Genomic DNA, 144,179 nt, shown 5'->3' on the forward strand with positions numbered 1-144,179 from the left:
GGTACAGCGTACTTTTTGGTGGCCTCAGTTTACGGGAGGATTGCAAGAAATACGTGAACACCTGCACTACGTGCATTAGAAGTAAGAACTGTAAAACTAAGGCCTGGGGCCTCCTTAACCTCCCTGGCGGTATGATTCAGTCTGGAATAAGGTGCTGAAAGCGGTACAATTATTTTGCATGGAAATCTGGCTTTTATTTTGTAGTCCTGTAATTCTTAGGAATAACGCTCTGAAATCTCTTCAAACCAGAGTCTAGCGGACATCCCGGGTATGATAAAGTTTATAATATAATAAAGAATAATAAAAATTATTCAATAATGTAATCAAATCCAAAAAAAATGAAAAAGGGACATGTTTTGGTTGCTATGGACAATCTCCAAATTCCAAGCAGTAAAAAAAAGTATTTATAATATAAAAGTGCATGCAGGGCATTGCACAAACCACTAGGGACAAAGGGGGTGTGTATTTTTTACTACAGCACTGTAATCTGTAAGATTACAGTGCTGTGTGTGTTTTGTGTCTTTTTACATTTTTGAATTTGCCGCCGTTCTCCGCTCCCGTGCGTCGTAACGTCGCAGGGAACAGAGCTCGGCGGCACTCGGCACTGTGAATCGAGCGGAGGACAGCTCGATCACACAGCGCGGAGGACATCGCTGGATCCAGGGGACAAGGTAAGTAACGTTACCTGTGTCCTCCCCTGCATCGAGCGGTGCAAGCCCGAGTCTGGCTCGGGGTTACCGCTATTGTAATTAAAATTCCAACCCGAGCCAGACTCGGGATTACCGCTAAGGAGGTTAAACCGTTGTCTGTTCCGGACAGGCCATGGAAAATGCTGTCTCTAGACTTCATTGTTAAATTGCCTCCGGCAGACGATCATACCACTATCTTTGTGGTGGTTGATCGTCTGTCAAAGATGGCACATTTTATTCCCATGAAGGGTACCCCCTCAGCCTCTGAAACTGCACAAGTGTTCATCAAGGAAATCATTAGGCTCCATGGGGTACCAGCCAATATAGTGTCGGATCGAGGGGTACAGTTCACCTCTCGATTCTGGAAGTCCCTCTGCAAGGCCTTGAATATTGAACTGTCTTTCTCATCCGCCTATCATCCTCAGTCCAATGGGCAGACTGAGAGAACGAACCAAACTCTCGAACAATATTTACGCTGTTTTTCCTCTTTTGCACAAGATGATTGGATTCCCTGCTTCCAGTAGCTGAGTTCACGTATAATAATTCTCTCCATTCCGCCACCAAACAGGCACCCTTTTTTGCCAATTATGGCTTCCACCCTTTATTTCTACCCAACTCCCTTCCTGAATGCTCAGTACCAGCAGTCCAGGATAAGATGAACTTTTTCTCAACCAACAACAAACTTCTGCAAGAAACAATGACTAGAACTCAAGAGCACAACAAGGCAACCTTTGACAAGAATAGACGAGGGGAGTTAGTACTGGTACCTGGTGATTTGGTGTGGCTATCCACAGTAAACTTGAAAATGGCGTGCCTTTCAAGGAAACTAGGTCCCAAGTTTTTAGGACCTTTCTCAGTCAAAAGGAAGATTAACGAAGATGCTTTCGAACTAGAACTTCCAGACTCACTAAAGGTCCATCCGGTATTCCATGTGTCCTTATTGAAACCTTTCACTCCCAATCCATTTCCTAACCGAAATACCACTCCTCCTGATCCGATCTTGGTTGATGGTGAAGAAGAATTTGAAATAGAAGCCATCCTAAATTTCAAAAGAAGAGGAAACCAGAACCAGTTCTTAATCAAATGGAAAGGATATGGTCCCGAAGAGAACTCCTGGGAGCCTGAGGACAACATTCATGCAAAAAACTTGATTCAATCCTTTAAAAGAGCCCATCCGGAAAAATTTGCCAGAAAGGGCATCCGGAGGCTGCCCCTTGGGAGGGGGCAATGTCATGAAAATCGCATGAAGAGACTGACCTCCAGGTCTTCTCGTTTACGATCGTCGCAGGTACGCACGATCGTAAGAACGCGCATGCGTTCGTACACAGGTGCGCGTGCGTGGTCGCGTGCGTGCGTCCGTGTTGGCGCCAAACGGCCTATTTAAACTAGCCTCTTGCTAATGGTCTCTGCTGTCTGCTCTACAGCGTTATACCTGTGAGACCTGATCTGTAGTGTTCGTTCCTGTTTGACCTGGCCTGCCTGTGACCCATCTGCTATCTGCCTGCACCCGACCCCGGCTTGTTGTGACGATTCTCCTGCCTGTTCCCTTGTACTTCGTTTCCAGTCTGATATCCGACCCGGCTTGCTTTGACCATCCGTCTGCTAAAGGTGAACCTGCTTATATTGAACTGTGTCATCTGCTGCAAGTAACCTGCTTGTATTGAACTGTTCACCTGCTGCAAGCACCTGCTTATATTGCGCTGTTCATTTGCTTCAAGTCACTTGTCTTATTGAACTGTTCACCTGCTGCAAGTATCTGCTTATATTGCGCTGTTCATCTGCTTCAAGTCACTTGTCTTATTGAACTGTTCACCTGCTGCAAGTGCCTGCTCATATTGAACTGTTTATCTGCTGCAAGTACCTGTGTATATTGCACTGTTCATCTGCTACAAGTTGCCTACTTCCCTGCACTGCTTATCATCAAGTTACCTGTTCCATTGAACTGTGTTATCTGCTATAAATTACCTGCTGATCCATTCGCTGTGATTACCTGCTCCACTGAACTTCACCTACCCATCCTACTCATCTGTTGATCCGGCCAGGCACCTGTACCCCTCCTTACTCCTGTGTTCCCTGTTACATTGCCAGGAAACCGGTAGTGGGAGTTGTAAGGGAGGCCTCTCTCCGCAATCCGGGCTCGCTACTAGAAGGTACGTGACAGTGTCTGTAGGCCCTTGATCCATTTGCTGGCTATGAAAACTGAATTACATTTTTTTGGTAATGTTAAATTGGTCCAGCTTGAACCAGAGTAAGGCCGGCCATAGAAAGTTCGAAGAACTGGCCGGGATTCGAACTGTGTGTGAGCAGGCTGAATGTACCAAGTTGATCGATTGATCAACTTGGGTACAACCAGCCTTTCAGATTTACTTGTGATTTACTTGTGACTTCAGTCCCAGAGAGTGTAAGAGGACAGGAGGCCAAACAATGAGATTGGAGAAGAAGCGGCCCAACCTCAAAGCGTTTGTTACCCTAAAAAAAGGATCCTGTTCCCCTAAATCATGTTAAGCAGCACAGTTGCTTGTGCTGTGTAATTTAGCCCCCTGTATCACTGAAAATACCTGGCTGCTCCTGCCTGGTTCTGCCCTCCCCCCTGTAAACTGCCCACGGTTCCTCATGGCTGCTGAGCCCTAACACCATGGTCAGTTTACGTGCCTCCGTCATCCTGTGAAGGAATCTAATGTACATAATGATAATCAGAAAATGTCTATTTGCTTATGTGTATACATGTTCCTTACTTATTATGTAGTATACAGATTGACTCTCCGTTCAGAGTTAAGATGGTGTCCACTCCCTACATCCCCCGCGTTAGAAGAATGCATTTGAGATACGAAAACCAGCTTCAACCAAACTTCAAGCATCAAGTTTCTTAATTTCTCTTGTATTGTAACCAATAAGATGTACCTATTAAGCCCCATACACACTATCAGATTATCTGCTGAGTTTTTCCTTCAGATTTACCAAAACCATATAATATGAGGACAAACCTTAGGAGTTTCAATGTGTATGCAATCAGGCAGGCCCTTGCACTACATGGTTTTGGTAAATCTGAAGGAAAAACTCAGCAGATAATCTGATAGTGTGTATGGGGCTTTAGACTGACATAGCAATGACGTATCTATAAAATATTAACCCCGCCCACGAATAAAGCAGAACGTAGAAGTAGCCTGAGCTGAACGTATCTCAGAGAGTGTTTACTTCTAATGTGCATGCACATTTATACTTTTTTTAATTAGAAATAGCAGAAGATAACCTCGAACTAGTTTGTAGTTCTTATCTATTTCAATCCCGTCCCTGCCCGTCAGCTCGTGACAGTGCCCACCCCTTCCCCTCCTGCTACTATCGTAATTGTTATATTTTCATACAATCCCCTCTGTTTAATAAAGATATGTGCCCCAGTGCCTGTGCTATATAAATAAGATGCTGATTTGTACCTTATTTCACAGCGCCTTCAGGCACTCACTTGACTCATCACCTCTCTCCTCCTCCCCTCCTAGCTGACATCAGCGGAAGTTCTTGGCCCCTCTGTCAGCCTGGGAGACAGGTGGGTAGTCACGTGAGCGCCGGGAGGCGCTGTGAAATAAGGAACAAATCGATTTGAAGAATGAAGAATGAAGAAGGATGACAAAAATGGGCTATGGACTTTTTAGGCATGAATTATGACAATAATACATTTAAAAAATCATTTTATTTACAAAAAATATTACAAACACATATACAATAGTCAGTATATAAAAGAAATTACATCCACATCAATTCTTTCTCAAAAATGTTACCACTTGCATATACTGTAAGTATTCTGAAATTCGTGGAAGCTACCACATAGTCATCAAAAAGGACAATGATTAAATAATAATCCAAAATATGTGGAAGTAGTAGTAGTAATGTCTTGAACACACATTCCCGGATACATCTGACCTTTGGGGTCTTCGAGGAGGTATGGTTTGGAGGTCTTTCTTAGTCTGTCCTGGCTTTATCCCTCTATTTAGGGAGATGGTGCATTAGTCCCTGGCGCTGTTGTTTATAGTGCATATTCATTTTCTTACAGATTATTTCTGCCCCTCACATTGTATATGGACGATTGATCCCTGCTATGTCCCTAATTGAACGGGGTTTACCTGTGGTCCCAATATGGCTTAGGTACACCTAATGTCTGGTTTCCCATTCCTGTGGTATATCGAGAGCAGACTTAATTTGTGATCAGGTACTGAACCCATAATTTACGTTCCTGGGCTCTATGCTGGTTATTGATTAATGGGATATGAATTGTTAGTGATCTAACACTGCTCTTTCCCCCCCCCCCCTCCTCCCCCCGCCCTTCTCATTTCTTTTTCTATTTCCCTTTTATTTAATTTTATATTTCACCTCATGCCCCCCCCTTTTTGGTATGTTTCAGAAATTTTGCCTCTGGACTTCCCTAATAACATTAGGATATCAAAACCCTCCACTGTGGCTTGTTGTTTTATATAGTGTATACTTCTACTATTGAATCCGCTTTATCCCGGTTTTGTTCATTTAACATTCTTGTGAAGAGCCTTCCTGTTTGCTCAGTAAGTAATCCCTGGATAACCTGTTTAGGTTATTGGGATACATGCTATAGAAACCCCCCTTCTTGCATTCTGGTTAAACCTTTCTTGTACCATGTTACACACGCCCCCATGGTGGTCCCTGTGTTAGTGTCTTCTTATGCACCGGTGCTTGCTTGCCGCCTACCAATCTGTTTAATATACTATTATGTGCTACTAGCATACATGTATATGTTTTTTACTTATTCTTTTTTGTATTCTTACCAAATTATTTGTCTTTACACTAGTCAGTCATATTAAGCTCCAGAAGAAGCATGTTTAGAGACGCGAAACATGTCGAGCACCAAGTATGGTTTCACCTCCCAACTTCCACTGATGTTCCATTAATTTTGGATTATTATTTAATCTTTGTCCTTTTTGATGACTATGTGGTAGCTTCCACGAATTTCAGAATACTTACAGTATATGCAAGTGGTAACATTTTTGAGAAAGAAATGATGTGGATGTTCTGATGTTTTTTCTTTTATATACTGACTATTGTATATGTTTTTGAATAATTGAATAATAATATGTGTTTGTAATATTTTTTGTAAATAAAATGATTTTTTTAACTTATTTTTGTCATAATTCATGCCTAAAAAGTCCATAGCTCATTTTTGTCCTCCTTCTTTCAAATTGTTATATAGGACACGGCCCGCCTTGATCTTTTTTTGTATCCACCTTACCACACGGTTTTGCTGATACATTTACTTCCACTTAATAAGGAACAAATCGGCATCTTTTTTTATACAGCACAGACACTGGGGCACATATAGTTATTAAAAAGAGGGGATTGTATGTTCCCAAACGAGTGGCTTTACAACCACTTTGACCCGCTTGGGGTTTTTTCATTGTCGGGGCAATAAGGATGTTGAACGCTCTTTCACAATTGGTGGTGTCAGCGGGGAGTATTGATGCTTTTAAAAGACTCTGGGGTGTGCATTTTAAAGAACACAACCTACAGGGGTATGGGAAATGATTATAAACACTGACAGACTTAAACCTACACAGGTTGAACTGGATGGACTATTACCTACTATGTAACTATATGATTATTGCTAGCGGCTCCTATAGCTGCTAACAATAATTACTGTCTTTTACCGGCGGGGACAACTTCCCCCACCCCCCACCGGGAGAATACAATGGGGTTATTTTACTAAAGGCAAATAGACTGCACTCTGAAAATGCAGTTGTTCCAGAGCTTAGTAAATGAGGTAAACTTTTGCTTTGCAAAGAATACCCAATCACGTGCAAGGAAATTTTAAAAAAAAACAGCATTTTTGCTTGCATATGATTGGATGATGTAAGTCAGCAGCTTCTGCTCATTTTCTAAGCTCTTGAGCAACTGCTTTTGCAGTGGAAAACTTTTGCATGCTTGACCCGGCAGGCGCATGCGTAGTGATGTGACGTGCCACATTAGAGGAGGTCAATCTCTGCCTGTGCCTGGATTCTGGAACAGAGCACTGACTGTGACCATCTATCCAGGTCAGTCAGACGTGTATTGTGCTGATCAGCCTCCCCTATACTGAGCCAATTATGGAGGAGGAGGGAAGACAGATAGATAGAGCAGGAGCAAAGCCATCCACAGAGACAGACCCCCTCCTTTACCATGTCCGCACAGCTCTTGACCCCCTGTACCATGTCGGCACAGCCTCTGACTCCCTGTACCAGGTTTGCACAGTCTCTGACTCCCTGTACCATGTCTGCACAGCCTCTGACTGCCTGCACCATGTCGGCACAGCCTCTCAACCCCTGTACTATGTCGGCACAGCGTCTAACACCCCCCTGTACCATGTAAATGGAGAAATATGTTTTTTTACTTTAGTTTAACTTAAACACATTGCTAATAACACTAGCTACATGTTCATCGTTTAAATATTGATATTTGCACTGTTTAGCACTGAAAACGGGCATTTTAGGCACCTTTTTGCAGTGCCAATAAAAAATGTGGCTCTGTCAGTAAATTTCATATTTTTTGCCAGTAAAAAAATTGGTGGTGTTTGTAAATTTTGGTGTCCTGTCAGTAAATTTCACTTTGAGGGGATGGCAACACTGGGGGGGTCAGAGATAGAAAGATGTCACTTAAAGTAGCATCCACCAGCACAAGGGACACATGGCATTGACTGTAAGTAATGTCCTTTGCTCTATATTTTTTGAAACATGTTTTGACTTAATTCAGGCTTTAATGTTTTGTTTGCATTATTCCATAGATTATTTTCTGCCAGACCCACGGCCTGTTTGAGGAAAAAAAATGACTTGATCTGCCCACACTTGATGGTATCTTTTGCATTATGCTTTTTAAAGTCAGGTTTAAAAAAACCTCATTTGCTTTGTGAGCAACTGAAAAAGACATTTTTGTTATGTCCAGGTGCCAGAATAAGGCTAAACCCTGCTTAGAGAAAACCCTTGGCCTCTGTAATTTCCCTGTTTCTCCTAAGGTTTTGTGGACAGACATAGAAAATAATCTGTAATCTAGTAGCGAGTGTCCCACGGCTGTGGTTAAGCTTTGTAGATAGAGTTGTTAATATTTAAAGCTTTTTTTGAGGCCGGATCTTGGCATATTCAGCACATTTGAGGCCTCTTGGCCGCAGCTTGTGTTTTGGTTTCTAAACGCTGGCTACAATAAAAGAAAAATCACCTTGTGAGTTAATAAAACACATAGCAGCACTAGCAAACTAACGCTTAGGGTAGGATCAAACTAGCCAAGATTCTGAAAAGTGATCTGTGGTGTGTCACTTTTTAGAGTGTGTCTAAGCAGTTGCTGTTGGCCATTCGGGAGGCAATCCTGCTACTTCTTGAATATTTGTATTTATTCATTTTTTTACAGTTGATAATGGGCAAAGACAAGTGCTTGGCTTGCAGTTGCGGCGTAGCTTGATTTACTTTAAAGGGCCATTTTGACAGGTGGTGGCGCCTTATGACAGGCATTTATGAGACACAGCCGTAAAGCAATTCTCTCACATCATCTAAGCACTAATCAATAAAATAGCTCCAGCTCCAGATTTTAACTAAAAAAAACAAACACTACACTGAACCACTGGGGCAAATAAAAAAAGAGCTTTGATATAATTAAGGTGATTTACCAAACCACACTCATGCAATATTTTTACTATGATGCTTTATTATTATTTGCTGATTTTTCAATTGAAAATTACATTTTTATTTCAGTAAAGGCTTTGGAAGTCATAAGATTCATTTAAGTCGTGCTGTTCTGTTAAAGACTTTTCCTGTATTTAGTCGGTAAAAGTAAATTTTTCATGTCTTAAAACTGAACTGAAGTCAGAAATAAAAAAATAAAAAAATATCTACTGTATTCATTCAAACATCATATAATGCATTTTGAAATGCAATGCCGTGTATTTGACTGTGAGTTCCTCCAGTCCAAACTCATCAAACCATGTCTTTAAAGTGGTTCTAATTTTTTTTACCTTAATACATTCTATGTATAAAGTATACAACAATTCCAGCATCAGTTCCCCCCATAAATACTTACCTGGCCCTTCTTTGCACTAGAAATTTTTAAAACCGGCCATAGATGGTTCGAATAATGGGCAGTTCAGCAGGAACGGGCTGAGAGTCAAACCATGCATGGGCAGATCGAATGTACTGATCGATCGGTCAATTTGTGTACAACCAGCCTGTTGGTGTTTTCATGGGACTATTACTAAAAGCTATTATAGCTGCTATCAGTAATCATTTATAGAAAAAAAAAGAGATTGCGCAAACCTAAAACACATTATTAAATAATCATACAAAAACACATAACCATGTGAGTGAATCGGTCAATGTGAGTCAATTATTATTATTGTGTTAAAAAGTCCCAAAACACAAAAAAATAAACTTGAAGTGAAGTGATAATGAAGGCAACTTCTGATGCAGCACCTAAAAATCTGCAATGGCAACTGGTCAGTACTTTATATCCAAATGTAAGTTAAGCCCTTGTACACATGGTCGGACATTCCGACAGAAAATGTCTGATCGGACCACGTTGTCAGATAATCCGACCGTGTGTGGGCTCCATCGGACTGTTTCTGTCAGAATATCCCACGGACCAAGTTTTCCAGGAGGCAATCCTGCTACTTCTTGAATATTTGTATTTATTCATTTTTTTACAGTTGATAATGGGCAAAGACAAGTGCTTGGCTTGAATTCCGATCGGACAAAGTGCCACACATGCTCAGATCAAATTTCTAGACCAAAGCTATTGGCTATTAGCCTGAACATAGTCCCGTCGTAACGAAAAAACGTCATCACGTTCTGAACGATCGGATTTTCCAACAACTTTGTCCGACCGTGTGTATGCAACAGTTTCGGACAAAATCCGTCAGACAAAATCCGATGGATTTGGTTGTCGGAATGTCCGACCGTGTGTACAAGGGCTTAGAAGTAAGTTAAACGCCAGATGGCCTCTTACCAGACAGAATGGACCCCAACTTATAGGGATCAAGCTTGCCTGATATGCACAGTAATCGAGACGTTTTAGTAAGTTACAAACCTTCCAGTCACTCTGCCGATGCTCCTCCAGTAAGTATAAAGGATTTAGAAAAAAAGGAACTTCATGGTGCAGTAAAAAGTGGTAGCTTATTCCCAATTTTTTTTATTTCTTTTTACAGTTGGATATAGTTGGATGCATTTTGAACTGCCCTCCAACTGCATAGACAGCCCAAAATCAAGGTAATCCTATGGGCATAGTTCACATCATTGCAGTTCAGCGCAGTTAAAAGAGTAGAGCATGCTGCATTTTTCTGCACTGCAACTGCAGGGAACGCGCTACAAAAGCACTTCAAATGCACTGCATTGTGCCCTTTGTAGCCAAAAAAAGGCAAGTCCAAAAAAGGTATAGAAAAATGCACCGCAAACCCAGCACAAAACGCACTCAAGCATACATCAAGCGCATGTCAAGCATGCTTTAAACGCATTTCAAATGCATGTAAACATGCAGTCAAAAATGTACAGTTTTGTGCAGTTTGGTGGGAATGGGCCCTTAATCCAATCACCACTGAATGTGTAGATATCAATTGTGCAAGAACAATTCACACCCTTCTATAAATCAAGGAACTAATACCTGTGCAGGCTTCCTCACATCAACAATTGGATTATGTAACAAACTATTTCACAAAAAAGCAAGGTGAACAAAGTTCTAAAAAGTAGAGAGAATTGTGTATGCTTTTTACTGGGTCATATATGGTTATGTTCATAAGATAGTACCAATATGGCTGGAGCAAGGCATAAGGAATATGGTTGGAGCAAGGGCATAAGGAATATGCATGGAGCAAGGTCATAAGGAATATGGCTGGAGCAAGGGCATAAGGAATATGGATGGAGCAAAGTCATAAGGAATATGGATAGAGCAAGGCATAGGAAATATGGCTGAAGCAAGGGCATAAAGAATATCGCTGGGGCAAGGGCATAAGGAATATGGCTGGAGCAAGGGCATAAGGAATATGGATGGAGCAAGGGCATAAGGAATATGGATAGAGCAAGGTCATAAGGAATATGGCCGGAGCAAGGCATAGGGAATATGGCTGAAGCAAGGGCATAAAGAATATGGCTGGAGCAAGGGCATAAAAAATATGGCTAGAGCAAAGTCATAAGGAATATGGCTGGACCAAGGCATAGGGAATATGGCTGAAGCAAGGACATAAAGAATATGGCTGGGGAAAGGGCATAAGGAATGTGGCTGAAGCAAGGGCATAAAGAATATAACTGGAGCAAGGGCATAAGGAATATGGCTGGAGCAAGGGCAGGCATGTACTGGCCATCGGGACTACAGGGAGTTTCCCAGTCCTGGAGCCGCTCCTCACTGATAGGAGTGATCGTGATTTCAATCCTGTCACCAAGGAGCAGCTGCCGACACTTGCTGGAGAGAGGATTAGGCTTTCTGCTCACTCCAGCCTGCATGGGGAGATAGACAGCCCGCACACTTTCCTTCCTCTCTCCACTTATCACTTTTCACATGACTGGAGAGAGGAACGAGAAGCTGCCTTCAGAACTGTGAGTACACATGGGAGGGGGTGCTGATGGGGACACTCTGATGCAAGGGTGTGCTGATGGGGACACTCTGATGTAAGGGGGTGCTAATGGGGCCACTCTGATGTAAAGGGGTGCTGAGGGGGCCACTCTGATGTAAGGGGGTGCTGATGGGCCACTCTGATGTAAGGGGGTGCTGATGGGGACACTCTGATATAAGGGGGTGCTGATGGGGACACTCTGATATAAGGGGGTGCTGATGGGTTCACTCTGATGTAAGGGGGTGCTGATGGGGACACTGATGTAAGGGGGACACTGTTGGGGACACTCTGATGTGAATGGGGGTGCTGATGGGGACACTCTGATGTAAGGGGTGCTTTTGGCGACACTGATGTAAGGGGGATGCTGTTGGGGACACTCTGATGTAAGGGGGATGCTGTTGGGGACACTCAAAATTAAAGTTGGCCAGTCTGGATGAAATCCAGGGCCAATTTGCTGTCCCAGTCCAGCCCTGAGCAAGGGCATAAGGAATATGACTGGAGCAAGGGGATAAGGAAGTGGTTATGATGGTTGCTTCTATACGTCTTGCATTTAGGAATAGTCACACTACTTTTGTTGTCATAGTTATACAGTAGATACAATTTCCATAATTTTTACGTTGTATTCAAAAGTATCTGGCCAAGGGGAAGTCCTTCATACCCCTAAACTACCAGTTTCTGATAGGAAAATACACAGTCACCAAATTGTCCATGTCATGTGAAATGTGTTGAGCACAGAGTTTATGCCACTGCCATCTGAGGGCATGTGGAAAGAAATCAGTCAAGCATTTCTGAAAACCCGAAATTTTCCTAATGGTATTGTACTTTTCTATAGTTTTAATGGCAGTTGCACTAAGCAACTACTACTTCATTGGTGTGGATGCTGGGACTCATGGTGGAGTGGTCTATTCCTGGCCAATCAGCAAAAGAGTAGGGGAAGGGACCTTTAATATTCCCATCCCTTAAACTGTTGCAGTTGATACAGAGTGCTTACCCTTTTGTCTTGGTTGCACATGAGGCCTTTTTACTGTCCACCAATATCATGAAGTCTTAACCAATAAAAGGACTTTCCAAAGAGGGTTTTTAACTATTGACTGATCTGTGCTCAGTGTGTCATGGAGTGTACTTTTGGATATTTGGCCAATACACTGTGCATTCTCCACCCTGCAGATGCACAAAGTAAGGGGTATATCTTTGATACTCTGTCCCATGACTTAAAGTAGAACTAAAGGCAAAACTTTATTTTTATTCTCGATAGAGTATGGGAGGGTTATAACCACTGTCAGGTTTTTTGCCATCTGTGTCCCATTGGGGAGATTTATCTTCCCTTCCTGTCCCATAGCCAATACAGGGTGAGAGAGAAAATCTCTCCAAAGTGTGGGAATCCTTAGCTGTCACCAGGATCACTAGCATTGTCCCCATTGGAAGAATTCCCTCCCATTATTGTTCTGCGGAAAACCCAAAGTTTGGAATTATCTTTTACTTTTACATTTGCTGATAACATTAAACAAGGGCAATAGGGGGCAATTTACTAAAACTTGAGAGTGCAAGCTCTGGAGCAGCTGTGCATGGTATCCAATCAGTTTCTAACTTCAGCTTGTTCAATTAAGCTTTGACAATAAAACCTGGAAGCTGATTGGTTTCTATGCAGAGCTGCACCAGATTTTGTACTCTTCGGTTTTAGTAAATCAATCCCATAGAAACAAATCTTCTTTGTACCCATAATGCACTAATGCAGTGCCTTTGAACATGGGTCAGGTAGCTTAGAGGGTCAAAAATGGTGGCTTTGTTATGTGCCAATCCCCTCACTATATAGGATTAGCTATAGTGCCGATATATTGGAAGCTGCTGTGGGGAAAAATTAGGGTCAGTTAGGAAACTGTAATTAAATTTTGACTGATAGCTTTTTGGGCAATCTTTATTTATTTATTTTTTGATTGATTTAAGATCAGTGGTAACTTGTAGCTGCTGTTCTTTTCATAACAAATTATCTTTTGCTGCAAGACTTCCCTTTAAAAAATGGGAACTTTTGATTTGGAAGGATACCCTCTGAATGTTGAAGGGATGTGGCCCGGTATGGTTTAGGAGGACACAGGTTGCATGTTTGCTGCCGCCCCCGCCCTCCGCTTTCCTTGCCACTCAGAGTTGTTCACTTACTGCTACTCCCTTCTTTAACATAAGCTTGAAAATTAGCCTTGAAAAAGGCCAGAAAAAAATAACATGATTTGGCTTTTATAGACCTCAGTAGGATTTGGTGCTATGCTCGGTATTTGTTAACTTCCTGCAAGGTTTGCTGAACATTCCCAAACTGTGCCCAGATTGAGTATCACCACTAAAGAGAAACACACCTTTCTATCTGCAGTATTTTCTACAATTCAAGTGATAGTACTGAAATGCCTACTGTAAAAATAAAAACAATTTATGACAGTAAGAAAGAAACTATTTTATTATAACAATGTAAGCACTTATGTGTTTTTATACTGCTATCACGTATCATAAGTAAACCAATTATCTTGACTGCTCATGAGATACTGCTGGCCAGTAACTCCCCTGATCCAGCAATTAGCTTCTCTACACAGATTCACACAGGAAAGCTCTATATTGAGTTAATTAAAAGTACTTATTCTTAACTAAAGCCCTGATGAAGTTTTTTTTTCTCTGAAACCTGAAACACGTTGGCTATTTTTTAATATAAACTAAAAAATGAATCTGGATTATTTTATGCTTTGATCTGGCATTCCTTTTATTAGTACATGTTGTTTTATAATTAAAAAAAATGTTCATGCCTTTTAATATTTTTTATAATATTTTGTTTGTATACTACAGAATAGCAATACAAAATGCAGAAGTATTTAGAAAATAAGTTCTTCATCTTTGCGTCTCGGGTTTCCTTATTTCTAGTCACATTTCAGTTCTTCCCCACCAGCTTTACTTTCCTTTTAAACATGGGTTATTGAAGAAGCAATAAGACGTATCAAACTTAAGAATTAAACAGGTTTATAACCAGTGCCCAAACCTTGTCACCCTTCCTTCCTATTACTAATATCTATTTATATTTGAAATGTAATGTTTATATTCCTGCCATCAGATGAGTTTCACTTACTATGAATCAAGTGTCTACAGCTATTATAAACTCCAAAACACAGTAGCGTGTATTACTCAACTCTAATTTGTGTATTTTTATGGTTATTGGGAAGACATTTACCACCTGCTGAGTTCTAGGAACACAATAATGTCTTAGCCCCTCATATATCATTTCACTCCTCTGCTCAGACCTCTGCCATATACGGTCTTCTCATTGCTTACACCAGTCTTTTCCTTTACTACATCCAAATCTTCAATTTATTCCCTTTCTTTATAAAGAAAAATCCTTTTTGGCCTAGCTACAGGTCATTCGGACCCACAGTCAAGCTGCCCTTGTGCTAATAGCTCCACAACTTCCTTTAATGTGTGTTCTACTGCCAACTCCTGGGCTGGATTGGTTCCATTTAATTCTCTCTTTCCAAGAAGGATCAAGTAGAAACATAAATTATTTTCCCTTACTGAGGCACCTAACAATCTACAGGCCTCAGAACTAGAGAAGACAACTCCCCAGATCAAAACACCATGAAACATCTTAACTCCAGGATAAAAATGATGATATCTTGTTAAGGGTGTTAGGCCTTTTGCTAAAAATAAAGCTCAGTATGCCAGTAACTGCAGATTTACAATATCCTGTGACTTATCAACTGCCAATCTGAAGAAACTGCTCATGTAGCGATTAGTCAATAGCGACTCTGAATGAGTCATATGGCCTGCCAGTGCTGGTACTTCTTATATAGGTGTGTGTGTGTGTCTACTGGTATTTATTATGCAGCCATTTGCTAATACTTCAAATAGTGAACAAAAATGTTTTATGTATGTGTCTGACTCTTGAGGTAGAGCAAAACTATTAATTAGTGATGATCACCTTATTAGATATAAGGGGCCTTGAGTGTGGCTCCTGACTTCACCAAAGGGCCACACATTAGGAACACGATGCTAATGAAGACTGTTAGAGACTGTGGTAGATGCAGTAGATCTCAGGACACTGCAGTCATGGTAATGTTCATGGCCAGAGACTGCTAACATCCTATAGTAGACAGAGACTGCAAACATGCTACAGTGGTAATCAGCTATTGTGGGCATTTCCCATGAGATGGTCATAATTTACTGTCAGTTCTATTACCATACCTCCCAACTGTGCCCATGTCCCAGACTGCATGTGCCAGCAACCACTTCCTGTTTCTGGTCATGTTATGAAAACTTTACATGACTCAGAGCCGCAAGGGAAGCCTGGATTAAATTTTCCTTACTCTGAGGTATCATGGCCAGCATTGGTCTGAATAGATTTTGGAGGGGAACACTGGTGGTGGAATTGACTATAGCATTACTGCTGAGAGTATTGCATTGTGGAGTGATTATAGAAATAAAATCAATTACAATGTCTGTAGCAGGAACAGGATTTTGCGCTGAGAACACAGTTTGTAGTTCATTTCTGCAGAGGGGCAAGTAAATAGTGCTACAGACACATCCAGCTTCGGCTTATCATGGGGAAAAACTAGTAACTTTTTTTTTTCAGATTGATATTTTTCCAAGAAAGCCTCAGTTTTCAGCAACTGTGAGTGCCCAACAGATGTTAGGTCATTGCTTACCTTTTAACTGCAGGACTGTCCAGGGATTTGAACAAAATTCCAGATTCCTGTGGACCCACCTCCTGTCCCAACGCTGGGTGCTGGAATGCTCATTCCAGCATCTGATACCTGTAAAAGGCCAGACCTCTGACCAGTGCATAACCCATGCAGGACAGTGAAGATGTCTTCTATCCACTTTCTGCTTTTTGCCATGTGAGAAACATGTCACATGACAGTGCAGCACTTCATAGCTATGTCTGACATTATATTGCTGCACCCAGAACCTTTATTTTGGAAGCTCCCCTGCATCAGCAACCTGTACATAATGTTTTAGGACACCTTTGCCATTCACAAAGCCATCACACTGCTCTGTTTCATGGATGAAGATGCTATCATGGCTGTCCACCAGTCTTTGGCCCCTGCCTGCCTGTCTCTGGTCTCTGCACAACAACAGCATTTTGGATTTTATTAATTAGACACATTGTGTTACTAGTAAGGGTCCTTTCACACGGGGCGGATCAGTTCTGATCCGCCCCGTGGATGTCCGTTTGCTCAGCGGGGATCACTCCGCCGATCCCCGCTGAGCAGGGAGATGACAGCTCTGTCTCTGCACACTGCGCAGGGACGGACCTGTCACAGCGCCGCTCTCCCCTATGGGAGATCGGATGACGACGGACCGCAGTGCCCGTCGTCATCCGATCCGCAGACGGATGGAAAAATAGCTTTTTCCTCCGTTACACTTTTTCGGATCAGAGCGGGTCGGATGTCAGCGGACATGTCACCGCTGACATCCGACGCTCCATAGACCTCTATGGAGCACCCGTTCAGGTCCGCCTAAAAAACTGACAGGTGGGCCTGAACGGGACGTCGGTGTGAAAGAGGCCTAAGAGTTAATCACTCACGTGCCACATCGGTATAGCTTATTAGAAAAATAAAAAAGGGAACCCACCAGGTCTGACTTGGGAGGCAGATTGGAACAACAATATAATTCTTAAATATTTTCTTTATTTAAACATAAACATAAAGACATATACAGTATAAAAATTGTATAGCAAAAGGTATTGTCCACTAGTGGCCAGACAGTGGCCAGAAAGAGAGGACATTACATATACCCAATTGAAAAAATTACTTTTAAAAGTATGACATCAGAACATGCATGAGCCACTGTGCATCTACGCGTTTCACTTGATCGCTTCTTCAGGACCCACATTGGGTGGTCCAGGAACAGGTCTCACTGATCCGGACATATGTCACTGCCTGCACAAGACTCTCCCTTGATAGGCGCCACAGCACCGGAATAACCAAAACTAAGGTCCAAATTTGAAATATACAGCTCAATAATTCAGCCTCTAGGAACAAACAACGTCTGGTAAGGTACACTTGCCATCAAACAAATCATATACTTGCTGCATTGATATAGATAGTCACTTTCATGTCAGGCAATAATTAGAGCCCATTTACAGCATTATCGGAATCTGGATGCTCCCTTTCACATGGGGGCCCCCATATCCTGGCCCCCTACCCTGAATGAGTAGGGGTTACACTGTACCCCTACTCATTCATTTAAAAAATGTCAAGAATGATAAAACAGTACACATGTTTTTGACAAAGTAATTTATTAATCAGCTTCGGCATCACTTCTGATTTCTTCTCCCCTCACCGGCTCTTCTCCCTCTTCCGGCGATGTCTTCTCCCTATGCCGGTTGTTCTCCCCTCTCCAATTCTCCCTCTCTGCTGTCTTCTCCTTGGTAACAAAAATAGAGGAGAAATTACCCAATAGGGACACGTGTTCTGGTAACAACTGTCTACGAGCGTAGTTCTTTTTACTTTAGAAAGACTCCCCTCTTTTCCTGTTGTGTCTACAAAACTGGACATGAAGGTAAATCTCCCAAATGGGACACAGAGGGCAAAAAAAACATTAGCCATTGTATCTAAAATGTCAGCATTCTTGCCACTTTAGCCACTTTTAAGCCAGGTTGGGTTCACTTTATTAAATAACTAAACCAAGAACAGAAATGTTATATATTAAAGCTTACTAGTAACTGTTGAAACAACAAACACTTTGCTCGGGAGTATGTAAAATATAAAAAAACAAGAGTATTGTAATGGTTAAATTTATGTAACAGTGCTCCTAAAATTGCTGGTCAAAGGAAGGCAACAACATTCCCTGTCATGGGTGGTCAGTGGGGAAAAAATACCTCATTGTTGGTGTTCAATGCGATTAAAAGTCCCAGTGTCATTGGCCAATGGCCAGTAGGAGAAAAACAAAATGCCACACTGTTGATGGCCCGTGGGAGGAAAATGCCGGGCATTCATGATCATTGTGAGAAAAATGGCAGGCGAAATTGGTCAGTGGGAGTACAATGCCCCAACAAGTGAAAGGAAAAATGGCTCTGGTGTCAGTGGGAGTAAAAAATTCCCTGGTGTCAGTGGTCCCCCTTAACATTCGGACCAGATCCTAACTGAATAGAAAGACAGATGGGATAGATATGGTAAATATGGCTTAGGGTTCATTCTCATTCCCACAACATGCAAGAGACAGGTATTTTATGTGCCCAGAGCACCCTGAAGCTGTGTATAGGCAAACTATGCCAGACATCTGTGCTCTAGACCACACACCTGCCCCTGCACACCTATTAAACTCGGAAGAGTATGAACAGTTGGTGCATCTCCTTTGTGTAACATAACTGTCACAATCAGGGGTTAGGCTCGATGACTGTTTACTATAGCAGTAGCAAGACTACCACTGGCCAGCAGGTTAGGTAAACAGGCAGTCACCCTGGCGGATAAAGTGGGCTCACTTAAGGTGCGGAGTCTAAATACTAACCAGTGTTCACCAGAGCTTCTGATGGTAGATATGGATTTTGATGCATGTTAGCACCAGGATAACCCCACCAGGAGGTGAGCAAGCTGGGGTTCAGTAGTGGATACACACGGGAGGATCAAACAGAAGTGTAGTCAATAAACCAAGCCAAAGGTCAGTAATGAGTAGTTGCAGATGGGATCAGGCAGAGCATAGCCGAGGAACAAGCCAAGGGTCGATAACAAGCAGTAGCAAAATATGGACAGTGGCAGGGAAGCCGAGTGCGAGATGCTGGCTGGAGAGAGCACAATAATCTGGCAAAACAGGAAGTGCAGAAGCATGGCTTAAATCAGGAAGTTCTTGGGAGCAGCAAATAGTTCATTGTTCAGCAGAAGTCAAGGCACAAGGTAGGCTGGTCCAGTGGATCAGAAAAGATCAGCATCTCATGTAGTTCAGCCAAGAAGAGTCATTGAAAGACACAGCAGAGGTCCCAGGTTTAGGTCCAGGCCCTGACACTAACAGCTGCTGCCTGCACACAGCTCCATGGCTTTCTGGGCACATGGAAAACATGTTTTTTTTGCACACTGCGGGCCTGAATGAGATATATCGATAGTATATATACAGATGGATGAGTCTTGAGCTGGCTATAGATGAAAACAATAAAAGTCAAGTTCAAGTCAGACAGAGATAGAAGTTGCTGTGATCTCTCTCTCTCTCTCTCTCTCTCTCTCTCTCTCTCTTTCAATCCTGCAGAGGCAGTCCCTTTTTTCCTCCTTACAAGTGGTGGGAGTGCTCTCTATTACAGTCTGATCACACCAAGCATCTAAATCACAACTCGTACTGCACAATTCTCTCCCACTTGTGGTCAGCTATGGCAGAGCTCCTTTCAGCCAGCAGCCTGGGATTTTTCCACTGCTGCTTTAAACAGTTTCTTTTAGCAGCCTCTAGACCACCCCTCTTTTCTCTGTTGCATCAGCCAACCACCTCCAGGATCAAATCTGAACCAAGCAAAATGGCCGTCCTCTTCACTGGAGAACTCAATAGACAAGCATTATACACATTCTTCAGTAACACTTTAATACCTTAAAGTGTTACTAAACCCAGGACCCTGCATTCAAAATAACTGGGCTCCCACAGTACACAAAACATGGAAATTTAATTATTTTAGTAAATATATATATATATATATATATATATATATATATATATATATATATATATATACCAATATTTGACGAACGCGGGTGTCAGATCCCTGCCCTCCTCGCTAACTGGCGACAAAGGACCGGCCAACCTCACACCACGCTGTCGCTTACGTAACAATGCCACACTCAGCTGCACCCAGCACAAAGATTTTCCAGCTTGCGGGACCACAATCTAGGTGCGGGGCAGCCTGAGAGCGATTGTCACTGGGCTAATTACACAATTAACCCTTTAACTGCCACCACCCGTTTAAAAGACAGAGCCCGGGGCCCTCTGATCCCTCCTGTATTGATTTGTATTGTAAGTGTACTGTCTGCCCTCATATTGTAAAGCACTGCGCAAACTGTTGGCGCTATATAAATTCTTAATAATAATATGAATATAACTGCTAAATACCTTTTCTCATCAGCAGTTTAGTGACAACTATCAGTGTCCAGCGAAGGACTGGTTAAAGCTTGTAGGAGTTTTCTGACTGTCCTAGAAGACTGCAGGACCCTCTGTCTGGACAGTGCTGATTGGCCCTGTGCTGATCCCATGCACCCTCCCAAGAAGAAAAAAACTCTCTAGCAATACACACCAAACTGAGCATGTGCAGCCTGACTCGATAGACTCTGTGTTATGAGGAAATTATTAGGGGACAGTAGAAGGATCAGAGAAGACAGGATCAAACAGCCTTTTTACACAATATAGAGGATTAACCCCTTAGGTTCCACAGTGAGTAGAACATGCATGCTTTACTGAATATACAGACTGATTTTACGGTTGTGGGCTTAGTAATACTTTAAATATGGCTGCTGCACTTCTGCATTAATGAATATTCAGTTTAACCCTGTACATACTGCAAATGGGTAATACAGCAGCAACAAAGGAGGACGTTTTGAGGCAGTTATCAGCTACTGTCCAGGTTACACTCGAATATATGTTTCATTGTTTCTAAGTTTGAGTTTAAAACAGAAGTGCTGAAGTGAGGCTTGGTGGTAGTGACTTTAAAATATGGCTAGTGTATGCCTTTCTGCTGCTAAGCATTGTTTTATCACTAGTTTCAGAAACTCTCATGATCATTAAAAAATACAATATTGGTCCATAAATGTATGTACAAATACCTTTCATTATCTCTCCAATGAATCTTAAATGTATTTAAAAAGAAAATTAGTTTTTTATTTATTGCCTTCCTGCTTCTCTGTTCCGCCCCTTTGTTTAATGAGTGGGCAGGTGCATTCTACTTTCTCCACTGTAGGTGGTGCTCTTCTACAGTGGCACTGTTGTTGGAGAGAAACTCAGAAGGAACAGGGTTACGCTATGGTTTCCTGGGTCACTGGGGAAGCTGTCCTATTGGATGCTGCCACCCTATGGGAGTCTAGCAGCCATCTTGGGTCAAGCAGAGTCTATTTAAGGTCCTGGCTTCCAGGTTTGGCATGCATTGTGCAGGCTGGTAGAGAAGGGACGGGTACCCCACCTGTTATGGACAGTACTAGCATTAGGGAAAGTTCCTGACTAGGAGGAAAAGTGTATGGTCACAACTATCCTGGGCACCTTCTTTATTAGGCACTAGATGGCCAAGCCGCATTGTGCCCCTCGCAACCGATGCTGTCAATCAGGCTGGAATCTGCTAATTTCTTGTTACTGGAATCCGCGAGTGCACCTGGCCAGGTAGCCTGCCCACCAGTTTATTGTAACTATTTCTCAATTATTTCAATACAAATTCTGTCCTACTCCTGTCTGTGTGAATTATTATTGCTGCTGCATACGCTGTACCCCACCTACAAGTGTGCATTTCTATTACCACACTGCACAATAGAACATGTACTTCTCTGTATATATGCTAACATATGTAGTGACAGCAGCATCACTACTCCTGTCAGCTAGGTGCCTGAAGCAGCTGAATATAGGATTGTGTTCCGTGGTGGCTCTAAGTACTGTAGCCTGAAGTGGTACTACCATTCTGTGTCAGCCTGGCATTGGTAACCTCTTCCTCAGTGTCTTTTCTTCCAGCTCAGGTCACCACTCTATGTTCTACCGATTCTATACATCTAGTAACTGGGATTTAGCTCTCCTTCTCCAGTGAGTACCCTCCAGTCTACCCGTGAAGGCCCATGTCACCAGCTTTTTGTGGTGTTATGGTGCTATCAGATATGCATCTGTTACTGTCCATGTCTGCTCCCTATTGTTTTTACAGTTGTGCATACAGACAGTACCAGTGCCATGCAGTGTCTTCACTGGATGGCCAGGAGGTGTAATCAGCTGGGTGGTCAGGAGGTATGATCTGCTGGGTGGCCAGCGCAGTGGTCAAATCAATAGGAGTGACCTACAATAGCTTCAAGTTCAGAAGTAATAATGCAGCAAGTGCTCACAAGGCTTGTGTTTCATATATATTTGAGAAGCTTTAGAGTTGCCTCTGTCTAGCTTTATTTGCATTTACACTAACATTTATTGGTTTTACCAAACCATTAAGATGCATTTACACCTCCGCTTTTAAGCAAAGCCAAGTAAGTGAAATGTTGAACGCAGAAAAATAGAATCCACTTCAAAGAGCAGATTACGTTAAGGCCCTCCCCGCCCCCAGACACCCACAACCACTGCCCAGGCTTGTGGGGCAGAGACCCTTGTACCTATGAACATGTGGACAAGGTACTTGTGGAGGGGGGGAGCCACCCTGCACCAAAGCCCCTCCCCCATGTTGGGGGCATGTGGCCTGGTATGGTTCGGGGGGTGGGGGGGGCACTCGCTTGTCCCCCTTTTCCTGACCTGCCAGGCTGCATGCTTGGATAAGGGTCCACCGCAATATCGCAGTCTAGTCACTGATCGCCGCCATTACTAGTAAAAAATAAATAAATAAATTCCATAGTTTGTAGATGCTATAACTTTTGCATAAACCAATTAATATACGCTTTTTAATTTTTTTTAAACAAAAACATGTACATATTGGTCTAAATTGATTAAGAAATTCGATTTTTTACCTTTTTTTTTAATTATATGTGTTTTATAGCAGAAAGTAAAAAACAATATATATGTATTTTTTTAAATTGCCAGTCATTTTTTGTTTATTGAGCAAAAAATTAAAAATGCAGAGGTGATCAGATACCACCAAAAGAAAGCTCTATGTGTGGGGGGGAACAAATGTTATTTGGGTACAGCATCGCACCACCGCGCAATTGTCAGTTAAAGTAACGCAGTGCCCTATCAATAAAAATGGCCTGGTCAGGAAGGGGGGTAAATATTCCAGAGCTGAAGTGGTTAGAGAGGCTCATATGTTGAATGATGCTGTCTGCAATGTCTCCTTCACATAAAACTGGCCAATGATAAGACATAAATTGTATTTCCCATCCTTGGCTCACAAGGCACCCCTAAGAAGAATGTAAATATTTATTCCCCTCGCACCCTCCTCCCGTAAAAAAGAAAAAAGTTTCCAAACAACAACATAAAACTGTACCATATGTGAAGCCAAAGGCTCTGTTTTACCTCACTTACAAAAGAGATATTTAAACAGCCTCCCTCCAGCTTCCTGGGTGGAAAATCACAGTCAGCATTTGTATATAAATATTATTACCCAGCTTGAGTTAACAAGCCAGGAAATAGCTTCAGCAGCAGTGCTGCGGGTTCTGTTCTAGGAAAATAACTCTTCACAAAAATGTCATGTTTGTAGAAAGTTTATCTCTCCGCAGCTTGGTGGGACCGGTTGTAAAAGAAGGGATGATACCAATTTTGAGATCAAGTAAGCTTCAAAGGATGTCTTGTTCGCATTGCCTTGTCTAGCCGATTAGTCAGCACAAGTCTGACAGTTGGACAGTGGTGTTTTATGCACCGTCATGTATCCAATAGCAGCTCGCTACTGGAAACAACAGACAGGAAAGAGATCAGAGATATCAACCAACTTAATACACTTCTATACAAAGAGCGGAATAAATGAGTCCTGTTGGTATATTGCAGGTGAGAAGAGATGAACTTAACTGTCTTCTTTTATTTCTGCCAATAAAGTGATTCTTTAAGAAATGTATCCTCATGTGTAGACAGTTTTTTTTTTTACCCTTTTCTAGCTGCTAACAGATATTACATGTTACATGATATTACATATTATATGTCTCTATAACATGGGTGTCCAACCTGTAGCCCTCCAGCTGTTGCAGAACTACAGGGCCCATGAGGCATTGCAAGGCTAACAGTTGCAAGCGTGACTCCCAAAGGCAAAATCATGATGGGACCCGTAATTCAACAGCACCACTATAACATGCCTCCATCCCTAATACATACAAGCAAAAATCCTGGTCATGGGACTTTAAATGAAGCGTATCACAAAATAAAATTACAATAGAAATTGTATTATAAAGCCACAAAACGCGTAGAGTTACTATATGTCAAGACAGTCTGATCCTTACATTTTATATCTATCATGCATTTGTTTATTCTATTGTACCATATATTTTTTTATGAATTTATTATTATAATCATGTGCCATATGTCAGCTCTTAATTATGTTCATCAATCAATTTTTATTCTGTACCATGTATTTTGATAAACATGAGATGTGCTTCTACGATGAATTTTTGAATAAACTTTATAATACATTTTCTATTTTTGTAATTTTTTGTGATATGCCTCATTTAAAGTCCCATGAGCAGAATTTTTGCTTGTATGATGGGACTTGCAAAAGCTGGAGGGCCGCAGGTTTGACAACCATGCTCTATAGCTTTAACATTAACCGGTTCCCGACCGGCGCACGCCGATGTACGACGGCAGAATGGCACGGGCAGGCATATTGGCGTACAGGTACGTCCAATCTTTATTGCCTCCCTGCCATGGCGAGCACTCGCGTGCCGGTCGGGACTCCCGTGAGTCCGGTCGCGGGTCTTGCGCACTCAATCGCCGCGGGCATACCCGCGATCGTTTCATGAGGCGGCTGAACGGAGAAATGCTGTTGTAAACATAATTTCCCCATTCTGCCTAGCAACTAGTGACGCTGATCTCTGCTCCATGTGATTGGAGCAGAGATCAGTGTTCACTAAATGAAAGCCCAGCCCCCCCATAGTTGGTAACACACCCCTAGGAACACTTAACCCCTACACTGCCACCTACTGGTTAACCCCTTCACTGCCGGTGTCATTTACACAGGAATCAGTGCATTTATATAGCAGTGATTGCTGTATAAATGACAATGGTCCCAAAAATGTGTCAAAAATGTCCGATGTGTCCGCCATAATGTCGCAGTTACAATAAAAATCGCTGATCGCCGCCATTACTAGTAAAAAAAAAATTATTAATAAAAATGCCATAAAACTATCCCCTATTTTGTAAACGCTATAACTTTTGCGCAAACCAATCAATAATCGCTTATTGCGATTTTTTTTACAAAAAACATGTAGAAGAATACGTATCGGCCTAAACTGAGGGAAACATTTTTTTTTATATATATTTTTGGGGGATATTTATTATAACAAAAGGTAAAAAAATAATGCTTTTTTTCAAAATTGTCGCTCTATTTTTGTTTATAGCGCAAAAAATAAAAACCGCAGAGGCGATCAAATACCACCAAAAGAAAGCTCTATTTGTAGGAAAAAAAGGACGCCAATTTTGTTTGGAAAACACGTCGCATGACCGCGCAATTGTCAGTTAAAGCGACGCAGTGCCGAATCGCAAAAAGTGGTCTGGTCTTTGACCAGCAAAATGGTCCGGGGCTGAAGTGGTTAATGAGCAGAATGATCAGACTAGGAGTGCCTGTAACTTGCAGTTTACTAAACAGGTGAAAAGTTAGAAGCAATAATGCAAAACAGGTTCAGGATGGCAAAGAACATGCATACACTGCAGAATAATACAAAACACATTATGAAAGCTGCACAAACATGGAGTCCTCACAGCAATGTCTCTGTGACTTACCCAAGGTAGAGTGGCTGCATAGCATAGTTTCTTTACAACTCTATAACAACAGAAAGTGTAGCCGAGAATGACTAGTTCAGTAAAAGTTCAGAATGCAAAGAACTACTTGTGATTATCCTCATTAACATTATCTCTTACAAAAAAGTTCAGGGTAGCTCCGGTAACATAGGTGAACAGCTGGAGGGTCCCAGGTCCCAAGGACAAAAGACAACCCCCCTGGTAGCAATTGGGGAACATTTGTAATGTGTGGGGAAATGGTCTTTTGTAGTCCCCACTGGAGACCCATTGGACAGGATAACAATGCAGGAGCACAAATGGGAGGCAGGGACAGAGCACTGTCATCCCACAACAGAAAGTGCCTAAACCAGGACGATCATGGAAAAATCATAGTTATTATTTAAGGAAAACTACAGATTTAAAAATATTGAAAATAACTTTGTAATGAAGTTAATATGTTTCAGTGATTTGGTTTACACATACTTTAAAAACTCCCACAATGATCATTGAGATTCAAGTCCACCTATTATCTTTATAAAATAGTGTATTTCCACTTTGTGTGTTTGTTTTGTGTTTCAATTCACACAGCATAACTAATTTTTGTTTATATATTACCTTTTTAAAATGAAAGGGGAGGAAATATCAATTATCCGCCCGTCCTCCATTTGTAGATATTGTTTGATTCATGGAAACTGCAGTTACTGTTTTGTTTATGAGTGGAGGAAGGTGCGAAAAGGGTGGGCATAGCTGGGCACCCTTGATGAGTATTTGTCACGGCACCTTAGTTATATTAACTCCCACTGCACTGAAAGGTTCATCAGAGAAAGAAGATTTTGGCAAAAGGAGAACACAGCTGCGTGAGTCACATCTCACTGAACGCAAGTAATATGTCCCTTGTGCTGATTTTTTTTATTTTACATTGATGCCTACTTCTGCATTGTACACAGCAGGAGCCTGTCAGCAAGTCCCAGCCAATGATTATGGCTGGGACCTGCTGATTGGCTATGTGCAATCACAGCCCCAAGCTCTTGTGTTGGTGAACAACACAGAGCTCTGTATGACAGGCGCCATCTGTCAGCATCTCATCCCTGCAAAGCAGAGATGAAAAACTGAGAGATCAGTTAGTAAAAGCAGCACACTGTACACACATTGCATATAGTTTTAGTAGCATATATTTAACCCCTTGATCGCCCTACATGTTAACCTCTTCCCAGCCAGTGTCATTAGTACAGTGACAGGGTATATTAACACTGATCACTGTATTAATTTCACTGGTGATGTCAGTGGTAGACATGTGCGATTCGTTTCGTACGAATCTCAAATTCGTACGAATTTCCCAAAATTCGTACACTCGGGAGGATCCGAAATACGAATTGCCGTGCGTCCGAATTCTGTACGCAATACGAACTTTTGTTTACGAATTTCGGATCAGTTGTCGTCGAATCGACGAAGACTCCATCATTATGCTTATTATGAGGGGCTCCCACCATCCCTGTCCTATGCTGACTTCCTCCTGGGACTGTACCTCTGCTGTGCTCATTATGAGGGGCTCCCACCATCCGTGTGCTATGCTGACTTCCTCCTGGGGCTGCTTATTATGAGGGGCTCCCACCATCCCTGTGCTATGTTGACTTCCTCCTGGGGCTACTTATTATGAGGGGCTCCCACCATCCCTGTGCTATGCTGACTTCCTCCTGGGGCTGTACCTCTGCTGTGCATATAATGAGGGGCTCCTACCATCCCTGTGCTGTGCTGACTTCCTCCTGGGGCTGCTTATTATGAGGGGCTCCCACCATCCCTGTGTTGTGCTGACTTCCTCCTGGGGCTGTACCTCTGCTGTGCTCAGTATGAGGGGTTTCCACCATTCCTGTGCTGTACTGACATACTGAGCACAGCAGAAGTACAGCCCCAGGAGGAAGTCAGCACAGCACAAGGACGGTGGGAGCCCCTCATAATAAGCAGCCCCAGGAGGAAGTCAGCATAGCACAGGGATGGTGGGAGCCCCTCATAATAAGCAGCTCCAGGAGGAAGTCAGCATAGCACAGGGATGGTGGGAGCCCCTCATAATAAGCAGCCCCAGGAGGAAGTCAGCACAGCACAGGGATGGTGGGAGCCCCTCATAATAAGCAGCCCCAGGAGGAAGTCAGCATAGCACAGGGATGATGGGAGCCCCTCATAATATGCACAGCAGAGGTACAGCCCCAGGAGGAAGTCAGCACAGCACAGGGATGGTGGGAGCCCCTCATAATAAGCAGCCCCAGGAGGAAGTCAGCACAGCACAGGGATGGTGGGAGCCCCTCATAATATGCACAACAGAGGTACAGCCCCAGGAGAAAGTCAGCACAGCACAGGGATGGTGGGAGCCCCTCATAATAAGCAGCCCCAGGAGGAAGTCAGCATAGCACAGGGATGGTGGGAGCTCCTCATAATAAGCAGCCCCACGAGGAAGTCAGCATAGCACAGGGATGGTGGGAGCCCCTCATAATAAGCAGCCCCAGGAGGAAGTCAGCACAGCACAGGGATGGTGGGACCCCCTCATAATATGCACAGCAGAGGTACAGCCCCAGGAGGAAGTCAGCATAGCACAGGGATGGTGGGAGTCCCTCATAATAAGCAGCCCCAGGAGGAAGTCAGCACAGCACAGTGATGGTGGGAGCCCCTCATAATATGCACAGCAGAGTTACAGCACCCGGAAGAAAGCAGCATAGCACAGGGATGGTGGGAGACCCTCATAATAAGCATCCCCAGGAGGAAGTCAGCATAGCACAGGGATGGTGGGAGCCCCTCATAATAAGAAGCCCCAGGAGGAAGTCAGCATAGCACAGGGATGGTGGGAGCTCCTCATAATAAGCAGCCCCACGAGGAAGTCAGCATAGCACAGGGATGGTGGGAGCCCCTCATAATAAGCAGCCCCAGGAGGAAGTCAGCACAGCACAGGGATGGTGGGACCCCCTCATAATATGCACAGCAGAGGTACAGCCCCAGGAGGAAGTCAGCATAGCAAAGGGATGGTGGGAGTCCCTCATAATAAGCAGAACCTAACGACAATTCGTATTTCGTACGAAACGGAACGGAATTTCGGACACAAAATACGAAGTACGAATTAATTTTAATACGAATCGAAACGGAACAGAACGAAACTAATTTATTGACGGCGCCTATGTCTAGTCAGCGGCAGTTAGTCACCCCCCGCAGTTAGTCACCCCCCTTAGTCATCAGTTATGCCCCGTACACACGAGTGGACTTTTCGACATCCAAACTCCGACGGACTGAGTCCGGCGGACTATCCGATCGTGTGTGGGCTGCAACGGACTTTAGCGAAGCTAAAGTCTGACGGACTTTAGAAATGAAGCATGCTTTAAATTTTCCCGACGGAACTCCGCCGGACCCGGTCCCCTTTGAAAAATCCTCTCGTGTGTGTGCTACTACGACGGACTAAAACCGACGCTAGGGCAGCTATTGGCTACTGTCTATGAACTTCCTACGTCGAATCCAGTCGTACGTCATCACGTTCGACTCCGTCGGAGTTTGGTGTGATGGTGTGTGGTCAAGTCCGTTCGGTCGAAAAGTCCGCCAGAACTCCGTCGGAACTCCAGCGGAACTCCGGCGGAACTCCTTTGGAGGTCTGTCAGACTTAATTCCTCTCGTGTGTACGGGGCATTAGTGTCAGATTGTCCACAATATCGCAGTCTCATTATAAGTCACTGATTACTGGCATTAGTAGTCTAAAAAAGCTGTACTGTATATACCATAGTTTGTAGACGCTATACCTTTTAAGCAAACCAATCAATAAACACTTATTGTGATTTTTATTTTTTTGCAAAAACACGTAGCAGAATACATTTTGGCCAAAATTTATGAAGAAATTACTTTTTTGTTTTTTTAATTTATTGAATTTGGTTTATAGCAGAACATAAAAAAACACATATATTTTTTAAAATGATTGCTCATATTTTGTTTATATTGCAAAAATAAAAAACCTAGTGGTGAGCGAACACCACCAAAAGAAAGCTCTATTTGTGTGAAAAAAAAAATGATATAAATGTTGTTTTGGTACAGCGTAGCATGACCACACAATTGCCAGTTAAAGCTGAATAGCAATAATTAGCTGACCATGAAGGGGGTAAAATCTTCTGGAGCTGAAGTAGTTAATTGATCCCTATATCGATCAAAAATCAAAATGACCAGGCTGCCTTCATAAAGGGTGGAAGTACCTCATAAATCATTGTCGTAAAACAGCACTAAAGTAAAATGGCCATACAACGGTGTGGCATTTTGAGTACAATTAATGTATTATATACACAAGCTTATGGTCCTGTAGAACTGGTATGGTGTTTCAAGCCTTCTGTTTAGGAAGAGCAGTCTTTATATTATCTGCTTGAACTTACATGCTCCCGTTTCAGCATCCTGTGTAATGAATTTAATTATCTGAATCAACATTCCTTTGGTAATGAAATTGCTTCATCTGTAGCGCACATTTAGGGGACCACTCAAGTCAAGCATATATCATGGGCAAAAAAAACATTCATCCCCACCGAGCAAACACTTAAAAGACTTCAGACTGTGGATCTGCGAGTTTAAAATGGAAATCCTTGTAATATAGTATTCTGTCAGCATTTATAGAACTAAGGGCAGGTTTGAAATTTTTGACAAATAGGGGTTATTAGATATATGGTTTCCCCTAGTTCATTTGCTTAGTACAAGATTTAGAAGGAGGTCTGTTCAAACCACTAGGTAGGCAGTGTTCCCAGAATAACCATGTAGATTTATTCACAGTGTATGGTGATCTAAGGAAAAGCACGTTTTCCTTGCCATTCTTACTGGTAATAATGATACATAATATGAAGTTGGCTATCACTAACCTCCACATGTTGCAATATGTTCTAGGACCTCTCACAAAATGTAAAGGGTATAATAGAAAAAGAGCGACACCTTAAGTAAAGAGTCCCAATAAGTTCATTTTACTTTACCAAGCTAACAGGTCTGGACTGCTTTTAGCTGGGCTTTGAATTGACAACAATGGCGAAAAGCATTGGGATGAGTTACACTTTTGGAGATTTTAATGTTAACCCTTTGACAACCATAAGATTACCGTCATCAATATAAAAATAATTATATTTTTTCCCTTTAAGAATGTATTTGAACAATAAATAAAGCCATTTCCACACTTGTGTCATTTTTGGTGGAGGAATTATGACACCCATTTGTTGATAACAACTAATATTTTGACTCAAACCCCCAAAAAAAAGTATTTTAAGTTCTTAATCAGGTGATACAGGCAATTAAAAACATGGGACAAATACGTCCCTTGGTCCTCAAAGGGTTAAAGCGGAAGTTCACACAAATTATTAACCAAATCTTATCCCCATCAGTGCATTGCACAGATCCGCAAATGAAGAAAACTAATTTTTTTTAGTGCTGTATTTACCTTAGTATCAGTGTTTATTGTGGCACTTCCTGTCTTTCATTCCCGCGGGAGTAGGCATGTATATAGCTTTTTCCCCGGCGCGGCACTGTCTCCTGGGAGCTAAGTCTCAGGCCTCCCGGGAGTCAGTGCGGAACGCCGCCGAGCAATCTCTTTGTTTGGTTGCCATCACAACGTCGGCTTGAACTGCAGATGATCCCGCCCGTTGTGATGGCAACCTGGAAGTTTACGGCGATACCGCGCCGTAGACACAGGGCATGCGTGTAAAGGAGCGGTGAATGCTGGGAGCTCAGCATTCACTGCATCCTGGAAATCAATGCTTGTGGGCTTCACATGCCCACAAGCAAGATGGAATTGGCCATCATAAGATTATATTTTTATAAAATTATTATTCGAATCGAAAACGGACATCGGGGGAATTAATACACCGAACAAGTGAGTGTTATATAGTGTTTAGCAAAGTGTCAGAATGGCTAAAAAAAAAAAAAAAAAATGGTCGGCGGACCTCCACTTTAAGGAGGTTTTGAAATAGCAAGCGTCAGAAGCTGTTATCATCTGCTTATGAAAATGCTAGTTGCTTGGCTGTCTCCCATTTTTTCAGGTCACTGCCTAAAACTGTAGTGAAGCCACAAAAACCACACTATGCTTTGACAGTTGTACTGACTCCCAAAGAAGATAAATATTGAGCATGCAAGGGGCCTAATGGTAAAAATTCTGTACAGCATTGAGATATGTTTAACAAACTCCCAGTAAAATGAAACTGCTTCATTCCTTTGTTTGTTTTGCTCAACTGTAAGATGTATTGTAACAATGTATGGCCATGAACAGATAAACAGACATCGAAGAAGTAACTTTGATAATTCACAAAAAGTGCTTATTTTTAAGAATAATGAGATATGTTTAGCTGCGTGTGCATACAAGCACTGGCGCATACAGTAGGTGCTTCTACAGTTGATTTCTATGGAAACTAGTGCCGAATGATTAGCTAACGGACAGGATGGAAAAAGCACTGTAGAGGCTAATGCCTTGTACACACTACTAGTCTTTTTTCATTCAAGCCCCTGGGTTCAACGAAAAAAAAGAACCTGGCATCTCAGGTTAGAGCACCTGTACTAACAATCTGATGTTAGTACTGCAACCTCCCCTGTTTTTCTGACTGGGGCACGCCATTGGCTGAGAGCACTGACCGGGAGTCGGTCGGCAGACCATTTCGGCCATGACAGCCTGTCGGACCAGCTGCCTTCCACATGGGGCGAATGTCAGCTGATTTTTATTGAACGTCTTCGACCCGTGTGTACTAGGCTTTAGGGGACTACAAGCTGACATGAGGAGAGCCTAGAAGATATTGTCTCACAGAACTTCCTTTAATTGCTGTCCAACATATTTGTTTTCCCCATTCAAATTTTGAAACTTTGCAACTTAATATACCTTAAAGTGGATGTAAACCCGTCTTGCCACACGGAGTTAATCCAGCTCTGAGCAATCCTCTTTTATTGTTCAGTGAGATAAATCTTGACAAACAGAGAAAAACTTTGTCAAATCCTCCCCCTTCCTGTGAGTGACAGGTGATTTACATATCTCGTGCACTAGTCATGCATTATTTTTTAATTTCCTTCCACTCCTTTCTTCTGCTGCTCTACAAGGATTGGCTGTTCCACACCTCAGCATGATTGGGCATGCTAAAGTCATGTGGGGAGTTTTCTGGGGTTTGACTGAATGTTAGTGATCATAGCAGAAGTTCAGTGTAAGAAATACACAGGAGAAAATGCATGTTGATAAGGGGAATGTAGAGGTGGGCGGTAGTCTACTGACATCACGACTCCACCCACTGAGCCCTGGATAACAGACCCACCCACAAAATGTGCAGTTTTTAGGGTCTCATAGCAGACAGAGGAAAGACATCTGACAGATAAGTATACATGCAGCAGGCATGTATATCCTTCTAGATAACCAATATTGCAGTAGTTTAGAAAGGATGAGAGTGGGTTTACATCCACTTTAAAGGAGTTGTAAAGTCTCGAGGTGTTTCACCTTCATTCTTTGCATCAAGGGGAAAAACCTACTGTGCTGCAGCTGCTCCCTAGATCCCCGCTTTTTCTTACCTGAACATAACTGTCAGTAAAATTCAATTCTCTTACTGATCAGTCAACTCCGGTCATGTTGATTAGAAGACAGATTTATTATAGATGTACAGTACAAACGGGTGATGGACCCTTCCAGCAAGAAGATCCACAGCAAAATCACACACATAAACCTGTAAGCAGCTACTTTATAGTAGTATTTGGCAACCTGCCATTGGCTAAGGCACACTGGTGACTCATAGTGCATTGTCAGCTTTATTGCCAAATCCAGAGTGCCTTTACAAGGTTTCCTATTATGGTAACATCTGCTAGTTTCTTAAGTATTGCCCCAGGCCTTGGTCAGGACCTAAGAAAGTTGCATAAACAATAAGCCAGCACCCTTTTAACTACACAAAGTACATATAAGGAACAAGGCAAATATTGATATCACCTGTAATTCTTTGCATATTTCTTATTATTACCTCCTCTGATATCTATATTTGCTTCCTCAATTTATTATTTCAGTGCATGTCCATTCCACAACTGGGTTTTTAGACCTTACTTCATTGAGAGGAGTACTCGCATCATCATAGATATCTTCTCCTTGGGGAACTGTGTGGTACATTGTCCTGGTCATGGCTGTCTCAATTAACCACTTGCCGCCCGCCCTATAGGCAATTGACGGTGGCAAAGTGGTTGCATAATCCTGATCGAACGTCATATGACGTGATCAGGATTATGAGCCGCTGCACGCCCCCGGGGGTGCGCATCGCGGCGATCGTTGTTGCGGGGTGTCAGTCTGACACCCGGCAACTACGATCTCGGTAAAGAGTCTCCGACGGAGATTCTTTACCACATGATCAGCCGTGTCCAATCATGGCTGATCACAGTGTAAATAGGAAGAGCCGGTGATCAGCTTTTCCTCACTCGCGTCTGTCAGACGCGAGTAGAGGAGAGCCGATCGGCTGCTCCTCTGACAGGGGGGGTCTGTGCTGATCGATTATCAGCACAGCCCCCCCGAGGATGCCCACACTGGACCACCAGGGACGCCACCAGACCACCAGGGATGCCCAGCAAAAGGTAATCCTCCCTAGACCACCAGGGATGCCAGTCAGTGCCACAATGGATGCCAATCAGTGGCCATAATGGATGCCAATCACTGCCCACAATGGGCATCACTGATTGGCATGCATTATTGTTTGGCACTGATTGGCATCCATTAGTACAGTATAACAATACAATGCCGCCTATGAGTGCCCACCTGTGCCGCCTATCAGTGCCCACCTGTGCCGCCTATCAGTGCCCACCTGTGCAAACCTATCAGTGCCCACCCGTGCCCATCTGTGCCGCCTATCCATGCCCCTCTGTGCCGCCCATCCATGCCAATCCGTGCCAGCTATCAGTGCCAATTTGTGCCACCTATCAGTGCCCATCCGTGTCACCCATCAGTGCCACCCATCAGTGCCGCCTATCAGTGCCCATCAGTGCCACCTATCAGTGCCACATATCAGAGTCCATCAATGCCACCTCATCAGTGCCACTTCATTGGTGCCACATCATTGGTGCCCATCAGTGCCGCCTTATCAGTGCCCATCAGTGTAGCCCCATCAGTGCCCATCAGTGAAGAAGAAAACGTACTTATTTAAAAAGTTTTGAAACTGAAACAAAAAAATATTTTTTTTTTTCAAAATTTTCGGTATTTTTTTATTTGTAGCACAAAAAATAAAAACTGTAGAGGTGATCAAATACCGCCAAAAGAAAGCTCTATTTGTGGGGACAAAATGATAAAAATTTCATTTGGGTACAGTGTAGCATGATCGCGCAATTGTCATTCAAAGTGCGACAGCGCTGAAAGCTCAAAATTGGTCTGGGCAGGAAGGTGTTTAAGTGCCCGGTATTGAAGTGGTTAATCTTTGAGAGAGTTCTCGAATACAGGGAATACAACAACATCCACAAGATGGCTAAAACCATGGAGATAAAGATCAAACATGGGGTGACAAGTCCAGTCCATTTCCCAAACCACCTTCAAGCCAATTTGTGAATGGATCATTAATACCCAAGTTTTCTGCGAATTCATTCGATAAAGCTGTCAATCCTTCGAGGGCTCTAGTCACGGTTCCTCCAGGAGCTGTATTGTTAGGAATAAAGGTGCAACACATACCGCCAAACATTTTACAGACCCCCTCCTCTTTCTGCTAGGTTCATATCTAATGCCATCCTACTCTGCCATGCCATCAGAGAGGTAGGGGCTAATTGCTCTGCTAATCCTATAACTGCATCCCTGGTGTAGTTTACAAACCTTTGTTGGTTATAGTATATATAATTAATCCAGTCAACATTCTTGTTTACTGTCACCCACCAAAGAAGAGACTCAAATCCAGCTGCCACTTGATTCCTAGCCTTAAACTCGCTCGGCACTCCATGTGGAACCTCAATCTCATCCATGTAGATCTGGGGGTCAAAAGACCCTGCAGGAGAGGTGTCCCTTCTGCTCCTCTGGTGACCCTTCTTCCAAGGGGACTCTGACAGTAAGCGCAGAGGCATTACCAGCTGTACCAGGGCACAATCCCCTCGGGAATTGGCTGGGATTCTCGATCTGAGCCTCTTATCTCCGCATAACCACCAGATGTCCGCCCTTTGGGTGTCGTGCTCAACCTAGTCGTCAACCTCTCCCTTTACAATTTTGTTATTCCTCTACGTGCAGTAGTCATCCGGTAAAGACCCCAAATCTGTGCCACTCATTCCCCGAAAGTGCAAAACAAGTAAAGTTGCCAAGGTATGCCATGAGAGCTGGGGGTATCTGAGGTCTCTGAACCTGGGGAAAGAACAAACTTAACGTGAGACAAGAAGTGTTGGTGTCAGGTTTGTATGTTTTTTGATACAGCTTTAGCATACACCCTAAGCCATCTGGATCTGTATTATTATTTAAGGGTAAAGGCACTGTAGCTAGCTTGGGTCTGGCCCCTGCACAGACCAAGCAGTTCTCTTTTTTAAGGGTATTAGCAGTGTATATTAACCATTCAAGCCATTCATTCTTATCCTGGTATCCTGTTTCTAATGTTATAGTTTCTTCCGCTGTGAGATTGGTGAATCTCACTGTGGGTCCTAATACCTCTACTCTAAGTTGGTCCTCATTAGCTAATTATTTCTTCTTGTTTGTCTCATTCTTTGGTTTGACTTCAAGGAAGAATTTCCCAAAGGGTCAGTTCCTGATATCCAAGCTCCTATACGGTATAACCTCTGATCTTCTAGTTTGGGGTCCTTCAGGGAAATCAATAATATATTGCAATTCTTTGGTTCCGTACAGGGAGAGTGGGCCACTTTAGTTATGGTTAATCTATTCTTTAAATCTCCTGCTGCTGGGATCTCATATCCCCAATCCTGGGCTGCAGTTGTCCACATAACTGAATCCCAAGTAGTACACCCGGTAGTTCCAGCCAAGTAGCACACGTATTTGTCTGCCCAGGTCAGCTTACCTGCTTCTACCTTATCTCCATAATCTGTCATCTAGCAGAAATCCACCTGTATAGTACTGATGGTTCCCTCAACAAAGGTGAGGTTCAATGCTCTTCCTGTCTCTTCCCAATTGATTGGTTCCACTATCCTCCCATGTCTCCTACCTCCCCGTATAGAGGCCTCTCCTAGAGTCACCAATGCTGCCACGAGGAACAAAATCCCTACCATCCTATCTGAAGTGAGGGGGGCCTAAATAGGGCCTTTTCTTCACCAAGGTTGAGACAAGCAGACCTTTTATCTGCCTCCCTTTGTAGTTGGACTTTCCCCCTCCTTCAGTCTTTCTGTCCCTACTCTGCCTATGTTTACCTTTTTACAGTGGGATTGGTGAATCCAGGTAGTCCTTTCAGCAATTCTTACTGCGGTGGGAGTAGTAAGGAGTACTTGATATGACCCGTCTCACTTAGGGGAGTGCCAATGCTTCTTTTTGATCACCTTGATGAGGACCCAGTCTCCGATTTGTACTTTATCTTCTCCTAAGGGCTCTCCTTCTGGAATGGAACACACTTGGTTAATTTATTTCTGTTTTAATGATCTTGGCATGTATTCTGCTGAGGTTCTCTCCACTTCCTCTGCGTGGGTTTGATTTGGTAATAAAGGTATTTTATAAGGTCTACCATACATCATTTCAAATGAACTCAGCCCCTCCTTAGTGGGGGTGATGTGCATGCTTAAAATAGCTAGTTGGAGACAGTACATCCAATTTTTTCCTGTCTCTGCCATAGCCTTTTTTAGCTTGCTCTTTAATATCCCATTATGTCTTTCTACGAGCCCTGCTGACTGAGGGTGATATGCACAGTGATTCTTTACTTCTATACCCATCACTTCTGTCAAGTGTTTTATGGTCTGATTTACAAAATGAGAACCATTATCACTATAAATCTTCTCAGGTATCCCAAATCATGGAATGATATCTTTTAGTAAGGCTTTGGATACTGTTAAGGTATCAGCACTTCCTGTGGGGAATATCTCTACCCATTTGGTCAATGCATCAATGATTACCAAGCAATATTTCTTCCTTTCACATTTGTCTAATTAAAAAAAAAAAACATGCAAATGTTTTGGAATGGATATTGAGGTGTGGGGAACTTCCCTTTCTGTGGTCTTATGCCTCCCTGAGCATGTCTTGCACATATAATGCATTGAGAACAAAAAGTTTTTGAGTAGTTTGTAAAGCCATAGGCTGCTACCACTTTATTTAGTATCTCACTCATCCCCCTGTTTGACACACGTGTTACTCCATGGGTCAAGAATGCTGCATACTTAAATAAAGTCTTTGGCAGGACTGGTTTGTTCTCTGGAGAGATATATATGTCCTCCTGGAGGGTGCATCCTTTTGTTACCCAAAGTTGTTTTTCAGATGGGGGTGCACAACTTTGCATATCCTTCAAAATTGTGTGATCTAATTCTATATCTTCCTGTTGTACTAATATTTGTGTAGATTGATTAGCTGCTTGTTTAGCAGCTTTGTCTGCTTTTTTTATTCCCCTCACATATTGGGTCTTTGCCTTTTGTATGGGCCTGACATTTACATATCGCCAGCTCCATTGGAAGCTGGATAGCATCGAGTAATCCTAAAACGAAATCAGTATGTGAAATGGGTTTGCCCCCAGAAGTGACCATTCCCCTGTTTTTCCATTGCTGGTTAAATACATGCACTGTAGAAAATGCGTACTGGCTGTCTGTGTAGATAGTGGCCTTTTTCCCTTCAGCTAGGGTACATGCTCTTGTAAGAGCGATTAATTCTGCTACTTGTGCTGAGTAATGTCTAGGTAACATTTCAGCTTCCAGTACCTCTATTTGTGGGACGATTGCATATCCAGTAGCATTCGTGCCATCAGGATACTTTCTGCTGGATCCGTCAACAAAAAGTGTCATGTCAGAATGTGGTAATAGGGTGTCTTTAAGGTCACTCCTAGGTAATACCTTCTCAGCAATAGCGGCCGTACAGTCATGTTTTTCACCATCTGTTGGTATTGGCAGAAGTGTGGATGGGTTTAAAGTAGTGCACCTTTGGATGGTTATATGCGATTGTGTCAAAAGCACAGTGATACAGGATAAGTGCCTTGCTGGGCTAAGGTGTGAAATTTTCTGTTGTAGTAATATTACTGATACAGCATGTGGGACCTTTAATATGAGCGGGTGATACAGTACAATGGAGGCTGAAGCCTTAATTGCTTCTGCTGCTGCGACCACTGCCTGCACACATGGGGGAAGTGCTCTTGTCACATTATCAAGTTTAGTGGAGTAATATGCGATTGGTCTTTGTTTACCCCCATGTGTCTGTGGCAGTACTGATGTCATGTGTCCCTCTCTTGAATCTACAGTTTGCTCAAACAGTTTCTCATAGTTGGGTAGTCCAAGCACTGAGGTACTTGTTAATGTTCTTTTTAATTCAGTAAAAGCTGTCTCATTTTCTTCATTCCACTGTATGTCATCCTTCTCTGTTCCCTTCATTCCTACCTCTTCCTCTATACCTGCCCTTGCCATTCCCCCTGTTGCCGCCCCGACCTCTCCCTCTGTTCTCGGGCGCAGCATCAACAGTATATTCCTCCCCATCATCCTCATTATTGTCACCTTGCAAGAAAACTTTCACTTTCACATTCTTCTTTCCTTTCCCCTTAACCCACCCATCATTATGTTTTGCCCATTGTAATGTGTCTAACACTCCAGCTGTTCTATATGTGACCATAGTTTTTGTGATATGCTCTGGTTTTAATCCATTAACAAAAGCTATCTTTAGCTGTTGCTGATATGCACTATTCATATTTTCAGCTTTGGGGAGCCTGGAGAACACTTTAAAAACTTCTACCATGTTTATTCAGATCATCACTGACACTTTCCTTGTCTTCCTGTACAGTCATATTAATCTTTTGCCAGTCAGTTCATTGTATCCATTGGAGATTGCATCTCTGATAGAAGGCAGTCAATCTGTCTGTCAAATCTTGGCAATCATGGGCCAGTGGTTCCCCTCTTATGTTGAGGGGGCACTGGAGCTACACAGGGGTGCCAATTTCCTTTTACTGATGCCCAATCTGATCCTAGAACCCTCTTTAAGACCCTTTCCACTTCAACCCCGTTTAGCCTATAACTGTTCCTGAGACCTTCCATATTTTAAATTAATTCTGGGGTCCCAAACTTAGGATGTTTAATATGGTCGGTAGCCTTCTGCACGTCACTCTCAGTCCATGGTCTGAAAAAACAGTCATAGTTAGGGGCTAACTCTCTCCTCCTGTAACACAGGCAGGTTTCCGTTACATCAGAGGGGGCGGGGTCACCCATACGTCACTGGGGAAGCCCGGGTTTGCCCTTGCGTCAGAAGTGGGCGGGGTCAAGTGACGGGTGGCCCCGCCCTCCGCATATAACAAACGTCAGGCCGCCGGGATCCCCGCAGTGTCTCCTCCGTGGAGACAGAAGATGGATGGATTCGCTGCACTGAATCAGATCAGCCATCGCTGGACATCTGTCACTGGATAGCAAGAGTGGATTACCACCACTGGAATCTTTTTTTTATTTTTTATTATTTTTAATAAAGGAATTTTTCAAAAGTGTGTTTGTCTTATTTAACAATTTTTTACACTTTCTTTGTGAAATGGTAGGGGTACTTTTGTACCCCCTTACCATTTCAAACAGGGGGGGCCAGGATCTGGAGGTCCCCTTGCTAAAGGGGGCTTCCAGATTCTGATAAGCCCCCCGCCCGCAGACCCCCACAACCACCGGCCAGGGTTGTGGGGATGAGGCCCTTGTCCTCATCAACATGGGGACAAGGTGCTTTGAGGGGGTCACAGACCCCCAAAGCATCCTCCCAATGTTGAGGGCATGTGGCCTGGTATGGTTCAGGAGGGAGGGGGGCCGCTCTCTCATCCCCCCTCTTTTCCTGCGGCCTGCCAGGTTGCGTGCTCGGATAAAGGGTCTGGTATGGATTTTTAGGGGGACCCCACGTCAATTTATTTTTAAATTTGACGTGGGGTTCCCATTAATATCCATACCAGACCTGAACGGCCTGGTAATTGAATTTGGGGGACCCCCACGCTTTTTTAAAAAATTTTTTTTTTTTTTTTCATCAATGACTTTCAATGAGTGTTCTCTATTTTACGGAGCCGACAATTCATAATAGCTGTGAGTGATTTTAAAGGACTTTTTTTCCTGCATAAATGACACTTTGTGCAGGGACAGTTCTAAGCACTGGAAACATGCGCCCCTTCACAGGCATACTATACACACCCCCCAGGTACAAAATTTAAAGGAATATTACACTTTTATTGTTTCACTTTAATCATTATTAAAATCACTGCTCCTGAAAAAACGTCAGTTTTTAAAACTTTTTTTTGCATTGATACATGTCCCCTGCGGCAGGACCCAGGTCTCCAAACACTTTTTAGGACAGTAACTTGCATATTAGCCTTTAAAATTAGCACTTTAGAGTCCCATAGACTTTAATAGGGTTCTAAAGTTCACACGAAGTATGCTATATACTAGCTCCGTCGAATCTTCTTTATACATTCAGCAGACACCATGAGCCTTCAAAGACAGATTCGACCGTAATTCATGTGGATTTTCGGACGAATGCAATTTTTGAACGAAAAACTAAATAAATAAAAACGAATTTCGGGAGTAACTAAATAAATAAATTTTTCGGACGAAAGCGAAATTACGAAACAAAATTTTTTACTCTGCACATGTCTACTGCAGAGTAAAGCCTAAATTGTGTCTCAAAGTTTAGAGCCACAAACGTTCCCTATTCTTAGGGAAATCAAAAAATAATATTTAATGAAGAAATGTGCCTTGTCTTTCCCTTTTACATGGTGGCTTGATCAAGCTGATTACCTACTATCCAGTGAGCGTGCAATTTTTCTGGCTACTGTGTCTAAAATAAAACATTCTAATTGTTATTTCTTGATTCAATCCTTGTCTCTCCTTCAGAAATTGCAGCGTAGTAAAGCTTACATGCAATGCATCGACTGTGTGATATTTGTGGATATTGTTTGTAAAATAACCTTAACTCTACCTTTTTTTGTTGATAAAACACGTCTTGCCTCTCTCAGAATTGAGTTATTGTCTTTGGAATAATACACTCCACTACATAGTTACATAGTTAGTCAGGTTGAAAAAAGACACAAGTCTATCTAGTTCAACCAATGAAAGGGAACAAAAAAAATCATACAAGTCCATATACACAATTCTATACCCACAGTTGATCCAGAGGTAGGGAAAACACTCCAGCAAAGCATGACCCAAATTGCTCTAGCATTAGCATTTTTGGAGATTAAATCCAAAGATTTAAGAGTGCCCCCTTGTCCTCTGTGATGACCTTAAAATGAATAACTCAACACCAAGTTCACTATATGAACCACCTATGTATTATACATGTTGATCATATCCCCCCTTAATCTCCTCTTCTCAAGAGAGAATACATTCAGTTCCTCTAATCTTGCCTCATAGCTGAGATCCTCAATGCCTCTTATCAGTTTGATTGACCTTCTCTGCAGTTTCTCCAATTCCCCAATATTCTTTTTGTGAGCTGGTGCCCCAAACTGAACTGCATATTCCAGATGAGGTCTTACTAATGATTTCACAGGGGTGAAATTATATATTTCTCTCTGGAGTCTATACCTCTCTTAATACAAAAAAGGACTTTGCTTGCTTTGGACATTGCAGCTTGGCATTGTATGCTATTTTTAAGCTTGTGATGTATCAAAACACCCAGATCCTTCACCACTATTCATGCCCCCAATTGTACTCCCCCTGGTGTGTATGATGAATGCAAATTATTTGCCCCCAAGTGCATAACTTTACATTTATTGACAATAAATCTAATTTGCCTCATAATTGTCCAATTGAGGTCGGCTTGTAAGGTGGAGACATCATGTAAGGATCCTATTCCACTGCATAGCTTGATGTCATCTGCAAACACTGAAATGGTACTTTTAATCTCAGACCCAATATCATTTATAAATATATTAAAAAGTAAGGGTCCCAACACTGAACCTTGGGGTACACCACTGATAGACCATTCAGCGTAAGAATTATTAACTACTACTCTCTGAATTTGGTCTTATTTTTTACTTCTTGATTACATCCTAACTCATCTCTCCCTTAGAAATAAAGATGCAATAAAGCAGCATATGTACGATGCATCAAAAGTACAATATTTCTGGCTATTTTCTGTGAAATATAAGACAAATTTAAATTTTTTGATTAAAACCTGTCTTGTCTCTTCCTCCTAAATTGTGGCCTTATAAAACTGCTTATATAAGTCAGTACAGTATTTCTGACTATCGTCTCTGATATAATAAACTCTCATGTTTATTTTATAATAACTATCCCTCCCAAATTGCAGTCTGATTAAGCTGCTATCATACCATGCATCAGATCATGGATGTACAAAATGTATGACTATTGTGTCTCTAAAAGAATAATCCACTCTAAGTTTATTTCATGATAAAACTTATCTCTTCTCTACAGCCTCAGAAATGACTGATTTTCAAGATTCGCCAACATACACTTTATTGGTGTTTGGATTTTGCAGTTTTCAGAATTCACAATGTGTTAGATCAGGGGTCTCCAAACTATGGCCCTGCAGTAGTTCAGGAATTACATTTCCCATCATGCCTAGTCATGTCTGTGAATGGTAGAGTTTAACAATGGCTCATGTGACATGTAGTTCCGCAACAGCTGGAAGGCCGCAGTTTGGAGATCCCTGGGTTAGATGAACACCCCATGAATAAAACCAAGGCTCATTTGCTCATCTAATTTGTACTGATACCAGTGACATTTGTGGGGTTGCTGTTTGGTGTGGTGTTCCCCAGAAAAACAGTAATGTTCCCAGAAGTATTTTGTTTTACAGGACCTTTTACATTGCAATGTGGAGTGTTTGATATTTAAAGTAAGCCATAGTGAAAGGGTAGATCAGTATAAAGTATATAAGTACATCACAGTGTACAATGAAGATAACGCTGAAATATATAATGTCCAAAATGGGCTACAGAGTGAAACAGAACGGCACTTCATAAAGAATATAAGGTTTTTTTTTGCATGTGATTGAATATTCTATTCTTCCAAAGTGAAGAATCTTAGAAACTTAGCTCTGGAGCAACTGCACTTGCAAAGTGCAATGGCATTTAAAAACTTCACGGTCATTTTACTTTAGTAAATTCACCTCATTGTCTTCTTAAGCCCGGTACACACATACTGAAACTTTGTCGGTTCAGCAGGAACCAGACAGCTTTTGGTAAATGTGCACCGCTGTCTGACAACCATCTGCTGTCAAACAATCTTGCTGCAAAACCAATATTCGGTCAGCACTTGCAGCCAATGGCTGCAAGCGCTAACCTGTGTATTCTGGTGGGAGTCCCCCCTGTCAGAATATAATAGTGCAGCAGGAAAGATCTACGCATCACACATGGTTGTGTTAATGTGGAGATCAGTCAGTTTTCCTTTGTTCAGCCTGCTGGTTAAATGAAAAAAAAAAAACTGACTGTGTCTACCCAGCTTTACACTTCAAAAGACTAGGAAATCATCTTTTGTATTGCACTTTTTTTTCATAAAATTGTGTTTGATTTAAAGTAACACTAAACAAACCGTTTTTAAACAATAAATGCATCTCCCCGTTCAGCCTCCCAGTGAGACGACCGCGGTTATCCCGCGGCGACCGAGCCCACAGGACCTGCGTCTGGACTCACAGGAGTCTCGACTGGCACGCACGTGCGCCGCCACTGGTGTGCACGCGATGGCAGGGCGTCAATTTCAAATGGACGTACCTGTAGCCCAATTTGCCTGCCCGTGCCATTCTGCTGATGTACATCGTCGTGCGCCAGTCGGGAAGTGGTTAATGTAAAAAAATAATAATTTGTTCAGTGTCAATTTAACTTATTTGTTTTATTGAGTTAAGGTGCCTTTGAATGGTATGCCCATACTGTGCAGACAGACTGTGCAGACAGACTGGGTCTATAGAGGTATGTCAATGTATAAAGTGACATGTGAAACAGAGCACAATACATGGGGTACTTGAAGTTAGCCAATCTACAACAATGGGTATTTAATAAACACTGACTTTTCTAAAAGGGTACCTACTTTAACCACTTAAGAACCGGAAGATTTTTCCCCTTAATGACCATAATGGTTGGCAAGTGGTTAATAAAGGTCAGAAACATGGCTTTAATAAACTTAAAGCATCATGAGAAGTGATGTTTTAGTAGTGACAAGAAGCAACACTAATGCCGCGTACACACGGTGGGACCTTTCAACGGACTTGGTCCGGCGGACTATCCAAAGGACTTTGCAGCTGAGGTCCGCCAGACTTTCAAACGAACGGACTTGCCCACACACGATCACTCCAAAAGTTTGAAGGATTCGAATATGATGACGTAGAATAAGGAAGTTCATAGCCAGTAGCCAATAGCTGCCCTAGCGTTGGTTTTAGTCTGTCGGACTAGCACACAGACAACCAGATTTTTCGACCGGACTCGAGTCCGTCGGAAAGATTTGAAACGTGTTTTATTTCTAGGTCCGTCTGACTTTTGGGAAGAAAAAGTCCGCTGGAGCCCACACACGATCGAATTGTCCAATGGATTGCAGTCCGCCGGACCAAGTCCGTTGAAAAGTCCGTACGCGGACTGTGTCTACATGGCATTAGTTACACAAAACAGGCTTCTCCTCACAAAACATTAGTGGTGGCAGTAATTAGAACCTAATAGATTGTAAGCTCTAATGTTGTGCTTTATATTGTTAACAATAAGTATGTGTGTAGTGTATAATCTACTGTAATGCACAGCTTAAAAGAATATTAATGCAGAAATAAATGATGATCGTAGCACAGTGACTAAGTAATAAGCACGTTTGAATACATTAATGTGTTCTTAGGTTTGATACCAAAAAAGGAATAAGTCCAATGCTTTCTGGTAAACACTAAAGAATATGTTGGTGCTACTTAAATAGGTAAAAAAAAAAAAAGGATAAATGTTCATAAATTTCAGTGGAAGGTGTTTAACACAATCTAGGTGAATTTTATAGAGGAAGCTCATAAACAGCCACATATAAAACAACGCAGTAAAAATAAAACCTAAAGTTGTAAATCTGTGGCATGTAAAATGCAGGCACGCCTGATGCCCCTTTTAGAGGAAGGGCATCAAAAGCTGTATTTCTACAAGAATAAATATTACAGAAACTAGTCCCACAATATTAAAAGTAATTACATTTTTTTTACTCCTCTAAAATCAATAAGCATAAAGAATTCATAATAGAAAGGTAGATCCCTTTCACACTGAGACGCTTTACAGGCACTATAGCGTTAAAAATTGCGCCTGCAAAGCGCCTGTAAAGCGCCTCTCTTTTTACTCCAATGTGAAAGCCCGAGTGCTTTCATACTGGAACGGTGCGCTGGCAAAAAAAATAAAAAGTCCTGCAAGCAAAATCTTTGAGGCACTGTAGGAGTGGTCAAAAAAAAGGGGGTAAAACCATGCTGAAAAACTAGAAAACGAAAAAATAACAATCAAAATCATAAGGCTGCTGCTCAACTGTGGGATACACACACAATCAATAGAAAAAAAAAGGAAAAATCTGTGCCAATACATAAAAATAGCTGTTACCCTTATGGGAAATAAACAGCACCACTTTCACCATTGAACCTATTAAATTAAATTAAATTAATAACAGTCCATAAAGAAATTCATAGGGAAGGTTCTTTGAAAAATTAATCTCTCAGCTTCAAACGGATGCACCAAAGTGATTCCACACACTTATCGATAATGTGCCCAGCCACCAACAAAAGAATGTGCTTACCAGATGGTAAAAACGTAAGGAGCGTTATGGTATAAGCCAATCGCAACCCCTCGCCGGGACCAGGTGTCTTGCTATCCCAGGAGTGACCTTTCATACAATAATATGTTCGGGATAAAGAGAGAAGCTTCCCATAGTGTAAAACCATTAATAATTTTTAAATTGTAGACGAAAATGCACTTACATAGACAAGAAATATTCAATCGTATAGATACAAGCTGGCCGGCAAACTTGGCCTCTCATTCAGCGTGGTGACGTCACAGCGTGCCCTCCCAGATGCGTTTTGTCAGACGTGACAACACCGCTCCTACAGTGCCACCAAAGCTCAGGCAAAGCGCCACTGCAGCGCTGCGCTTTGAACCCTTTTTCGGCCATTAGCGGGGGTTAAATATGCCTCGCTAGCGGCTGAAAAGCGCTGCAAAAACAATGGTATATCGCAGCTAAAAATAGCGGCACTTTACCTGTGTAGATAACTTTCTTGGTGTTGATTTAAACACTACTTACTATAGCACAAAAAAAAGTTTTGTAAGTGACCTGCATGATTCTACACATTATATTTGTCCTGCATCAGGCTTATTATTCCCACACCTGACTACATCACATTAGGCTTACTTCACAGCATTTCTGTGCATTAAAGCAATAATAACCCTAAAATCAAACTTTTATTTTATTGTAGCTTACCAATTCGAAAATGTGGTGTCTGCATTTGTTTTCTTTTTTAGGCTTGAGCATTTCTCATCCAGCGTTTTTGTGGCATTTTTTTAGCGTTTCAGTGTGCATGGAGCCTTAAGCCCCATACACACTATCAGATTTTCTGCTGATTTTTGTCTTCAAATTTACCAAAACTATGCAGTACAAGGGCCTGCCTGATTGCATACAAATTGAAACTCCTAAGGTTTGACCTCATATTATATGGTTTTGGTAAATCTGAAGGAGAAAATCTGATAGTGTGTTATGGGGCTTTAGTGTGTTGCTTATCCATTAAACACTGACACTTAAACGTAAACACTGACAGGGGTGCTTACAATGATCAGCTTTTATATATTTATATAAAGCCCCCCTCCCCCACCAAAAAAAAATAAAAAATACAACTGCTTGCTGTTCCTGCTTGTGTAACTGCAGTGTGAGATAGAGTTTGGCTTCAATTTGTTAGCGTATCTAAATCTGCTAGTTCATCTAACACTCCCCTCCCCCAAATTAACAATGCTGCTGTCTGTTGTGCTTCCTGTTCTCATTCATCACTCTAAGCCCTTGTACACACGGTCGGACATTCCAACGGAAAATGTCCAATCGGACCGTGTTGTCGGATAATCCGACCGTGTATGGGCTTCATCTGACTTTTTCCATCAGAATGTCCGACCAACAAAGTTTGAGAGCTTGATATAAAATTTTTCTGACAACATGATCCGATCAGACTTTGTTTGATCGTTTGTAGAGAATTCTGATCGGACAAAGTGCCACGCATGCTCAGATCAAATTCCTAGACCAAAGCTATTGGCTACTAGCCTGAACGTAGTCCCGTCATAACTAAATAACGTCATCACGTTACGAACGATCGGATTTTCCGACAACTTTGTCCGACCATGTGTATGCAACACCAGTTTCGGACAAAATCCGTCTGAAAAAATCAGACGGATTTTGTTGTCGGAATGTCCGACCGTGTGTACAAGGGCTAACAGAGATAGTGTGTTACTGGCCAGATCACCAAGTGAAAAAAGGATACTAATGCAGCCATCACATCTAACGGTTAGTAAGCCGTAGCAATAAATTACACTTTTGGATTTAATACCGCTTTAGGCTACTTTCACACTGAAAGTGCCATCCCTTAGTGGTAAAGCGCTGCTTTTCGGCCGCTAGCTTTTAACCCCTTTTTAAGAGGGGGCTCTTAGGAAGTGCTGCCTATTCATTGCAATGGGCAGGGGTGTTTTGGGAGAGCTGTGTACAGCGCTCCCAAACCGGCCCAAAGAGGCTGCTTGTAGGACTTTTCTGAACGTCCCGCAAGCTCACCGCCCACCCATTGTAATGAATTGAAGGCAGTTTTCAGGCGCTTTACAGGTGCTATTTCTAGCACTAAAACGCCTGAAATCTGCCTCAGTGTGAAAGGGGTCTAAATGTGTGCTATATTAAAGAAGCTTATTTATATTGTATGGACTGGCAGCTCACTTTTAAAGGGATTGTAAAGATACATTTTCTTTTAAACTTAATGCATTCTATGCATTAAGGTGAAAAAACATCCGACAATGACGCCCCCCCCCCCCCCGTTTTACTTACCTGACCCCTCGAAAGTCCTCGCCTCCGACATCCTCTTCAGCCTGGCCATTGATTGGTTACAGTGGATGGATTGAAAGCAGCGCAGCCATTGGCTCACGCTGCTGTCAATCACATCCAATGATGCGCCACGCGGGGGCGGAGCCAAGTGATACAGTGAGCGGCTATGGCCGCCGGCTGTATTGCGGGAGCGTGCCGGTAAGTACTTCTCACCATGCGAGAGAGCCGAGTCAGCCGCCGAAGGACCCCAGAAGACCAGGTTCGGGGCCACTCTGTGCAAAACGAGCTGCACAGTGGAGGTAAGTATAACATGTTTGTTATTTAAAACTAAAAAATAAATTCTTTACAACCCCTTTAAGCACCCCTTCTCTATAGCCACGCCTAACGGTTTTGTCTCTTGATGACGTCAGCACGACGAAACCGGTAGGCGTGGCTATAGAGTAGTGACCTCTTTTGAATACACCGCAGCAGCTGGCAGTGTGAGGATTTCTTATAGTGAATCTTGCTCTGGTAAGATGTGAGTAGTTTTCTGTTTTCAATAAACCTTTCTTAAAGATATACTACACTATGGATTCTCCTCCTTTTTACATGTAACGTTTAAATGAGAATCGAAACTGTGGATGGATGAATAACCAAATTCCCAGGAAGATGCCAGAGGGCGACACAGGGCCTATACAATGTGAAGGCGGTTTTCCCCCAGTAGGGGTAAAGATCTGGTGAGTGCAATATAATTTATTTTCACCAAAGCGCACCGGGGATTTTCTTTGGATATTTGCACGAGACACCATTTGGATTATGAACTGTTTAATATATTACAAAGGACTTGTCGGTATTTTATGTTTATAGGATAATAATATTGCATTTATTTATTTATTTCAGTATTTTTCACTCAGTGTACATTACCAATTTTTTTTTTTTATTGTTTCACAACCTTTATTGTTATGGATGTATAACTGTTTAAATAATTGCACGGATTAGGAATAATTTTATTAATTAATAGAGTTCCACACATTGACAAACATTTTATTTAAGCGTATAGCGCCAATTCTACCTGACTTTTTTTCACATGCTAATAAGCCCCACCCGTTTTCAGGGGGGTACACAAAGTAGAGGCAGCTCGTACCCCAAAACATCTTAAGACATTTAAGAATTTTTCAGTAGTATCACAATTTTATATGTAATTTCACTTTTTTCCAAACACTGATTCAGGGCTGTTTAATCATCACTATTATATATACACATATATATTTTTTCAGCAGGAGGTCCCTGCAAAAGGGTATGGACACTAATATCTTAACAATTTGTATAACAACGATAGCAATTTTATAGTGCTAACAAGTTGAGGGTTAGTGGCAATAAATATATTAATTTAAAGGTATAGCGCCAATTCTACCTGATTCCTTTTTCATATGGAAGGGTTTACAACCACTGTGATCAGCAAATCCGCCCATTTGTAATACCCACCTTCATGCCAAGCATCAATGAAAGATTGTTGATGACTACAATAAAGACTGACCATACACTATACCAGTGATGGTGAACCAGATGCTTTGGAACTACATTTCCCATGATGCTCATGCAGTCTTCAGTATATTTGAGCATCATGGGAAATGTAGTTTCAAAACATCTGGGGTGCCAAGGTTCTCCATTACTGCACTATACAATCTGATTGTACAATCTCTTTTAAATTGACCATCAACTATAAAATGCAGGGGCCTGCCTGATTTTATATTGTTAGAATGGATTGTTTAGGTTTATCCTCATTACAAAATTTGTGGTAACTCTAATGCCGCATAAACACGACTGAACTTTTCAACAGCAAAGGTCCGACGGAACGAATCAGTTGGACAATTCGATCGCCTGTCGGACCTTTGCTATCCAAAAATCTGACGGACTTTAGAAATAGAACATGTTTCAAATTTTTCCGCCAGAACTCTGCTGGACCCAGTTCCTATGGCGAAATCCGCTCGTCTGTATGCAGGTCAGATGGACGAAAACCGACGCTAGGGCAGCTATTGGCTACTGGCTATGAACTTCCTTATTCTAGTCCGGTCGTACGTCATCACATTCGAATCCATTGGACTTTGGTGTGATTGTGTGTGGCCGTTCATTCGGAAAGTCTGCCGGAAAGTCCGGTCGTGTGTACACAGCATAAGAGATTGTGCAATCAGTTTGTGTCCATGGTCAGGTTTGTGAAATATGTACACAAAAAATGACATGTGTGACACTGCATTACTTTTATATATGTAGCATTAACCCCTGAAGGAGGTGCTGCTTTTATTCGGGCTTACCGTTACCTCTTCTGCTTACCTCTTCATCCTAGGGGGTCCCGTGGAAAGTAGCCCAAATGAAGATATATCAGACACGTGGTCCTTTTTGAAGATTTATTTAGGGGTAACACCAAAGAAAGACACAGTCCTTCAATAGAGGGTTAGAGGATAAGGGGAGTTCAGGCACCTGGCAATTGCGGGTTAGAGGTATCAGTCAGATCCAGAGGACAAACAGCTCCACAGACTGGATCCAGCAGTCACCGGATAGGCCCCTCTCACTTGACCTAGCAGCCAATGATATGCCAAACAAAGTCTCTGCCACAGACTTGTTAATGAAACTTAGCGGTTCTTGAAAGTAGATGCACAGCAAAGTCTCTGCCACAGACTTGTTAATGAAACTTAGAGATTCTTGAGAGTTTTTAGGAAGAACTGCCATACAGTACCAGATTCTTTCAGCCGACCCGGCGATACTGTAAGGATATTGATCCGGGATGTGTCCTCAAACTGAGTTTCCAGGCTCCTCCAGAGACACCAGCCTTGCACTCGGTCCTCCACTGGAAAAGTCCTCCCCTGGATCCTTCAGCTTTCCTTGGCTTCTTCCCGCAGGCGAGACAGCACAGGACCACCCCTGGATCAGTAGGCCCCAAGACATTCCTGGGCCTACCCTCTCAGTTGCAGAGCCTCGGGCCAGCAGGCCCCGAGGCACAAGACCATGGGGTTGGGATCACAGACCCCGGGAAACAACGAACCCAGGAAAATTGTTTCGGTACCTTAAATACCCTCTCCCAGAATGCACAGCAGGGAAACCACATCCACTGAACCATTTCTGAGCAAGAGGCGGTATTCAATACATCCAGCCTGTTCCTGTTCCACACCCACTGACGGTGACAGTGACACCTACGTTCAGGTGGGAATCAGTGCAACCCAACTGGACCGGTACAGAAACCAGAACTTTAGAGAAATTAGTCTGAGCCAAACTACAGCTTCAGATAATTAAATTTAAGAAAAAAAACAATAGCGTCTGCTCATCAGGAGCAGGGTGCTACATATATACCTAGAAATGCAGTATAATTTTTTTTTATAATAATATTAGAAATATATGGAAATCTGCATATACAGTACCTGGTTTTACCAAATATATTTAATTATTGAAGCGATTCTTCATACAGTACAAAGACATAAATAAACGGTTGACATAAATACCTCTTGCGCACTGCACATCCATACAGGTGGCACACCTATATTTTGTTTCAGTAATTCTGCTTTATGTTTTCCCATGTCAACGCTATTTCTACTGCGTGCTCATTTCACAATGAGTCAGCATCATCATCTTCATCCAATGAATAGGGAAATGACTTAGGGAAGAGTAAAGGTGACCTAGAAAACAGTAATATTAAAACAGGAAATAATTTTCAGACTGTAATCTAATAAAAAGAGACTTTTAGGGCCTCATCTAAATCAACAACAAAAAAACTATAGGTATAAAGCAGAGCAACATTTCCAGTACCCTACAATAGCAGACTATAGGGGCAACAGAATGAAGACATAACTAAGTAAAATAACATCATCTTTATTATACAGGGTTTAAATGAATAAAATAAGAATGTCCAACCACAGGCAAATGGGGAGGAATTATATACTTTCTATCAACCGTAATTAGCTCACAAATGATCTGCATAATCAGTTATGTGCATACAAGAAAATATAATCCATAGAAAGTTATACAGTATGTTGTAGGCTCCTGTCTGTATGGTTAACATTTTGCCAACAGTTTGGCTTCCTCAGGATCTGGACACAGAAGCAAAATGAATTGCCAGCAAACACAGGCAGCCGATGCCGATGGTGGCCTAGTGATGGCGGCCAGATACAGACGAGTTTGTGTATACTGAAGTCTCATCTTTTGCCCTATGGAGGATTAGTATTATTAGCACTGCTCACAGAATCCTGTACATATTTAAAGTGAACCAGTCTTCGTTTGGTCCCGGTATCCAATATTCTTATTCATACTGGCTATATGGTGCTTTGATTAGCATATCATTGTGGATGCCAATTTTGGGTTACTAGGCACTTCATAGACCAGTTATTTTATTGGGCCTCCTTCACCATCATTTGTTTAGGGCTACTAAGTCCAAAACTGTTGATTTGGCTGCCTCCGCTGTGCGCATTGGCAGTACCCCTATGCCTGCCTGGGGCATTTAGGGGCGAATGATCAGCTGCCTGTGTTTGCTGGCAATACATTTTTCTTCTGTATCTGGGTGCTGAGGAAGCCAAACTGTTGTGGAGATCTTGACTGTACAGACAGCAACCTACAACATATATAATTCTATGGATTGTACAGTATTTCTGTGTATGCACATAACTGATTACTGTATATGGATCATTTGTGAGCTAATTCCAGTTGATGTAAAGTATATAATTCCTCCTCATTTGCCTGGGGCTGGATATTCTTATTTTATTCATTTTAACCTTGTATGATAAAGATTATATTTTACTTTCCGTATTTTTCAGTGTATAACAAGCACAGGCATTTAACATGCATCTTAACTTTAAGAGGAATGTTTTAGCAAAAAAACTTTACACAGCTCGCCGGCATAGTACACAGACTCCCTGCACAACACACAGCCCCCTGCACATTACACAGACCCCTGCACAACACACAGCCCCTTGCACATTACACAGACCCCTGCACAACACACAGTCCCCCTGCATACTACACAGACCCCTGCACAACACACAGCCCCCTGCACATTACACAGACCCCCTCACAATACACAGCCCCCCGCATAGTACACAGACCCCTGCACAACACAAAAACCCCCCTGCATAGTTGCATAGTACACAGACCCCTGCATAACACACAGCCCCCTGCACATTACACAGACCCCCTCACAATACACAGCCCCCCCTGCATAGTACACAGACCCCTGCACAACACACAAAGACCCCCTGCACAACACACAGCCCCCGTGCATAGTGCACAGACCCCCCTGCACAATACACAGCCCCCTTTCATTATAAAGACCCCCCCTTCCAGGAGACCCCTAGTCTCTTGGGACAGCGATGCCAGCATATTCTAAGGTTGAGAAAACTTAACACTGTCAGCCTGTTAGCACATTCTCATACACCGCTCCTCCTGTGTCACTCTCATTGTAAATCAAAGCTTCAAAGCTTCTAAATACCTCCATTAACACCAGACCTAGTCACGTGACTGCTCTCCTCTCTTTCATTGACAGTCATGTGACTGCTCTCCTCCTCCAATCAAAAGCTACACACAAGGAGGAGGTGGAGCGGGAGAAGGCAGCCACAACGAGCAGCGTTAATTGAGGGATTCAGAGGCGTAGATTTATATTGAGAGAGACACAGGAGGAGCGGTATATGACAAAGGGCTGGCAGTAATATTTTTTGAACTTTAAAGTTTACTGGCAGCGCTGTCCCAGGGCCGGGAGAGGCGGACAGCTGGCCTGACACCTTCTCAATGGGTGGCACCCGGGGCGGACAGTCCAATCTCCTGTTGGCAAAAAAAACTGATATTGGCGTATAACAGGCAGGCACAGTTTACTCTCTATTTTCAGTGTAAAAAAGTTATACACCGATAAATACGGTAGTTATTTCTCATTCTTGTTCATTCAACTTGCGGGTTAAACAAAAAGAAAAATGATCCGATTCCAACACTTCGAGGTAGATGGGGGAATAATTCCCAATTTGGTATTGTATTCTGACAGTGGGGAGCCTTTCCCTGTCAGAATACAATGATCAGTGTTGGCTATAGCCAGCAGGACTGATCACTCTGAAAAACTTGACAGGGACCGGCTGAATTTTGATCCATTTATAGCCAGCTTTACAAATCATTTGATAGTTTTATAAACAGTGTATACGTGTATATTGTATATATATATATATATATATATATATATATATATATATATATACAGTGGTGTGAAAAAGTGTTTGCCCCCTTCCTCATTTCCTGTTCCTTTGCATGTTTGTCACACTTAAGTGTTTCGGAACATCAAACCAATTTAAACAATAGTCAAGGACGACGCAAGTAAACACAAAATGCAATTTGTAAATGAAGGTGTTTATTATTAAAGGTGAAAAAAATCCAAACCATCATGGCCCTGTGTGAAAAAGTGATTGCCCCCTAAACCTAATAACTGGTTGGGCCACCCTTAGCAGCAACAACTGCAACCAAGCGTTTGCGATAACGTGCAATGAGGCTTTTACAGCGTCCTGGAGGAATTTTGGCCCACTCATCCTTGCAGAATTGTCCTAATTCAGTTACATTAGAGGGTTTTCGAGCATGAACGGCCTTTTTAAGGTCATACCACAACATCTCAATAGGATTCAGGTCAGGACTTTGGCTAGGCCACTCCAAAGTCTTCATTTTGTTTTTCTTCAGCCATTCGGTGGTGGACTTGCTGGTGTGTTTAGGATCATTGTCCTGCTGCAGAACCCAAGTTCGTTTCAGCTTGAGTACACGAACAGATGGTCGGACATTCTCCTTCAGGATCTCTTGGTAGACAGCAGAATTCATAGTTCCTTTTATCACGGCAAGTCTTCCAGGTCCTGAAGCAGCAAAACAGCCCCAGACCATCACACTACCACCACCATATTTTACTGTTGGTATAATGTTCTTTTTATGAAATGCAGTGTTCCTTCTACGCCAGATATACTTGGACACACACCTTCCAAAGAGTTCCACTTTTGTCTCATCGGTCCACAGAATGTTGTCCCAAAAGTCTTGGGGATCATCAAGATGTGTTGTGGAGAAATTGAGACGAGCTTTGATGTTCTTTTTGCTCAGCAGTGGTTTTCTCCTTGGAACTCTGCCATGCAGGCCATTTTTGCCCAGTCTTTTCCTGATGGTGGAGGCATGAACGCTGACCTTAACTGAGGCAAGTGAGGCCTGCAGTTCCTTGGACGTTGTTGTGGGGTCTTTTGTGACCTCTTGGATGAGTCGTCGCTGCGCTCTTGGGGTAATTTTGGGCGGCCGGCCACTCCTGGGAAGGTTCACCACTGTTCCATGTCTTCGCCATTTGTGGATAATGGCTCTCACTGTGGTTCGCTGGATTCCCAAAGCTTTGGAAATGGCTTTATAACCCTTTCCAGACTGATAGATCTCAATTACTTTCTTTCTCAATTGTTCCTGAATTTCTTTGGGTCTCGGCATGATGTGTCGCTTTTAAGGATCTTCTGGTGGACCTTACTGTGTCAAGCAGCTCCTATTTAAGTGATGCCTTGATTGTGAACAGGTGTGGCAATAATCAGGCCTGGGTGTGGCTAGAGAAATTGAACTCAGGTGCGGACAACCACAGTTATAGTATGTTTTAACAAGGGGGGCAATCACTTTTTCACACAGGGCCATGATGGTTTGGATTTTTTTTCACCTTTAATAATAAACACCTTCATTTACAAATTGCATTTTGTGTTTACTTGTGTTGTCCTTGACTATTGTTTAAATTGGTTTGATGTTCCGAAACACTTAAGTGTGACAAACATGCAAAGGAACAGGAAATGAGGAAGGGGGCAAACACTTTTTCACACCACTGTATATATATATATATATATATATATAAATTTATTTATATATTATTCATTTACCTGTTTGTCTGTAATATCAGTTAAAAGCTTACATCTGTTGTTTTTCCTGTTTGAATTTAAAACAAATGTATTGATTTACCATTCGTTTCTGTCTACAAAATTAAGTGAATGTACATACATACCAGTATAGCAGAAATATTGATAAGTGCACCTTATGGTATTACCTCAAATTTGTGCACCTAAATACCTGGGAAAAGGAAGGTAAGAACTTATTATTAAATATTTGCATATAGCTCACCCCTTTTACCCTGCACATATACATGTAAACGCAGGGGCAAAGGAACTCAACTCCAGAATTTACTGGTAATGCGTGCGAAAATTATCCAGTTTAGCATAATGTAAGTTTGCAGACCTAATAGCCCACAAGGGCAAGCTGGAAATCACAGTAGTAGTCAACACAACTACAGTGATAGCCACACTCTTGTGAGTCCTGCTGAGGATCTGTACGATCAGCTTCCCCATTGTACAGTAATCACAAAGGGTGTTTTCTTGTCACCGCCTCCATTTATTGAACACCCTTTATTTTTAATGAATACAAGGTATTCCCTGATTGGAAAAGGTGGGGTTTGCGATGTCACAGAACCTCTTCTCTACTTTAGCCAATCAAGACTATCACTGTAGTAGCATTGACTACTACACTTATTTTCAGCTACATCAATGGCCCACCAGGTATGAGTAATGCATACTTACAGTACATTGTGCCAATCTGGACAAATGTAAGCATGCAATGCGAATAATTCCCGGAGCTTAGTTTTAATGCAGGTATAAGAATTTCCTATTTTAGAACATTTCTTATCTGCAAGGGTACAGAAGCAATTGTTTGTAGTTTTATAATGCATTTAGTGCTGATGGAGCCCATTAAACTTAATTTAGTAAATAAAGACCAGTGGCCTGCCGTTAGAGACCGGCCTTGTGGCTGCCCCTACTTTTGTGATGTCATGGCGCTGCCTCTTTAAGCACCTATGTGGACCATTGTGATGGACAGCTTCATCAGCCAATTGTAAGTTTCTCTGTAATCCAGAAAGTGATGTAGGTACTTCAAGAAGGTCCCTTTTACACTAAGGCCTGGACTGTCACATAAGTGGGAGCTTTAGGTAGGAAAATAGGGGTTTTAGTTAGTTAAGTTTTTTAGTTTTTCGTTTTAAAGAAAAAAAATACCTAGTGGGGAGTTGGTAGAGTTTTGAAGATCAACTTCAAGATCTGAAATATGACAAAATTTCACATATATCTCACATCAAACAGGAAACTATTGAAACAACGATCTAATACGTTTCCTATGAGAAGCACAGCTCCTGGCAACATGCTCCTCTATGAATCTCATCTTTTAAATTTGCATTCCAAAAACTTGGAACCCAGACTACAAAGTGTGAAAATGTATTGATGTCTTGTAATAAAGAAGCTGCCTTTTCACCAAACTGGTAAAACCTGCCTACTCTACTAGATGCAAAATGTTATTTTAGATAAACACAAAAGTCACTGATAACTGGGCAGATAATGAAGATTAGCACTTCAATTATAATAAAGAACCAAGGTTATCTCTTAGGATGAGCTGTCCTACCAGATTTATATATTTGTTTTTTATTAGGACAGTTACAGACACCATACACCTTAAGCCGCCCATACATGGATCAAAATTCAGCCAGTTGAACAGGGGCCAGGAAAATTTAGATCCATGTATGGAGGTGGTGACTGTATAAAAGTCGATCTACAGATCGACTTCTGTACAACCAGCCTGACAGATAAATGCTGCTGGATTGGCGCCTCTGCCAGCAGTGCCAATCAGTTTAATCTGACAGTGGGGAAGTCAACTTTCTGTCAGAAAATTTGAGGTCGGTGGGGGTGATTCCCCTATCCACATCAAGTGTGTGGATGAGGGAATCAGGTTGTTTTTTGTTCAATTGGTTGGTTAAATGAAAAAATAAATAAAACATATATGGGCTACCTTAAGAATGCTACCTTTTCCAGAGGAATGGAAATCATTGCAATAAATGGGTCATGTACCAAGATAATATATAGATGACCATTGGTGACCTCCTATTTTAAATACTAGTTGCCCAGCTGTCTCTGGTTTCAATTCTTTATGATGCACTGACCTGGAAAGTCATAGTGAGGTCAAAACTCTACTCTACAATACTGAAGCCATTGTATCAGTGAGACTGCAAGAGCTTTAGTAATTATAGAAGGAAAAGTCAGCAATGGCCTACATTTTTTAATTCACGTATTTAAATACTGCTGACAATTTGTGTAGGGTTTTATATTTTGCATTTTCACATCAGTCCCTACTCCCTATCTTGCATGCAATCTAAGGTCCCTAAATCACAATCATGCATACACATATGTAGCACCCTCTAGTGCAGTGTTTTTCAACTCCAGTCCTCAAGGTGCCCCAACAGGTTATGTTTTCAGGAATACCCTCACATGAAATGGCTTTGGTAATTACCAAGGCAGTGAAACTGATCAAATCACCTGTGCAAAATAATGGAAGGCCTGAAAACATGACCTGTTGAGGCGCCTTGAGGACTGGAGTTTAGAAACACTGCTCTAGTGTAGAGTGCTAGTGTAAATACATTTTTTGATAATGTAGGTAAATTCAGGCTTGGTTGGCAGCCAAGCCTGTGTTGAATCTGGGTCAGCCTGAGTGACTCAGGGAGGCTGAATGACTCATGAGGCAGCACCTCTGGCACCTCCCCCTACTTGCTGGAAGCTTGAAGAAGCCTCCAGAAGAATGGGAGGGAGGTTAGGAGGAGCTGCCTGGAGTATCATTGAGGGCCCCAGCCAATCCCTGGCCAAACCGACTGGCAGGGAGAAGGCACCTCTTAAATACTCTGGGTCATGCCAGCAGGGGGCAGTCGGGTTGAAGATGGAGATGAAGTGCTGAGGAGGCTGTCTGTGGTCATTGAGGGTAGCCCCTAGTCTGGGAGCTGACCTCGGGCCTGGGGCTTGGGTGCTGGAGGGATCTTGTTAAAACACAGGGAGGAGTCCTTTCCAGAGGCACGGGAATAAGAGTGAGGACAGCCGGAGCCAGGTAGCATGTCTGAGAGATCTCCACTGAGTGTGACAGTCTGGGAGGGCTAGTGAGAGTGGCAGCTGCAGCCAAGCAGGCTGGCAGTGCCTGAAGAGGTGGTACTGAATTCAGTAGCCACAGGAATGTAGCTGGACACTGGAGTTTCTCTGCACAACCACGGCCCCTGCCTGTAAAGGGCTTCTGCTTAATCTGACTAAGTGCCTTTCTGTCAGATTCATCAAAAAGTGTTCCAGAAGGGCCTGTGTTGTTTTCTGCAAGCAAGTGAGTGCTGGATGAAGAGGGTGTACATAGAATGTATATAGAAAAGTTGTCCCTGAAGAAGTTGTTCCATGTCAAGTGGGCACTGGACTGTTTCATGATTCTGGGATACTGTGAAGATTCGGGGGGCCTGGCTGTGCAGGATCCCTATTCACCAGTGGCTCCTATGTGGTGTGCGCTACATATAGTAGGGCCAATTTGCCTACAAGCATGTCTTGGGAAGAAACCCAGGTAAACACAGGGAGAGAATACAACCAACCTACCACTTAGCAAAGGTTTTGGTTCTCTTATTTACCCTACAGGTTTAGTGAAGGTTTAGTGCAATATCGTGTTTGGGGTAAGCCATTTCTCATAACCTCCCCTTCCCGAAAAAAAAAAATACAAGTGAAAAAAAATACCTGTGGCTCTTTCCATAAATCTTGCTAGCTGATAACTTCCTGTGCTCTCTGGCTGTGCTGATGATAATCAATTATGTTCTCAGCTACCTCGTAGGACAACATAACCAAGCTCCTCTATGTTACAGAGGGGAGGGGCTCTGTAGTCATCACCCTAGGTCTGAAAGTGGCAAAAAAATACCAGTGAAAATAAAAGGGAAGAAAGCTTAAGAAAAATAAAACTATTGCAGCCACCACATCTGAGGACCAGTAAATTGTAATGTATTACATTTTTGGTTTTGGGTTTAGATATGTTTTAAAAGCTTGGATACAATTGAGAGAAGTGATTTTAAAGCAAGGATTTTATGAAGCAATCTCAGACACAAACCATGTGAGGATTCTGGAATATGACTGCAGTAGACCAGACAGAATTCAGATAAGGATTAACAATGTGGACCTCTCGACATTAGCATAGTTGAGTGTTTTCTGGACAAATGCATTTCACTTGTGGGTGGGGTCTAGCTGCACTCATGTGCATAGGGGAACACCTTGGCTAAAGGCATGTTCATCAATGTTGAATTTGGAGGGACATGCAGAGCCATTGCCCACTCCACCAGTCCAGCGTACCTCCACTACCTCACCCCCAGTAATAAAATGAAACCCCGCCGGACACATAGCATGGTTCTCATGCATGTTCTTAGTTAACTCTTGCCTACTCGTACCTAGTGATCAGGACTTGCATCTCTGTAACGATAGTCTGTTCCCGGTGAGCAGAGGAGACAGACCGCTAGGGAGGGAGTCAGGGCACTGAGCCCCCTTGCTACCGGAGGACCTGTTTAGCCTGGGTAGCTAACTAAACATACAATACAGTAGGCATCCTGCCTACACACTGATTGGCTTCACTTTCTCCCTAGAATGTCTGTTTAAACTGACTGGTTGAGGTACTTTTGAAGTGCCCTTTCTGAAAAATCATAATCTTTTTTTCAATAATTAGAAGTGAAACTTTGAAATGTGCATTTTACCTTTTTACAAAGTTGTTATTTAGTGGTTACATACTGTAGATGGTCCAGAACAGATCTAAAAGTGGTAATATTTGTAAAAGAAATATCTGACTGTGGAATCAACATCCCCTTGCATGGTTCTTGAAGCATTAATACTGTTTGGAGTTGCGTCATGGAATTATTTTTCATAAAAGAATGTTACAATTGGTCGTCTTGTCTCTTAACTTGTGGACGTTCTTGAGACATACCAAATTCATCCAGCTGGCTCAGGTACTATTAAATAAAGGAATGTGTTCCTGCCAAATAGCTCACAACTATACAGTACATCATGCACTAAATTAATGAATTGTGAAATACCTTTATTTATACAAAAGAGTATTATGCAGATTTTCTAAAGAGTACTAAGCTGGAGTTCACATTTAATCCTATTAATTTGCAATGGAATTATGGCATGCAAATGGATAATAGTAATTTCAAATGCTTTTTTTAAATTATTTATTTATACGAAACCTTCACATTATGAGCCAATGACTGCTGTTCCCACACATGATTAAGCTGGCTTTCTAGACTAGCAAGAATTGCTTTTAAAGAGACACTATCACCTTACGCATGCATGACAAAGTGAGAGAATCTCTGCAAAGAGGTCCCTCCTGAGCCACTTATACTCACCTTGACAGCACGTTATGCCAATATGACCCCTCCACTGTAAAAGGTGCAAGTGTAGAAGCCAATCACTTGGCCCAAGTATCGTCACATGACCAAGAAAGTTATGTTACTGTCCCTTTTTGTCCTTAACACCAACAATTGTCATGTAGGCTGCACTGCCCTTCTAGGAAATCTGTTGAGATATATAGAGAAGTATAAAAAAGAGCTGCTATGGAATCGGAATGTCCCAAGGCTGCAATCCTCACCCTTGCATCAATACTTAGAAATCCAGGAACTGGTTTATACATTTTTTTTAAATATATATATATTTGTGTATTATAAGCTACTATAGGCACACTTCCATGTACTAACTTGGCAACTGACGTGACAAATAAAGAGTTTAAAATGTTTGGCACCTAGGGGTGAAAAACATACATACCACCTAGGAGTAGTAAAAATTTGAACAATCAATGGTGGACAAAGACCTGGAATTACTTGTAGATTGTAGACCTAATAACAACATGAAAATATGGTTTCTAGAGCCACTTTTCCCAACCTTTTTTCCTTGAAGGAATGCCTGAAATAATATTTCTGTCTTAAAGTGGTTGTATACTCATTTTTTTAACTTTTACCTACAGGAAAGCCTATAATAAGGCTTACCTGTAGGTAAAAAAAATATCTGCTAAACCTGTACGGTTTAGGAGATATTCCCCTCGGTATGCGCCGCTGACTGCAGCAGCGCATGCGCACAAGGGGATTCTCGGCTGAAAGCCTGGCAGTGGCCAGACCCGGCCGGGATGAAATCTCCGCCGCGATACCCGGAAGAAACGCAGAGGGAGCATGTCAGCTCCCTCGGCGTGGATCGGACCAGATGTCGGGGTCTCGTTCTAAGGTAAGTATTTCATAATGAGCTAGTATGCGGTACATACTAGCTCATTATGCCTTTTCCTTTGCAGGTAGGAAAAAAAAAACATCTGCGGGTTTACTCCCGCTTTAAGGAACCTCTGCTAAAAAATTTTTTTTTACAGCTCACGATATACTTGCTTGATGAGTAAAGAGTTAAGAATCGAGTATTTGACATTCAGTGCAGATCATTTTATAACAGCCTCCTCAACGTTCAGCAGCAGGAAGAGGACAGGGCAGCCCTGCAGTGAAGATTTCTACAGAATCCAGCAGCCTTCACATCCTGGGACACCGTTCATTACAGTAAGTAACTAAAGCTGTAGAGAAAGATACGTTTTTTAACTGAACTTCACCTTTAAAGTGGTTTTAAAGGCTCAAGAATTTTTACCTTCATGCATTCTATTCGTAAAGATAAAAAACCTTCAGTGTGCAGCCCCCCTAATACTCACCTGAGCTCCCTCTCGATCCAGCGATGTGCACGAGAGCTGAGCTTTTCCCAGGTTTCTCATTCCTCATTGGCTGAGATAGCAACGGAACCATTGGCTCCTGCTACTGTCAATCACAGCCAGTGAGCCAATGAGGACAGAGTGGGGGGCAGGGCCGAGCCACGGCTCTGTGTGGCTTTGGGACGCATAGAGCGAGGTGCGGGAACGAGCATGCACCGGTGTCCTAAGAGCAGGCGGCTTGCTATTGGGGGCACTGTCTAAAGAGGAGGCACCAAGAGCATCGGCGGGGAAGGATCAGGGCTGCTCTGTGCAGAATCACTGCACAGGGCAGGTAAGTATGACATGTTTGTTTTTTTATTTGTTTTTAAAGTGAACCTTTAATGTCACTTTAATATTTAATTCTCACTGGAAATCATAATAAAAATTTTGACTTGAAATAAAGATGACAACCAATAAGACTCTATTCAGAGCTGTCACAGACTGTTCTCAAGAAATCTCCGGTTGCAAGAAGTATAGTGCTTCTAATATGTAGAAGGAAAAAAGGTGCGTCAAAGGTGCTGAATTTACCTGGGACAAACCCTCTGCAGAAAATGTTCTGTGACTGAAGAGGAGGGGTGATGCGAGTGGGATGATTAAAAGGAAATTTACAATCATTTCCTCCCTGGTTTGGTTACAAATCAACAACATCCTGTTCTTTTGTTGAAGGTCAGGGGCGCCTGCCAGGCTGGGAAGTGAATACACTATTAAAGAGACAACGCGTGGAGCAGATACATCCAGTTGTGGATTTAATCCACATGAAGAAACTGTACACTGTTGTTTGCTTATCAGTGAATCATGTGTTTCCTATTTTCCAGTAGGAAAAATGAAGATGTGTTGTAGTGTACACATTACACACCAACAATCGCTTTTTTAAATGCCATGTATTCAGTGTAAACATTTTGCCAGCAGATGCAAGGCAGTAGTTATAATAATAGCTTTACAGTAGCAGTGGTTGTGATTTATTGATGTTTATTATTAGTAGGTGACAGCAGAATAGTAGTTTTATTATATTATCGTTAACATTGTTAATTGTAAGTAACAACAGTGATAGTGTTCTTATCATTAGTAGCAGCAGCAGTATCAGTCATTTATATTAGCAGTATATTAATAGTACATTGTAGGAGTGGTTTATTTTACTTCCAGTTGTATATAATGTTATTCAAAAGCAAAAGCTTTCAGACTATGTACCATATACGTTTCAGCACTGTCATTAACTGAAATTAGTAGATTTTTGAATTTTAATTTCCTGAAATTCCAGAGAAAACAGGGAAATTTCAGCAAAAGTTTACTATTTTGGCAAATACAGTATATTGAAAACAAAAGGGAAGTTGATATTGAAGTTGATGTGCAATTTGGGTAAGGATTCTGTCTATCTCTTGTGGTGGTGGTGAGGGAGGGGGGGGGGGGGTGTTCCCGGTGTTCCCTGTGTCAATGTCCGTTTCCCGCAGAGGCGTTGATTTTCCACCCACCGCTCTGAATTATTGCGCGTCAGCCGCCACTGCTTTCAGTATTTGGTTCTAATGAAATTTTGAAAACAAACCTTTTCCATGTTTTTTACGTACATTATAGGCAATGTCATTGACCAAGTATGCTTAGTATGTCCAAATATGGTCAATGTCATCTCATGTGAGAACCTGTCGCTTTATTTATATCAGCTGTCATCCTCCAGAGCTGTCAGAAGCTGGCAAATACAAGTAGGATCATGTCTACAAGTGGCTGTTTTTTTTTTTCTTTCAGTCCCTTACTTATTTACATGTGGATGCTGGTATCTGAGTGCCTCTTTATTGTTCAAGTTCAGTTTCCAAAAAAGCCCCCCTTCTCCCCTTCTACAAACCCCCACAACCACCGGAGCAGGGTTGTAGGGACTACGCCCTTGTCTGCATCAACTGGGGGGCAAGGCACTTTGCCAGGGGGTCCCACCATGTTGAGGGCATATGGAATTGTATGGTTTGGGAGGGGGCACATCTTTCCTGGCATGCCTGGTGGCATGCATGATAAGGCACTGGTATGGATTTTTGAGGTGGAGCCCATCCTTCTTTTTCTTGATTTTTGCACAGGGTTTCCCCTTAAGTTCAAATATGGAATTTGCGGGGATGCTACACAGTTTTTCTTTCACATGGGATCTCCCTTAAAATTCATACCAGATAGGGCCTGGCATGTTATGGGAGCACCCCCTGGGCCATGAAGGCAAATCAGGCCAGGGGACATTAACAGTTGTTAAGAGCTTTTCCTGCAGTTGCTGGTGTCCTATTTAACCTTTGACAATGGGAAGCTGTCAAGCATAATAGCAGAAGTAATACTGATATTATACATTACATTCAATAGATTACATTATTGTAGAAGGTGTTTCTTTTGAAAGTAGTGTGGAAGCGTCAAAAAAGTTAGGTGTTTTCCTGGTGCTACTGTCAGTATTTTAAATATTGACATGAAAGCTAGTCAAGAGTGCAATGTCAATGTTGTTGTGCACTTTGGCACCAATGATTTGTCCCAGAATGATTTGCTTTCTGTACAGAAGGATATTCAGAGTTTAAGCTGGAATATTCACAAGGTAGGCTGTACCCTTACCAGTCTGCAATGCACAAAAAAAAGGAAAGTCCTTTGTACTGCAGAGCTCAATATTTGGTGAAAAGAAGTGCATAAAGATAAAGGTTTTGGTTATGTTAGTCATGATGCTAGCAGGTGGTCTTATTTGAGCTGTAAAAAAATATGGTTTTCATCCTTCACAAAAGGGTACTGAGCTTTTTTGTATGGAATTCAATTTTTTTTTTGGACATGCATTTAAACTGAGAAATGGGAGCAGCGATTTAATTGATAAAGGAATATTTCTGTTCCCAGCAGGTAAAAACAGGGGTTGTGTTTCTAAGAACTTGGCTGATGCAGTAGTTAAAGTGGAAATTCATTCTAATGGGAAAGTTCCACTTTATGTCCTCCTGTTCACCTCCTTTAACATTTTTGGCACATTATATATTGGGGGAGGAGGAGCAGGTACTCTATAGGTCCTAGGAGGCTGCAGGGTCATTCACAAAGCACAGCGTGGCTCACGCATGTGCAGTGGGAAGCTGGCTGTGAAGCCTCAAGAGTCACAGCAGGCTTCCCACAGTAAACATGTGCTAAAGATCTGAAGGCCAGAATAGAGCTGGCCCAGGTGAGGCTGGCACTGGATCCTTGGACAAGTAAGTGTCTATTAATTAAAAGTCAGCAGCTACAGTATATGTAGCAGTTAAAAATTCTGGTACTAAAAATGCAGGGTTAAATGTTTTTGGTTGTAACATCATATTTGTGCTGTAATACTCATAGTATTCTCAACATGCTTTGTGAGATCTTATGTATAGGGATATGTATAGGGTTATGCCTAGGGATAACTTGGGCTTTCTTGCAGCTATAAAGACATGGTTCAGGAATTCAAATGACTGGGAAATAACTATACAAGCGTACACACTATACAGGAAAATCAGAGTAAGAAAAATAGAAGGTGGAGTTGCCATTTGTGTCAAAAATAGCATAAAAATTCCATCAATTAAAGAAACAAATTAGCTATTTAAAATCATCAGCATCTTCCTGCAAACCAGACAGGGCTTGTCCCTAAAGCTGGTTATGCAATGATCGAAATGTGGCTGGTCCTTGGGGAACCAGCTGAACTTTAATCAGTGCATGGTCCATCCCTGCTCAACAGATATCGAATTGATTGACTTCTGTTGAACGGACATGTTGGAATATTTTTCTCGAACAGTGGCTGCATCCAATGATCAGTGTATTCTGACAGCAGTGGGTGCAGCTGTCAGAATACAGCTAACATATACCGCATGCGATAACACATGACTAATTTGCATAAATTATTGCATGCAATAAATAAAGTGCAAGTCAAAAAAAAAAAACATTATGTGGTATTTACCGCAAAATGAAAAATGTGTAAATATAGTTTAAAAACCATGTGGTAAGCTCCTAAGTCCAATTCATAAACAGACCAGAGAGTAAAAACAACATGCAATATTGATCACTATGGTTTTGCTGGCGGTGTCACATGTGCTATTTGTCAGAAAACAGCATGCCCCCCCCCCCCAATAGCTGGTTGCTAGGGAGCGGGCATTAACAATGGAGGACTCATCAGTTGTCAGTGGGTTCCTTGCTGCCAGCTGAATGCCAGCTGAATGTAAAAAAAAAGCTGCCGGCAATTGAAAATTATGAAAAAAAAAACAGTGTGTGTTCCCCCCAATGCATACCAGGCCCTTTGGGTCTGGTGTGGATTTTAAATGGGAACCCCACACCAAAATACATTTTTTTTTTAAACGGCGTGGGGTCTCCCCAGAATCCATACCGGACCCTTATCTGTGCATGCAGTCCTGCAGGTCAGGAAAGGGGGGACAAGCGTGAGCCCCCCCCCCCCCTTATGAACCATACCAGGCCACATGCCCTCAAAATGGGGGTAGGTGCTGATATGGTCTGGGTGGGGGACCCCACACCATTTTTTTAAACATTTTTCTATTGTCAGTTTAATACCGCTTAGAGATTGTTTCAGAAGGGCAATATTTTTATGAAGCTAAGAAAAAAACACAAGGAAATTACCTCAAACTAGCAGGACGAACATTCAAAACTAGCCTGAGAAAGCATTTTTTGCAGAAAGAGTAGTTGATGCTTGGAGCAGACTTCTATGAGTGGTCAGTTGTTTTCTACAAGAGGTAGTCAGTCGACAGTAAGCTAATTTAAACAATCTTAGGACAAACATAAATCAATACTCAGATAAAGGTTGTGTAAGGCTTGTAGCGTAGCTCAAAGCCGATGGCAGTGTTAGGATGTGGGAGCAGGCATCTATCCACTGATCCAAAAGTGTAGGCATGTAGAAGTGAGATGGTGCTCTAGGTATGTTTGTGATGGTATGTGGCCTCAGTCAGCCCACAGTGGTCAAGCCCTGGTGGATGAAATGCATCAAGCAGGGGCCGGAGCAGCACTGACTGAGGTCACCTACAATACCCAAAGGAGTAGATTTGATGGACCACTTGGTCTTTTTCTGCCATCACTCTCCTATGTTCCTATGTTTCTACTTCTGTAAAATGTTTTAAAAAAACAAAGATAATATAAATTAAGAGGTGTAAATGAAACTTACTGGGCAAGCACAAAGGTTTAGGTAGAAAAAAAGTGCAGCGCTGGGTAATATACTAATAATACTATAATAAAAAAATGTGATTAACAATGTTCACACAAGTGATGTGTCCTAAGTGATCAAATATTCAGAAAAACAACATAATAGTCCATATGTGTTAATATGATCACTACATAAGCAGCAAACAAGTATGTCTAGACACAAAAAACTGTTCATAGATGGAATAATCCAACAAAGGAGTTTTCACAAACAGAATCCTAGATGATATGTTTCCACCACTAGTGCAGCCCGTCACCTAAGAATAAGCAATGGAGGCTTACCGGAAAGCCAGCGACCACCCTTATTCAGGGGGGTCAAATAAGGCTTAGTAGAGCAGCAGGGTTGCTGTTAGCCCTTGTACACACGGTCGGAGATTCCGACAACCAAATCCATCAGAGTAATTCCGACAAATTAATTCCGGAAGAGGTCCGGAAGTGATGTTGCATACACACGGTCGGACTAAGTTGTCAGAAAATCCGATTGTACATAACGTGATGACGTTATTTCATTACGACGAGACTACGTTTAGGCTAGTAGCCAATAGCTTTGGTCTAGGAATTTGATCTGAGTATGTGTGGCACTTTGTCCGTCGGAGTAGGCTACACATGATCGGAGTATGTCCGATAGGAGCATTTTGTCTGAAAATTTTACCGGCAAGTTGGAAAACTTGGTCCGTCGGATATTCCGACGGAAACAGTCCGATGCAGACCACACACAGTCGGAATATCTGACAAAACAGTCCGAAAGGACACATTCCATCGGAATCTCTGACCGTGTGTACAAGGGCTTAGAGTACCACCGACTGTCCTCACAGGTAACCGGCCAACGTCTATGGAGAGTTGTTTCAGAGGCGCTTTTGTCAGAAGACGATCGATGCGCATCAATGGGCGTTTCCTTCCACAGGTGGGATGTAGTCATCCAATGGATTTCCACAAAAAGTTTTGAGGAGAAAAAGAAGACTCCAATAGTGCAGAGGTACCTTTTATTGGTTTATTCAAAAAGGTTTCAAAGGTTCACAGTACATAAAAAGTTCCTTGCAAGGCTAAAAGATAAAAAAGCTCTGCTAGTATCTAAAAAGCGTTTTGCGCATGTGCAATGTGTGTATGCACAACATTCCTACGGCCGTTTCGTCACAGCTAACGTCATCAGGGGTCCAAAAAAAAAGTCATTTTTACATACCTAGTGCAATTCTTCCTTTTTTAATTTTATGCACAAAAGGTTTATTTAAAAAAAAACGATTTTTGAGGGAGTCTATCCCACATTTTCACAGTTCTTACCTTGAAGAAGCCTTTGCTTATGTGGAGGTTAAATTTATTTTCCTACAGATGTAAAGAGTGCCCTCTTGTCCTCGGTAACAACCTGAAAGTGAAAAACTCAACACCAAATTCACTATATGGACATCCTATGTATTTATACACAGTGATCATATCCCCCCTTAATTGACTCTTCTCCAGCAGTAAATCAAAATGACATTCAGTAAGGGCAAATAAAAATTAGAACTAGCTGACAAATTTCACAGCTCGGTCATCAACACGGTAATCTATTTATATAACGTAATCCATTTATAAATGTTATCACACAGGATTTAAACAACTTTCACCCAAGGCTCTATTGAATCCGACAAGAAAAATGTATGAATGTTGGGCGATCGTTGTGTGAAAAGGTTTATATTGGGACCCCTGGGATTTGAGATGTATATTTGATGCATTACACAGCAACAACCCTTCCTGTTTCCTGTCTGACACAGAGCTCTGCAGCTGGAGCAGTAAAGGGTTACAGGAGACAAAGGTAAATGGATACTGTAAATGGAGGAGAAGTAAAGGTAATTGGAGCTTGTCCGGGGAGATGACACTCGGAAGTCATTAGCATGGGAAGGAATGGTGAACTTTAAACAGAGTCTTTTGTAAGCAGGGGAGGATTTTAAAAGAGATCATCATAATTGCAGGAACCCCTCTAACTATGCCATTTGGTCTCCTGACACGCTCATTGTGAACCTTGCTAATCTGTTTGCAGTTCATTGGGAAAATGCTTGACATGCTTTATAGGACAGTGACACAGCTTTACACTAGCATCATTCTTGTGTTTAGAGTGCAGCAATCAGGCTTGTAATAAATGTGTATACAGCAGCCATAATAACCTCATACTGCCAAGACAGACAGGTGGGCACATACAGAAAGAGGTGAAAGAGGGGTCACAGACAGGAAAGGCACAAAGGATAAAGGACACAGACAGGACACGCCATGGAGGAGGTTGTAGAAGTAATGAGGAAACAAGAAAGGCAGCTCAAAAGAGAGAGACAGCATTCTCACCAGCAGCTATATTGTAACTGTACTTTTAGGCCTCATGCATGCAGAGGTTAAAAAAATGACGCTTATACAGGCGTTGCGTGTTTTTTTCAGCCTGTAAAGGCCCCTCTTTATAAGCCTATCAGCTTCCAGGTTTTATGAAAAACTAAAACCCAAAAGTAACACTGCGCTATCCAAATATAGCAGCTAACACACTAAAAATAGATATTTTAGTTCAAACAATGTAAACAATATGCAAAGTGTAGTGCTGAAAAGAAGAAAATTTGTGAATAAATCTATACAACAATTTTACCCATACGTAAAGAATCGCATGGGTATTGGTATTCCGTATAACATAAACCAAAAAATGTATGTCATCCACTTCAATGTGCACTTGTGCACGTAAATTATTATACATAAATCAATAAATAAATAAACCTTGTGTGTAAATATCAAAACAATTGCCGAAAAAGATTTTTTTTTAAATATAAGTGCTCATGCACACGGACGTTTTAAAAAACTGGCTGCAAAGCTAGCTCCGACGCCTGGAAAAATCGGCGTTAAAAACGCGATTTTTACCGCGTTTTGCATTGGCGTTTTTGCGCGTTTTTTAGCGTTAGCGTTAAGTAGCGTTTTTAAAGAAACACATCTCTTGGCTATAGCACTCAGAAAACAAAGAAAATATGTTGCGCGTTTGTGCGCGTTTGCGCGCGTTTGCGCGCGTTTTCCCGCGATTCGCGTTTTTACAGCTCTAGCTCCGCGCCAGGGAACGAACTGGTCCTGGTTTTTTTTTACAGCTTAAAAACGCCTATGCCATTTGCAGCTCAAAAACGCCTAGGTGGGCATGAAGCCATAGACTAACATGGACAGGCCTTTTTAAGCTGCAAATAACGCTCAAAAAAGCGGCTGTAAAAACGTCCGAGTGCATGAGGTCTAAAAAGTCCTTTTGAAAAGTGAAAGATCTAGTCCCAAATGTGCAATTGAGTATCAGATGAGCTGTCCAATCACAGAAATCTACCATGCAACCACCCGTGTGCCGGTACCACCACCTTAATAGATGTAGGCTTACCAAATGATGTTGACCCAAACGAATATATATTCTAAGAGTCATGCATGCTTATTATGGGGACTGTAAGGAAATAAGCCTCCCAGGTCCTGGATTGTCAGATTCAATGTAGGAAATTTCTTCCCAAAATGGATGGATGTATACAGATTTTCTCCAATTATCAAAAACGTCCAACATCAAGCGGAATGCATATAGGACAAAAGGATAAGGCCATATAGCGTAATTCCGTTTAAAATATATTTATTAAAAGAAAAGTAACAAACTTACATTTATGTAGTTACTAAAGTGCTTTTCGATGTAAAATAGGCAGTAGTGTTTCCTCCTCATCAGGGCCGTCTTTAGCGCAGGGCAAACGGGGCACTTGCCCTGGGCCCAATGTGTGTAGGGGGGCCCGCACTGCTACCCGCGAATTGGGGCCCCAATGAAGGTTTTGCAGAGTGCGCAGAGGACACGAGACGGGAGGCTGTATTCCCGTGCTAGCCAGCTGAGAGGGGGCGGGTCCGGGAGCTCCACTGATGCTCTGACCCCGCCCCCGTACAGTCTGTATGCTCAGAACAGAGCGGCTGTAGTGAGAGCCAGTGATCGGAGTGGGCGCGTCAGTGGAGCTCCCGGCCCCGCCCCCAGACCTCTGTATTCCCCAGCCAGTATAGAGGGGGCGGAGCCGGGAGCTCCACTGACGCTTCCACTCCGATCACTGGCTCTCACTACAGCCGCTCTGTTCCGAGCATACAGGCTGCACGGGGGTGGGGTCAGAGCGTCCGTGGAGCTCCCGGCCCCGCCCCCTCTCAGCTGGCTAGCGCGGGAATACAGCCTCCCGTGTCCTCTGTGCACTCTGCAAAACCTTCATTTGGGGCCCCAATTCATGGGTAACGGGGCCCCCCTACAAAGCATCAGTGGAGCTCTCGGCTGTTGTAGTGAGATCATAGAATGGAAGCCCCGCCCACATACCTCTAAATGTATGTAGTGTGTTTGACTGCTCAGGTATGTCCTTGCACCCATAAAATGCCTGACTGCTTAAACCCTGAGCTGTGTTATTCAACTGTCAAGCTATGCGTTGCTAAAAGTTCTCTGACCATCACCTGTAGCATGTACGCAGTCTCTGATTGTCTCCTGCAGTATGTCCGCCGTCTCTGATTGTCTCCTGCAGTATGTCCGCAGTCTCTGATTGTCTCCTGCAGTATGTTCGCAGTCTCTGATTGTCTCTTGCAGTATGTTCGCAGTCTCTGATTGTCTCCTGTAGTATGTCCCCAGTCTCTGTCTCCTGCAGTATGTCGCCAGTCTCTGATTGTCTCCTGCAGTATGTCGCCAGTCTCTGGTTGTCTCCTGCAGTATGTCCGCAGTCTCTGATTGTCTCCTGCCGTATGTCCGAAGTCTCTGATTGTCTCCTGTAGTATGTCTGCAGTCTCCGATTGTCTCCTGCAGTATGTCCGCAGTCTCCGATTGTCTCCTGTAGTATGTCCCCAGTCTCTGTCTCCTGCAGTATGTCGCCAGTCTCTGATTGTCTCCTGCAGTATGTCACGAGTCTCTGATTGTCTCCTGCAGTATGTCCGCAGTCTCTGATTGTCTCCTGCCGTATGTCCGCAGTCTCTGATTGTCTCCTGCAGTATGTTCGCAGTCTCTGATTGTCTCCTGCTGTATGTTCGCAGTCTCTGATTGTCTCCTGTAGTATGTCCCCAGTCTCTGTCTCCTGCAGTATGTCGCCAGTCTCTGATTGTCTCCTGCAGTATGTGGCCTGTCTCTGATTGTCTCCTGCAGTATGTCCGCAGTCTCTGATTGTCTCCTGCTGTATGTCCGCAGTCTCTGATTGTCTCCTGTAGTATGTCTGCAGTCTCCGATTGTCTCCTGCAGTATGTCCGCAGTCTCCGATTGTCTCCTGCAGTGTGTCCGCAGTCTCTGATTGTCTCCTGCAGTATGTCCGCAGTCTCTGATTGTCTCCTGTAGTATGTCTGCAGTCTCTGAACCTCTCCTGTAGTATGTCTGCACTCTCTGACACTCTCCTGTAGTATGTGTATTAATGTGCCCCTTTACTTGCTCAATTATTTAGGATTGCTCCACTGCTCAGTGAGAGGTAATGATGTGTATTAGCCTGTAGCAACCAATCAGCGAACAGTAGTGATCTGCTTTAATCTCTAGCAGCCAATCAGTAAGTGGTAATGATGTGCATTAACCTTTAGCAACCAATCGGCAAGCAGAAATTATGTGTTGTAACCTCTAGCAACCACCCAGCGAGCAGTAAGGATAGGCTGTAACCTCTGGCAAACAATTGCAATCACTGCGTGATCTGCTGCAGTAAACTGATTTTGAGTCTACCTGCTATTTTTTGTATGTCTCAGAATGGAGGGGAGGCCCCAAGAAAATGTTTGCCCAGGGCCCAATCAAAATTAAAGACGGCCCTGCTCCTCATAGACATCGTCTAGAGGCATTTGTGCGACCGTGTGTATGCAAGATAAGTTTGAGCCAACAGCCGTCGGAAATAAATCCAGGATATTGTTGTCAAAATGTCCAATCGTCTGTACGTGGAATAAGTGTAATAGTGCATAAACACTAGATGAGTAAAGCGTATGCACGTTAATGTGTGGCAATGACCAGAATAAATTAATATCTTGGCCAGTAGAATACATTTACGCTCAAACCTGTGCCTAAATGTGCATACAATAAGCAGTTTTTACAGTATTTTTGAGGTATTTTCCTGCCAGAAGTTCTGGTGTTCAGAACGGCTATGACAGATGCCCCGTGTATATGAGGTCTAAAAATGAATCTGTTGCTAAAATAAAATGTGTCCCCTACAAAGAAAATAGGTAATGCTTACCTCTACTGCCTCCCTCAATGTCAATTGTCTGCTGTATTAAAAATAAGCCACTGTCAAAGTATGTTCAGAATACTTCTGGACTGTGGAATTCCTGCTGTGTGCTGTGGTTGCTCCTGCCACAGCAGGGCCTATGTCACAACAGGGCACTGCAGTGACATAGAGGTTAACGGATCGAACCATTATTTCATTAAGGGACAGAATCTCATTTAAGTCATTATAGATTATATATTTTTTTTTTACCTTAATACAGTCTCTGCATTAAGGTAAAAAAAAAAACACTAAAGCCCCGTACACACGAGAGGACTTATGTCCGACAGACTTCCGAAGGAGTTCTGCCGGAGTTCTGCCGGAGTTCCGACAGAGTTCTGACGGACTTTTCGGCTGAGCGGACTTGGCCACACACAATCACACTAAACTCCGACGGATTCGAACGTGATGACGTACGACTGGATTCGAATAAGGAAGTTCATAGCCAGTAGCCAATAGCTGCCCTAGCGTCGGTTTTAGTCCGTCGGAATAGCATACACACGAGCGAATTTTTCGAAGGGACCGGGTCCGGCGGAGTTCCGTCGGGAAAATTTGAAGCATGTTCCATTTCTAAAGTCCGTCAGACTTTGGTGAATCAAAAGTCCGTTGCAGCCCACACACGATCGAATAGTCTGATGGAATCAGTCTGTCGGACTTTGGATGTTGAAAAGTCCGCTCGTGTGTACGGGGCTTAACTGTTCCACCCATCATCCCTAAACACTTACCTGATTCCTCTCATTGCTCCAGCATCATCCTGGCTGCAGCACTGCCGCTCTTTCTTCCTGATTCACAGGGGACTCAGAGCAGCGGGAGCCATAGGCACCTGCTGCTGTCAGTTAAACTGATGTTTGGAGGGAGCAGGAGTGTAGTTTACCGGCACCCTGTACATCTGATGCACACAGACCTGCTCAGGAGCGCGCATGCATGTGTACACCCTTAGCAGCTAGCTTGCTGAGTTGGCATTCATAGGAAGAAGGAGTAAACAGAGCTGACACTGATACTAAGTGCCAGATCACACCACAGCAATTTGGGATCCGACTTGTAAGTCCTCAAGTCGCCCCAAGTTGCTGGACATAAGAAATGCCATAGAAGTGAATGAGAGCCATCCTAATGTACACTACTGAAGTCGCTCCGACTTCAGAAAAGGTTCCTGTACTACTTCAATCCGACTTCTAGGCAACTTGTACCCATAGATTTTAATGGACGTCGCCTCCAAGTCAGATCTCCATCTATACTGAAGCGACTTTACAGGAAAAAGAAAAGAATTTACCCAAGTACTCCCCATGTTTACCCAGGCAACCCCCTCCCTCCCACAGAGCTGATTACCGTATATACTCGAGTATAAGCCGAGATTTTCAGCCTCTTTTTTGAGGCTGAAAGTGCCCCCCTCGGCTTATACTCGAGTCATCGCTGTCTGCCCGCTCGATCAGCGTGTCGAGCAGACAGACAGCGGCCATTCTATGATTCAAAAGCCGCGCCTCCGGCTCCGCCTTCGCCTGTGATAGGCGGAACACTGAATTTCCCAGCAGCCTGTGTTCCGCCTATCACGGACGTCGTATCATCCTCGTACTACGGACGAGGATGATACGACGTCCGTGATAGGCGGAACACAGGCTGCTGGGAAATTCAGTGTTCCGCCTATCACAGGCGAAGGAGGAGGCGCGGCTTTTGAATTTTACAATGGCCGCCGACGAAGAGGGCACGGGACGGGACGGGACGGGACGGGACGGGACGAAACGAAGGCAAGGCACGACACGGGACGGGACGGGACGGGACGAAGGCAAGGCACGGCACGACACGGGACGGAGGCTCGGGACAAAGGCTCGGGACACAGGTAGGCTGGACACACACACACACACACACACACACACACACACACACACACACACACACACACACACACACGGATGGAGACACACACACACGGATGGATGGATGGATGGAGACACACACAGGGATGGATGGATACACACACACAGGGATGGATGGATGGATGGAGACACACACACACAGGGATGGATGGATGGATGGATGGAGACACACACACACAGGGATGGATGGATGGATGGATGGAGACACACACACACAGGGATGGATGGATGGATGGACACACACACACACAGGGATGGATGGACGGACACACAGGGATGGACGGACACACAGGGATGGACGGACACACAGGGATGGACGGACACACACACAGGGATGGACAGGCATGTCTCACCCTCGGCTTATACACGAGTCAATAAGTTTGCCAGTTTTTTGGGGGGTAAATTGGGGGCCTCGGCTTATATTCGGGTCGGCCTATACTCGAGTATATACGGTATTCTGTGATTGGCCACAGCCAAAGTCGTTTGTCCCAGAGGCGACTTTAAGTCGCGTTGTAAGTTGCTCAAGGTCACGCTGAAGTCACCTCCAAATAGGCTTACAAAGTTGTGCTGTAAGACGGGTTGCCCCTCTGTGAACCGGCACCTAGCAAGTAAGTCAGCAGTAACTGACACCCTGATTTTAGATGTTTCTGTTTTTTTATTTACAACTTATGAATACAATTTAGATACTTTTTGACTTTATGTTTTTTTTTGTTTCCTAGGGGTACCAATAAAGTCTAAGGGCCGGTTCACACTGCGGGCGATGCGAGGCGACACCGACTTGCCTCGCCGCGACCTGCCGCGACCTCAGCGGCGACTTGCAAATGACTTCTGTATAGAAGTCAATGCAAGTCGCCCCGAGGTCGCCCAAAAGTAGTACAGGAACCTTTTTTCTGAGTCGGAGCGACTCGAGTCGCTCCTCTCTGAACGGTTCCATTGTACAGAACGGGGGCGACTTGTCAGATCGCGGCGAGGCAAGTCGTGTCGCCTCGCATCGCCCGCAGTGTGAACCGGCCCTCACACTTTTTTAAGGATTGGTTCTGTATATGCACTTGGACATGGTAACCCGTTCCCTCACCCCTTACCCATTGGTGTGATTTCACTTTATCCACCCAGATATAGAGGTACTTGTTGTTCTACACTGCAAGGGTTAAGGTTGGTTTCATCTAGGGAGGATATAGATTCCGTCACCCTCCTACTCTTTTCACTGAATGGCTTGAATTCTGGGAAAATAATACTAGGAGGTTTGTGAATGGCCCAAGGGACAGGGAGGAAAGGGCAAACGGTACAATCCTTCACAGTTCACAGTCACAGCTTCTTATCCCAGGAAGACCACCATATTTGGGAGTATGGGACATCACCAAGGGGAAGGTTATTACACGGGTTGCCCCTGTGTGAACCGGCACTTAGCAAGTAACTCAGCAGTAACTGACACCCTGATTTTAGATGTTTCTGTTTTTTTATTCACAACTTATGAATACAATTTAGATACTTTTTGACTTTATGTTTTTTTTTTTTTTGTTTCCTAGGGGTACCAATAAAGTCTAACACTTTTTTAAGGATTGGTTCTGTATATGCACTTGGACATGGTAACCCGTTCCCTCACCCCTTACCCATTGGTGTGATTTCACTTTATCCACCCAGATATACAGGTACTTGTTGTTCTACACTGCAAGGGTTAAGGTTGGTTTAATCTAGGGAGGATATAGATTCCGTCACTCTCCTACTCTTTTCACAGAATGGCTTGAATTCTGGGAAAATAATACTAGGAGGTTTGTGAATGGCCCAAGGGACAGGGAGGAAAGGGCAAACAGTACAATCCTTCACAGTTCACAGTCACAGCTTCTTATCCCGGGAATACCACCATATTTGGGAGTATGGGACATCACCAAGGGGAAGGTTATTGCACTAATCTGCAGCCCCTGGGATATGCTTCATTACAGGTACATTACTAGACTGCTGCTGTATGCCCAAACATTTTTGGTACTAGACTTCTGCTTTAGGCTGGGTTCACACTGCTGGGGCTAGGAGACCCGGATGTGATTCGCACCGCACTGCAGTGCAAATCACATCCGATCTCTGTGCGATGCGAGTTCAGCCATACAGATAGTATGGCTGAATTCGCATCGCACCCGCCCCAAACTCGCACAGGATCCTTTTTTTGGTCCGCAGCAGAATCGGATCGCATGGGTGTTCACACCATGCGATCCGATTCCTGTCCGAGTTTGCAGATCGCACTGCGATATGCGAACTGATCTGGGGGTGTCATTAACGTTTCACTGACACTCCCAGCAGTTCGCATAGGGCAGTGTGAACTGCCGCCGGGAGGCATGCGATGCGGGAACCCGCCGCGGATTCGCGGCGTTCCCGCATCGCTGTAGTGTGAACCCAGCCTTAATCTGAATTTAGCTTTACAGAATTCTGTTTCTCATTGGAAAATTATATTCCTATAGATAAAAAAGTGAGCTCATTCTAAAGCAACGTTAATGTTATCATCTGAACATGTGCAGGCCTCAAAGTGTATCTAGCACAAAATGTCACTTTTTCACAAATTTCTTTGTCCCTCTGAGCGGAGAGAATGGCCTAATGACATGTTAAATGGCCTAATTGGTCAGAGACAAATGAATGCTGAAATAGAGCCTGTTCAATCTATAAAGGGATATCCGCCTGTGGGAAATGTCCATGTGTAATATGACATAGTGAAATCCTTTTCCAAAGCAAATGCCATGTAGCCTTTTCTGGAGAGAATTGCTATTCTTGGAGATCCTGATATGGCAGAATGGAAATTCTCAGTAAAATTCAGCCAAAACTGATGTTACTTGTATCATCCCAGCAGGAGGAAAATAAAGCTTTATTTAAATTAAAGTTGAAGTTTAGGTATGGCTATTTTTACATTAAATTGCTCCAGCTTGGATCAATGTAAATATGTATGTGCCATATCTGTGGGATCCTTGTGGAAATTGGATATCACTATAGTAGACCCTGGTTTTACTGTGCTCTCCACTAACTCCTGAGCAACATGCCTAGTGTGCACGTATTCGTTTTATATATTGGGGCCTGAAAAGCATTGCAACAATGATCTGTGGATCATAGGTGCAATGCACATGCTTGTGAAGACTATTCCTTCAGCCCTGAGTCTGTACCAAAGTACGAACCTTTAGTTATGGAGCTGGAAGAAATATCAATGGACCACAAGTGCAGTGACACCGCAGCACTTGTTCTCCATTGAAAACTTTGGGTCTGCCACACTCCTTGGCTGCCCCTCCTTCTTCTTCTCTAATCGATCACACAATCTCGTTAGCAGGCAGAGGCTCTGGTGGATGTGGGCATCTGAGGCCCACTGCTTATTACTTCCAGGATTCCATGCAGCTAGCTACCCAGCACGCACTTCCCAATCTTACGCCTACACAGTAAAGACACTACGCGGTACAGCTTGTTGATTACAGATTGCCATAGCAGCATTGGTGGAAGTTCCCACAGCATTGTCATGGCAACTTGTCAATCAGAAGACAAGCCGGAAGTCAGTTCCAGTTGGGAAATAACGTGAGATTTCAGTATTAGATCCGGCTGCCTAGGCAATGTCATCATAAGGCGATTCCCTTCCCTTGGACACCTGGAATGGATGACGACGATATCCCAGTAGTCCAAGGGAATCGCTTATGACAACATTGCCTAGGTTCCAGGACCGGAAGTGCCGCATACACAGCTAAAAATAAGATACTGAGACATTAAAAAGAAAAAAATTATTATCCATTTAGAAATGTACTGCGGATGGGCATGTGGATAAAAGTAATTTTTAAAAATGGTTGGAACTCTGCTTAAGGGAGACTTTTCTGCACCAACTGTTCTTGAGGCAAAACAAGAATTTACATGAAATCTCTCTAAAATGAGTCATCATCAGAACAAGTGTCCCCATCAGAAGAATTTTCCTCACCCATTAAGGTTAAAGTTGCAAAATTTTGGGTTTCCCATCACTTAAGCCCCATACACACAGGCCAATTTCAATAAAAACTAGCGACATTCGGCCAATGGCTGAGAGCGCTGATCTGAGTGTTCTGGAGGAGGTGGCTGCCCCCCTGTCAGAACACAACAGCTTAGCAGGGGAGATCGCTGTACTAACGTTGGATCATTAATACAGCGGCTCCGACCGGAGCTGACAGTGTTTTTTCGTTCAACCCATCGGGTTAAAAGGAAAAAAACAAATATTGTGTACCAGGCTTAACTGTACGGTGACAGAGGACACAGGAAGAAAAAGAGAAGTGAATCTCCCAAGCAGTGATCCAAACTGTAATTTAAGGCTTTTAAAGGTTCTAATCCTTCACTACTATTCATAACTAAAAATGTTTTAGCTTTAGATACATTTTATTTATTTTAGACCTCTTTATACAAAATTTCCACCTTCGGCTGTAGTGTTTTTTTGTGGCCACCCTCTGACCATCCAATAGCTGACATAGGTTTACAGCTGGATGGACAGACAGCTCTACTCATGTGGTGTTTCTTTGATGTTAATACTCATTTAGTAAATGGGGAAAACCTTTTTGGAAGAATCTATTGTTAACTGGGTGTATTGACAGCAGAACAAATAATGTGATTAAGTATCTGTTTTCTTTGGTTTAACAGTATTAGCTAATTTGATCACTTCTACATCAAACTGCTGCAGGTGCTCAGTTGTAAGGATGCTGATCACTTTAACCCAATGATGCCCCAGACAATAAGGTAAACGTTTTTTGTTTAAAGAGTGATGAGAATGTATATGTAAAGCACTGCGTAAATTGACGGGGCTATATAAGTAACTTAAATAATAATAATAATAATAATAATAATGAGGGGTAGAAGTACTGTCTGGTTTTATCCCCAGTAGATAGATTAAGGCCGGCCATACACCATTCAAATCTCGGTTGAGATTCAAACTGTTAATGGGCAGGCTGCATGTACCAAGTTGATCGAGACTTGGGTACAACTAGCCTGATTCTCTTGCGATTATCGCTAGCGGCTGCTATAGCTTCTAGCAATAATCACTGTCTTCTCCCAGCAGGGACAGCTTCCCCCACCCGCCCCCTGCTGGTAGAAAACAATGGCCAGGCAGAAAGGATTCCCGCATCACCAATCCATGGTTGCAGGAAAGAAATTCGGTTTGTGTATAGCTGGTCCAACACTCTCTAATTGTCCTCATTTACCAGGGTCACAGGAGTAAAAGGGCAGGAAAATCCAAACATGTTCTTATCTTTTGTTAAATATCAGTGCTGTTGATTTTCTGCATACTGCTTGCAGCCACTTACTGACTACATAAATGCACAACAGTGATGTCTGAATGGCATTTTAAGAGTAGATTTCCTGGAAGTTGTGAATGGCACCCAAATGCATGGGCAACCACCACACTCCACAGTGCACATGCTGTGGTGTGCTGCAGTGTCATGTGCATTTTTTGATCCGTTGTGCTGCATTGGCAGTCCATTCATAATAAAGCATGTCAATGTATCTTAATTTTTTCCTTTAAAAGAGATGTTTTTTTCTTTTAAACTTATATTTACCTAGGTGGATGGAGCATCAATCCAATGTTGCATCTATCCCCAGCTGCTTCTAAGACCAACAACAGAGCGATTAAAGACCGCTGATCACTCAGTTCTCAGCCCTCAGTGAGCAAAGAGTGGTGACTGTCAGTCCCTGGCTCTGCCCCCCCCCCCCCCAGGCTCACTGGAATGCCAGGCTGTGGAGGGGGCAGGAGCAGCTGGCTTAGGGTCCTCGCAGATCACTGAGAGACTGAGCAAGCTACTGGTCCAGGCATCAGTCAGAGGCTTATTTTGGACTCACAAACTAATTTAGAACCCTCCCCCCCAAATTTGGATAATGGGCCCTCAGAGGGGGCGAAATCTGATAAGTGGACCTTATTTTTTTTGTCTTTAAATGTGCATTATAATCAATGTCTTTAGCATTTAGTCTGGGCAATCACGTGATGAGGCCATTCTCCCAGAGGACCCTCACCCCAGAGAAGAGGGTTTTTAAACCACTTAAGGATCACCTCATGTAGATATACGTCGGTACTTTGAAGAGGGATATCTCGGTAACGGCAGCAGATATGGAAATAAACCAGCTAGGAAGGCATCGATGGAGAAACTGCTGGAATATGTGAAGATGCAGGTCCCCGACACAGACATCGAATTTGTGGATAGGAAAATTGGTAGCTTGAGAAGCACATATAGGAAGCAGCTTAATAAGGTCCAGGCTTCCATGATATCAGGAGCTGCAGTAGAGGATGTGTATGTAGCCAGTATGTGGTATTACAGCAGCATGCGGTTTCTTGGAAACCAGATGGAAGCCAGGGAATCACTTTCTACACTTCCATCCACCCTTCCCTCAACCCCAGCTGAGGCTTCCAAGGACCAACCTGGGCCTTCCATCCTGGAAGAAGTTGAGCCCAGCTGGAGCCAGGTATAGTATTTTATAACATATTTATTGTCCAAAAATGATTGTTATTAACTAGATGTTATTCTGGCTAACAAATAAATGATTTATCAAAAAGGGTTTGACATATCAATTGGCAGTAGGGGCCAAAAATGAGTGTGACAAGAATGAAAAATACTGGGATCAGAATGATTTTTGATCTTTTCTATTTCTTAACATTCAATTTACAACAGACATGAGCTGAAATTTGGGTGTGATTTATGAATCAAAAACTAAAACTATGTCCCTTTTTCATACACAGGAAGACCACAGCCAGGACAAGGTTCTGGAATGTGGTAGACAGGAAGAGGCAGGGTAAGTGGCAGCCAGGAGGAGGCAGGTGTAAGTGGCAACCAGGAGGTGGCAGGCCCCTGTAGCCTCACCCAATCCTAGGTGCCTCCCCTCTGCCTTCCAACAAAAAGGGCCAATAAGAGTAGTAACATGGAGAAGGCAGCACTGGGCCTCATTAAGGACACTAATGCGGCCCTGAAAAGTCCCCCCCCCCCCCCCCCCCACCGACGCTGAGAGGCCTATGGCTGCTATGTAGCTGCTAAATTGCAGCAAATGGAGGAGGGCCAATGACTCAGATGTGAGAAATTTGTTTTTGAGGCCATTCAGAAGGGGTTGAGTGGCCAAATAAGTGGTAACATGCACTTATGTATGCTCACCCATCCTTCTCCTCTGGCCAGAAGTCCACCTCCAGAGCCACAGCCTCCAAGGAAGGCTGCAAGAAAGGCTGCAAGTAAGACAAGAAATTGATTGCCTGGGTTCAGTCTAGTCTGACAGAAGACCACAGCCTGCGGACATATATATCATCTGCGGCTGTTAATAATCCCTGGCTGTCCTAGACCAGATTGTGCTCCCCATTATATGAACTTCTCAAGCTACCAATTTTATTTTCAAAATAGTTGATGTGTGCCCTGGGGTAGAAAGGCTTTGCAAATTCCAGCAGTTTCTCCAGCGTTGCCTTCTTTATTTTGTTATCAGCCAGAATAAATGGAGATTTTTTTTGGAAAATACTTACCTATGTGTTTTTTTTTCAACTAGGGCAGTTTGTTTGTGAGTAGGCAGGTACACTTCAAAAATACCATGTCAAATTAACAAGGGACACCAACCAACCTCCTTGAGCTTTAAAAAGACAAGATAATAATGTTGTTGTGTAAATTTGACACACATAAAAAAAATGATGGGGATGACTAGAAAATAATTTCAAAATATTCCAAAAAAAAAGGAGTTCTTGGTTAAAAAAAAAAAAAATACGCAAGAAAAAAAATCCAAACATTATTATGGAGATCTGGCTTTAAAAAAAAAAAAAGATTATTCATGAGATCAGGAGAAATAATAAAGTTTGTGAGAACTCTGTGTGAATATGAGCAGCAAAATAACTTAATTCTTCCAGCATTGTAAATAAGAAGAGAATGTGCTGCATTAAACTATTAAAACAAATTCATCGTAATGATTGTGCTATGTCCATTACGAACGGTAGTTTTACCAGGCCGTTCACTTCCGTCTCATAGTTGAGAATTGCATCGGAATTGCATACACATGAAAGAATTTTTGGATAGGAACTTTTTCCGACCAAAAAATAGAGAACATGCTCTTAATCTTTTGCTGGCTGAAATTCCGCCAGCAAAAGTCCAATGGAGCATACACACGATCACATTTTCCGACCAAAATCTCTCATCATTTGTATCATTTAATTTACATTCAAAGATTTGCATCATTTAATTTACAGAACATGCCCACAACTTTGAAGATTTTTTTTTTTTATTGTAAAGCAAACAACAAATAACAGAAAAAGTCAATGTGCATAATTATTCACCCCCCCCCCCCCCCCCCCCCCAAAGTCAATATTTTGTAGAGCCACCTTTTGCAGCTATCACAGCTCGCTTTGGATAAGTCTCTATGAGCTTGCCACATCTAACCACTGGGATTTTTGACCATTCATACTCGCAAAACTGCTCCAGCTACTTCAAGTTGGATGGTTTGCACCTGTGAACAGCAATCTTTAAGTATGACAACAGATTTCCATTGGATTGAGGGCTGGGTTTTGACTAGGTCATTCCAACACATTTACATATTTCCCCTTAAACCACTCAAGTGTTGCTTTAGCAGTGTGTTTGGGTTAATTGTCCTGCTGGAAGGTGAACCCCCGCCCTAGCTTCAAATCACACACAGAGTGGTACAGGTTTTTCTCAAGAATATCCCTGTATTTAGCACCATCCATCTTTCCCTTAACTTTGACCAGTTTCCCAGTCCCGACTGCTGAAAAACATCCTCACAGCATGATGCTGACACCAACATGTTTCACTGTGGGGATGGTGTTGTTTGGGTGATGTGATGTGTTGGGTTTGCGCTAGACATAGCGTTTTCTTTGATGGGCAATTTTAGTCTCATCAGACCAGAGCACCTTCCTACATACATTTTTTCGGAGTCTCCCACATGCTTTTTTGCAAAACGTGCCATTTTGTTTTTTGCTAAAAGTAATGGCTTTCTTCTGGCCACTCTGCCATAAAACTCGACTCTCTGGAGCATGCGGCTTATTGTCATCCTATGTACAGATACTCCACAACCTGCTGTGGAACTCTGCAGTTTCTCCAGGGTTAACTTAGGTTTCTGTGCTGCCTCTCTGATTAATGCCCCTCCTTGCCCGCTCCATGAGTTTTGGTGTGCAGCCGTCTCTTGGCAGGTTTGCTGTTGTGCCATGTTCTTTCCATTTGGTTATGATAGATATGATAGATAGATAGGTTATGATCCCTAGGTGCTTCTAGGGATCATCAAAGATTTGGATATTTTTTTTATAACCTTACCCTGACTTGTACTTCTCAACAACATTGTCCTTTACGTGTTTGGAGAGTTCCTTGGTCTTCTTGGCAGTGTTTGGTTAGTGGTGCCTCTTGCTTAGGTTTTGCAGCCTCTAGGGCCTTTCAAAAAGGTGTGCATATGTAATGACAGATCATGTGACACAGATTGCACACAGGTGGACATCATTTCACTAATTATGTGACTTCTGAAGGTAATTGTTTGCACCAGAGCTTTTTATAGGCTTCATAAAAAATAGTTTTATGTATATATTTTTCTAATTTTACTTCACCAACTTAGCCTATTGTGTTCTGATCCATCACATACAATTTAGAATTAAAAAAAAACATTAAACTAAAGGCTGTAATGTAACAAAATAGGTAAAAAGCCAAGGGGGTGAATACTTTTGCAAGGCACTGTATATGTTAAGCGCTGCGTAAATGCATTACAAAACCTCTTCCAATATCTCCTTGGAGCAAGAGATAGTCGAATGTACAATCTTATGAAGTTCTTGAAACTCTGCAATGTCTCTGGTATCGCTTATATACTGTAGCCCTGTCTCGGACTTTGATAGATTAAATATACTATACTGCATCTCCTAAATTGTTTATTGCCTCTCTTGGTTTGGTTTGAGGGCTCAGTTTTCCTTTGTGACTACTTTTTTTTCCCTGCTTGGCTGTGTAACCGTATTAACCATATTCTCTGTAAACAAAAATAAAGAATTAAAAAAAAAAAAATTAGATGACGTACTTCTCATACATGCACACGGGAATTTATTCATCCTGTCACAGCGAGAATGTGCAGTTCATTATACCTTCTAATGAAGTTTGTAAGCAAGCAGGGAAGAATCTTTTATTACAGAAAAGACATAGCTGCAATTTTATTTTTTAGATAAGGTTCCATTTCGACATGCTTAAAAAAACACAATGTTTATTGCAGATATAAACCTGTCAGTTTGCTGTATCTGCAAGAAAAATGATAGAACGTTCTGTTCATAACCATTAGAGTGCAAAACACAATGGTAACATGCTGTACTCTGCTCATTTCCTGTGGCTCTTATACTGAATGTACAACTAAGATGCTTGCATTGTGTGACGGAAGGATGAAACCATGAGGCATATAACTGGGAACAGGTTAAGTAAACCAAGCAGGAAGATAATTGGCGATAAAGACAGCAAGAGCTATGATTGTGAGCTAGTGATCTGCTATGCTCCACATTCCCATGCTTCCTGAATCTGTCAGCAGATGCTCTAAAACCCTTCATTTTTTTCCTATTATGTCTGTAGAAGACCTGCCTCCCACTGCTACCCAGAAAACAATGTTAAAAACAGACAATTATGTGACCAAATACTCCCTCTATTAATTTGCTAGCGCATCTGTTTATCGCCTGTCCATATATCTGCCAAAGACTGTGACCCTGAAGAAATGCATACTTCCATGTTCCGTGTTCTGAATTTCAAATTCTGTATTCTAAATTCCTAATTCAGTGTTCCAAATTCCAAATTCCGTGTTCTGAATTCCAAATTCCAAATTCCGTGTTCCATATTCCAAATTCCGTGTTCCTTGTTCCGAATTCTAAATTCCGTGTTCCGAAATTCCAAATTCTTAATTCCAAAACCCGTGTTTTGAATTCCAAATTTCGTGTTCTGGATTCCAAATTTCGTATTCCAAATTCTGTATTCCAAATTCCATATTCAAAATTCCATATTCAAAATTAGGTATTCAAAATTCCATATTTAAAATTACAAATCCTGTATTCAAAATTCCATGTTCCGAATTCCAAATTCCGTAATCCAAATTCCGTATTCCAAATTATAAATTTCAAATTCCGAATTCCAAATTTCAAATTCTGTGTTACATGTTCCAAATTGGAACTGTGTTCCAAGTTCCGAATTTCACAGTTCCATATTCCAAATTCAGTGTTCCGAATTTCTAATTCCATGTTCTGAATTCCAAATTCCGTATTCCAAATTCTGTGTTCTATGTTTCGAGTTTCAAATTTCGAATTCCAAATTCCAAATCTTGTGTTCCATGTTCCAAATTTATGAATTTCAAATTTTGTGTTCCATGTTCGAATTCCATATTCCAAATTCTGTGTTCCGTGTTCCATGTTCCGAATTCCAAATTCTGCATTGTGTTTTCCGAATTCCAAATTCCGTGTTCAATGTTCCAATTCCAAATTCTAAATTCTGTGTCCCATGTTCCAAATTCCGTGTTCCATGTTCCAAATTCCGTGTTTCATGTTTCAAATTCCATGTTCTATGTTTCGAATTCCAAATTCCATGTTCTGAATTCCAAATTCTATGTTCTGAATTCCAAATTCTGTATTTCGTGTTTCAAATTCCATGTTACATGTTCCAAATTCTGTGTTTGAAATTCCGTATTCAAAATTCCATGTTTCGAATTCCAAATTCCATATTGCAAATTCAGTATTCCCTGTTCCGAATTTCAAATTCCGTATTCCGAATTTCAAATTCTGTGTTTTGAATTCCAAATTTCAAATTCCGTGTTCCAAATAACAAATTCCGTATTCCACATTCCAAATTCCAAATTCTGTGTTCTATGTTCCGAATTTCAAATTCCGTGTTCCAAATTCCAAATTCTGTATTCTGTGTTCCAAAATTCAAATTCCATATTCCGATTTTTAAATTTCAAATTCTGTGTTCTGAATTCCATTTTTCTGTGTTCCGAATTCCAAATTACGTGTTCCATGTTCCAAATTCCAATTTCCAAATTCCGTGTTTCATGTTCCAAATTTTGAATTCCAATTACCTTGTTCCATGTTCCAAATTCCAAATTCCGTGTTCCGCGCTCCAAATTCCGTATTCAAAATTCCATGTTCAATGTTCTGAATTTCAAATTCCAAATTCCATATTTCAAATTCAGTGTTCCGAATTTCAAATTCTGTGTTCCAAATTTCAAATTCCGTGTTCCAATTTCCATATTCAAATTCCGTGTTCTGATTTCTAAATTCTGTATTCTGTGTTCAGAATTCCAAATTCCGTGTTCTATGTACCGAATTCCAATTTTCCAATTCCAAATTTCAAATTCTGTGTTCTAAATTCCAAATTCCGTGTTCTATATCCCTCCATTGTTCCAAATTTCAAATTCTGAATCCTGTATTTTATGTTCTAAATTCCAGATTCAGTGTTCCAAATGACAAATTCCGAATTTCAAATTCCATATTCCAAATTCTGTATTCCGAATTCCGTGTTCCATGTTCCGAATTCCGTGTTCCATGTTCCGAATTCCAAATTCCGCATTGTGTTTTCCGAATTCCAAGTTCCATATTCAGAATTCCAAATTCTGTGTTTCATGTTCCAAATTCCCAATTCCATATTCCAAATTCAGTGTTCCATATTCCGAATTCCAAATTCCGCATTGTGTTTTCCGAATTCCAAGTTTCGTGTTCAGAATTCCAAATTCTGTGTTCCATGTTCCAAATTCCAAATTCCATATTCCAAATTCAGTGTTCCATGTTCTGAATTCCAAATTTCAAATTCCGTGTTCCAAAATCCAAATGTCAAATTCCATGTTCCGAATTCCAAATTTCTAATTCCATGTTGCAAATTCCAAATTTCTAATTCCGTGTTTCTGTGTTCCGTGTTCCATGTTCCGAATTCCAAATTCTGCACTGTGTTCCAAATTTCCAAATTCCATGTTCCGATTCTCAAAAGTCAAATTCTGTGTTCCGTGTTCCGAATTCCAAATTCTGTGTTACGTGTTCCAAATTCCATGTTAGGTATTCCATATTCCGAATTCCAAATTCTGTTTTCCAAATTCCAAATTCCGTATTCCATTTTCAAAATTCCAACTTCCGTGTTATGTATTCCGAACTCCAAATTCCGTATTCTGTTTTCCAATTCTGTGTTACCTATTCTAAATTCCAAATTCTGTATTCCGATTTCCAAATTCCATGTTCAGAATTCCAAATTCCCTGTTCCGAATTCAGTATTTACAATTCCAAATTCCAAATTTCCGTGTTCCAAATTCCGTTTTCCAAATTCAGTGTTCTGTGTTCCGTATTCCACATTTTAAATTCTGAATTCCATGTTCCAAATACCAAATTCCAAATTCTGTGTTCCAAATTCCGAATTCCATATTTCACGCTCTAAATTCCAAAATTCTGTGTTTCAAATTCCAGATTCTGTGTTCAAAATTCCGAATTTCAAATTCCGTGTTCTATGTTCCGAATTCCAAATGCTGTATTCAAAATTCCGTGTTCCATGTTCCAGATTCCAAATTCCATGTTCCGAATGCCAAATTCCAAATTCTGTGTTCTGTGTTTGAAATTTCCAAATTCAGCGTTCCGATTCCCAAAATTCTAATTCTGTGTTCCATGTTCCGAATTCCAAATTCTAAATTCCAAATTCGGTGTTGCGTGTTCCAAGTTCCATGTTACGTATTCCGAATTCCAAATTGCGTGTTACCTTTTCCAAATCACAAATTCTGTATTCCGATTTCCAAATTGCGTGTTCCGAATTACAAATTCTGTGTTACGAATTCTGAATGACAAATTCAGTATTTACAGTTCCAAATTCCATGTTCCAAATTCCGTGTTCTGTGTTCCGTATTCCAAATTTTAAACTCCGAATTCCAAATTCCATGTTCTGAATTCCAAATTCCAAATTACATGTTCCAAATTCCAAATTTTATGTTCTGAATACCAAATTCCAAATTCCGTGTTCCAAATTCCAAATTCCATATTTCGCATACTAAATTCCAAAAATTCTGTGTTCCAAGTTCCAGATTCCGTGTTCCAAATTCCGAATTTAAAATTCCGTATTCCATGTTCCAAATTCCGTGTTCCATGTTCTGAATTCCGAGTTCCATGTTCTGTGTTCCAAATTCCAAATTCTGTGTTCCGTGTTCCGAATTCCAAATTCTCTGTTCTGAATTCCCGGGCTGCTTTTATTGAGCACATATTTAGCTATGAAATCCTAAAATTAAAAGCTGTAGATAGATCTATGCCCAGTATGCTTGCATAATTCTAAAATAGTTTGGAAAAAACTTCAAGGCATCTGTCAAGTGGCCAGAGTTTATGGATCATTGGGCATTATGGTGGATATTGTTCAACTGCATTCTCCTTCAATTTTGATGGATACAAAGCATCTACTAAAATTAGCTCCAGCTTTAACTGGTAGCGGTCCTACCTCCCAACTTTCTGAGATGGGAATAAGGGACACATATTAGCAAAAGTATGTAGGCATAGGACACACCCCCTGCCATGCCTCCTTAAGTGAGGATTATACCAAGAAAAGATTGGTTGAAACCCACAAGTGCTTTTTGTTACCACTACTATACCTTTATATTGTCATTTGCAATTTACAAATTCAGCATGTTAGAAATTGGATGAAAGGTTTATCACTGGGAAACACTATTTGAAAGATAAAGTGAGCATTTTATATACAACTATATAGATCAGATCAAAATGAGGGACAAATGAGGAGGAAAGAGGTACAGAGGGACTTAGTTCGAAATCTGGCCCAGTCCCTCGAAATCAGTGACAGTTGGGAGCTATGGGTAGCGGTTGATTTAGTAAAGGGGTCGACAAGGGGTTTGTTTTACTAAAGCAGTATAGGCTGTTCACTCAGCAAAGTTAATGCTCTTCTCAACATAGAAAAAATTGTGAATTTATGTTCACTTCAACCATTTAAATGATATAAAATCCAAAACCAATTTTTCTTGCACTTGATTGGATATCAAAAGTAAACACAGCTTCATCTTTTTTTACTATACAAAGTGAACATGCTCTGCTGCTATAGTAAGTATGCCCCATGTTCACTTTGCAAGCTAAATGATTACTTAGCTCAGTAAACAAGATGAAGCTACAAAAATCTGGCTTTCTAATTTTGCTTGAGTATTAAAAGTATGAACATAACTTCACTGTATTCCCTAGCTAAATTAGTATTTTCTGCTCCTTTAGTAAATCAACCTAACAATTTATAGGTACCGTATATACTCGAGTATAAGCCGAGATTTTCAGCCTCTTTTTTGAGGCTGAAAGTGCCCCCCTCGGCTTATACTCGAGTCATCGCTGTCTGCCCGCTCGATCAGCGTGTCGAGCAGACAGACAGCGGCCATTCTATGATTCAAAAGCCGCGCCTCCGGCTCCGCCTTCGCCTGTGATAGGCGGAACACTGAATTTCCCAGCAGCCTGTGTTCCGCCTATCACGGACGTCGTATCATCCTCGTACTACGGACGAGGATGATACGACGTCCGTGATAGGCGGAACACAGGCTGCTGGGAAATTCAGTGTTCCGCCTATCACAGGCGAAGGAGGAGGCGCGGCTTTTGAATTTTACAATGGCCGCCGACGAAGAGGGCACGGGACGGGACGGGACGGGACGGGACGAAACGAAGGCAAGGCACGACACGGGACGGGACGGGACGGGACGAAGGCAAGGCACGGCACGACACGGGACGGAGGCTCGGGACAAAGGCTCGGGACACAGGTAGGCTGGACACACACACACACACACACACACACACACACACACACACACACACACACACACACACACACACACACACGGATGGAGACACACACACACGGATGGATGGATGGATGGAGACACACACAGGGATGGATGGATACACACACACAGGGATGGATGGATGGATGGAGACACACACACACAGGGATGGATGGATGGATGGATGGAGACACACACACACAGGGATGGATGGATGGATGGATGGAGACACACACACACAGGGATGGATGGATGGATGGACACACACACACACAGGGATGGATGGACGGACACACAGGGATGGACGGACACACAGGGATGGACGGACACACAGGGATGGACGGACACACACACAGGGATGGACAGGCATGTCTCACCCTCGGCTTATACACGAGTCAATAAGTTTGCCAGTTTTTTGGGGGGTAAATTGGGGGCCTCGGCTTATATTCGGGTCGGCCTATACTCGAGTATATACGGTATATTTCATAGAGATATAATTTATGCCTCATGAACATTGTGTGTCAAAGATGGCACTTTTAATGGCATTTGATATTTTTTTTCTGCCTCTATGTGCACCGTTTAGGAGATATTTACTTTAGATGCAGAATGTGTCAGTGATATCACCAACATATTCGCTCTGAAGGAAGGCATACCCATGCTGTTCTTACAGAGCCGTGCCGTAAACAGAGTGACGTCATCGCCGGCTCGGCCATTCATATTGGCAATCTCACAAACCCAGAAAGAAGACTTGTGAAGATGGAAACACCTTCATCAGTGACAGCACGCTGCTGGAGAGCTTTGTTTTCTTACAGGTAAGTCTGTCATAATGTGCTAGTATGTGATGCATACTAGCGTATTATGACTTAAGCCGCGTACACATGGGCGGACTGTATGGCCTACTTAGTCCGTCATACAATCCGACGGACAGTCCATCCTACTTTCGAATGAACGGACTTGACCACACACGGATGCACAAACAGTCCGTCGAAAGCTTGCGCGATGACGTGTACAGCGCGTACGACGGGACTAGAAATAGGAAGTCCAATACACAGCAATGCAACCTTTCGCCGTGTAAATCCTTTCTGAGCATGCGCCATTCTTAGTCCGTTGAACTAGCCTACTGACGAGCAGATTGTCCGCTGAAACCAAAGTATGACGGACAGAATTTCGAAAAATCCGAAATACTTAGTACGCCAGACTGCACGCTGAAAAAGTCCGCTGAAGCCCACACACGAGTGGACTGTCTGCTGAAATGTGTTTCGACGGACTAAGTAGGCCATACAGTCCGCCCATGTGTACGCGGCCTTAAACTGCCCAGGGTCCAATTGTTTTTATTGTTTGCAGTTTACTACCACTTTAATATTCTGGCCAATGGAATGAATGAATGCCCAAACGCTTGACATGCCTAAGAGCATCTGCAAAATTTGGCTTTAGACAGAACAAAAGGCATGCAGAAGAGCTGGGCAAATACCCAGTGTGCATAAGATCTTACGTTGGGTACACACGAGCCGTAAATCGGACAAAAACTATGCAGAAACTGACTGACATTCAGCCATGTATACAGCTCTTTGTCGGACAGACCATTGTGAGACTGGCTTCTGTCAACCAAGGATACTGGAAAACCAGCATCCAATCTGCGCTCACAGCTAATGACAGTCCCCCTGTCATAACACAATAGCTCAGTGGGGGAGATTGCTGCGCTGGCATTGCATAGTTAGTATGCAACCTCTGTTTTTTTTTCAGCCTGCTTGGTTGAACAAAAGAAAACTTAACGTGTATGCCAGGCTTTAGGGGGTGTTTTTAGAAGTAACATATGCCCACAATAGGGCAGTTTCTGCATACTGTTATGTAGCAATCTAAAGAGCACAGTATTTGAAATGTAAGATTAACTTTGGTACAGGTACACCCTTCTCAGAGTACCTCCTTCCAAGTCATAGACAGAGAAAATTTCTTTCCTGCAACCACAGGTTGCAGAAAAGAAAATCGCTTGGTTCCCCCCATCAACACTGAGTGAGTAATCCCTCCCGCTGAGCCATTGTGTTGTGCGTCCCTCCCAGTAGAACACAGTGATTTTAGCTAGTGGCTTTAAGAGCTGTTAGCAATAATCACATGTAAAATCTGAAAGGCTGGTTGTACCCAAGTTGATTGATTAATCAACTTGGGTACATTCAGCCTGTCCATACATAGTTTGAATCTCGCCCGGTCCTGTTGAACCGGCTAAGATTTGAGCTGTCTCACACATCCCTGATTCAGCAAGATATCCCTGCCTAGATCACCTGGTGGGCTTGTTGAAAGGCTTCCCAGCTGTGCCCACGTGAATGCCCTGCCCAGCATATTCCTTTGTACTTCCAAGAATGAGCAGCAAAACTTTACAGAAAATGTGTTTTTTTTAGCAAAATACAAAAGTATGTTACAAAAGTATGTTAGCTCTGTGTAGCTGTTACTTTGGTGCATACAGTTGCAACATAAATAGTAATGCAGTCTGGTCTTGTGATTTTGATCTTGTGTCAATTAGGGTACCCTTATACAGATCTTGCTCTAAATGCAGCACAAATTACTTCCCTGGCTGCATCAACTAATTTTGTGAAGGGTGATTGGGGGGCGGGGGGAACCATACTCTGATAGCAATGTGTAATTAAAGTGTTACTAAACCCACAACAGTAAAATCAGTCTGTGTATGCAGTAAAGCATGCTAGTTGTACTTACTGTGGAACCTAAGACTTCTGCATTGTGTAAAAAGGATGTTTGATCCTGTCATCTCTGATCCTTCTCTTCTTTTACTGTCCCCAATCCATTTGGTGATAGAACAGAGTCAGTTTGGCGCTAGAGAGTTTTTTTTCTTTTGGGGAGCGTGCATGTGATCAGCACAGGTCCAACCAGCACTGTCCAGACAGAAAGTCATGCAGCCCCATAGTACAGTCAGAGTATAATGAAAACTCCTCCTACAAGCTTTAACCATTGCTTGGCCAGACACTCACAGAAGTCACAAGACTGCTCTAACTGCTGATGAGAAAAGGTATTTAGCAATTTATATTTACTAAAATAATTGCATTTCCATATTCTGTGTACAGTGGAGACCAGATAGTAAATGCAGGGTCTTGGGTTTAGTAACACTTTAATTTCAAATGGCCTGTTAAAAATAATAACCATAATGAATGAAACCTGGAAGTCTACTACTATACAAAGTTGTATCATATGCCATAAAATGCCCCAGCAGCTTACCTTAAAACGAATCACAGATGTAACTACACCCTTCCAATTGTCAATGCCAGGTTTCTCAAACTACTATACATATGTGGATTCAATGCATAAATTACACTGAGTATAAATGCCCTTATTTTTAGGATTATTGGGGTATGGTATATATCTTCATAACATTTTATGTCCCACTTGATCTGTACTGTGAATGTTGGTTTATATTAAAATAAAAAATGTAATCAGTCAGTTTTGGCCCAAGCTGTCAGAGCTGGAAAGTGCATATTGCCAGGAGTTAATCTTGGCTGTTTTGCTTCCGGAACAGAGCAGGAATGTAGTTCAGGCTCGGAAGTGTTAGAAAGGTGCTTGTATTGATCTATTGTGTAATGGCTTAACCTCCAGAGCATGTTACATTAACCTCTTCCCTGTCAGGAACACAGAGAGCTGTAGTATAGATCTAGGCTGCCCTTGAAATATTTGTTCTAGTTAAAACCACTCAGACAGACACATGCACAATCCTTTCATTTTAGACTATCCAGCACAGAGGTCAATTTTTCGAATATACTGATTTTCTGCAAACAGAAAAACTGGACCGTTTGGGCAAAATCATTTCAAGTGAATAATTTTATGAATGTGATCCAGTCCCTACTAGTGATGGCCGAACGGTTCGCCCGGCGGTCGTTTCGCGGCGAATTTCCGACATTCGCGGTCCGCACGTTCGAACGCCTTTTTCCGTCGTTCGCCGCGGCGGACTTACGTGTTTAATGTATACAAGAACTTTAACCTTTGGTGACACGTTTATCATGTGATACAGGACAGCCAATTGAGACATGACAGCACATGGACACTTGTACATTCCCCCTAACCTATAAATACACCCGATCCGGTGGCCATTTTACATTCTTTCTTCTGTTAAGATAGGGACAGGTTCCTGTGTGGAGTAGGGAGAGATAAACCACTAGCTATTTGGTACACAAAAGTTCTTTTCAGGACTGGTATAGGTGTTAGGTGTTGATAGGTTTGCTGTGCTGCTGATTCTTGCAGCAGCCTGAGTGTCTTTTGTTAGTTTAGAGAAAGGGAAAGGACGGTGTATGCTACAGGGACAGCCAGATTAGTCTTTCATCATCATCATCATCATCATCATCATTAGCTGTTACTATCAAGGTCCACAAAAGAGCTGTTCCAGTAACCACTAATCGTTCTCTTTTTTTGCCAATTTGTATAGGGACAGGAAGGAAGCAGTGTTGTCAGGCAGTGAGGGTAATTTTAAAGACTTGCTGTTATTATTAGTTCCACAAAGGTTCTTTTCAGGACTGGTATCAGTGGTACAGTAATAGGCTTGTACATGTATAATATTCTTTCTTCCAAATATAGAAAGGATATTATACTTGACTGCTGCCCTTCTGCTGCAGTCTGCTAAACATTCACAACTCACTTGTTCCACAAAAGTTCTTATAAGGACTGGTAACTTGGTATAGGGTGCTACGGTACATAGGCTTGAGTGCGGTACAGTCTGCTGTTCTGTAAGGACCGCTATCGGTCCACAATAGATAGGGTTGACGTGCACCACTGCTGACCGCTGCCCTATACTGCAGCAGTCCTTCAGCGGTATAGGGACTGACGTACAGTCTGCTAATCACTAACACACAACCTGCTTGTTCCACAAAAGTTCTTATAAGGACTGGTAACTTGGTATAGGGTGCTACGGTACATAGGCTTGAGTGCGGTACAGTCTGCTGTTCTGTAAGGACCGCTATCGGTCCACAATAGATAGGGTTGACGTGCACCACTGCTGACCGCTGCCCTATACTGCAGCAGTCCTTCAGCGGTATAGGGACTGACGTACAGTCTGCTAAACACTAATACACAACCTGCTTGGTCCACAAAAGTTCTTATAAGGACTGGTAACTTGGTATAGGGTGCTACGGTACATAGGCTTGAGTGCGGTACAGTCTGCTGTTCTGTAAGGACCGCTATCGGTCCACAATAGATAGGGTTGACGTGCACCACTGCTGACCGCTGCCCTATACTGCAGCAGTCCTTCAGCGGTATAGGGACTGACGTACAGTCTGCTAAACACTAATACACAACCTGCTTGGTCCACAAAAGTTCTTATAAGGACTGGTAACTTGGTATAGGGTGCTACGGTACATAGGCTTGAGTGCGGTACAGTCTGCTGTTCTGTAAGGACCGCTATCGGTCCACAATAGATAGGGTTGACGTGCACCACTGCTGACCGCTCACCTATACTGCAGCAGTCCTTCAGCGGTATAGGGACTGACGTACAGTCTGCTAATCACTAACACACAACCTGCTTGTTCCACAAAAGTTCTTATAAGGACTGGTAACTTGGTATAGGGTGCTACGGTACATAGGCTTGAGTGCGGTACAGTCTGCTGTTCTGTAAGGACCGCTATCGGTCCACAATAGATAGGGTTGACGTGCACCACTGCTGACCGCTGCCCTATACTGCAGCAGTCCTTCAGCGGTATAGGGACTGACGTACAGTCTGCTAATCACTAACACACAACCTGCTTGTTCCACAAAAGTTCTTATAAGGACTGGTAACTTGGTATAGGGTGCTACGGTACATAGGCTTGAGTGCGGTACAGTCTGCTGTTCTGTAAGGACCGCTATCGGTCCACAATAGATAGGGTTGACGTGCACCACTGCTGACCGCTGCCCTATACTGCAGCAGTCCTTCAGCGGTATAGGGACTGACGTACAGTCTGCTAAACACTAATACACAACCTGCTTGGTCCACAAAAGTTCTTATAAGGACTGGTAACTTGGTATAGGGTGCTACGGTACATAGGCTTGAGTGCGGTACAGTCTGCTGTTCTGTAAGGACCGCTATCGGTCCACAATAGATAGGGTTGACGTGCACCACTGCTGACCGCTCACCTATACTGCAGCAGTCCTTCAGCGGTATAGGGACTGACGTACAGTCTGCTAATCACTAACACACAACCTGCTTGTTCCACAAAAGTTCTTATAAGGACTGGTAACTTGGTATAGGGTGCTACGGTACATAGGCTTGAGTGCGGTACAGTCTGCTGTTCTGTAAGGACCGCTATCGGTCCACAATAGATAGGGTTGACGTGCACCACTGCTGACCGCTGCCCTATACTGCAGCAGTCCTTCAGCGGTATAGGGACTGACGTACAGTCTGCTAATCACTAACACACAACCTGCTTGTTCCACAAAAGTTCTTATAAGGACTGGTAACTTGGTATAGGGTGCTACGGTACATAGGCTTGAGTGCGGTACAGTCTGCTGTTCTGTAAGGACCGCTATCGGTCCACAATAGATAGGGTTGACGTGCACCACTGCTGACCGCTGCCCTATACTGCAGCAGTCCTTCAGCGGTATAGGGACTGACGTACAGTCTGCTAAACACTAATACACAACCTGCTTGGTCCACAAAAGTTCTTATAAGGACTGGTAACTTGGTATAGGGTGCTACGGTACATAGGCTTGAGTGCGGTACAGTCTGCTGTTCTGTAAGGACCGCTATCGGTCCACAATAGATAGGGTTGACGTGCACCACTGCTGACCGCTCACCTATACTGCAGCAGTCCTTCAGCGGTATAGGGACTGACGTACAGTCTGCTAATCACTAACACACAACCTGCTTGTTCCACAAAAGTTCTTATAAGGACTGGTAACTTGGTATAGGGTGCTACGGTACATAGGCTTGAGTGCGGTACAGTCTGCTGTTCTGTAAGGACCGCTATCGGTCCACAATAGATAGGGTTGACGTGCACCACTGCTGACCGCTCACCTATACTGCAGCAGTCCTTCAGCGGTATAGGGACTGACGTACAGTCTGCTAATCACTAACACACAACCTGCTTGTTCCACAAAAGTTCTTATAAGGACTGGTAACTTGGTATAGGGTGCTACGGTACATAGGCTTGAGTGCGGTACAGTCTGCTGTTCTGTAAGGACCGCTATCGGTCCACAATAGATAGGGTTGACGTGCACCACTGCTGACCGCTGCCCTATACTGCAGCAGTCCTTCAGCGGTATAGGGACTGACGTACAGTCTGCTAAACACTAATACACAACCTGCTTGGTCCACAAAAGTTCTTATAAGGACTGGTAACTTGGTATAGGGTGCTACGGTACATAGGCTTGAGTGCGGTACAGTCTGCTGTTCTGTAAGGACCGCTATCGGTCCACAATAGATAGGGTTGACGTGCACCACTGCTGACCGCTGCCCTATACTGCAGCAGTCCTTCAGCGGTATAGGGACTGACGTACAGTCTGCTAAACACTAATACACAACCTGCTTGGTCCACAAAAGTTCTTATAAGGACTGGTAACTTGGTATAGGGTGCTACGGTACATAGGCTTGAGTGCGGTACAGTCTGCTGTTCTGTAAGGACCGCTATAGGTCCACAATAGATAGGGTTGACGTGCACCACTGCTGACCGCTCACCTATACTGCAGCAGTCCTTCAGCGGTATAGGGACTAAGAGTTTTGTCACAGGGTCATTTAAAAAATGACATGCAGAGGAAGAGGCAGGCCCTTCCGCAGGGGTGGTAGGGGTAGGGCAGGAGCAACAGGCTTGAGCCAAAGTGGGAAGTTGCAGAAGGTGCGTTCAATTACTTTAAAGGATGCACCAGACTTGGTTGAGTGGCTCGCTCAGCCTTACTCTTCTGCACCCTCCTCATCCTCTCGATCTGCACCCTCTTCTTCACTCTCTGCTATGTGCACCCCCAAAGACACTACCACCAACAACACGACCACCACCACCACCACCACATACCTTCCGCTTGAGTCACTGGAATTATTTTCCGATCCATATCAAGAGGACATTTCTGATGCGCAGCCACTCTTGGTATTGGATCAGGAAGAGGAGGTAGCAACAAGCGCTACTCAGCAGTCTGACGCCAGTACCCAGATCAGCCCAAGGAGGAGGTTGGTCCCCGGTGTTGCTGCCTACTCTACTTATAGCGGTGGGGAAGGTGACGTTGATGATGACGTGTCTAGTGATGTCACGTGGGTGCCCACAAGAGAGGAAGAGGAGGGGAGTTCAGAGGGAGATATGGACCAGCAGATAGGGAGGAGAAGCAGCAATGACTTACATTGCACAGCAGGGACAAAGCAGACTGCAAATGTATCAGGAGCGAGTCATCGACCATGTACGGTCACATCTGGCGCTCCCAGGACACCGGCACATGGCTCCGCAGTGTGGGCTTTTTTTAACGTGTCCGCTGCTGACAATAGCGTTGCCATCTGCAATCTTTGCAGTCAACGCGTTAGTCGCGGTAAGCCCAATACTCACCTAGGGACGACCGCCTTAAGAAGGCACATGAGCAGCCATCACCGAGCCCAGTGGGAGCAACGGAACACACAAAGCCACACTGCAGGCTCTCACCGTCCAGCCTCGTCTTCTACTTCTCCTTCTCCTCTCTCCTCACAATTGTCCTCCACTCCACCTTCCATCACGCCAAGCTCACATTTTTCTGCAAAAAGGCAGGCTTCCGTGGGCCTAATGTTTGAGCGTAAAAAAATGATGACGCCGGATAACCCTCTTGCCCAACGGTTGGCGGCTGGCTTGTCAGAACTCATAGCCCGCCAACTACTGCCATATAAACTGGTGGACTCGGAGGCCTTTCGCAAATTTGTGGCCATTGGAACACCACAATGGAAGGTCCCAGGAAGGAAGTATTTCTCAGAGAAGGGCATCCCAGAGCTATATGGCCATGTTCAGCGGCAAGTGAATGTATCTCTGGCACACAGTGTCGGTGCCAAGATACATCTGACCACAGACACGTGGTCTAGCAAACACGGGCAGGGAAGGTATATCAGTTTTACTGCCCACTGGGTGAACCTTCTGACGGCCGTCAAGCATGTAACCCGTGGCACCCGTGTAGATTTGGTTTTACCGCCACGGATTGCATGCAGGCCTGACTCTTCTTCTCCTCCTCCTACTCCATCCTCCTCCCTCTCCTCCTCAGCTGCCTCCTCCTTTTCCGCTGCTAGCGTCTCTTCCACTGCACCGCCCAAGCTCCCCAGAACCTATTCCACATGCCAGGTGAGACGTTGCCATGCCGTGCTGCGTCTGTTGTGCCTGGAAGCAAAGAGCCACACTGGCCCGGCACTCCTTTCAGCTTTGCGTTCACAGGCAGATGAGTGGCTAACACCGCTCAATTTGACAGTTGGTAAAGTGGTGTGTGACAACGGTGCCAATCTGCTTAGCGCATTGAAACAGGGCAAAATCACGCACGTGCCGTGCATGGCACACGTCTTAAACTTGGTCGTGCAGCGATTCCTTGTCAAATACCCTGGGGTCCAGGACATCTTGCGGCAGGCAAGGAAAATCTCGGCCCATTTCAGAAGATCTTACACGGCCATGGCTCGCCTTGCTGACATTCAGCGGCGACACCATCTGCCGGTCAGACGTCTTATTTGCGATTGCCCGACGCGATGGAACTCAACCTTCTATATGCTTGATAGGCTGCTCCAGCAGAAACGTGCAGTTAACGTCTACCTGTATGAACTCTGCGAAAGAAACGGTTCTGGGGAGCTGGGTTTTTTTTCACCGCGCCAGTGGCTGCTCATGCGCGACACATGCAGACTTCTGCGGCCATTTGAGGAGATCACCAAACTGGTCAGTCGCAGCCATGGCGCCATCAGTGACATGGTACCTTATGCCTTCTTTCTGGAGCGTGCATTGCGTCGTGTCATTGATCAGGCTGTGGAGGAGCAGGAGCGGGAAGATGAGGAAGTCGCAATGCTGGATGAATTCCCAGGGGGGGCTACTCTATCTGAGACAAGTCAACAACAGGAGTCTGATGAGGAGTCAGAGGAGGATGGTGCCGGGGCGGATGAGCAGGAGCAAGAAGAGCATGCTTTAAACCTTTCTGGGATCCCTGTTGTGCGAGGATGGGGAGAGGAGAATGAAGAGGACGACATTATCCTGGATGATGAGCAGGAGCCAGGCCACCACACCGCTTCCACTTTAGTGCAAATGGGGGCCTTCATGCTCCAGTGTTTTAATAGGGACCCCCGTATAAAAAGCATGAGGGTCAAGGACCAGTACTGGGTGGCAACGTACTTAGACCCCCGGTACAAACACAAAATGGCGGAAATGTTACCGCCGTCGCAGAGGGCTGTCAGAATGCAGCACTTCCAGGCCTTGCTTCGAGAAATGCTGCATTCTGCTTTTGCGTGCGCTGGCAGAGGAGCAATTCCCACTCCCAGAGAAGGATTTGCGGGTACCAATCCAACAGCGCCTGCAAGAAGAGGCCGGTTTGAAGATGTGTTGGTGACTTCGGATATGAGGTCATTCTTTCAGCCGACCCATCGACAGGTGTCATCCGGATCCAGCATCAGGGAACGCCTAGACCGTCAGGTGTCCGACTACATTGGGTTAACGGCCGATGTGGACGCTCTGAGGAGTGATGAACCCCTAGACTACTGGGTGGGCAGGCTTGACCTCTGGCCAGAGCTTGCCCAATTTGCAATCGAACTGTTGGCTTGCCCCTCATCCAGTGTCCTGTCCGAAAGGACGTTCAGCGCAGCAGGGGGGATTGTGACCGATAAGCGTACTCGCCTAGCTCACCACAGTGTTAACTACCTCACATTTCTAAAAATGAATGAGGCATGGATCTCGGAGGAATTCAACACATGTGATCAGTAGACCATGTATATGTCTATAAACAATTTTTGGAATCAAGCACACAGACCTTCTTAATTCATTTGGCTCACTTCCCTGACCCAAAAAAGCACACCGTACTATATGCCCCTACCCTCCTCTTTGAAGAGGTTGAGCGGTGTCATATTTCTACTGGGGCTGCTTATTATGAGGGGTTCCCACCATCCCTGTGCTGTGCTGACTTCCTCCTGGGTGTTCTTATTATGAGGGGCTCCCACCATCCCTGTGCTGTGCTGACTTCCTCCTGGGGGTTCTTATTATGAGGGGATCACACCATCCCTGTGCTGTGCTGACTTCCTCCTGGGGCTGCTTACGGTGCTGCTGTCAGCGCTGTATGTCACGGAGCTGCTGTCAGCGCTGTATGTCACGGAGCTGCTGTCAGCGCTGTATGTCACGGAGCTGCTGTCAGCGCTGTATGTCACGGAGCTGCTGTCAGCGCTGTATGTCACGGAGCTGCTGTCAGCGCTGTATGTCACGGAGCTGCTGTCAGCGCTGTATGTCACGGAGCTGCTGTCAGCGCTGTATGTCACGGAGCTGCTGTCAGCGCTGTATGTCACGGAGCTGCTGTCAGCGCTGTATGTCACGGAGCTGCTGTCAGCGCTGTATGTCACGGAGCTGCTGTCAGCGCTGTATGTCACGGTGCTGCTGTCAGCGCTGTATGTCACGGAGCTGCTGTCAGCGCTGTATGTCACGGAGCTGCTGTCAGTGCTGTATGTCACGGAGCTGCTGTCAGCGCTGTATGTCACGGAGCTGCTGTCAGCGCTGTATGTCACGGAGCTGCTGTCAGCGCTGTATGTCACGGTGCTGCTGTCAGCGCTGTATGTCACGGAGCTGCTGTCAGCGCTGTATGTCACGGAGCTGCTGTCAGCGCTGTATGTCACGGAGCTGCTGTCAGCGCTGTATGTCACGGAGCTGCTGTCAGCGCTGTATGTCACGGAGCTGCTGTCAGCGCTGTATGTCACGGTGCTGATGTCAGTGCTCTGTATTACGGTGCTGCTGTCAGTGCTCTGTATCTCCTGCACCCTCTTGTTTGCCTACCCTGGTCCCTGACCTTCCCTCTCCTCCATTGCCTTCATTAGCTCCATAGTCCTGAATTGTCAGAACAATTTCCCAAATAAAAAAAAAATGCTTGTAGTTATCGATCCCAAATTCACCTCATACATGTATTATGCTATTGTCCAGGTGGTGGGACTACGTGCTACCCCCTAATAATTACCCCGTGGCCGCAAATTCGACCTAAAGGTTTGCGAAATTCGCCTCCCATTGAAGTCAATGGAGCCCGCGGCGAACGGTCGTTTTCGCGAACGTTTGTGTCCGTTCGCGTTTCGCGTTCGCGAAACGTCCCGTCGGAAGTTCGTCCATCACTAGTCCCTACTACAAAACTAGATGTTCCCATATATCATCTTATTACAAATAACACATTTAACTTTACATTTGTGTCTAGTACAAGGCTTTTTAGAAGATGAAATAATATTGTAGGTGCAGCACTTTCCTGTAAACATATCAAATAGAGTCCTTTTCAATAGGATGTTAAAACGTCCAAAATCTGGGGTCCAACCCATGTGATTTCCACACATAAGAAGTGCTGTAAAGGTCCTTCACCAAGTACACACTGACCCTTACCCTCAGTAGATGACCGCTCTGTATATAGTAGTCAAACAAGCTCAGTTAACCCAGCTCCAAGCCACCATATTCACAGGGACATCAGATGTCTGTAACCCAATCGACATAAGGAACTCCGCCAAAGCAAGACCACAGAGCATGCGGGGTTGAGGATGGGTAAAAAACACTTCATGTGCAGTATTACTGAAATGTATTTAAAAATTTGCCAAAGTACTTAAAAACATAAATTGTACAAATCGCATGTCAATCCATATATTCTCAAGAATGTTTCCAACCATTAAGATGGCTGACTTCCACTGCGTGGCAACGGCATGTCATCAAGCTCCATCCAACACATTTCGTCATAAAGACGTCATCGGGGTGATGTTTACATTTTATGTTTGTGAGTATTTGGGCAAATTTTTTAATACATTTTGAGGGTAAGGGTCAGTGTGTGCTTTGCTCTTGGTGGATGACCTTTACAGCACTTCTTCTGTGTGAAATTTGCATGGGTTGGATCCCGCATTTTGGAACTTTTAATATCCTATTGAAAAGGACTCTATTTTATATGTTTATGGGAAAGCGCTGCATCTACAATATTATTTCAATTGTTTAATCACAAGAGTGTGTTGGGCTGAAACAACCTCTGGCTTTTATAGGTCTTGGCTATTCCAACAGGAAGCTCTTTCTGAAATAATTTCTGTCTGTGTCAATCTAGGGGTTTTGAGCGTTCCTGACCATCTTTGTTCCAGCTCTCCATGCTGCATTTTCCATTATTAAAAAAAAAAATTCAACAGGGAGAGTAGGACCCTCTCACAATATGTACAGCAGATGTGCACACTCAGGGTCTCAAGTACAGTTTACCTAAGTGTATAGGAAAGTGTCAGGTGGTTTAGCTTTCTAGCATGTGGCAAAAACTGTTGATTACAAATGCCGAAGACAAGAAAAGGATAAGGGAAAATTGTAAAAATATTAACGTTTTACAGTCGCAAAAATACTGTAAAATATCACGACTTCTATTTGAAATGGGTAAACAGGAGGTTTTTTGAAATTGGTAATGGTGCAAAATACAAATTTTATGTGCAATAACCACTGAAACCAGAAACCAGCTGCCATTAGTACAACTATACTAAATTGCTCCTTGGGCCTTCCTTCTGTTGGCCATGGCAATATTTTTTACTAATATTGCAGATCGTATTCTTATTCTGAGCCACTAGACCAGGAGTCTCCAAACTTTTCAAACAATGGGTCAGTTTATTGTCATTTCGGCTTTAGGGGGCTTGATTGTGGCCAGTGGGAGTAGAAAATGTCCCAGGCCCAGCTTCAGTGAGAATAAGCATTGCCTCAGAGTTGGTAGTCACTAGGAGGAGGCATGCCCCATCATTGTTGTCAGTGGAAGGAATAGTTCCCCACCAGGAATAGTGCCCTACCATTGGTCTCAGTAGGAAGAATAGTGCCCCACCAGGAATAGTGTCCACCGTTGGTGTCAGTGGGCGCAATAGTGCTCCAAGCGCTGGACAAAGGCTAGCAAAGGGCCGTGTTAAGAGACCAATGCACTAGACTATAAAAAAACTCTCTCATTAAACAAAGTTCTTTCTTATTACTCAACTTTCTGGGGCAAACATTTTATAATGGGATACAGTAAATGTAACCCCTATTTATATTCTTCTTAAAGTGTAACTTCCTAAAGGGGAATTCTCCAGGAGAATTATAAGCATTGCAAGGAATTTAGAAGACTAGTGCACATTCTTCCTCATTGCAGTGCCCTTTTCAAAAACAAAATTATATTTCTAGTCATACATAGCTTAAATTTCACCTGATTTCTGCTTATTTAGACAAAATTTGAACTGTGGGTGGCCCTGTAAGCTGGGTGCAAAATTGTTAGTCAAACAATTCACTGTTCAGATAGTCAGAAGGCTGCATGTGAAGGCTGTCTGAATGCAATAGCCTGCAGGTGGAGATTCTTCTATTAACAGGATTTAGTATGGATAAGAAAGTCAAGTAATTCCTCTTGTTTAGACCATGAGGCTGAAAGAGACCAATTTAGCCATGTATGGATAGCTTAAGTGAGATGATCTGCAACATTGCTGTCCCTTTACATATCTTTGAAAATATTTCACTGGATATGACAAATTGAATACATGGGGATGCCTGTAATTTTAGTTAAACCTGTGTGCAGATATTTGGGAAATAATTTTTTCTTTAACTTAAACCTTTCAGCTAAAATGTCTGGATAGAGCCCTTGAATATGGTTAGCTTCTGTTAAATTTTTGTTTCTATGTCTCTATTAAAAGAAAAGCTGTGACACAGGCAAATCCAACGTACATTTTTGTAAGAGGGGGTAAGGGTTAGTATTTCTGATACCTTTGTTATTGCATTGTGTCCCTTCCTGTCCTGATGACAACTACATCCCCCATTTTTGTACAGTTGTCACTTAGGCAGAAAAATAGAAAGAAATATCCAACCGAGTCACAGAGAGACAATAAAAATGCATTTCTAATTCTTACCCACTCAATTAAAACAAACAAAAAAATGGTTGGAATAAGGCTTAATGGTAAGATAATGGGGAAGAGGTTTTCCTCAATGTGAAACTTTTCACTATGTTATCATACCTCACTTCCACATTACAAATTCCCATGTCTGGCTGAGAGTGGAAGTGATATTTAGCAGCCAATATATACATGAAGGTATAAGATTGCACTGCCCAAATAATGTGACAATTAACAAACTACAGTCAATAGAATACAAATACCATCTACCATGGCAGATAAATATTAGTGCAAAAAACTTACGTAGTTAAAATCCAAAACAAAAAGAAAAATTAAAAAAGAGGGAAAAGGAAAAAATCCTAAAAGTCCAAATAAAAAGTCCAGTATATTTTCTTCACAGAAGAATAACAATAATATATAAGAAACTCCTAGATCCCTTTTGTGCTCCAACAAGGCATGCACTAGTGTTCCGCCACCAAGTGAAATGGATGCTCACCTTATTACAAGACCCTTAGCTGGGCCAACACAGCTTTTGAGAGGATAATGTCTCACACACCAAGCACTGATCGTCCTCTTTGGACCTCCATAATTAGTATACCAGCTCCAATAAGTATAGCTCCGCAAAGTGCTGTAGAGTAGATGTTGTTTTGCAGTGTTTTCATATGTTTCCAGCTTTGCTGTAATCATTTAACTCTGTTTCCCAATAACCTGCATCTGGGAGAGCTGCTGCTGGACAACAAGGTGGCTGTCACATGTTACATGATGCAACCTCTCCTGAAACTCCACAACATCCGACAGCCAAATCTTCACCTCTTTTCCTTGCTCCAGGAAGGCTAAGAACTGCTTCTCTACCAATGTCAGCATGTGATGCCTTAACTCCATGTAAGTCGTTTAATTTATATATCTATATATAGATCTATATATATATAGATCTATATATATATAGATATACTGTATATATAGCTATATATATACATACATATATATATATATATATATATATATATATATATATTTAGCAGCAAATTCAGTAAAGGTTCTCACATTAAAAAATATAAATATATTCTGCAGATCTTAGGAAATAAATCCAAAAGGTCTACATAACTGCTTGTAAAGGTAAATGTTGCCCATAGAATACAACAGAGCAGAGACTATTTACATTCTACAACTTTGGCAAAACTTATCACTTTGGCCGCATAACTGACCTTCAACAAACCAAACGTGATTTGCTTCCTATTTGCGATAAGATATATGTTAACATTGACATCGCCCAATCCAATTCTTAATTCCATGTTCCTACAGGCCATGTATTGCTGAAGGTCCTGTACACAAGCTGGACCAAGTCAGACATTCAACTGTCAATCACTCCTAACCTGTCAACTCAATAAAATCCCCAATGTGTCTTAAATTGGAGCATAGTGCCTTTTACCTAAACATTTAACCATTTCATAGGAACACTGAGCTTTGTTTTCTACCGTTATATAAGTTATTGTAGGGTTGCCAGCTGTCCCTTATCCACAGAGAAAACATTGTTAGCAAGCACTGCAGGTGGTAGCTATAGCCCTCCTCCCTGCTGTAAAAATCTTTAAAAGAGGTCAAAGCTCTCCACAACTCTGCCCCAAGTTACATCACCAACTTAGTGTCAAAAGATCACACAAGATGTCCTCTTTGCTCCTATTCCTCTCTAACATCCTTGTCACCTCCTCCCAATCTTCCTTACAGGATTTCTTCAGAACTTCTCACGTCCTCTTGATTCCTCTTCCCTAATCTCTCTAGCTATCCCCTACTCTGTCCAATAATCACTAAAAAATTATTTCATCCGGGAAGCCCTTCCTTCCTCCACTGAGAGAGGACCCCCCCCCCCCTTTATTTTTTCCTTTATTATAGAAATAGTCATGAATAAGATCTAAAACCTAAATAAGTACAACGTAGACACCCTCTAACAGAAGGTTGAATCACAGCAGGAATTTGGAGATTTGGAGGAGGCTGCACATGGGGCAACTTTTGCCCTGCATGCATTCATCACTGCCCCAGGACCAGGCAAAGATTGCGGTCATGTGAAAGTCTAAAGCCGCGTACACACGGGCGGACTGTCTGGCCTACTTAGTCCGCCGAAACACATTTCAGCGGACAGTCCGCTCGTGTGTGGGCTTCAGCAGACTTTTTCAGCGTGCAGTCTGGCGGACTAAGTATTTCGGAATTTCCGTAATACTGTCCGTCGGACTCGCATTTCGGCGGACAATCCGCCCGTGTGTGTGCCAGTCCGCCGTACTTTTGAAATGAGCGGACTTTTCCCGGCCGGAGAAAAGTCCGCTCATTTCGAGCGGGTATCCAGGTAGGCGGGGCCCGTGAAGGAGACGTCGTTGGCCCCGCCGCCTGGTATGGACTTAAAGGGGAACCCCAACGCCGAAAAAAATCGGCGTGGGGGTCCCCCCAAGTCCACAACAGACCCTTGTCCGAGCACGCAACCCGGCCGGCCAGGAAAGGGGGGCGAGCGAGCGCCCCCCCCCCCCCTCCTGAGCCGTACCAGGCCGCTTGCCCTCAACATGGGGGGTGCCTTGGGGAAGGGGGGGCCGCGCGGCCCCCCCACCCCAAAGCACTTTGTCCCCATGTTGATGAGGACAAGGGCCTCTTCCCGACAACCCTGGCCGTTGGTTGTCGGGGTCTGCGGGCGGGGGGCTTATCGGAATCCGGGAGCCCCCTTTAATAAGGGTGCCCCCGGATACCGGCCCCCCACCCTATGTGAATGAGTATGGGGTACAATGTACCCCTACCCATTCACCTGTAAAATAAAAGTACCAAAAAAAAAACACAACACACGAGATAAAATACTTTATTGCACAGCTCCGGGGGTCTTCCGTCTTCGGGGGTCTTCTCGCCGGACTCCTCCGCTATCTTCTTGTAGCTCTTTTGCTAGCGGAGGAGTCCGGCTTTCTTCCTCGCCACCGGCCTCTTCTCCCGACTTCGGGGGTCTTGTCCCCCTCTTCGGTTCTTCTGCCGGGCGGTGTCACATGGCTTTATGTCACATGGGTTGGTCACATGGGTTGATGTCACATGGGGACTATGACATCGTAAGGGGGCGGGGTCACCATGTGACACCAACCCATGTGACATAAAGCCATGTGACACCGCCCCTTGTCCCTATATAAGTGGCCGCGCAGTGCGTCCCTGGCATTCGGGCCGGAGAGATCGTTGAGGCAACATCTCCTGGAGAAGAAGAAGAAGAAGAAGAACGGAAGGCGGCGGCGACGGCGGCGACAGAAGACCGGGCCACCGCCTGTAAAAGAGCTATAAGAAGGCGCGGTGGCCCGGCAGAAGAACCGAAGAGGGGGACAAGACCCCCGGAGTCGGGAGAAGAGGCCGGCGGCGAGGAAGAAAGCCGGACTCCTCCGCTAGCAAAAGAGCTACAAGAAGATAGCGGAGGAGTCCGGCGAGAAGACCCCCGAAGACGGAAGACCCCCGGAGCTGTGCAATAAAGTATTTTATCTCGTGTGTTGTGTTTTTTTTTGGTACTTTTATTTTACAGGTGAATGGGTAGGGGTACATTGTACCCCATACTCATTCACATAGGGTGGGGGGCCGGTATCCGGGGGCCCCCTTATTAAAGGGGGCTCCCGGATTCCGATAAGCCCCCCGCCCGCAGACCCCGACAACCAACGGCCAGGGTTGTCGGGAAGAGGCCCTTGTCCTCATCAACATGGGGACAAGGTGCTTTGGGTTGGGGGGCCGCGCGGCCCCCCCTTCCCCAAGGCACCCCCCCATGTTGAGGGCACGCAGCCTGGTACGGCTCAGGAGGGGGGGCGCTCGCTCGCCCCCCTTTCCTGGCCGGCCGGGTAGCGTGCTCGGACAAGGGTCTGTTTTGGACTTGGGGGGGACCCCTCACGCCGATTTTTTTCGGCGTTGGGGTTCCCCTTTAAGTCCATACCAGGCGGCGGGGCCAGCGACGTCTCCTTCGCGGGCCCCACCTACCTGGAGACGCGCTCGAAATGAGCGGACTTTCCTCCGCGTGTGTGGGCGAGTCCGTTCATTTCAAAAGTAGGGCGGATAGTATGGCGGACTTAGTACGCCGTATTAGTCCGCTCAAAAAGTGGTGTGTGTGGTCAAGTCCGTTCATTCGAAAGTATGACGGACTGTCCGTCGGATTGTCTGACGGACTAAGTTGGCCAGACAGTCCGCCCCGTGTGTACGCGGCTTTACATTAAGGCAGTTCCATGACTTAGAGATGACCCCCGTCACTGTAAAAGTGCCTCTGAAAAATGCTGTACCGTGTCACTGCACACCTTGATATACAGTATGTTGCCATTAGGAGGTCCCCTTTCCACCAGTCCAGCATACCTCTGTTGCCTCACTCCCAGTAACAGAATGGGGCCCCACCATCCACATAGCGTGGACTTCATGCATGCACTCAAAACAGTTGATGTAACTTTACTTAAAATTCTTTCAGCATTACAGCCCAAGATGAACATTAACGTCAGTATATCCCTAACTATCTATAGCTGGCTGCCCAGGCATATCTCTACAATATAGTAGTCCGTGGCTCTTCCAAGTGTTGGCTGATCTCTGGATCCCATGTTCTTCTGATGGTCTGCAAGGCATGGCAGTCCTGCTCCACAAGAGTCACAGCATGTCCTGCTAGTGTGGCGGTACCAAAAAGCCCCAAACCCAGCCTTCCCCAAATTTATAGCACCTGTAGGTAGGCTACATCCAAAAAGCCTGGGAACTGCGGCACACACAATAACTCTCTCCCCCTCCCCAGCCTGGGCCAGCCACTAACTAAAACCAGCATACATGTAAGCAACCTGCCTACAAGTATACCAGGTATTAAATGTTTACTTGTAAAGTAAAAAAATTAACATTACAAATGTAGCCATATCCTGCAGGGGTTGCTGAATGTAATGGTTCATCCGTCACCCTGCCTAACCCAGCATCCATCTCTCAGACACTCAGAGACATAGAACAGGCCATAAGCTTTGTTTTTGTTTTTTTATTGAGGTGATTGAACTTTAATGGGAAATAGGAAATGATGGGAAGCCCAGGAACATTCAGTGCAACTTGCTTGGGACTTCTATATACACTCCAGTATATACACTTCAGTCTTCTCTCCAGCACAAACGCTTAAGACCTCTTATCCTTCACTCTTCCAGCACTTCCCCTTCTGCATACCGTTACTCCTCCAGCACTTCACTTGCTGCAGACTGTTACTCCTCCAGACTAGGCTAGCACAGCATAGGTAAGCTTGACACTAATTCAGCCAGGCCTCAGTAAACTGCCTTTTGCAGGCAGTGTCCTTGGGCCCCTGTGGTATAGAAATAGTTCAGGTGCTGTCTTCGATTCAGCTACCCATCTCAGATAGCTCTCTTCAGGCCCTGCCAGCCAGCCTGGCTGCAATGACCTCTCTCCACTGCCCTTCCCAGAGTACTCTCCCAGTTCTCTCAGGCATGCCTCCCAGTCCTCCTGACTGTGCTTCAGTCACCAGCCCTCCAGGCTGCGACAAGTTGTCCTCCCTGGAGTCTCTTAGCAGTGTTCTCTAGCACTGTCCTCTCCTTGCTTTCTCATGTGCCTCTCCTTCTAGGATTCCAGACTGGGGAGCTCCCCATGGGCCCCGACAGCCTCCACAATCTCAAAGCACGTTTTAGAAAAAAGAGGGAAAGGACAGTGATACTACCTGTGAGTCACCCAGCCCTGTCCTGAGCCACTCTTCCTATAAAGAAAACTGATCTTCATTTTGCACATTTGGCCTTTTCTAACAGGTACTTGCTCCCACTCCTTCTTCCTTGCCTAGGCAAGATGACGTCTGCCCCGCTTTGGCTCCCCATGCCTAGTCAACGTGAAGTCACAGTTAGCTCTCAAATCCAAAAACTATTGAAGACTTTGGGTTGTAGAAAGACAGAACTGGACTTTTTGGCCTGGTGAGTATGCATTTAGTAAAAGTTGGTAGCTACAGTTATCTGTATCTGCTGACTTAGACTTGTCAGCATAATGGGTGAAATTACTATCATTAAAATGGGTACATCTAATATTTGATATTGTGACAGAATCAGATCACTACTATGCGTTGTGTATGATGTACAGTGAAGCACACTGTATGCCACTACATGTAAAGGAAAAAAGGGGTTTCTAGCTAGGCTAGAAGTTGTGGTGTGATAGACTAAAACCAACACATTTTAAACCAAAGCATGTAACCTCAAAGAAGCCCGTATGCAAGTTGGATAACAGTTCTATATTTAAGTAATAAATCAGCGGTTCAAGTGTACAGTAGGTTAGCATAATGGAATTATTTTCACGTTCCTTCTCACCATCCTAAAATTGTTTGGATATGTGACAGAAGTTATAATATGGGGATAGATTATTTTAAATGCAGTGGAGCATTTTAGTATTTTAGTGGACATTTTTGGTTCTTTATAGCCCAGCACACTATAGGGTCTATTTATCAATGTTTTCATGCAAGATTCACCCATTTTCAGCTTTAATGTTGTGTAAAAAGCAGTGAACATTTTGTGCATCTTGGGTAAAAACACAGAAAAACATAGTAGTCACATAACTCACAGTACACAGCTAGTAAGTTCTTTGGTGTTATTGCTTCTGCTACCAGCTGCCTTTTTACATACAAGCCCAGATAGCAAGGTATTTGATTACATTGGTCCAGCTTGGTTACATCCAATTCTTCCTATCTCACATCTGATAGATATGTGCGATTAGTTTTTGTATGAAACGAAAATTTCCGAAAATGAGTACATTTGTACGTATTCGAAATACAAATTTTTATGCATACGAATTCTGTACGAAATACGAAATTTCGTTTACAAATTTCGGATCCAAATTCCTAACAAACATATGCAATTGTTACGAAAAGTTAACAAACCTAAAAGTTAAAACTCCAGGAAGTCAGCACAGTACGGGGATGGTGGGAACCCCTCATAATGATAAATTCATCATAACGAAAATTCGTAATTGTTACGAAAAGTTAACAAACCTAAAAGTTAAAACCCCAGGAAGCCAGCACAGGGATGGTAGCAACCTCTCATAATGGGCACAGCGGGTGTACACTCAGTCCCGGGAACTGCAGATATGGTCAAGCATAATAGGGTCCCGGCTTATGTTGCCCAGTGTTTGAAAATACTTCGGCAGTGGCAAGTAACAGCAGAAGTCAGATCTCTTCCAAGGAAACTTCTTGAGAAGCGGATCATGAGCTCTGCTTTTTGGCCTTGAGGGATTGCCCAAGCCTGGTTTTGGGGGTGGGTTTGCGGTTGATTAATTTGGAGATAATCCCAATGAAGTTTAGGGATCAGGCTTGGCTTGCCTTTCATGGAAAACAATATGTGAAGGGCAACTTGAAGTTTCTTTCCATGAGTGATTGGGGCTACCCGAGAATGTAGTGTGGAGTGGTGGAGTCCATGGATCACTTTCTACTTCAGTGCCCTTTTAATATAGAGGTGTACGGGGGAGGGGCTCTGAGTATACCCTTTCTCCCTCATATGAGTTATGCAGAGTGGGTGTATGGGGCTTTCCAGACTCGTTGGGATTATGATTTGGAAACACTTTTTTTAGTTAGTTTACTAGTCCTTTATTTCACGTGGAGTGCACGGTGTCAGGTATCCTTACGGGGTAAAATCCTCCCTGTGGAAGTGGTGATGTAGAACATTCTGGGTGAGGTTGGGAAGATTTGGGGTCTTGAGAAAGACAGGTGGCAGCAGGAGGCCTGGATAAAGGCGTGGAGGAATATCAGGACTCTGTAGCTGCTGCCTGTTGATCTCGGGGGTTTGCGGCTTTCTTTGTATTCTTCTTTCACTCCCCTAGATTTTCAGATCCAATATAATTTTGATAAAAGGCTCCATGCATGGTGCCAGTGATGTTCCTTAGTCTGGCTCTCCGGTAGGGATTATGTTGTGCGCAATTTAGTTTGCACCGTTTATTTTGTTCTCGTTCTTCCTGGTTTGTATAGTCATATTCAATTATTTTGTAAATATGTTTTATTTATTTATTATGGTTTTATTGTATATAAGTTGTTGTTTGTAAGATTTTCAATAAACAAAATTAACCCTATGGATCCAAATTCCGTTACAACAAAAAAGTGACTGGTGTTTTGTTCACCAATCAGAGGTTGGTGAGCATAGCACAGGGATGATGGGAACCCCTCATAATGATAAATTCATTATAACAAACTTTTGCTATTTTACGAAAAGTTTACGTATCTAACGAAAATTCATATTTTGTACGAATCTGAATTGAATTTCGGACACGAATTATGAAATACAAATTAATTTTCATACGAAATGAAACTAATCGAAACAAAACAAATTTATTGACGGCGCACATGTCTAACATCTGAAGGGCTGCAAGGGAGGCAAAAATTTATTATAGTAGCCTGTGATTTTTACAGGTAACGATGGTCTCTTCCGGTTGCTGCTCAAGTCACTTGAACAAGGGGGGGTTCTCCCCAGGCACCTCCACCATTCAGAGAATGTCTTTTTTTTTTCAAGGAATGCAAGGTGATACAGAAGTGGAAAAGGAGGCGTGGATGATGTTATGATTTCTGCCTTTTCAAATTGGTAAATACCTAGTATTCATTGAAAGAATACCAGATGTTCTCTAAATGTCAGAGATGTCAAGCGAGTGACCCCCCCTGTGTTCAAAATAGAGATGGCAAGTCACTCAAGCAGCACCTAGAAGAGACCAGAGCTGACTTTTTACACAGACTATTACAATGAATTTCTGCATCCCCTGAACCCGGGCAGATGTGAGATATGAAGAATTACATGTAACCAGGCTGGACCAATGCACTTTAAACTCTTAATGCTGTCATGCCTAAGAAAATATTAGTATCCTTTCTGTGGCAGGTGTAAATGCTCATTATTGACAGGAAAGTTTTCCAAACTATTGAAAAATTGCTCTTTGAGTAGGCTTTTTCTTTTACTCTTTAAAGAGGAGCTTTTTTGTGTTTATTAAAAGACAGCAGCTACAAAAATTGTAGCTTCTGACTTTTAAGAAACAGACCCTGTCCCAGGATCCAGCGATGTGTTCACTCGAGGTGTCCCTTCCCTTTATCTTCTGTCCCTGGCACCAGCATCTCATCTGTGGGCACCTGGCTGCAACAGCTTGCGGCTTCATGTGTGAGCCACACTGCGCATTGTGAATGGCCCTGCAGTTTTCTGTGACCTGTAACATGTCCCAGATGACTGAGGGGAGGAAGGGGGGAGAGGAGAACTTCCAGTCGGATCTCCTATCCCATCCAATCAGAAGTAGAAATGGATACCTGTCAAAACCAGGTATCAGCTCCCCCACCAAAAAAAAGTGCCATTTAGGGAAAAGGAGGGGGGCATTAAAGCAGAGCTTCCCCTTTTGGGTACAGCTCCACTTTAAGGACCTGTTCACACCTGAGTGATTTGAAGCACAACTTGAAGCTTCAACACTCAACATCGGGATCTCTATTTTTATCAATGGTGCCTGTTCACATCTGAGTATAGTGTTGCCTAGAAGTTCATCACTTGAAAAAGCACATGAGCTTCTTTAGGGGCAGAATCACACATTTTTTAACCCCTTAAAATTGCCTCCCAGTGGCTCTTTATGTGGTCCATAATTCCTTGGGTGCAGTGTGTGGCTTCTGTATCATGTGACCGTTGTGACTGCTGTCACAGTGGTCACATGATCAGAAGCCCTTACCGCTGGCTCCCAATAAGAAGCCTTGACCAAGGAGTTGTTGGTGACAGTTTGGTCAATGTGCTTGCTGCCGTATATATGCCTTACACAGTTGACAAGAGGTTAAACCAAAGGGGACACACTGGCGCCCTATTCATAAGAGTAAGCAAAACACTTGTACTAACATGATTAAAGTAACTGCTAGTAGCATATAACTGACAATATCCAATTTACTAGTTGTACATACAGTATGAAATCCATCTGTCGTCTAGGCCAACATTCCGCCAACTGGATGGTCTCAATAAAAATGAATAATAAGTTATAAATAACTGACAAACAAAGTAAGTAATCCCACAGACACTGCTAACGTTGCAGTCAGACCATTATTAAATCGAGGGGGTTTCAAGGAAACATTTCCCACTGAATCATTCACATAAATTATGTGATTCCAGGTTTAATCAGCAAAACATACTATTAAAGAAATGTCTGAGCCAAAACGTTCCGAGGCCTCCAAATATATACATCGAGTCAGCAAGCTTTGTCTTCAGCTGAAGGAAAAATAAACCATATCAGCAGTAAATAATATCCAAGAAAGTCATGTATTACTGAATGTGAACTTCAGCTTTTTCTGTATTGGTAGCATGTGTATATTTGAGCTCCAGCCAGAGTCTAAAGCCTCATACACACGATCGGACTTTGCTCCATCGGACTTTTGTTGCCAGAAAGTTTGTCAGTTCGCACAGCCAACAAAAGTCAGATGAAAAGCGAAAAAGTTTGTCCGATGGAGCGTACACACGGTCGGATGTTGCTCCAAAACAGCTAATTTGAATGTTTGTTGTCAAAAAGTCTGATCGTGTGTGTATGGGCCTTAAGCTATTTAGTAAGAGGCATGATGAGTTTTTGTAATTTTTAAGTTGTAATTTTTTTGTCACAATTTTTTGAAAAAGAAAGAAATTATATAAAATTTGTTTACACTATTTTTTTTAAACACATCACCACAGTACAGCATCATAAAATGACTGGTGTTGCAGTGATCAGGGATACTGACTGGTGGCATTATGTGAAAAAAAAAAGAATTGTTCCTTTTTTTTTTTTTTTTATTCTTTTTACTTTTTTTTTATATTAATCAGAGTAGTTCAGTGTCGATAGTGTCTCTTTACTACTCTTGTGGGATGATCAGGGATTTTTTAACATTTTTTTTACTGTTATTTATTTATCGGTGCCAATACCAAGTATTTTCACGAGTACTCATACTCGTGAAAATTCACCTGATACCGAAACCAAGATTTTGTGGTGCAATTTGCATCCATAAAAAAACGAATGGGTGCAAATCTCACTGCAAAGAATTACATGCAATTTGAACAGGAATGTAGTGCGACTCTTGTCCGAATTGCATGCGATTTCTCCCACCACTTCTGTGTGTGTGAACCCAGTAAAAAAAGCACAGGACAATGTAGTGCAGCAATAGGAAGTTTATTAAAATCACAAATTAAATATCTACTTAAATCCATATCTACAGTGTCCCCATCCCATCCATGATAGCTAACCATGGCCACTGGAGGTGCTCACAGGGCTGGAGGAGATATCCAGTGGTCTGTCCCCAAGCTGACATCACTTTCACCTTATACCCACAGGAGTCCCTGAACTTCTCCTCTAGCCCTGTGAGCACCTCCAACGGTTGTGGTTTGTGATACTCAGCAAGAAGAGGACACTGCAGATATGGATTTGAGTAGATATTTACTTTGTGAGTTGTTATAACATTTTAATAAACTGCCTATAGCTGCACTACATGGCACTTCGCTTTCTTTACTGGATTCATACACACAGAAGCAGTGGGGGAAATTGCATGCGATTCGGACAGGAATTGCACTGCATTCCTGTTCAAATCATATGTGATTCTTTGCTAAATATCGGTACTCGTACTTGCCAATAAAAAAACGATATCGGTACATCCCTATTTATAACAGTGGTGATCACTTTTATAAGCAATAGTTAACTGTCAGGAACGATTTTCCAGACCCTTAGGTCTAGTATAGATTTTGAGGGGAACCCCCATGGCAAAATTAGAGAAAAAAATGTTGTGGGGTCCCCCCAAAATTAATACCAGACCCTTATCCGAGCATGCAGCCTGGCAGGCCAGAAGAGGGGGGGGCCATACCATTGCCAAACCATGCTAGGCCACATGCTCTCAACATACGGGGGTGCTTTATGGCAGAGGGAGCCAAAAACACCTTGTCCCCATGTTGATGGTGACAAGGGCCTTTTGCCTACAACTCTGGGTGGTGGCTGTGGGGGTCTGTGGGCAGGGGGCTTATCGGAATCCAGATCCCACCCCCCCATGCGAATGAGTAGGGGGTACCCCTACTCACTCACCAAAAAAAAGTGTCAAAAAGAAATGAGAAAACACACACACGGTTTTTGACAATCAATTTGTTAAAAATAAAAAAACAATGTCCCCCAATGTAGATCCATCGTCAATGCCGACACCACAAGACACGTGAAAAAAAAAAGCTACGCCTGCGACAAAGGCTCTCTGCCGACTGCCTGCTCTGCTTTCTAACGGTTCTCAAATAGGGAAGTGGCGGGGCCACCTGGTGATGTCACCTGGTGTCACCACCCCCAAGTGACATCCCCGACCCAGGCATTATATTTAAAGGAATTTTTCATTCTCCCTTTTCAAATCACAGAACACCTTTTATTCAGTGAAAAGAAAACAGGACTTTATGGATGTGAGAGGTGTAGGGCGAGTGACCTACAGTATATAGCCTTATATAAACTCGTTCACACAAGCTTTGCCCTCTGAAAAGTGGATTGATTTTCAGAGGGCGTTTGCCAAGTATTATGGAGGGCATATGCCCCCTCCGTTCTGCCTATTTTAACCCCAAAAGCCTTCAGAACCGCATTGCACGTGACTGGGATGCAGCATCATTAAGTTTAGTGGGCCGTGTTTGGTAGCTGCAGATTAAAAAGACAAGACGTAAAATGACAATAACATGCCGCAGCTTATATAATATTTTAGTGTTGGGTTTACATATACTTTAAACAATATTTAATAACACTATGAAAATAACCAAATGAAGGGTTAACTCTGTGTGAACTGTGTAATCACTAAGTAGCATGCGATTAACCCCCCCCCCCTACAATGAAAACCACATACTGCCAGTGAGGCAGTTGTCAAGAGGAGGTTAAGCTGTTGCTATGTGATTCAAAATTTCATGCGTAGTTAAATCCTTGTAGGAAATGGCATAGAGAACAGTATGGAAAGTAGCAACTGAATGGGAAGACAAAGGGTAGTGACAGCCATTCAGACACAGGAGCAGACATCCTCCAGCCCCGTCCACATATAAATACAGACATATTGTATGGAGATTGCTTTCTGACTGTACACAGTCATTAGAGGCTAAGCTGGCCATACATGGATCGAAATTCGGCCAGTTAGATAGATGCGGATTCAGTAGTAATGTGCTGAGAATCCCTATGGGAGGTAAAAGGGGAGGCCTAGATTTATATATCACATCAAATATATCCTTATTACCAAATACATATCACACACAAATCTCATTATTTTGGATCCAAATTAAAAGAATATAAATGAACTTGGCACGTTACCTGTCACCACCTGATATAAAGTATATTTAAATGCAACCACTAAAATCTCATATAAGTGTGACCATGTTAATGTCATTTTAAGATTCATAAAAACAATACCTTGTTATCCAGGTCCTTGGTAAGGTTCTTCATGTTGTGAGGTGACAACGATCTGTCCATCTGCCAAGCACGCTCCTGCGTTGTCACCCTGACACACATTGAGCGATTTACTAAAACTAGTGAAGGGAGTGAAAAATCTGGTCCAGCTTTGCTTAAAAACCAATCAATTTCAATAGTCACTGCTTTTAAGATTCTTATGCCCCATACACATGGATTTTTACAACGGAAAATGTGCGATTGGATCATGTTGTCAAAAAATCTGACCGTGTGTGGGCTCCATCGTACTTTTTCTGTTGGATTTTCTGACGCACAAAGTTTGAGAGCAGGATCTAAAATTTTCCGACAACAAAATCCGATTGTGTATAGACAAATCTGACGGACAAAGTGCCACGCATGCTCAGAATAAACTAAGAGATGAAAGCTATTGGCTACTGGCCCGTTTATAGTCCCAACGTACGCGTTTTACGTCACCTCGTTCAGAACGATCGGATTTTCCGACAATTTTGTGCGACCATGTGTATGCTAGACAAGTTTGGGCCAAAATCCGTTGGAAAAAATCTGACAGATTTTGTCATCAGAAAGTCCGACCGTGTGTACAGGGCATTATGGTTTTTCTAACGGAGTTCCGACGGAGTTCCGCTGAAAATCACCTCGTTCAGAACGAGCGTATGCAACACAAGTTTCGGCCAAAATCAGTCGGAAAAAAATCCAACGGATTTTGTCGTTGGAATGTCCGACCGTGTGTATGGGGCATTATACCTGTAGCATTCATTAAAATAACACCTATTGTTCCTGCCATGACGGTCCTTGTTCAGGTACTAGTTGTTAAGGGGTGACCACACTCTGCTAATCTCCCAACTGCGCTCCCACGTTGTCATCCTGTCACATGGTCTTTCGGTAAAGACTACATCTGCAGCTTTTGTTAACTACTTATCCTCCAGAAGGTTTTATCTCATGACCAGACCATTTTTTTGTATTCTATTCGGCACTGTGCAACTTTAACTTGCAACTAGGCTGGGTTCACATAGAGCAGATCCATTGGATGGACTCCACTAGCTCGGCAGGGGATCTATCTGTTGATCCCCGCTGAGCAGGTAGATGACAGGTCCGTCTCTGCTCGCTGTACAGGCATAGACCTGTCAGAGCCCCGCTGTTCCCTATGGGGAAATAGAATGAAAACGGACAGCCTGTCCATTTTCACCCGATCCAATCCGATCGGCGGATGCCAAACATATCACCATCCGTCTGTTTGGAACGGATCTTGTCAGATTGGATGACAGGCGGTTGTCAGCGGACACATCTCCACTGACATTCGCATGTCAATAGAAGTCAATGGATGACATGCTTGGATCCGCCTGAAAAACAGATATGAGTAGCTATGAATAAGCGCTAATCACAGTGCGAAATGCGTCAGTTTGTGTACCCTGTTACCTTTTTGCTGTGGATTATTTGATTTGATGTGACCTACGTTATTTCAATAAAAGACGGAATTTTAAGTCTTTCTCCAGTGTGCGGCTATCCAGAGTTTTGTTCTGTCTACCTGCCCACTATGCTTCTTTGTTGTCACCTAGTCTTTTGAGTTTGGCTGTTTCCAACATTCATTACACAGCCTTGGTCCACTGCTGCATACCTCCCAACAATTTGAGATGGGGATGAGGGACACCTATTAACAAACGTATGTAGGCATAGGACACGCTCCCGCCACACGCACTTAAAGGAGAATTAACCACAAAAAAGGTTAATTAAATCCACAAGGGCTTTTTTTTTTACCACTGCTATTCCTTTGTTATTATTATTATTCTCGATTTATATAGCGCCAACGGCTCTTTACAATGTATGGCGGGGACAACACAATTACAGTACAGTTCAATACAAAAGGTACAGGAGGGCCCTGCTCGTAGAGCTTACATTCTATATTGGCTTTTAAAATGTACAAATACAGCAGTTTAGAAATTGGATGAAGTACTGGGAAACACTTTTTTATAGATAAATAGAGCATTTTATATACAAGTATATAGATCAGACCAAAATGAGGGACAAATGAGGAGGAAAGAGGGACATTGCTCCAAATCAGGGACAGTCCCTCGAAATCAGGGGCAGTTGGGAGCCATGCCGCTGTCGCCATCATGGAAAAACATCATCAAGAAGTGGCTGTAAAAGGGCTACAGGAGATAGGGAGGGCTGAGATGCAATAAAGAAAAAATGTCAGCAAAGATTTTATTTTGGATTGTGACATGCAGTGCTTTTTCTAGTGCATGTATTTTCCGAGGAATGAAGCGCCTGCGATGTGTGCTGAATGTATATTAATAGAAGGCCGGATGGGCTCATCTGCTTTCCATATAGTTGGATGTGACTGTACAAGCTTCCCTTCCCCCCTCCTCCCTCCCTCTCTCCAGGGCTCGCAGTACACGCGCGGTTTATTCAGCTGTCTTCCATTCATAAAAGAACAGCTCGCTTTGCAATGAGCGCAGCAGGTTAGGTTCCGGTCCCCATTCATAAAAAAAAAAAAAAAAAAAGCCTTGGCTTCTGCGCACGCGCCGGGCACCCCCGCTCCCACCCCCATTCATAAGAACGGCGAGGAAGGGAGGAGGGGTGGAGCGCGCAGGCGCGCCGGGCTCTTCCCTCCCATTCATAAGAACGGTGCGGGCCGAGCGCGCAGGCGCCGTGGCCCGCAGCCCTCCCATTCATAAAAAGCCATTTTCCCAGGGAGTTGCAACATCGAAAGCGAGCTGACAGCAGAGGAGCTATGCAGCCTGGATCGTCAGCGCTTGTACTGAGGGCTTTCCTGTGCACGGCTGGGGACGTCCTGTGATTTGTGGATTATTGGGAAATGAGCCTGGCTCCAGTCTTACAAGTAAGCCCCATGAATTGGCACGATTCAAGTGTACCATGCACAGGGCACTATCCCTCCTTTCTATTATTATTTTGGGAGTGTGGTGTCCAGGTCTGGGCTGGAGGTCGGTGGGCACATGCACATCGCCTTTCTTCAGCAGGCAATCTGTCAAAGGGGGTGGGTGGGGGTGCAGTGCTGCAGGAGATCCCAGCTGCCTGGATTGGAGGTGCAATGTGTGGGGTGGGGGGCACAGCCCAGCCACCCACCCTCCTGCCTTTCTCATTACAGGAGCCGATCGCTCTGATCATAAGACTCCCTCCCTGTCACTCTCTAGCAGACAGATCGGCCTGCGATCCCCTCCTTCTGCTTTCATTTACCGATCGCTGGGGCATTGCGATGTCAGAAAATCCTCTGCTAGCCATTTACATTGAGGTTTGCCCCATCAGGCTGCCTGCTGCGGTTTTGCTGGGATTTGTAGTGGTGATGACGCACTATGCCTTTAGAGCAGACTGTCATGTATGTGGAGGTCGGTGTGCACGGTGCAGAGCCTGCAATGCCAGGCGTGACGTCATAGGACAGGACAGAGCTGGGCATTTTTGGTTGGGGGGAATCGGGGCTGATCTGGAGGCAGACGCGGCACAATCCCGGAGATCCGGCCCAGCAATGTTCTGCAACTACGCAGACACATTGCAAACCATTCCAGCAACATGGAGGATGACAATGACAGAGCATCAGGGGACAAATCAACCTTCTCATCATGGTTTATGACCCTATTATTTAGACCTGACCTACATCAGATCCAAGGGATCACCATAAATCCTTTCCTAATTTGATTATTTTCACCTGTCATACATTAAATCTAATGGTAGTGCATCCTTTCCTAGCTAGATTATGTAGACCTGTCATACTTGAGATCCATGGGAAAGCTATAGATCCCTTCTTAGATTATGTAGACTTGTCATACCTGAGATCCATGGGAAAGTTATAGATCCCTTCTTAGATTATGTAGACCTGTCATACCTGAGATCCATGGGAAAGTTATAGATCCCTTCTTAGATTATGTAGACCTGTCATACCTGAGATCCATGGGAAAGTTATAGATCCCTTCTTAGATTATGTAGACCTATCATACCCGAGATCTATGAGAAAGCTATAGATCCCTTCTTAGATTAGGTAGACCTGTCATACCCGAGATTCATGAGAATGCTATAGATCCCTTCTTAGATTAGGTAGACCTGTCATACCCGAGATCCATGAGAAAGCTATAGATCCCTTCTTAGATTATGTAGACCTGTCATACCCGAGATCCACGGGAAAGCTATAGATCCCTCCCTAGATTAGGTAGACCTGTCATATCTGAGATCCATGGGAAAGCTATAGATCCCTTGCTAGATAGATTATGTAGACCTGTCATACCTGAGATCCATGGGAAAACTATAGATCCCTTTCTAGCTAGATTATGTTAATCTGTCATATATACAATCCATGGGAGTAGATCCATTCCTAGCTGGATTATTTTGACCTGTTTTACATGAAATCTAATGGAACTAGATTGCTTTCAGATAGAATATTTAGACATGTCTTCTATGAAATCACTACAGATCCCTTACTAGCTGAATTATTTAGACCTGTCTTACATGAAATCCAGGGACAATAGATCCCTTGCTAGGTACATTAATACCTGTCATACATGAAATCCATGGGATCATTATATATTCCTTAGGTAGATTATGTGGTCCTGTCATATATTAAATCCATGGGGTGTAAATCCATTCCTAGCTGAATTATTTAGACCTGTCATACGCTTGCTAGGTAAATTTATACCTGTCGTGCATGAAATCCATGAGGGGTAGAGCCCTTTGTAGCTAGATTATGCAGATCTGTCCTAGATGAAATCCATGGGAGGTAGATCATTTCCTAGTTGAAATATTTAGACCTGTTATACATGAAATCCAGAAGCCATAGATCTCTTGCTAGCTAGATTTATACCTGTCCTACATGAAAGCCATGGGTGGTAGAGCCCTTTTTAGCTAGAATATTCAGACCTGTCATACGTGAAATCCATGGATTCACTATAGATCCCTTCCTATCCCTATTATTTAGACCTGTCACATGTGAATACCAGAGAAAATAGATTCCTTGCTATGTAGAATATTTGGACCTTTTATATATACAATCCATGGGATCTTCGTAGATCCCTTCTTAGTTAGACTGACCTCTGGTGCAGAATTGGAGGCAGGGAGGCCACAACTGATTAATCTGACATTTGTAATGTATAATGGATCACTCACATTCTTGTTTTTAAGAAGGCCCTGTTAGATTTTTATTCTCTTTTGAGTATCCGTCTGGCCTGCTATGTATGTTTTCTTTCTTATGAAATCCCTAGCAGATGTTCTGCAACACATTTTATCTTGAGTAAATGTTTAAACGTTTACAAATAGACTGCTGCACTGTACGTGATTGTGAGTTGTTACTTTGTTGTTATGTTGTGTTTTTATTTTCTTTATGTGTACTCAGTGTAGCATATACACAGGCTGATATCTGTGCAATTGAGAACATGCTATCTATCCTTTTATTGTTTCCGGTGAGCTTACAATCTATTTGTTTCTACTTCATGCAGTAGACTGTCAGATCAAGTAGGGTACAAGGTTTAATATCATTAACACATTTTTAGATTACACACATATTTATTGACATAGGTATAATGATAAAATATGAGCTGGGTTTTAACAAGTTGATTAAAATATTGTAGCTACGAGATGAGGATGTTGGGTTTAAACTTGAAATTTAGGGTGCTAGAATTCTTCCATATGCTGTGTCAATTGTTATCAATAGGATAGCTAGATGGATGGATGTTTTATCTCTTACGCAACATTTTTTGGGTGTGGACACAATTGTGCCATTTCCAACGCCATTATTAAAAAAAAACAGAGGGGATATTTGCTAAGTGGTATACATTTTAGTTTCTAGAACCTGTTTTCATTTTGAAGACTGCATCAGGAAAAGCTGATAGTATCACTGGATGTTAGGCATAAAACCTTAACCTTTTTGGTCAGTTGACCTCTTTGTATAAAAGAGGAATAATTCATTTTGATTAGTGTCACCTCCCCCTCCTTATTTTGACTTTTGTATTTGCAGTAGTGTAGTAGCACATCCATTCAGCATATAGCTAATTATAGAGCCATTCACGACATAATTTACTGCAGGCTCTTCTGCTATTATCCGTAGCAGAGATTCATTCATGGGCTTTTACTGTGTTTTTCATAGTAAGCATTTTTTTCCCGACTGTATTAAAGGCAACAGTTCGGCTTGGTAAAAATCCCTAGTAAGCGAACAGCATGAACATTTTACTCTTTTTTTTTTTTTTTTTTTCTTCTTCTTTTGTAAGATTTAGCCAGTGCTGTGTTTGGCCAATTGCAGTTTGAATATATATTTGCTATGTTTAATGGGGGATATTTTTGATTTCTGTATATCATAAATAATAATTAGCCCATTTACCAGCAAGGCAACGCTGACAGTCAAGAGATATTCACACACATTGTGTAGAATTACAGATGATTCCTTTTTAAACGTTGCACCAGAAGTTCATGGCTTAGGTGGGTCATTTGATAAAGGACAGAAGATGATGGGAGTAAGGGTACATGAAAACATGGAATTTCATCACTGCCTTGAGTGTTTGTTTAAAATGGAATCTGTTTTTGTAAGAAAACAAATCTGGTCTCTCTTCAGTTTTATAGAACAGTTGATGACTACCAAGTCTGATAGCTTTCTTGCAGTGGCTACAGTAAGCAGAGCTGGACAAATTATAAGAGCTTTGCCACCAGTCTGCATAAAATGGTAGCTGATGGCCAACTTTGTTGGTGGCTCCTTAAAAGTTCTTGATGTTTCTAGCTTGGACTAAAACAAATTCCTAAGTTCAATAATTGAAGCCTTCTGAATTAGTATCTACCAGAACTTCAGGTCAAGGCAGGAGAAGATTGTGTAAAATTCAGGACCAGAAAGAATTTGTAGAATGGCCTCCCAATAGTTAATCTTCAACAGTCATTTTATAAGATTACCGGCAGTCTTGCACTTGGGATTTATTCTGCCCTTACCTAAGTGACCAAAAAGTCTTAAAAGCATACAAATGAATTGTGTCCAAATAGCAAATAAACGGTATGCGTTTTTTTTTTTCTTCCTCTCCTGGTTGCCAGTTCCTGTTTAATCCGGAGATTACATTTAATTGCTTTTGCATATTGCTTAGAAGTAACAGGAAAGTCAGGCTTCTGTATCAGGCTTGTGAAGACTGATGGTTCACAGATAGGTGCTGTGTGGTGAGTGGTACTTGAATGGGGTGATATTATATCCTTATCAATGTCTGGCAGATTATCAGGCATCTGCTAAAAGGATGTGTAGGTGTCAGAGCTGCTGCAGTCTTGCCTGATTGACCAGTGGAGAATAGGAAGTGCTCAATTAAAGTGAGTGGTTCCTTGCTAGCCTGGACAATCCTGGCTAAACTAGATTAAAACCAAGATTGTTAAAGGGCCATGAATATCAGCAGCCCTTCTAACCCCAACAATGTCTACTTCATTTCACAGTTGCAGTGGCTGCTATTTAACTTCTTTTTTTTTTTTTTTTTTTGCAACTTGCATTGCCTTACAACTTGTACAAATGAGATTATAGAGGTGTATGTACTAAGGCAGATAGCAATTTTCAGGATGCAGTTACTTCTAGCTACCAGCCTATAACTTTTATGATTCTCACTTCTCTAAGCTGATGACAGATGCGGTTTGATTGCTATAACTTACTGCACCTTTGTACACCATTATTGCATGGTCTTTTTCAATAAGCCTTAGAATGCGTTGCTCAACTCAAGTGCCTATCATTACAGCTGTGCATTTGGCATATTATATATTTTTGCCATAAAAATAAAATTAAATCTCAGTGACTTTTTAATGATTGCTATTATTTATTTAAAGCATCAAAATGTACTGCTTTTATATGTAAGAGAAATGACGTCCTAACAAAATGTCCTACAATGTTAAGTCCTCCAGTTAGGCTAGTGAGAGTTTGCATAAATAGAGAATAAACTATTGGACATAACTTTAAAATATGCTGCTGTTAAATTAATTTCACACTGTATAATTAACTCCATGTTACAAATCGTCTCCCTTTATAAAACTGTATGCTCAGAGCAAATTCGTTTTGAGAGAGTTGTAGATGTTTACTGAGCAGGCTCCTTGGGGGGGAAACTAGAAAATGACCACCCTTTTTTATACACAAAAAGTCAGATTTACGAAAGAATTGGGAAATCTTTACACAATAAATTGTCTTGCTTTTCATTTTAGTTACCTAATCATATGCAGATAAGATGAGTGAACAGGATTTTGCTTTTCACTTGATTGGATAATTGAAGTGAATAGTCACACAATTTATTGCGTGAAGATTTTCAACCTCTTTAGTAAATTAGGCTCAATAACTCAGATACCCTTTTGTGGATCTGACCTGGTGTCCTGTTATCCATTCATCAGTGCTGACTACAAGCATTTGTCTTTCAGATTATAGTGGACATTGGGGTTTATTTACTAAAGGCAAATCAACTTTGCACTACAAGTGCAGTCACTGTAGATTTGAAGGGGACATGCAAGGAAAATAAAAAAAAATGCATTTTTGTTTGTACATGATTGGATGATGAAATCGGCAGAGCTTCCCCTCATTTCAGATCTTCCCCTCAGATCTACAGCGACTGCACTTCCAATTGCACTTGTAGTGGATTTGCCTCTAGTAAATCAACCCCCTTTGTCTGTCTGTATTTGGAAGGTAGGAGAATTAGTATAGTTAATATAGTAAGCTACAGTTAGGCAGCCAATAAGTCCTAGACCTCACATTTGGGATGAATGTTGAGGACAGAATTGCAAGTTCTGTTTCAATATGTCTCCTTTTCTCCTCTCTAGGGGTAACATGTGGAAATTTGATTGGGGGGGGGGGAGTAGCAATTTGGCTGCCCCAATGCGCCCAGCTTGAACAGCTGTGACTGCAGATGTGGCTGCAGTAGAAGCATCAGATCATAAAACTACTGAAAGTAGAATTTCTAGTCACCTGTTTTCTCATAAGCCCAGCGTGTTGCATATGTAATCTATCAGAGCATTGTTGCCCCATAAACATTATGAGAGGCGGCTTCCTGTTTATGTAGCTCAGGAAAAATCTACTGCAGTGTTGGCAAGCAAAGACAAGGGTGTTATATAGTGCTCTGGCCTGAATTTTAAAAGGATATGAAGACTGCCATTGCTGCCCTTTGTGAAATCTCTAGGTACCTGGCGATCTTGCTGATCCAATGGCTTCCATACTTTCTGAGGCATAGGCCAGGAACAATTATGCAGATCAGGAGTTTTGACTTCGCCCTTTTCTAATCTGAATGATTGTCAGTGAATCAGAAAGTATTAAAACAATATATTTAAAGGAGGCCAGCAATAATAGCTCTTGTTTTCTCTTGTTAAGTGTTATAAAACAACTCCAAATGCAGTCATAGGGTTGGTTTACTAAAGACATTGGCTGTTCACCATGCAAGGGGAGTTTTCCCTGAATTGGGTGAAGTTCTGGTTATTTCCATCATCCAATCATGTACAAACAAAAGTCCTGATTATTATTATTAAAAAAAAAAAAAAATTATATATATATATATATATATATATATATATATATATATATATATATATATATATATATATATATATATATATATATATATATATATATATATATATATATATATACACAAACCCTAGGTAGTAAATCCGTTACCCTCATACTAATAACTTTATGGCAATGTTATAATTTGTAATTGGAAGTGTCAGGGAAGGAAAGTGAGTAAAGAACTAATAATGTTTAAATAATAAAAAAGATACCAAGAAGATTCTTTTACCCCACCCCCACCTCACAAATGGGCTGTCCTAGGCACAAACCTAAGTTGCCTATATCATCGGTAGAGATAAGCTGTCTAACTTTAAGAAAAAATTGCATAACTGTCAGTATTTAATTGTAATTTCTTATAATTTGTAACAACAACCCCAATACACAACAATTGATAGATACAGATGCTTAGCATTATTCATATTTTAAATAGAGGAAGCCTTCACTTAATAAGCTTGTAGCCAACTGATGCATCTACTACTGTTTTATTATAGGCATGGTTAAAACCCTAAAAATCTCTTAGGTCTCAAAAAAATTTGAACTCAGTCAGACATACTTAATAGCATAGACCGCAATGTACTAGATATAGTAAAATTAATTTAGGCTGATTTACTAAAGGAGCTGAGAATCCTCACTCACTAAATTGAATATTCGCATAATCAGACTTACTTAATAGCATAGTGTAAGCAGCAGGGGTGTGATGCACCATCAAAAAACATTTTTTAGCAGTTTACAGTGAACTAAGAAACATCGTTCTTTTATTCTTGAATGAGTTTTACCAGCAAATTGCTATATAATTATATATCTGCAGAAAAACTTTAGTACTAAACTTTTCCAAGCATTCCCAAGAAGCTATGGACAACCCCTTCCACAGTGTGTGTGGAGGGGGGGACGGGGGGACTGGTTACATTTCTCCATAACGGATTACGTGTTTACATAATGTTATTTAATAACACAAAGTGTTTGGTTAGTTTACACCAGTGTAAATGTGAGCCTGCATGTGCACTTCCCCTTTAAGTGATTTTCAAATAGTGCTTACAAACAAAAGGTCGCTCGACTAGGAAGCCCTACGTCTCATAGAAAACAATGTGCACTTTCTAAATTGGAGCCGGGCCGTATCCGCTCTTTGAATTAAGCTTAGTCGCTTCCTGTGCTCTTTTGACTTGCATAGCTGTTGGGTAACTGGATAGATTCCAGTTCTGAACTGCTCTCTTTCGATGAAATCAGAAACTAAAGCAACACAGCGAGTCAGCCGTTCTAGTAAAATGGGATCATTTAGGATGGTGTGAGTCAGGGCTGTGAAGATACAACTCTGTTACTCTTCGCAGACAAAAAAAAAAACGTAAGTGGACTTTGTCTGTGGAAATGTACTAGATATAGTAAAATTCATTGAGACTGATTTACTAAAGGAGCCGAGAATCCTCACTCAAAAAATTGAATATTCACTTCAGCTCTACAGTCACACGAAAAAGCTAATGCCTGTCTATTTGTAATCTATAATGTACAAAAGAAATGGGTAAACATATATTCACACGACTGGATTGCTGAAGTGAATATTTAAGTGAAGATTATCAACTCCTTTAGTAAATCAGGCTAATTTTGTAACTGAGGATGATTATTCCTGAACTTTGTAGGTTGAAAGTTTTTATCAGAACATAATTTTTTGGTTCTGCATTGTGCATTTACTTTTAACAGATAAGAAATGCATTCCTGTGTTTATTTACTAAAGTAATGCAGATTGTGGGGTAAAGCATGCTGGTCTGTTCTTTAAAGGGGTTGTAAATCCTCATGTTTTTTCACCTTGATGCATTCTATGCATTAAGGAGAAAACCCTCCTGTAGTGCTGCAGTCCCCCATTTTACTTGCCTGAATGCTGTCCTCCTCTGGCCAGGAATGAGCACACCATCCATCTCTAGCTGGTGTCTCATGTCCTGATTGGATAGATTTATACCAGGGCAGCCATTGGCTCCCGCTGCTGTCAATCAGATCCAATGATGCGGGGCAGAATCCTGCATTGTGTGAATGTACACAGATGCAGGACTCGGAGCGCGCCTGCACAGGTGTCCACCTTAAGAGTCTTCTCCTTAAGAGTCTTCTTAAGAGTCACCTTAAGAGTCTTCTCCAACGTGGACACTCGATGCAGGGAGGAGCCACCAGCGCCGCTGAGGGACCCCAGAAGTGGAGTTTCGGGGCCACTCTGTGCAAAACCAACTGCAAAGTGGAGGTAAGTATGACATATTTGTTATTTAAAAAAAAAAAAGGGCTTACAACCCCTTTAAGGATCTCAGTGTATTCAATAGTTCATTTTTTTTTTTTTTTTTTATGTTTGTTTGGGTTTTTTTTATTATTTATTTTTCCTCTAGAACATGAATGTTAAAAATAGGGAAACTTGGTTTCCATTTAGATTGTAAGCACAGCATGCATCAAAAGGTCTCTAGTTGCAATTTACTAACATGTTTTTGGACATTAGCAAACAATTAGACTTGTTTATCTTGCTTGCACCTGGCAAGTCAAAAATTACAGGTGATTGTTACTGCATTTACTCACAATGTGAAAAGTGAACTATCATTATCACTACAACAGGGGTTGATTTACTAAAATGGAAAGGGCCAAATCTGGTGCAGCTCTGCATAGAAACCAATCAGTTTCCAGGTTTTCAAGTTCCAAGTTTTTCCAAGTTAGAAACTGATTGGCTACCATGTACAGCTGCACCAGATTTTGCACTCTCCAGTTTTAGTAAATCAACCCCACTGAGTCTGTTATAGGCAACAAGACAATATCATCCTCATGGTATGCACATGAACTGAAATCATGTTTCCTAAACCATAACTGTTAGTAAAAAAAAATCTTCATAATGCATATCAATTGTTATTTCTAAGAAAACCTTAACCCAATTGAATCTATTTTTTATTTTATTTTTTACAGATTTTTTAAGAAGTTCTCATCATTTTCAGAGGAGGTCAATGGATTCCAGGATTCCACATAGCATAACTGTGGTACCAAATTCAGTTATGGTGCAGCCTCTACTAGATGGCCGTGTTCCATATGGGAGATTACAACATCCGCTTACTATCCTGCCTATCGATCAGATGAAGACTACTCATCTTGAGAATGATTACATTGACAACCCGGCTCTTAATCAGCTGGCCAATCAAAAGCTCAGCAGGGGTTCACATGAACCTTTGCTTGTCAATCAACATTTGCAGAGATGTGAAGCAGATATTACGCACCCTTGGATATCTTTCAGTGGGCGACCCAGCTCAATTAGCAGTAGCAGTAGCACATCTTCAGATCAGAGACTCTTGGATCACATGGCCCCACCTCCTGTGGTTGATCAGTCTCCACCTAGGGCAGTAAGGATACAGCCTAAAGTGATTAATTGTAAGCCTCAGGATGTTAAAGGACCCTTGAATCAAGAATTGGACAAGCACTTTTTACTTTGTGAGGCCTGCGGCAGATGTAAATGCAAAGACTGTACAACTCCTCGGACCTTACCATCTTGCTGGATTTGCAACCAGGAATGTCTGTGTTCTGCACAGAACATGGTCAATTATTCAACTTGCATGTGTCTAGTCAAAGGAGTTTTTTACCACTGCACCAACGAAGACGATGAAGGTTCCTGCGCAGATCATCCGTGTTCTTGCTCTCACTCCAACTGCTGTGCTCGCTGGTCTTTCATGAGTGCCTTGTCATTGGTCCTCCCATGCTTACTCTGCTATCTTCCTGCCACTGGCTGTGTGAAACTTTCTCAGAAATGTTACGACCAAGCGAGCCGACCTGGGTGCCGGTGCAAAAACACAAACAGTGTCATGTGCAAAGCACCGGATGCAGTCAGCAGACCAGAAAAGCCATTTTGAGAGTTGCTGCAAGGTTCTGTTTTGTGAACTGTCTTATAAGAATGCATTGTGCAGAAAAATGAAGCAAAAAGACTCCAGACAGTATATTCTCTCCAGAGGCTTTAATTTACCATTCCTTGATCAAGGGGGTCCAGCAACACTTAGTATTATCAGAAAAGAGAAATGCATTATGTTTGGCTGCTGCTGTGAACCATTTCCAAATCCTGTGTTGAAGATCTGTATGCTAACTAGATAGCCATGGGGATTAGCTTGAAGGGACTAGTTACCTTTATTGTATTTACAGCTACCATTAAGAACCAAGAATGTTATCCCTCAGTTAGCATGGAAGCAAGCCAGCTCTAGTTCTTCCTCACACACTCATATGTTTGTTTTTTAAGCTGAAGGCTTCAGTCTACACTTTTCATTGATGTGTGGAAAACTCTGCTGAGGCTTTGTTGCGTAACTCTTTTGTCTGTGGTTTAGTGTTTTTGTATTTTTATATAAATGTATTAGTTCTCTTACACTTTTTTTTGGCTAATGAAGGCAACATGGGAGACCAGAGTGCCAAAGGTACAGATTCAATCCACAATGTGGTGACAGGAAGGAATGCATGACCCTCTATTCCTCCGCTGTGTCAAGACTCTTCCGGCCTGCCTATTATTAGCCTTTTCTTACTGCCCTTCTTTCACCCTTCTTGCTGATAATGGGTAATGCCCTTTCATCTTCAGCTGTGCACCTTCTCCACAAGAGAGGTTGTCAGCACTGTGGGTAAAAAAAAACAAAAAACAATCAGAACAATATGTAATGGCAAATCGTATCAATGTCCCCCTAATAACAAGTCAAAGCACTGCTAAAGATCACTTGTGCTGATTGTAACAACTCTCACACTCAGATCACCAAACATATCAGGTTCAGCTATCTCAGCAGCTGTCTCAACATGTTAATTAAAAGGTAATTGTTACAAAGTTTCACCTCGCTTCCTGCTGCTGGAACTCTAAGCGCATTGCAATACAGGGTTAATGCTTGCATTGCTCCCTTTGCTGCAGCTTTTCAGGAAATCTACTGTACTGGGCGCTTTAGAGTGCAATAACCATTTCCCAACTAGAAAGAACAGAAAATATTTTTGTTCACAAGAAGGACGTGACATTGAAGGGCAGTTATACATAGTGAACGCCAATGGCAACCTTATTTTATTCATTGTAATTTTCTAAGGAAATTGAAAGTTGTATGTAACTTTATTTGTATTTTTGTTTCTGTGCTGCTGCTCTACCTTGGCCCTACTGTAATATAGCATCTTGTATATCTGTGTAAATATGCATAGAGAGATACATAGAAGGTCTATTTTAGTGTTATATAACTACCAGGTAAAGGTTAAGGGGGGTCATAAGAAACTCATTCATGTGAAATATTATATATATATATATATATATATATATATATATATATATATATATATATATATATATATATATATATATATATATATATATATATATATATATATATATATAATTTCACATTCCCTACACTGCATTCTGGCAAATAATAGGTGCTAGTCTCTGTTTTGTAACATGTAGTTTCAGTGCTAAAGGGGAAATTTTGTTAGCATACAGATGTCTTGCATTTGCATTCAAAATGGCATCCAAACCACACTTTAATGAAGCTCAACTTCCTTTTTTTTTTTTTTTTTTTTATTTCTTTTAATTTAAGCCATGTTACATGCTTATTTAAAATGTATGGTACAAGATGTAACCTATAATGTTTAAGCTACATTTAATTACTAACTTTTGGGCAAGTTTCTTTAAGTTTTAGCAAGAATAATATGTATATTTTTATATGGACTGTAACAAAAAAAAAATCACTTTTAATATGCATGTGTCCCGCACAGATACAAAGGGAAAGGTGTCAGTTGTGTAATTCTTCTTTTGACTTTGCTGCAGTTCTAGCACTTTGACATTTGTTAGTGGTAGTATATTTATTATTTTTTTTATTTAATTTTGGAGGTAGAAATAAAATATGTCTTTTTTTAAGAAGGTACAGACACCCTTCATCTCTCTCTTTGTTCATGAAGCTTCCCCTTTAGGGCTGTAAACTGTTCTGGTGTTGAGATATATACTCGGTAATGATTTACTGAAATTAAGTAAACCTTTTTAGAAAAAATGATTGGCTGTCTGAAATAAACACAGTTTTACTTGGTTTTAGTAAAACAGTCCAATGTTGTTGATCTGAACATATTTCACATAGATTAAGGACTTATAAATAATACCATCTCGAAGTTGCCATTTCATATTTATTTATTTTTTTTCCATAACAAACTACAGTAGTTTAACATCATGATGCTCTGGTTAAAATCTGAGGAAGTATTTCTCATATTCCTTATCATATCACTTGTTATGCTCTGACATGTTAAGCCTGCTCCAAACCCAAACAATGAAAGTTCCTCTGTGTAGGTCACAGGCATATGAGAACATTCAAGATGTCACTCTGTAGAATATATTCTCTTGTGTGGAACAAAATTGACAAAACATAATGAGTGTTTGGCATAGTTGTTTGTCTAATGGATAATAACTATATATTTACCAATTGTTACTTACTAACAGTTAGGTTTCCTTTCCCAATTCAAATCATATCCTAGCAGTGATGGCAAACCTTGGCACCCCAGATGTTTTGGATCTACATTTCTCATGATGCTCCACTACAATGCATAGTGCATAAGCATCATGGGAAAAGTAGTCCCAAAACATCTGGGGTGCAAAGGTTCGCCATCACTGTCCTAGGGGATAATTTGCTAGTATGTATTTTTTTCCTATGGTCACCTGGCTATGTGTAGGGAATTTAAAAAAAGAGAGAAAATTCCCCTGCCTAGGATTAGATATTTGATGATGTTGCCATAGTCTTAAATGTGTAGACTTGATCTGATCTTTGAGAGGTTTTCTGCCATAAACATGCACGTTCAATGCACCCAAACATGCAAGTTTATGTCTGTGCGATGGGGCGGTGGGCCCACAGCCAGACTCTTCTGGCACCAACTTATCTTGGGTCAAAGACTTTTGGACATGGTTTTTTAACCTATCCAAAAAATTTAACTACGGAATTGGTCATTTATCTATGTGTCCTGAAGACCATAGATGTGATATTGCAACCCAGTTCAGCCAACTTGCGTCTTATGTTCATGGTCAGCTAAAGTCTAACACAAAGGCCAGTACAAGAGTCATAAGGAGAGATTTACTAAAACTGGAGCACTTAGATTCTGGTGCAGCTGGGCATAGAAACCAATCAGCTTCTAACCTCAGCCTGTTTTAATTTAAGCTTTGGCAATAAAACCTTGAAGCTGATTGATTTCTATGTAGAAGAGAACCTGATTTTGCACTCTCCAGCTTTAGTAAATAAACTCCATAGTATTCATGTTGTGGCCATTCAAGGCTGTCAGGCCAAAAGTCATCTTATTTTGTTATTTGAACAGAAGTTGTAATGTTAGGTCACTAAGCTCAACATTAAATACAGAAATCATTAATTAATTAATTAATTAATTAATTAAGAAAATATTAATCGAATGCTAGCAAACCAGTTGAATTTTAGTTATTTATTTGTATTATGCCAAAGTAGATACCAGTTCTGCCAAACCCATTTTAATTGAAGTAATGAAGTGTAGAAGTCACATTCAGTAATCCTTTACAGTCTCAGTGTAGCTTCCATTAAGCACAACATAATACACTGTAATCTGGATAATAAATAGTACCTCCTCTATGTAGCAGTGGGATCCATTTTGCTAATACAATCAGTAATCAGAGTGCACCCAATAAAATGGCTCCCATTTAAAAGACAAGAACATTTTAAGACTTTAATGTAGCTTGATTGTACTGCCTTTTTGTGGTGATTATCCATGAATATATTTCCATTTTATTTTGATGGCTTACATAACAACACATCTGCTTTTTAAGAAAATCTCATTGTCCATAACCATGTGTAATTTGTTCAAACAACGCTGTAAACATATGTCTCTAGAAACACATTTTTGTTGAAAGATTCACTCCATGGAAGAAATGTATACGCTGAATTGTTTCATTTGTATAGAATATTTATTTTGAAGCTCTATTTTAATAGTATTTATTTTAGAAATTCTTCTATTGTAAGAGTTCTTCTGTTTGTGAAGAAAAAAACACAAGTTAAAAACTGAATGTACTGATCTAGAAATATATAAATATATATATAAAATATAAATATATGATTATATATTGTTGAATATATTAAATGTCTCCTGTGTTTATTTTCTGAATTAAATTATACATCGGTTATATAAAGAGCACTAGTTATCTGACAAAACAAGAAAAAAATATATATATATATTTTTATTTATTTATAAATTTTAACCACTGGGCATCCGCACTATAGCTGCGTTACGCGATCCCAGGAGTGCGCATCGGGGAAGTTCTGTGCTGTCGTGTCCCCTGGACACAGCCAGTCACAGATCGCTGTAAACGGCCAATCACAGCGGCCGTTTACAGCGCGATCGGCGTGCCCAATGAGAGATGATCTCATATGAGATCATCACTCACTGCCGGCTCTCCCTTCTCACACAGACAGCGTGTGAGGAGGGAGAGATTAGTGGCTGTAAAATAAAATAAATAAAAGGTCCCACAATGTCACTGCAATCTGTCCCCAGGGTGCCATCTGTCCCCAGTGTGCCACCTGTCGGTGCCACATATTAGTGCCATCTGTCATCAGTGCCACGTCAGTGTCACTGTCCTGGTGCTCCGGGGCCTTCAAAAGTGTAATAGTTAGTCAACAAGTTAGATGTGTAATTTATGCTCCTAGAACACCTGATGGCGCTCCCTGCATGTTGGGCCTCTCTGAGTGGCTAGGCTGTGGAAAAGTCTCACATGTGGTATCGTAATACTGAGGAGGAGTAGCAGAATTTATTTTGGGGCGTCATCTGTGGTATACACATGCCAAGTGAGAGAAATAACCTATTACAATGACAATTTTGTTAAAAAAAAAAAAACTTTCATTTTGCAAAGAATTGTGGGAAAAAATGACAACACCAAAAAGCTCACCATGCCTCTTACTAAATACCTTGGGATGTCTACTTTCAAAAAAGGGGTCGTTTGGGGGTATTTGTACTTTGCTGGCTTGTTTGGGTCGCAAGAAATGAGATAGGCCACCAGTACATCAGGTGTGATCAATTTTGTATGAGTTGCACCACAACTTGTAGACTCTCTAACTTTCACAAAGACCAAACAATATCCACTAATTTGGGTTATATTTAACAAAGATATGTAGCAGTACAAATTGTGGCCAAAATTCATAAAATTTTGCAAATTATTTTTTTTTCATCACAGAAACTAAGAAAAATTCGTTTTTGTTTTTTTTTTCAAAATTTTCGGTCTTTTTTCATTGATAGCGCAAAAAATAAAAAACCCAGAGGTGATCAAATACCACCAAATGAAAGCTCTATTTGTGGGAAAAAAGGACAAAAAATTCATTTGGGTACAGTGTTACATGACTGAGTAATTTGTCATTCAAAGTGTGAGAGCACTGAAAGCTGAAAATTGGTCTGGTCACGAGGGGGAGGTTTAAGTGCCCAGTTGTCAAGTGGTTAAATACCACAAAACATTTCTTAAGGTCCAAAAGTTGAGCAGCTGCATTACACATATGCACTATAGGGTGTTAGGGCAGTGTCTACTTGGTGGACTAGAAAAATGATTAGGCAAGCCTAAAGAGTATTTCCACTTTTGCAGTCAAATTTGAGAAAACCTCATCATATGTTTGTGTCCATTAACACAACATGGTTAAAAACCTTTTTGAGATGTTTCTAAAGAGAAGGTGTTATGGCTGATCCTAATGCTTGGTATACACTAAGTTTTTGGGCTGAACTTAAAAAGACAGAAGGTTGCTGTACTAACTATGCAATGTAAGTACAGTGATCTTCCCTGCTGTGCTGTTGTGTTCTGACAAGGACCCCCCTTTGCCGGAACACACCGGTCAGTGCGCTCGCAACTATTGGCTGCAAGTGCTAATTGGATACCGATCAGCTTCTGGTTTTCTAGCATGTTCATTCAACAGAAGATGGTCACGAGATGGGCTTTTGTTGGACAAGCAACTGTACACATGGGCCGAAAGTCACCTGGTTTCTACTGTAATGGCTGATTTCGATATTTGGCCCATGTGTACGGGGCTTAAGAATTTCTTTCTCAAATGTCTTTGTCCCCGCACCATCCCTTATTAACATACAATGCAGGAGAGCAGTTTCTAAATTGTAAACCTTTGTTAGGACAGTTGTAGAACAAATCTAGCTTACAGCTGATAATTATGCTAAAAATGACTGCTCCCCCCTAAATACTACAAAACGGGGAGAGCTTTTTAGAATTTTTAAGCAAGTAAAAAGCACTTAATAAGATAAGTTATGCTATGTGATGGAAACATGTAACAAACACAAAGCATGTGTTATCCCAATTTGGCTGCAAAAGTGGAAATGCACTTTAAGCCACAGTAGCAACGGCTGAACTTGCAAATTAGGAACTTGATACTGTCAGCCAAAGATTCAGACACAATCTGTGCAATACTTGAATTTCACAGGGATTGCATCCTGCTACCAGTGACAAATACAGTTAGCCCTTGTAGATCTAGGCCTCAACTTTTATAAGAGCTGTGTGTACATAACGTTTTTAAAAATAATTTGCAAGGCTCTCAGTCAGCTTCAAGCAGCTATATCAAAGCCTTTAAAGCAATCTTCACAAGGTCACCTACCAAAAAAACAACAACTCACATTTGTAAAAGAAGAGTCATACAATGTACCATTCACACAGCATGTCTTGAAATGTTGCCTCTTCAGGGCTTTCCAGCTGCTGAAGTATTTCACAATTGTGGGTGTGAATGCCTCCTTCCTCTGCAAGTAGTGGTTTCTCCCACCAACACATACATCTTGGACACTGGACATATGATCTAGCACAGGGGTGCCCAACCAGGGGCCCGGGGGCCACATCTGGCCCGCGGAGCCCTCTGATGTGGCCCTCGACCTCCTGCTCTAAGATGGCAGGTTGGTAAGTCCAGATCATGGGTTGCCAACCAGCCATCCCAGAGCAGCAGTTTTGTGAATGAAGCCACTGGTAGTGGAAGCAAGTGGCTGCGGTGCAGAACCACATAAGCCAATGCTTCGTGTATGGTGCTTGCTCCTGTCACAGGCAGAGTGATACCAAATGCACTCCGCCTGGGACAGCAACAGCCAGCGATACCAGAATGGAAGACAGTTTACTACTAAATGCACAGTATATATGGATATATCTGTTTTGCAGTGGTTACTGGGCTGCTTTCAAACTGATCTGCAGGTGCAATGCAGCTGCGGGATACCTGCATTGAGCCATAGACTTTTGTTATTTCCTGCAGGTTTGTTGTGCCTTCAGAAAGTGCACCACACCTGCAGAATATAATAGAAAAAAGCAAAGAGGAAGAAACTGCGCTACGGAATAAGAATGATATTGGTCGGAAGCAGCAATTCAAATGTACACCAAAAATACACTGAACAAAAAGAGAAAAAAAGAGAACTGCGCTAACCTCAAATACCCAAAGTGAATGGGGTATGTGTATGTGCCAAACCCACAATATGAGTCTTAGTGTCTTATTGTCTCTAAGACCACCTCAAAAGTATAATGCATACTATTATATGTACAAATAAATAAAATTAAATACAAAAATGGGACACAAATACGTGTCAATAATGTGAATTACCCAAACGCAATACAGATTGTGTGAATCTCTGTGCAGATACCCCTCAAGTGAAAAAGATTATTTTGTTTCCAACTTTTATACATGAAATAAATTGTCAAAAAATATGTATTCTGAGACACTCTATATAACGTCCATATGGTTGTGAACCAAAATATTATAAAATATTTATAATATTTTGGTTCACAACCATATGGACCCATGGTAGCCCAGTCTTTAATGTACATAACATTATAGACATTCATATTGTACATAAGTAATTGACACCTTTATCACTGATCGACTGACTTAAAAATAAGCACAGTATATACAGAGATGATGCTATCCATACATGGTCCTTGCTTGTCTGATGTGGAAAGTGTGAGAAAGTCACAATACTGGCTGTGAAGAATTACAGATCTTTTGTCAGGTAAAACCAATAAATTGTGTATTTAGATTTGCCTGAAGATTCACCCTAAAATTAGATTTTTGACTTGCCTTGTTTCGTTGTATATCACTGTAAAAAAACTCCAGGTTAATTTAAAAGAGAAGTCAGGCTTTTTTTTTTCTTCAAAAATCTAACTTACCTAGGTGGATAAAGCATCGGTCCCACGCCGGCTCTATTGGCCTGTACACACTTTTCAAAAATCGGACAAAAAATACAGATTTCAAAGCGATCATATAATAATCTGATCGTTAGTAAACAGCTTTCATGACAGTTCATCTTATATTATCTGATGGGACAAGCACAAACATTTTCTAGTACAATAACAGACCATACGATTTTAGTTTAATGAGTACATTTGTCTTTCGAAAATACAATACAAATACCGTATATACTCGAGTATAGGCCGACCCGAATATAAGCCGAGGCCCCCAATTTACCCCCAAAAAAACTGGCAAACTTATTGACTCGTGTATAAGCCGAGGGTGAGACATGCCTGTCCATCCCTGTGTGTGTGTCCGTCCATCCCTGTGTGTCCGTCCATCCCTGTGTGTCCGTCCATCCCTGTGTGTCCGTCCATCCATCCCTGTGTGTGTGTGTGTCCATCCATCCATCCATCCCTGTGTGTGTGTGTCTCCATCCATCCATCCATCCATCCCTGTGTGTGTGTGTCTCCATCCATCCATCCCTGTGTGTGTGTGTCTCCATCCATCCATCCATCCCTGTGTGTGTGTGTATCCATCCATCCCTGTGTGTGTGTGTGTCTCCATCCGTGTGTGTGTGTGTGTGTGTGTGTGTGTCCAGCCTACCTGTGTCCCGAGCCTTTGTCCCGAGCCTCCGTCCCGTGCCTTGCCTCCTTGCCTCCGTCCCGTGCCGTGCCTTGCCTCCGTCCCGTGTCGTGCCTTGCCTTGCCTCCGTCCCGTCCCGTGCCGTGCCGTGCCTTGCCTCCGTCCCGTGCCCTCTTCGTCGGCGCCTCGGCGGCCATTGTAAAATTCAAAAGCCGCGCCTCCGCCTTCGCCTGTGATAGGCGGAACACTGAATTTCCCAGCAGCCTGTGTTCCGCCTATCACGGACATCGTATCATCCTCGTCCGTAGTACGAGGATGATACGATGTCCGTGATAGGCGGAACACAGGCTGCTGGGAAATTCAGTGTTCCGCCTATCACAGGCGAAGGCGGAGCCGGAGGCGCGGCTTTTGAATTATAGAATGGCCGCTGTCTGTCTGCTCGACACGCTGATCGAGCGGGCAGACAGCGATGACTCGAGTATAAGCCGAGGGGGGCACTTTCAGCCTCAAAAAAGAGGCTGAAAATCTCGGCTTATACTCGAGTATATACGGTACATTACAACACACAACATCGCTTCCAAAATTCTTTTCTGTTGTGCGAGAATTTTCATAACTTTAGTAAACTCTTCATTTTCGATATGCAACTAGCATGCAAAATAAAAGGACAATCTCTCATCCGATTTTCAGATCGTGTGTACGGGCTAAGACTGAGCGATCAAAGATTGCTGATTGCTTGGTTCTCAGAGCTGACTGACCAGAGAGCTGGTCACTGTCAGTCACTGCTCTCAGCTCTGTGCTCACTGGACCGCTGAGCTGGGGAGGGGGTGGGAGCGTCCAGCTCAGGTTCTCAGCAGCTTGCTGAGAGGCTGAGCTGGGTGGCGGTCCAGGCATGTGGGCGGGTGGCAAGTTTATTGTCACGATCTTGCCCTAGGCTGGATGAGCTCTGTGAGGTCAGCCCACTCTCTGCTGAAAATGCAGGAATGCAGAACAGGAGAAGTACAGACAAAGTCAGCACTTCTGCTTTCAAATAAATATTTTTATCCTTTCCCCTGTAGAGGGAAACAAATCCATATTCCGTATTGTAGCTATAATATTAAGATAAACTATGATGTTTCATTACTTTTTTACTGGGCTTTCCTATTATAAAGTCTAAAACTACCTTTTGTGATATATATATATATATATATATATATATATATATATATATATATATATATATATATATATATGTATATATGTAAATATGCACCGAGCTAGGTGTTTACATTTATTCAACTATTAATCCATAATTAGAAGAAATGTAGAGAA

At 42.5% G+C, this 144,179-nt stretch overlaps 2 protein-coding genes and 1 long non-coding RNA gene across 4 annotated transcripts; 1 reads left to right on the forward strand and 2 right to left on the reverse strand.

Annotated features, from left to right (window-relative positions):
* Positions 1-33,367: 33,367 nt before the first annotated feature.
* LOC143963483 (uncharacterized) lies at positions 33,368-40,301 on the reverse strand. The gene is made up of 2 exons (XM_077473119.1): positions 37,090-40,301; positions 33,368-36,082 (listed from the first exon to the last, which is right to left on the reverse strand). The coding sequence occupies exon 1, from the start codon at positions 39,346-39,348 to the stop codon at positions 38,239-38,241; it is 1,110 nt and encodes a 369-aa protein (XP_077329245.1). The 5' UTR covers positions 39,349-40,301; the 3' UTR covers positions 33,368-36,082; positions 37,090-38,238.
* LOC143963484 (uncharacterized) lies at positions 33,368-108,071 on the reverse strand. Of its 2 annotated transcripts, XR_013270976.1 has the most exons (4): positions 107,752-108,071; positions 62,024-62,192; positions 52,299-52,472; positions 33,368-37,271 (listed from the first exon to the last, which is right to left on the reverse strand). It is a non-coding gene; the product is annotated as an uncharacterized LOC143963484 (long non-coding RNA). The 2 variants fall into 2 exon arrangements; XR_013270975.1 differs by lacking the exon at positions 62,024-62,192.
* Positions 108,072-123,276: 15,205 nt separating this feature from the next.
* On the forward strand, positions 123,277-135,364 carry SPRY4 (sprouty RTK signaling antagonist 4). Its single transcript, XM_077473120.1, has 2 exons — positions 123,277-123,453; positions 133,027-135,364. Exon 2 carries the CDS (start codon positions 133,065-133,067, stop codon positions 133,956-133,958), a length of 894 nt encoding a protein of 297 aa, XP_077329246.1. The 5' UTR covers positions 123,277-123,453; positions 133,027-133,064; the 3' UTR covers positions 133,959-135,364.
* The last annotated feature ends 8,815 nt before the right edge of the window (positions 135,365-144,179 follow it).

The sequence above is a fragment of the Lithobates pipiens genome, unplaced genomic scaffold (genome assembly GCF_037356315.1).
Source record: "Lithobates pipiens isolate NorthernLeopardFrog02 unplaced genomic scaffold, aLitPip1_a1.2 Scaffold_8, whole genome shotgun sequence".
Taxonomy (NCBI): Eukaryota; Metazoa; Chordata; class Amphibia; order Anura; family Ranidae; genus Lithobates; species Lithobates pipiens.

Excerpts from the sequence above, each read along its gene's own strand:
- SPRY4 (XM_077473120.1), top strand. The coding sequence starts at position 133,065 with ATGGATTCCAGGATTCCACATAGCATAACTGTGGTACCAAATTCAGTT.
- LOC143963483 (XM_077473119.1), bottom strand. The coding sequence starts at position 39,348 with ATGAGGATGATGGGGAGGAATATACTGTTGATGCTGCGCCCGAGAACA.